Below are 144179 nucleotides of genomic sequence, written 5' to 3' on the forward strand. Positions count from 1 at the left end.
ACAAACAAAATAGAGATACGTAAGGTTTCTAATACTCTATTAACAGACATTTCCCCATCTGTTGCATTTACAACTTTCAAATGAAGGAAATAGTGTTTACGGTTTATCCACCCACAACACATAATGAGAGGAAGATAGCTACTTATTTCTGTAGTCTGCCTGTTATTATCTCTAGGGCAGCATAAATTGGTGTATGTTGTATGGAGCATAAGCTCTGCCGACACACAGCTGACACCTCACTTGGCTTCAGCTGCAAGCTGCAGTCTAGCCATTATAGACCACATCTTCCAAAGGACGCCTCCTCATCAGAATGTGATGAGAGAGAAAGCCATGCTTAAGGAAAGAAGAACACTGATGTAATGTGTATACACACAGTCGCCTGTATATGGTGTGAACACTTTACACGATCTACATAAAAGGAAGATATTTTGAGAATGGAATGTAGAGCTAGTATGGCTTAGTCAGAAATGCCTGAGCTTTGGAGTCAGAGATCAATAAGCTAGAATCCTAACTTTATGAACTAATTGCTCTGTGACTTTGAGCCTCAGTTTCTCATCTTTAAAATGGCATTGATAACAACAGAATTCTCCAAAAATGTATTAAGGATAACAGCTAAATTTAATTAAGGGCCTGGTATGTGTCAAACTTTTTACATGTGATGTTTTATCACATCATATCTATCATCTATCCTCTATCCATCTCTCTCTATCTTTCTCATCAACATATGTAAGGACATTGATTCAGCTCTTATGCAATGGGAGGGAGTGTTCCAGCTTGAGTCTAAACTGGGATTTAATGTATCTGATGTATTGACCTGGTGAATAAGGCCTCAGGTAGCGGGTTTGCATGAGGGATTTTTCCAGGTGTAGAGAGGAGTTACTGAAGGAATATGATAAAGTGGTTTCATGTGGGTATCTAGGAATTAGCTTGAAATAGGATGGATGTTATGGTGTTTGTTGAGATTTAGGTATCCCACCACATACCCAAGACTACATAACAAGAAGTAGATGGTAAAGGAGATGACGTGGAGAGACTCTTAGACACAGAGACAGAAGCAGAACTTGTATGGTAAGTAGGTGACAAAGTGTAACACAAAAGAGAAAGGAAGGCTATTTCCCACCACTTACCCAAGACTGTACATAACTAGAAGTAGATGGTAAAGGAGATGACGTGGAGAGACTCTGAGACACAGAGACAGAAGCAGAACTTGTATGGTAAGTAGGTGACAAAGTGTAACACAAAAGAGAAAGGAAGGCTATTTCCCTCCACCTTGGCATGAACACCGTAAGAATCAGAATGTGGCTCTGCTAGAGTCTCTTGAGAGTGTGATGCTTTGAGTGCACTGGACCACAGCTCCCTTGGGAGGTAATCAATGTCCACCTGGTGGGCATCCGCATCTGTGACTGTGACAAGGCTGTGCTATCCTCAAGTGGCTTCCTGATCAGTTACCGTATCCTCAAGGGAGAAAAAGAAAATCAACAAAAGTACCATGTTGTTGAGAATGAATGGAATACCCACTGGGATCCTTTGAAATTTTGAGGAGGCTGTGTCTTTAATAGCCGATCCATAGATTCTAACCCAAGGTCTGACACAAAGGAACTCAGAAAAGCTTTATCAAAGAAGGAATGAAGAATCATCCCCATCCTCAAGTGAATGCTGTGTTTCTCTGTGGGGGCAGTAGTGGCATTCTGGATGGAACATTCTTCATTGTGCAGGACTGTGAAGAACATTTAGCACTAGTTTCCAAGAGCATTCTCCATTCATGGTGGCAATCAAAATATCCACCACCCCATGCTTATTGTGGGGATACTACTCCGTCAGGTTGAAAATCATTGATCTAATGGGACCCAAGACTGCTATGCAGGCTTAGAACCAATATTTCTGTGGGAAGCCATAGAGCTTCTGTAGAGTGGGACCTTTTTCTCTGTATGCTCAGGACATTGGTGACTGGGATTTTCTCTTGCTTCCTTTGGTTGGTGCCCTAGGAATCTCCTAGAAAGAAGCTCCACTTGACATCCCCGTGTGCTTTTCCTGAGCAGTGAGTCTGCCAAGGCCAACCCAGTATCATCCTGAGGAGCCAATCCTGGCCCCTCAACACCACCACCATCTTGGTCTCTGTCATCAGAAGTCTAGAAGCTTCTAAGTACTGCATTCCAGCTGGTGGAGATTTTTGAAAGAGGAGTCAAATGAGAGTAAAAACATCAGCTTTATTTATAGTCTGGTAGATATTAAAGATCAGGAAGATCAGGGCTCTTTGTCAAAAACGGCTTTGGGACTTTTTCTACCGCATAGTCCGTAAGCCATTCTAGAGCCTTATAGAATCTGCCTGGAATATTGTGCTTATGTATGTAAGCGGAGGGGATTACTTGGATAGGGAAGGTGAGATGAGTGAGACAGAGAGAAAGATGCCTTTTAGGATCATTTGTTCGTGTCTTTTTTTTTTTTTTTTCCTTTCACTTTCTGCCTCCCTAAAATTCCAGCAGCAATACTGCCAGTTCTAATATTCACCACTAGGTGGCAGTAAAACAGAAATGTCTGCAAAGAAAGCAGAAATCCCTTCAGAATTATAATAAGTTTTATAGACCAAGACAACTGCAGTTGTAAAACATTATGGTGTATCAATTGGCATATTTGCTGATCAAATCTTTACAAGGTTCGAATAGGCTCATAAATACTGGTTTCTCTAGTTTGGCCTATTCATGCTTCATGCTTCTGTTTAAGACATTTTGGAGGCTGGGAATCCCGCAAATGGTTGAAATATCAAAGCAATATGCCACTGACAATTTGTTTTCCTGTGATTGAGGGAAAATATATATGCCTCGATTAGAAGCACTACCCAAACAAGCAGAATTTGCTACATTCAAAGATGAGCTCATTTTTCATGCAAAGCACAGCCCAGGCTGGAGTGAACCAACAGCTAAATCGTTTTGCTACTTGATTTTTATAAGTGAGTCCAATTCCCTTACCATTCCCATGAGAGTCTTATTATGCAGGGATGTTTCCATTTTTTTTTTTTAATAAATGGTAACCAGCTGATGATAAAGTCAGGCTTTAGGATAAATGCATAAAATCATAGCGAAGGGGGTGACATCAAAATACCCTTTTTCATTAAAGTGTTGGTCTCATGTGGGTGGTTGAAAAGAAAAGTGAATTGGTTTATGACTCTCAGCATTTGATAATGGGGAAACTGAGGCCTAGCTGTTCAGTGACTTGCCCAAAGACATGTGACTGGTGAGTGATCTAACCATACTGTGAAACTAGATTTCCCTTAAGGCAATGGGTGGGCTGTGAAACTGATTACCTTTAGAGACCTGTTGAAGAATTTTTGGATACCAAAGCAAGTTGAATAGCTAAGCTTCCTTCTGTTTTTTGCAGATGTGCACACGGATTATTTTAGAGAAGAGGGTGAAATTCCTTGAAAAGGTAGACCTTCATCATATGGTGCTGCTTATTTTATATACTTAGATAAGGATCTTGTCTCTGACCAATCATTTGTGATAGATTCTGCCTTAGGGAACATCTCTTGGCTTCCTTCTCAGAGCTAATGCTTACGTTCACTTTGCTCTATCTAGAATCCTCTGCTTCCGTTTTCACCTGGATAAATTCTGTTGAAAATGAATTTGGTGGCCCTTTGATGTGTTCCCCAGATATCCTTCCTAGGTACTTTCTCCAGGGAGGAACAGTTCTTTGTCATCATTGCCTGAACTTCCATTAGATGCAAGGTGGAGACCTGATCTGTTTTGCTAGTCGTTATATGCATGGAAGTGCTTGACACATAGGAGGTCCTTGAATAATTACTGTATGAGAGAATAGAGTGATCCTAACCCTGGCTTTTACACAGTGATACTCTTTTTGAAGATGGAATATTTATTTGAGAATTTGAAGTAATACAGAGTATAAAATGTTTAATGTATATTGCATATTAAATGTATTGTAATCATTTTAAATAACTGAAAGTTTTAATTTTATCACAGTAATTATATATGCATATAATTATACTATCTATGTTCCTATATATATATATATATATATATATATATATATCAATGTATCTATCATATATGTATAGATTTGTTTGTTTTGCTCTAGGGAAAGAGATACTAATAATTATTGATCCTTGCTATGCAGCAGGCACTGTATTAGGTCCTTGTACATATTGGTGCTATTTAATCTTCAAATATAAGCAGTTTGAGTGACTAAATTAGAGCTCAGATAATTATATGGCTTGCCACGCACTCAGAATATAAGAAAGCTGGATTCACACCCAGACCTACCTTCCTCAGAAGTTCCTGGTATTTCCATTCTCCAGAAATGAATGGGGCTCAGAGAGCAGGTGTCCCTTTCCTACTGTCAGACAGCTAGTCAGTGGCAGAGCTGAGTGGTAGAATCTGGGACTCCCGACCTTTACAAGATTTCACAATGCCCAGACTTTCCATCAGCTCTGTTTACACTGAGAAATGCATTCATTTGGCAATTGTCTGGGCCCCTTGTGAACAGCTGCTAACTTGTGGTGTTAGCTAGTTCACAGATTCCTTGGTCCTCCTGACTCCAGCTTCTGCAGAGGTTTAGGACTGGGAAATACAGATTTTGTCATTCATTTGCTTGTATATAAAAATCCATTTTCCAGCTCTCCCACTCCTTAGTCTCGTCCTAAGCCATCTTGCTGTGCATTTGTCAAGGACATTTGCCATTTTCAATTTGGAGAGAATAATTCAAGTCAGAGAAAACTAAGCACCAGAATTCATGAAAAAATATATTAGGAACAGTTTAAAAATGGGAATGGCTGTATTTGTTCTATAACAAGCAGAGCATTAAAAAAAAATCAATAATAAGAACAACAACTAATGGTGATAATGTCTTCCCTGACTCATAGGGATATTTAAGAGTAAAATGATGTAATTGATGGGAAACACTTTGAAAAATAAAAGCAGCATGCAGCACAAGACATTATGATGACTATACGATTGTCCTTAAACACAGCTAAAAGTGAGCCTTATCTCCCTCAGGACCAGATGTCATCAGTGAGAAATCATTTGTATAATTCCCTAAGTGCAAAGGATGTCTGCAGGGCTCCAGGCTCTTACACTTGTTGTTATTATCTCTCCATAGGGTGTCCCATGGATGTGGCCCAGGGCAAATTAGAACCTCTCTGAGCCTTTGTTCCCAGGTCTGTGAGATGGGGATTAATCTTATTAGTAATGGCTGCCTTCTACAGAGCAATTCTATGTGCCAGGTACCAGGCATCTGGGGTTTATGATTTCATTTAATGCTTACAAAGGAAATGCCTTATTTTATGGATGAGGAAAATGAAGCATAGGGCAGTGAAATATATAGGCCTAGATCACACAGCTGGAGTATCGTGAAGTGTGTAGATATCCACAGATCTTAACTTAGTCACTGTGTGTGGTGGATTGTGCAGATCTGACTCTCCATCATGCTTTTCTCTATCCCCTCTTCTTCTTTGGGCAGTCACCCCTCCTCCAGAACATAGTCCATAGTGTTCTGTGCCTGTCCACGTCACCACAGGGTAATAGTGTGACCAGGCCTAGCCAGTCACGATAATACTCTCACTCTAGCCCCATTAACTGACTCAAGGGCTGGGTACAGGATGAAGGCCTGGCCAACCAGGATCCCTAGGATTTATATATATAAAAGTGGAGAGAGAGACTATCTCTCCTGTAGGATTGCCAGCCAGGATGAGGTAAGAAGACTCAAGAAGACTGTTTACAATAGGAAAGAACGAAGCCAACAGAATAACAGAGGCAAGAGATGGAGAGCATTCTGGCTGCATCCTTTAAGCCCCTAGGCCCAGCAGTGCTTGAGGTGAGATCCGCCCCACGCTTTCCAGTCATGGGAGTCAGTAAATACCATTTAAAAAAAAAAAGACACTTTTTTTAGAGCAGTTTTAGGTTCACAACAAGGTTGAGAGGAAGGTACAGAGATTTCCCATATCCTCCTGCCTCCACACATGCTTAGCCTCCCCCATCGTCACCCACCAGAGCTGTACATTTGTGACAATTGACAAACTTACATTGACCCATCATAATCACCCAAAGTCCATAGTTCACATTACGGTTCACTCTTGGCGTCGTACATTCTATGGGTTTGGACAAATTTATGATGACATGTTTCCATCACTGTAGTATCATACAGAGTAGTTTCTGTATGATACTAAATAAAATTTTTTTTAATTTATTTACTTTTGGCTGCGTTGGGTCTTTGTTGCTGCTCGTGGGCTTTCTCTAGTTGCAGCGAGCGGGGGCTACTCTTCTTTGCAGTGTGCAGGCTTCTCATTGCAGTGGCTTCTCTTGTTGCGGAGTACAGGCTCTAGGCTTGCAGGCTTCAGTAGTTGTGGCACACGTGCTCAGTAGTTGTGGCTCGCAGGCTCTAGAGCGCAGGCTCAGTAGTTGTGGTGCACGGGCTCAGCTGCTCACGGAGCAGGGCTTGAACCCGTGTCGCCTGCATTAGCAGGCGGATTCTTAACCACTGTGCCACCAGGGAAGCCCTAAAAGTCCTCTGTGCTCTGCCTATTTACCCTGACCTCCCTCTCCTCCAGCCCTGGCAACCACTGACTCTTTCACTGTCTCCATAGTTTTGCCTTTTTCAGATGTCATATAGTTGGAATCGTACTTTTCCAGATTGGCTTCTCTCACTTAGTAATATGCATTTACGTTTCTTCCATGTTTTTTCATGGCTTGATAGTTCATTTATTTTTAAAGCTGAATAATACTCCATTGTCTGGAGGTACCACAGTTTATTGATCCATTCACCTACTGAAGGACATCTTGGTTGCTCCCAGGTTTTGGCAATTATGAATAAAGTTTCTATAAACATCTGTGTGAAGGTTTTTGTGTGGACAAAAGTTTTTAACAAATACAATTTTAAAGCTAATTGAATTAGGTTTTTGGCATTTGCAACCAAAAAAATTTCTAAGTAATATAATAGGTAACAAAGTTTGTTTATACACATTGTCTTCCTTGGTTCTTCCAGCAACTCTGTTCCCAGTGTTCTTATGAGCGGCTTTTTCTAATAGAAATAAGAAGAACCAGAAAAAAACTAATGACCCACTTGATATTTATACTCAGTGTTTGTCCCTCCAAAGACCTTGCTCTTTCCATACTACCCTGCTAGACACAGAAGGTAGAACCAGACATGCTAATGAGCTTTGAGTTTACTGTAAAACAAAGGCAGATAATCTGTCATATTAGAACAATCTCTTTTTTTAAAATAATTAATTAATTTATTTATTTTTGGCTGTGTTGGGTCTTCATTGCTGTACGTGGGCTTTCTCTAGTTGCGGTGAGCGGGGGCTACTCTTTGTTGTGGTGCGCGGGCTTCTCTTTGCGGTGGCTTCTCTTGTTGCGGAGCACAGCCTCTAGGCGCTCAGGCTTCAGTAGTTGTGGCACGTAGGCTCAGTAGTTGTGGCTCACGGGCTTAGTTGCTCTGCGGCATGTGGGATCTTCCCGGGCCAGGGCTCGAACCCGTGTCCCTTGTATTGGCAGGCCGATTCTTAACCACTGTGCCACCAGGGAAGCCCAACAATCTCTTATTTATTCTGATTATCCCCAAGAAGTTAACAAACGTTTTTCTAGTTATTAAGGCAAGTAAATGCCCCAAACTTTTTTTAATAATATCTTGATTTAAATACATTTGACACTTTCGTGCCTTTTTGACAACAGAACTCTAATCATGATTGTACTTTTTACTTGATGATCAGGGTCATAATTTCCCCTGTCATAACAGACAACACTCTTTGCTGTTAATGTGATTGTTTAACTTCCTAATTAGATGGTAAGGTCCATGTGGGTAGACAGTATGCTGTCATTGTCAGTATCATCATCATCGCCATCATCATCATCCCAGTTCTTAGCCCAGTACCTGGTATCTACTGTTAACTAAAGGCCTGAGTCATGAATGCATGCATAACAGGCATAATTGTAAAATGAAGCTGAATAATTCTAATGCAATTCAATTACAAATGTTTAAGAGGCTACTGAAATATGCAAGATTGGTCCTTCATTTAACCCCAGATCACTAAGGTTTTTGTGTTTGTGTGCTTTTTTTTCACATTCCTCCCTCTTTTTCAAGATGTTTTGCTGTTCATATGGGTCTACAACCGTGGGTGTTATATAGGTGTGTGTAGAAAGGAATGACCAGTCTCTAGTATCTGATAGGTCCTGGCTCTGTCCTTCAATATTTGTGTAGCCTTGAACACACCCCTTAACATCTCTGACCTTCACTGTCCTCCAATGCAAAATGGGAATCCAATAGGCTACCCCAAAGATGTGTGATAAGGATTAACTGTGATAAGGCTATCAAGTCACCCAGTAGGTGAACCACAAACATGTTTTAATGAGAGTTCCAGAAGAGTAGGACACTGAATGCCAAAGTATTAAAATGAGGCGAGGGACAGTGCTGCCTGGATGGAGGAAGTGCACAGGGGAATGAAGGTATCACTCAGAGGGTTTCCAGCGTTTTGATACTGCAAGTGCCAGATCAGCCTGAGGCCAAGATCAGGTTGTGAATAAAGAGGTCTTTCTGAGCAATGGAAGGAACACATTTGTTTTCAGAGCAAAGGACTCTTTTCTTTAGTAAGTGATGAAGTCAGTGTACATGAGTCCCATTGCTTTAGATCCCCATTGCCGTCACCTGCGTGTGCAAACCACAAACACTTCCAGGGACCAACTCCAGACAGCTTTGTGGGACATCAAGCTGTTGCTATGTCATCACTTTTTCCTTTCCTGAGGAACATCATCTCTGTTCATCAAAGATAAAGGAAGATTTTTTAAAAAGATAAAGAAAGATAAATATTAGAAAGCAGTTTGGGATGCAGGAGATCCTTAGACCTTGCTATTTACTTAGCCTTTCAAAACATATCTAAATAGATAACTATTGACTACTGTGTTAGCAGGAGAGGGTGGCTGTTGAGAATATGGTCTGGAAGTCACATCGACAGGGATTCACATCCTTGCTTCTGTCTTTATAGGTTTTGTGACTTTGCACAGGTATCTAACCTCTCCAAGCCTCATTACACTCACCCATAAAATAGGTATAAAGTACGTCCTTGGCATGATTGAAGAAGAGCCCAGAGCTTGGTACTTAGCAGTTAACTGACTGTTGCAGTTGCTTGGATTTTTGTACAAGTTATATCAGTGAATCCGAGAGCTAGCAGCACAGAGTTTGCTCAAGGTGGAACATCCCTGGCTGTACTGCATTGTTGGACCCTCCCTCCCTCTCTCCTTTCCTTTCCACTGTTTTTTTCAGTCCTTTGTATATTTCTTGCTTCCTGTCTTTGTCAAACATCTCTTTAAAAAGAATTTTTTTTTGCAGTATAGTTGATTTACAGTGCTGTGCCAATCTCTGCTATACAGCAAAGTGACTCAGTGATACACATATTTTTAAAATCAAACATCTCTTGATCATTTACCTTGTTCCTACAACGGAGCAATCAAACTTCTTTACAAAGTACTTTTGTGGACATTCATTTTGCTTTTACGTATTTTTCATTTTACAAAGTACATTTATATAATGTGTGTTGTTTTATTTCAATACATTTTATTTACCTATAATATATATTCAGAAAAATGCACGAATCACAAGTGGTCAAGTAATTTTTACAAAGTACGTGTACCTACGTAACCAACACTGAGATAAAAAAGTGAAGATTTCCTATACCCCCCCAAATCTCCCCTGTGCCTCTTCCTAACCAAAGGTAACCACTGTTCTGCTTTCCAACAACTTACATTAATTTTGCCTGTTTTTGAACTTTAGTAAATGGAATTATATACTCTTATGTGTGGTTTATTCCTTTCAATTAGTATGTGGGATTCATCCATGTTGTTACATGTAGCAATAATTCTTTCTTGCTGCTGTATAGTATTTTTAAAAATTCATTCTACTATTAATGGACATTTGGGTTGTTATGAATTCTTGTGTTTGTCTTTTGATATACAGGTAAAACAGAAACACATTTCTGCTGGTTGTATACCTAAGAGATAAATTGCTGGGTTGTAGAGTGTAAATCTTCAGCTTGATTAGGTACTGCCTAAAGGTTTCTCAGAGTAATTCAAACAATTTATTCCCTCACCAGCAGAGAATGAGAGTTCTGGTAGCTCCACATACTTACCAACAATTGGTATTGTCAGAATTTTTATTTATACCCTTTCTGTTGGGTGTGTAGTGGTATTATTTTTATTTCAATTTGCATTTCTCTAACACCTAATGAAGTTGAGTGCCTTTGCATATGCTTATTGGCTATTTGAATATCTCCTTTTGTGAAGTGCCTATTCAGGTTTTCTGTCTTTTTTCTTCTTGATTTGTAGCTTTTTTTTTTTTTTTAAATTCTGGATACGGGTTCTTTGCTGTATATATATAGAAAATATATTCTCCCAATTTGTGGTTTACCTTTTCGCTCTGTTTGTATATGTATTTATTTATATATTTATATTTTTAATTTTTATTGAAATATAGTTGATTTACAATGTTTTAGTTTCAGGTGTACAGCAAAGTGACTCAGTTTTATATATATATATGTATATATATACACACACTTTACATCCTCTTTCACTGTAGGTTATTACAAGATATTTTGTATAGTTCCCTGTGCTATATAGTAGGCCCTTGTTGATTATCTATTTTATATATAGTAGTGTGTATACTTTAATCCCAAACTCCTAATTTATCCCTCCCCTCTAACTTTTTACTCTTGAAATCTTGTCTTTTGGCATATAAAATTTCTTAATTCTTATATAGTCTGATGTAATGTTGATTTTTGTGTCCTGTTTAATAAACCTTCACTTATTTTCAGGTCATAAAGATATTTTCTTTTGTTTTTTTTTCTAGAAGATTTAATGTTTTACTTTCCACATTTAGATCTACTTTTAATCAGGAATTAGTTTTTGTTTGTTGTTAGGAAGGAATCAGGGTTCACTTTTCCCATAATAATTTCCAATTCACTTCCCATTTATTGCAAAGCCCATTATTTCCTGACTGCACTGCAGAGAATATTTGTCCGAACCAAGTGACCGTATATGGATAGGTTTAATTTTGAACACTCTCTTGTCTCCTATTGATATATTTGTCTATCTGTGTACCAGTACTACAATGTCTTAATCAATGTGCATTTAAACAAGTTTTGATATTTGGTAGGTAAATCTTGCAGTATTGCCTTTTTCAATATTGTCTTGCTATTCTTAGCCTTTTGCATTTCCACATAAAATTTAGAATCAGCTGGTCACTTTTTACAATAATAACTAGTCCTGCTACAGATGTTGAATGGGATAGTATTGAATAGTATTGAATCAATAGTATGAGTTTTCCAGTCAATAAGGATGGTATAACCCTCCATTTAAATTGGTGTTAATTTCTCTCAGTAATGTCTCATAGCTGTGAGTTCAGCAGTTTTGCACTTCTTTTGTTAAATTTTTTGAAGTATTTCATGTCTATGATGCTACTGTAAATGGTATTATTTAAAATATTTTCTATTTGTTAGTGCTATATAAAAACACTTTTTAAATATCAACCTTGCTATTTTCACTTGTTAGTTCTAATCGTATATTCTTTCAGATTGTCTATTGCATGCAATCATGTCATCTGTGAATAAGGACCTTTTAATTTCTTCCATACCAGTTCTATGGTTTTAATTTTTTTCTTCCCTTATTGTGCTAGCCCAGTCCTCAGTACAATGTTGAATAGAAATGGTAGTATCAAGCATTCTTGTCACATTCTCCATTTCAGGGAAAAAGTTTTCAGTATTTCACTATTAAGTATGATATTTGATATACGGTTTTAAAGAATAGTATTTATCCAATTAGGAAAGTTCACTCCATTCCAAGTTGGCTAGGAATTTTTAGAAGGAAGGGTATTGGATTTTATCAAATGCTTTTATGTATCTAGATTATCATATTGTTTTATTCTTTACTCCATTAATGTGCTAAATTACATGGATTGAACTTTGAGTGCTAAACCAACCAGGAATTTTTATTTCTGGAGTAAACCCTAGTTGGCCTTGGGTACTATCATTTTTGTATACTGCTGGATTGGACTTGTTGATGTCTTATTTAGGATTTTTACATGTTCTTGAGAGAGATTTATCTGACATTTTCCTTTTTTCCAATATCCTTGTCAGGTTGTTGAATCAAGGTTATGCTGATCTCATAAAGTTAGCTATTCTTTTCTATTATCTGGAAAAACTTGTGCAAGATTGATGATATTTTCTCCTTAAATATTTGGAAGAATTAACTAATGAGGCTGTCTGAGCCTAGAGACTTCTCCATTTGGTGGAATGTTTTAATTGGAAATTTAACTTTTTAAATAGCTATAGATCAAGTTTTCTATTCTTGTGTCAGTTTAGGGAAATTTCCTTCTTTTAGGAATTTGGCAATTTCACTTAACTTTTAAAATTTACTGGCATAAAGTTATTTATAATATCCTCTCATTATTCTTCCTTTTTTTGAAAAACGTGTTTGTAGGATATGTTGTGATATGTTCTTTTTCATACCTGGTTATCAAATCTCTCTCCCCACTCCCCTGTCCTCCTTCCTCTGTCTCTGTCCCTCTCTTCTTGATCAATCTTGCTAAGCATTTATTCTTTTTGTTATTCTAATAGTCACTTTTCTTTGTTTATTTCCTCTACTGTGTTTTTTTCCATTTTATTATTTCTGCTCTTTTTGATTTCCCTCCTTCTACTATTTCAGTTAATTACTTAAAACTTTGGGTTTGGGCCTTTTAAAATTTCTTTTCTAACATAAGCTTTTAAGGCTACACATTTTCCTTTAAGTCCGTATTTCAGCAGCATCTGCGAGTTTTGATATGTTTTTTAATAATTTAGTACAAAATATTTTCTAATTTTCATTGTGGTTTATTCTTTAACCCAAGGTTCATTTGGAATTATTTTGCATAATCGTTAGTTTTAGGGATTTTCTGTTTAGATTTTTGTTATTGTTTTCTAGCTCTAAACCACCGTGTTCAGAGGGCATATTATGTATGACTTAAATTATATGCAAGGCGTTGAGACTTGCTTTATAGTCAAGTGTATTGTCAATTTTGATAAATGTTCTATGTACACTTGGAAATACTGTGTGTACTGCTACTGGTGCTCTCAGCTGCAGTGTTCTAACAATAGCTGTCAATTAGTTCCAGAGTATTATTTGTGCTATTCAGATCTTTTTTTGTTTGTTTTTACTGATATTTTTGTCAGTGTATATACTGGTTATTGAGAGAGGCATGCTAATATTTCTATGATTATGTATTTATTTTTTCTTTTTTCCTATGTCAGTTTATATTTCATGTATTGTGAATCTATGCAGTTGAGTTCATATTAATAAGTGTTAAATCATCCTTTTCTCCTATGAAAAATTTTTTTAATTTCTAAAAATGTGTCTTGGGACTTCCCTGGTGGTCCAGTGGTTAGGACTCTGCGCTTCCAATGCAGGGAGCACGGGTTCAGTCCCTGGTCAGGGAACTAAGATAACACATGCTGTGCAGCGCAGCCAAAAATATTTTAAAAAAATGTGTCTTACCTACATTGTCTGATATAGTTTTTTTTTTTTTTTTTAATTAGTGTTTGCATGGTATATATATTTTCATTTGTGGCTGAAGCTATGGATGCTGGTATCTCCTCAGCACTCAGTCTTCCAGGAAATGCTAAATCATCCTACTGAGTCCCATAAGCACCTTCAACTCTCTGCCCGACATTTTTAATTGACTCCTGTGGCAGGCAGGAAGTAGGGGGAGTTAGTAGTTCTCCAGGCAGAGCCCTCTACCAATAAGGTGTGGGAGTTTAGGGATAAATACCTCAGTTTTCTAACCCCTCAGTTGAGACAACTGTGATATATATTGTATACCATCCCGAATCAGTCCATAGCAGAATTCAGTTATAATTGCCTCAAGAATTAAACTGTTCATTAATGCATCCAGTATCCTACCTTTCCCTGTCTTATTTTCTCATTCCCTTACATATGATCCTGTCATCACTTAATAGTAAACTATTTGCACTCAAATACTTGTGTCAGTGTCTGCTTCTGAAAAAATCCAGCCTAGGAAGCTATCTTTTTCCTTACAGTTTGTCTAATATCTTTATATTTAAAGATGGAGCATATTGTTTTATTCAGTCTGTTAATTTTTGTTTTTAATCAAAATATTAATCCACTTACACTTAATGTGTATACTGGTGTATTTGTGTGTTCTGTTTTCTCTCATGTCTAGCTTCATTATTTCTCCTCTATTAACCTGTTAGTTATACATTCTTTTACCATACTTTTAGTGAGTATCCTAGAAATTACAAGCACACTTAACTAATTACAGTCTAATATAAATTAGATCTTTTACCACTTCCCAGATATTGCTGATTGAGAACATTTATACTCCTTTTATTCTTTTCCTGATTTTTGGTTATTAATGTCAAGCAAAGTAACACATACATTTTAGAGTTCACAAGACATTATTATCATTGTTTGTATAGATAATATTCATTTAGGTTTATATACTTGATGTACCTCTACCAATTGTCCTTAATTCTTTCCTGCATTTGGATTTTATTGCTTAGAATCATTTTCCTACTGTCTGAAGAGCTAACTACTTTTAGTGGGATTCTGTTGGCAATGAATTTTCTCAGGGTTTTTTGTTTGCTTGTATAGAGACATTTTTATTTACTCTTTGCTTTTTTCTTCTTTATATGTGACATTGTTTTTATTTAAGAACAACTTACATACATTCAAAGCACAAAATCTCAGCGTTCAGCTTGATGAATTTTTATGTATACCATCCAAATCAAGGTTTTGAACATGTAGAGCACTCCAAGAAGTTTTCCCATCCTTCCCTACAGACAACACTTTTGCTATAGAAGTAACTGCAATTCTGTGTTCTCCAACAATACGTTAGTTTTGCCTGTTTTTGAAGTTCATACAAGTGGTACCATACAACATGTACTTTTGTTTCTGGCTTCTTTGACTCAACATTAGGTCTGAGGAATCATCTTTTATGTGTAATAGTGGGCTTTTGTTTTTATTGCCATGTAGTGTCCCATTGACTATATTACAATTTATTTATCCACTCTATTATTGATGGACACTTGGGTTGTTTTTCATTTTGGGCTATTAATAATAAAGCTGTGATGAACATTATTGTATAGGCTTACTTTTGGCAGGACATAAATACTTATTTCTGTTGGGTATGTACCATTTTTCATTGGTTTTAGTTTTGGGAGTTAATAGTTATTTCCTTTAAGAACTTTAAAAAGCATTTTTATAGTTTTATAGCCTCTAAAGTTTCTATTGAAAGGTCAGGCATTAAGTTTTACTATTGCTCCTTTGAAGATAAATGTGCTTTTTCCTCTGGTTGCTTTTAAAATGATTTTGTTTTTGGTTTTTAGTAGTCTTATTATGATATTCCTAGGTGTGGTTTTCTTTTTATATATCCTGCTTTAATCTGTGGCTTAATATCTTTTGTCAATTTTTGATAATTTTCAACTGTCAACTTTCAAATATTGCCTTTGATCCTTTCTTTTTCTTCTTCCTTTACGCAATTCCATTATATACATGATAGAGCTTTATATCCTCTCTCATAGGTCTTTCTTGGTACTTTCTAAGATTTTCATCTTTTCTTCCTCTCCCTGTGTTAGCTGGAATAGTTTCTATTGACCTAACTCCTGATTCACTGTTATGTCCATATAGAATTCTTAATTTTGATTATTATATTTTTCAGTTCTAAATTTTTAATTTGATTTTTGTAAGTGCCAGTTCTCTGATTACATTCTCCATCTTGTCATCTCCACATTTTACTGACATTTATTTTTTTTTATTAAGTTGGACAAAGGCTTTTTAAAAATTTTATTTACTTAATTTATTTAATTTTATTACTTTTTTAAATTTTTGGCTGTGTCGGGTCTTCATTGCTGCGCAGGCTTTCTCTAGTTGTGGCAAATGGGGACCACTCTTCGTTGTGGTGCGCGGGCTTCTCATTGTGGTGGCCTCTCCCATTGCAGAGCATGGGCTCTAGGCGTGCGGGCCCCAGTAGTTGTGGCACGCGGGCTCAGTAGTTGTGGCTCATGGGCTCTAGAGCGCAGGCTCAGTAGTTGTGGCCCACAGGCTTAGTTGCTCCTTGGCATGTGGGATCTTCCCGGACCAGGCCTCGAACCCGTGTCCCCTGCATTAGCAGGTGGATTCTCAACCACTGTGCCACCAGGGAAGCCTCTACTGACAGTTATTTTAAAGTTCATGTCTGATGGGCTCCCAAACCAGGTCATCTCCCGTTCTTTTTCCATTTTCTGTGTTTTTCCTGTTATTCTTGTTTGTTGATATGTCTGTTATGTTTAATTGAATGGCAGACATAATTTATGGGAATCTGTGGAAGTTCTTGGTGATGTCATTTGCCTTTAGAGTGAGTTTGCCATATGCTCAAGATCGTCAATAGAGGGCAGGTCACATGAATACAATCTGAGACTGAGATGCATTGAAGCTGGGTTGCAACTTTGGTAAGGTTCCATTTGCGTCTGGTCCATCCCATATCTGGAGGGTAGACCCCCATAGACATTATTTATTTGATTCTTATATTGTATCAGGTAGGATTCCCTGGGATGCTGCAAGTAAAAGAAAAAGTAGCTTAAACAGAATAAATTTATCATCTTACATAACGAGAAGTCCAGAGATAGGCTGGTTCTTTGGCTGCTAATTCGTAAATGCATCCCGGATCTAGCTTGGGTTCTTTAAAATTCTCTTGGCTTTGTTCTCATGGTTTTATGGTCGCTGCAGTTATGGGTCTCATGTGTAGCTAACACTATCCTGAGGTAGGAAAGTGAACTTGTCTTTATGGGGCTCTGTGTAAGAGTGAATAATCCATCATCTGGAGGCCTCCTTCCCCCAGAGTCTTCCCTTCATGTCTCTTTGGCAAGAATTTTGTCACATGCCTATGCCTAAACCAGATTTTGTCAGGGGCAATGGAAGGGCCATGTTTGACTTAGACTAGTCAAGATTAACCACTTAGGCCTGGGAGGGGTCCTTTCTCTGAGCATATAGCCAAGGGGAGTGTGAACACCTACGCAAAACTGGGACCTGATTAACAAAGAAGAAGGAAATAATATGTATCTGTCACTTGGAGAGATAGCTGGGTCTCATACAGCAATCCTATGAGAAGCATATTATTGTTGTCGATCCAGTTTTAATTATGAAAATTCTGTGATTTGCCGAGTTTGAATACCTAGCACAAGGTCAGTTATTTGGTGTCAGAGTCTCTACTAAAATAAATATCATCTGATTCCAGATTCTGTGTTCCTTTTTTTAAAAATAAATTAATTAATTAATTTATTTTTGGCTGCATTGGGTCTTTGCTGCACACAGGCTTTCTCTAGTTGCGGCGAGCGGGGGCTACTCTTCGTTATGGTGCACAGGCTTCTTATTGCAGTGGCTTCTCTTGTTGCAGAACATGGGCTCTAGGCGCACGGGCTTCAGTAGTTGTGGCACATGGGCTCAGTAGTTGTGGCTTGCGGGCTCTAGAGTGCAGGCTCAGTAGTTGTGGCGCATGGACTTAGTTGCTCTGTGGCATGTGGGATCTTCCCGGACCAGAGTTTGAACCCGTGTCCCCTGCATTGGCCAGGGAAGCCAATGTGTGCCACCAGGGAAGCCCCTCTGTGTTCTTTTTAATGCCTCGCTGTCTTCTGACAAGGATAGAAGTTTCCTTTTTTTTTTATAACCGCCACTATAAGATGTTCACACATACAAACTGAGGTAGATGTCACAATTTCCTTCACCCTGCCTTTCCAGATCTTAGCAGAAATGTCATAAATGGTCAATCAGGCTGAGAATGTTGTGGGGATGGTGTTAATCACCTACAGATCTAAGATTGCCTAAAATTTTAATTTATATATTTATGTGGCCATTCCTCAATAAGTAGTGGACATAAGCCACCTAGGGCCTAAGCATTATAAGGTGTTGCTATTCAAGATGTAACCACAAGGGACAAATTTGATTTTTTTACTTCCATTAGCAAATATGATTTGTGTCCATTCTCTGCTGCCATTCATAATTTTGAACTCCACTCTACTTAAAATATTCCCTCTCAGCATCAGCTGAATGATTTTCACAAGAATCTGTCTCTTTGAGAAGTACCCTTAGAATGATGGATTAGTGGTCCTGACAACATTTGCTAAGTTGGGAGCCCGTTAGCCCTTTCCATTTCTCTCCTCCAGAGTGGAGGTGGGGAGCCATGAAGCCCTGCCATCAGAAGAGTTGGAGAGTAGACCTCTTCATGGCAAAGCAGCTGGAACAACCACAATTGCAGCCCTTGAGAGCAGCTCCTGCCACGGGGTCAGAGGAGCAGCATTTTACGTTCCTTTGTAGAATAAACTGAATATTTTTATAAGAAACAAATCTTCCATCTATAATCCTGTTCCCATTAGTGGGTCAAGGCAAGAGCAAACCAGAGAGGCTTAATTTACTTAGGAGACATTCAGTATAAATACTATATTCCCTTGTGTGATGTTCTTGTTCTGTTAGCCTTAATACGTGCAAACAAAGATGACTTACCCAAAGTTTTGATATGCTCGAAGACCATCCTTCTTATAACAGGGTGTTCTTTCTCGGCTGGGTGTCAAGAAGATCTCGAAAGTCTACATCAACACAGCATGTATTTTCCCTCTGCTAAACTACCATACAATCTGTAATTGCTAACCCCACAAATTTGAAAGTTTACCTTAACATTTGCGGGAAGCAGATGGTTTTCATACACTGCCAACCTGTTGTTACCAAAGCATTTTCCAAGAATTGTTTCCCAGCCACAGTCACTAGCATAATTAACCTTTCTGTGGATTGAATAAACAAGAAAGTGATCACCAATATGCCTGAAAGCCAAATGCACCATTCAAGATTTGCCTCAGAGCAAGCTCTGGGACGCATGTAAAACCACATGTGGCATGATGAATAATCAAATTTTGGTATGTTTTCTGGTGGCCACTGTTCCTTCTTCTGTCTCCTCCTCTATTCCATAGAACACCCTCTGGTTCTGGTCCTGTGTTCTTATTTACCTGTTTCTGTCTGCAGCCATTGGTCTGGCTAGGCCCCAAGATAGTCTTCTGAATAGAATAGTAACCAGGAAAGAAGTGTCTAGGCTGTGAGAGAAAATGGCCTCAGATTTGAAGCTTTAGGATCAGTGCTTCACAGCTGTTTGTTTCCCTACAGGCTTCATCCGGCCTTTTTCAATACCTGTGAATTTCCTGCCGCTGCCCCTACCCTCCCCACCTTCCTGGTCTTTGCCTTGTGTTCTGAGTGTCTTGCTGATTTCTCTCACTCTCTCTTTGGTTTATATTCCACTGTTTCTTCTGACTTTTAAAAAACTTTTTACTTTGAAACAATTATAGATTCATAGGAAGTAGCAAAAAAAAAACAAAAAAACCCCCAAAAACCTAACAAACAAAATGTGCAGAGGTCCCATGTATAGCTTTCAATTAGTTTTCCCTAATGGTTACATCTCCCATAACTATAGTACAATATTCATACCAACTGACATTGATACAATCCACAGGGTGTATTCAGGTTTCAACAGTTTTAGATGCACCTGTGTGTGTGTGTATGTGTATGTGTGTGTACGTGTGTGTTCTGAGTTTTAAAGAGGAAACATCTTCAGTCTTCTGCCTGACTTTGGAATGGCTCAGAGTCAGATTCAATAAACATTCATTAAGTATATGTATGAGACATTGACAGATAATTCACATGAGCTCCTTCAGTTGATCTTCACATCAACCCTTTTAAGAAGAGATTATGTTATTTATTTTACCTGTGAGGAATGCAAGCAAACTCCACAGAAATCCTGTGGTATTCCCAAGGTCATCTAAGTAACAGCGTGATTCCAAGGCCAGGGCTCAACGATGCTGCTTGCCTGGTCCTTCAGCCTCTATGTAGACCATGGCCTCTCTTTTCATGCACTTTATTCAAGTCATAGCCTGACTTGGACCTCAGCTTTGCAGGGGCCTCCTACTTTCCCGCCTCCCTGACCTAGACTAAGTCTTTGTGACCTCCCTGATTCATAGCCTAGACTCACTTCAGGCCAGAATAAAACTCAGGTCTTTTGACTCCTGGTGAAAGTTCTCCACACTGATTCTTGTCAGAGTGGAGGAGGATGTTTTCCCCTTCATAATGATAAGTACCACTGACTGAGGACCTACTACGTGTCATGAGCTGTGCTAGCCTTCTTGCCTCATTTTCACTCTGAGAAGTCCTATGAGATAATTATTATTATTATCCCCATTTTACAGTTGAGGACACAGGCTCAGAGAGCATAAGTGACTTAGCATCAGGCACAGAATTATCAGGTGGCAAAACCGGGACTGGAACTTGTGGCTGTCTGACTCCAGACCTGTATTTGGGAACTATACTTCTTGCTTTGAAAGTGTCAACTGAAAAAATGCACAATGTGAGGGTTGTGAGTGAAGTTTTGTTTGGGGCAAAATGAGGACTCTAGCCTGGGAGATAGCATTTCAGAGAGCTCTGAGAAACTGCTCCAGAGAGGCTGTGGGGGAGGTCAGTGTTACATACGATTTTAGTGAATGGGGTACGTGCAGTCAAGCACACATCTTGGCAGAGGTTGGCTGCTAGTCACGAGGAGCAGATGTCACCGTTAATGATTTTAGTGCTTTTCTAGACATGAGGAGAGGCAAGAATTGGGCTCATAAAATCTCCTGAAAATATCTAACTATCTGAAGACCTCTTCTGCCAGTTTTTCCCAGAGCACAGAGTGCCTCATTCCTGATCTCCACCCTAAACTCCTTTTAGGGAGTGTTGAAGGTCAGCAGCTACAGTGACTCATGATTTAATTCTTGCAGAGGTAGATGGCAAGTGCCAATTTGTAGTTGGCAAAAGAAACAAATAATTACCTCATTTTCCTCCAGACATGAAAACAAAACAGAAAAGTTCAAATTGTGTGATATAGAGATAAAAATTAGAGATTAACGCTATCAAATTACCAATGGAATTTTTCACAGAACTAGAACAAGAAATTTTACAATTTGTATGGAAACACAAAAGACCCCAAATAGCCAAAGCAATCTTAAGAAAGAAAAACGGAACTGGAGGAATCTGGCTCCTTGACTTCAGACTATACTACAAAGCTACAGCAATCAAGACAGTATGCTACTGGCACAAAAACAGAAATATAGATCAATGGAACAGGATAGAAAGCCCAGAGATAAACCCATGCACATATGGTCACCTTATCTTTGACAAAGGCAAGAATATACAATGTAGAAAAGACAGCCTCTTCAATAAGTGGTGCTGGAAAAAAAGGACAGCTGCATGTAAAAGAATGATATTAGAACACACCCTAACACCATACACAAAAATACACTCAAAATGGATTACAGACCTAAATGTAAGACCAGACACTATAAAACTCTTAGAGGAAAACATAGGCAGAATACTCTATGACATAAATCACAGCAAAATCCTTTTTGACCCACCTCCTAGAGTTAGGGAAATAAAAACAAAAATAAACAAATGAGACCTAATGAAACTTAAAAGCTTTTGCACAGCAAGGGAAATCATAAACAAGATGAAAAGACAACCCTCAGAATGGGAGAAAATATTTACAAATGAAGCAACTGACAAAGGATTAATCTCCAAAATATACAAGCAGCTCATGTAGCTCAGTATCACAAAAGCAAACAACCCAATCCAAAAATGGGAAGAAGACCTAAATAGACATTTCTCCAACGAAGACATACAGATGACCAACAAATACATGAAAAGCTGCTCAACATTGGAGTAGCTTTTGGAGTAATCCAAAGCTGTAATCCAATGTATGCTCCAATCCAGCATCATTGGAGTAATGCAAATCAAAACTACAATGAGGTATCACCTCATACCAGTCAGAATGGCCATCATCAAAATGTCTACAAACAATAAATGCTGGAGAGGGTGTGGAGAAAAGGGAACCCTTCTGCACTGTTGGTGGGAATGTAAATTGATACAGCCACTATGGAGAACAGTATGGAGGTTCCTTAAAAAATTAAAAATAGAACTACCATATGACCCAACAATCCCACTACTGGGCATATACCCTGAGAAAACCATAATTCAAAAAGATTCATGTACCACAATGTTCATTGCAGCACTATTTACAATAGCCAGGACATGGAAGCAACCTAAATGTCCATCAACAGATGCATGGATAAAGAAGATGTGGCACATATATACAATAGAATATTACTTGGCCATAAAAAGGAACGAAATTGAGTTATTTGTAGTGAGGTGGATGGACCTAGAATCTGTCATACAGAGTGAAGTAAGTCATAAAGAAAAGCAAATACTGTATGCTAATGCATATATATGGAATTTTAAAAAGTGGTACTGATGAACCTAGTTGCAGGGCAAGAATAAAGATGCAGATGTAGAGAATGGACTTGAGGGGACAGGGCGGGGGGAGGGGAAGCTGGGATGAAGTGAAAGAGTAGCACTGACATATATACACTACCAAATGTAAAATGGATGGCTAGTGGGAAGCTGCTGCATAGCATTGGGAGATCAGCTCGGTGCTTTGTGACCATCTCGAGGGATAGGATAGGGAGGGTGAGAAGGAGGCTCAGGAGGAAGGGGATATGGGGATATATGTATACATATAGCTGATTCACTTTGTTGTACAATAGAAACTAACACAACATTGTAAAGCATTTACACTCCAATAAAGATGTGAAAAAAAATTAAAGATTAAAATTAATTCATGTAGTATATTAAAATTTGGGGGCTTCCCTGGTGGCGCAGTGGTTGAGAGTCCGCCTGCTAATGCAGGGGACACGGGTTCGAGCCCTGGTCTGGGAGGATCCCACATGCCGCGGAGCAACTGGGCCCGTGAGCCACAATTGCTGAGTGTGCGCGTCTGGAGCCTGTGCCCCGCAAAGGGAGGGGCCGCGATAGTGAGAGGCCCGCGCACCACGATGAAGAGTGGACCCCACTTGCTGCAACTAGAGAAAGCCCTCGCACGAAACGAAGACCCAACACAGCTAAAAATAAATAAATAAATAAATAAATAAAATTAAAAAAAAAATTTTTTTTTGAATTATTTCCTAATAATTAAAAATTGGGAGATTTCACATAAAAATCTGGATTTCTAGATTTTCATGATAGACCAACACAACTGGCAATGGAATCTTGGCACAGCCCTGAGTCTATGCCTTCTGGGTTGCCATTGTTCCCTGACAGCCCCTTTTCCCTGCCCTTCCAACCCTGCAGGCTTGTGAATTGTTGGTGGTTCCTCAGGTAGAGCATCAAGGGAATGGGACAAAGTTGTGGCTTTAAATCACGATTCCAATAGTACCTGTGCACCTATGGCAGCCTTGAAACATCATCACGGGTCCTTTGACATTTCATTTCATGTTTACCTTCCCTCCTCTTGAATTTGTGTGAGTTTATGACTGCTTTGGCCAATAGAATCTGGGAGGAGTAACTATGTGACTTTCAAAGTTAGGTTATAAATGTCATGCAGTTTCTTCTTGTTCGCTGGAACACCCTCTTTTGGAACTAACCTAGGACCATCATGCTGGAGAGGCCATGTGTAGGCCTTCTGGTCAAAAGTCCCCTTGATCTTGGTAATCATTCCACAATGTATATGTATGTCAAATCATCACGTTGTACACTTTAAATCTAAACAATGATATTTGTCAATTGTATCTCAATAAAATTAAAAAGAAAAAAAGTCCCAGCTGAGTCCAGCCTACCAGCTATCCCTGACAAAGCACCAGACATGAGTAAAGCCATCTTCAGTCCTCCAAGCCAGCCCATCTGCCAGGTGAATACTACTGAGAGATTTCAGTGCTACATGGAAGAGTCATACAGCTGAGCCCTGCTCAGATACTTCACTGCAGAATCATGAGATACAATAAATTGTTACTATTGTAAGCTATGGGGTAGTGGGGATTTTTGGCAGTCAATTAGACAAAGGATTTAAAGTTCTGTGCCTTAGTTTGATCAGGTATAAAATAGAATTCAGAAAATATGTCTTGTCCTTTTCATACAGATGAAAATAGGAGCAATTTAAAGAATGGATTTAGCAACACATTGAAAAATACCAAGTACTATTCAAATAAGGTTATTATGATTATAAAAGACTGATGGCTTTGTGACCATCTTTACTACTTCACCAAGCCTCAGTTTCTTTATCTTTAAAATAGAGATATTAATAGCTGTCACTGGCTGTGATTAAGTACTTAGCACAGCACAAAGCACATAAGTAGTTCCTTTTCCTTTACTTCTTTTTAGAGCCTTCTAATTATTGTTTCTTCTTTGTAAGGTGTTTCAAGCTTGACTCTCCTTGGACTCATGTACCTAAACTCCAATCTCTCCCTTTTTCGCATCAAAACTGAGCAATCCTGAGTGAGCGTCAATTACTCAAGATCCTTCTAAAAGGTATGGTGGGGGAGGGGAGAATGGCATGCCCATTCTTTCAGAAGCAGCATATTGCAATGAAATGAGCACAAATCTTGAAATCAAGAATTTGGTACCTGTAGGATTTCATGATGCCTCTCACATCTAGGCAACTTAAAAATCAAGGCAGCATATTAGAACACTTCACGAAAAAAGATGCAATGGCATGGTAAGGGAAATGGAACAGTTCACTGTCTGTGGTTCTAAATCAAATTAACTCTTCCAGCTCAGGAGCAGAATACTTCCTTGATCTATTCAATATATAGCTTTTGATGTGTATTCCAAAGGATCTGATTCCAGATGTTTCAGATTTGCTGGTTGTGGTATGGTTATTTGGTACTTTTCTCTAAGGTGCTCAGCAATTTCTTTAGAGGCGGGTAATTTGTTTCATTCCCTCTGCAATTAGTTTGGAAAACTAATATTCAGTATTTATATCTATATCTGATATGCCCAAGGAGTTTGCCATTTCTCTACTTCCTATAGCCTAAGAGGGAGAAGCCTTCAAATGATACAAATGTTGTGATAAAGACAAACTTGGTGGGGAACTTAGAAGACACAATCTCTTTTTCCAAGATTAGATTGTTGATGGTCTGGGCCTCTTCTATTTACTTTCCCAGAGCCTGGGGTAGACCAAGGACGTGAAGATCATATAGGATAAGTGTGCCATGGAGTTTTTGGGCAGATCGCCGTGCAGTTAAACACTTGCTATAGGAGTCCATGTGTTACTGACCCTCCCAAGTTGGGCCCCAACAAGGGTCCTCCTGCTGGGTGTGGCTCATGCCAATAGAACGAGACCGAGTTTGGTTCAGAAGCAAAGGATGATCAAAGAATGGAAAGGTGAGAGCTTGCACTGGAGAATTGTTAATGGGCTTTGCTTGGTGACACCTGATGTTGGTCTCAGTGTGTGTGGATCAGACTTATGTCATGAAGCAAGATGCAAAAAGCACTTTGTTAATAAAGCCTGTGAATGTAGTATATATTCTTTGTTTGCTCAGCTTGAAATGCTTTTCCCTACATCCACATAAACCTAGTAACTCTCATCCATATTTTAAGACATTCTTTTTGCTCTGGAAAAACCTTACTTGAGTCATCTGAGCAAAATTATTCACTCTACTTGTTGTAGCCCTACTTTTTGTAGTACTTACTTTGATTGCAGGATAGCATTTGTTTCTATACATTGGTCTTCCCGACTAGACTGTGAGTTCTTTCTAGGTAAATGCCATGCCTGTTTCTTCTATGATAACTCACTACACAGCACGGGGGTTGATTTTGAGAAAATACCTAATAAATAATTGGATAATTATTTACAAGGCTTTGGAAACAAAATAAAAGCAGAAAAGACTTAAAGGATTTTGGAGAAGAGAAAGGGAACTTGTACAATATTTATTGAATGCCTAATATATGTCATTTAACATAGAATAACTTATTTGTTCCTCAAAGCACCCTTTAGAAAAAACAGTATTATTGTCCTTATTTGACAGAGCAGGAACTGAAGCTCAAAAAGTGTAATAAATATATCAAAATTACACAACCAAGATTTGGTTAATTCAGAATTTGATTTGAAATCTGTGTGATTCCAAAACGCTAAGTCTTTTATACTATCTTTTCTACTTCTCAGTGAGGTTAGAACTCATAGTGTATGCTCCTAGTGAACAGGATTTCTGGAAGTCTGATTTATTTTACTCCATTTTGTCAGAAGAGAATGCTTAGCCACCTCCCAAACATCAGGCCTGTCTCCACCTAGTGACTTCCTGACTTCCTGGCTACTTCCACGATCCAATATTCTCAGACTGTGAAGAGACCAAGAACTTGATTAGGCTTTGGTTAGCAGTAGGTGAAAGGACTGTGCTTAAATCACATAATTTTTAAAGCTTTATTGAGGTATATTCGATATACAAAAAACTCACACGTATTTGAAGTGTATAATTTGGTAAATAGGCATGAAAACATTATAGTTTCCTTGTACCTCTGTGTAGAACGGCCAGTAATGTTAAATAGAAGTGGTCCAAAGTGGTCCCTTGATTTGCTCCTCATCTTAGGGGAAAGCATTCAGTCTTCTACTGTTAAGTATGATGTTTGCTTCACAGTTTTTGTAGATGTGGTTCATTAGATTGTGGTTGTTCCTTTCTATGCCTTGAGTGCCGAGAGGGTTTTTGTTTGTTTTTGTCTTATTTTTTCTAGTCAGAATTGGATGTTGGATATCATCAGAGGATTTCTCTGAATCTACTGAGATGATTATATGTTTTTCTTGTTAATCTGTTAATCTAATGGTAAATTGCCCTCAAGATTCTTTATAACTTTTAGATTCCATGTATCTATGATTATAGGGTATTTAAATACTTGGATATATCTTATCAAAATTCTAGTATTGTTTTGGACATCATAAGTCTAAAGGCTAATAACTAAAGATGATATAAATATGTATCTTAGGTAGTGTAGCAAATTTATACTTATTAGACTTGTAGCTGGAGTTCTTTTCATCACATGGGCTTTGATATTTATTAACTTTTTCTTACCTAAAATAAAATTATTCCTGACTATACAATTCTGTAGGTTTTGATACTCAGAGTCATGCAACTACTCCTAAAATCATGACACAGATTCATCTCTCTCTCTCTATGCCAAAATTCCCTTATGTAGTTTCTTTCTAGGTAAGCCCAGCACCCCCCTCCGAACCTTGAAAACCATTGATTTGTTCTCAATATTTATAGTCTCACCTTTTCCTGAATGTTGTATGCATGGATTCACACAGTATGCAGTCTTTGGGGAGAGCCTTCTTTTGTCCAGTAAAGTGCATTTACGATTTGTCGATGATGTTTTGCGTATCCATAGCTTGGGAGCACATTTTCTTGCCAGCTTCCTGTAAGGAAATGATTATAAGCTGTTGGGAATGTGGTATATTTATTAAAAGAAAATGGAATCATATACATAAGTGGTGAAGTGGGGAGGCTATGATTTGCTTCGTTGTCGTATAAAAGTCACATTTTTCAATATACGAAAAACAAAACAAAGAAAAACTGTGAACTATGGGCCAGCAGGTGACAATATCCTTCAAGCACACAAACAGGAGGGACCTTGTAGGAGGTCCAAGTCCCTGCCATAGTCATTCTCTGTCTATTTTGCATATTTAGTAGTTATTCATTCTTGCTTGATGAATTAGGCTGGATTAGATAGCACTGTTGTATATGTAGCCTATATGGTATTGATAGTGAGAAACAGTTAAATAAAGATGGGGTAGGTGGGGTAAGGTTTAGTGAATGGAGTTACATTTTTCTTCCCAATGAGGGATACATTTTCAGCTCAGGCCCCCATTGGTCAGATCCTCTGACAGAATAGGCAGTGTGAGACAAGAACAGCATGAGGCCCAGGAGAAGAGTTTCAACAATGTTAGGAAAAATGGTAGATACAGTAGATCTCATTTGGTTAGCCACTTCACTCTAAAGGTTTTCTCTAACCCTTTGGGGAAGTTGAATAGGACATAAATATCAGGTTGCCATTGTATAGTATATACAATCCAATGCAAAGTATGCTTTTGTTAATTGTATTACAAACTGAATATTCTTAGTGCATGAAAGAGATTCAGCTCTCAACTGATGCTCTGGATGTCTCTGTAAAGTCTTGCATAAAAAGAAACTCTCTAGATATTCTGAAGACTGGCAGATGCATCTCAGGAGAAGCCCTCCCAATCCCAGTACAAGTCATATCTGACCCATAGCTAGGAAACCTTCAGGTCAGGGTCGCTGGTATTGGTGGGGAGCATTAAGCTCTGGGGTGGGTTGGGAGACTGACACTGACACTTTGTAGGACATCTGGGAAAGTAAAGTTCCCTCCCCTTAGACAGCAGGGAGCAAATTACTAGGCAAAAGAAGCCCAAACTTACAACAAAAGCTGTCAGGCACTCATTCACAGCAAATGTCAGACTCCAGACACCAACTGCTAATGTGTTAAAAAGCACTGATTAGGAATTACTGAAGCTGCCTATAAACTTTCAATTACCATTATTTAAGAAAGTCTGAAATGAGATGATTCTAATTCCACCAGCATTTTACGTTTTTCTTAGAGGTTTCAAATCTGTGAATGTCAGCATTTACAAAATTTAGTTGAGAGATATAATTATAATAAATGCATCATAAAGGAAGGAAACAGGATTGAATAAATATAAGCATCAACTTTAGATCATATGTACAGCATTAATTTTGGAATTGGTTTGTATGATGTACATAAAAAATAATATACCTTGAAACTGGGTAAGTTTCATGAGGGTAGAATTTTAATTCTATTTTGTTAATTGATATACACTAACCCCCCAGAACAGTTTCATGCATCCAGTAAGTTCTCCAAAAATGTTGTTGAATTGAAGTGGAGACCAGAAAGTAAAATAAAAATAAAAATTTGCAAACCAGAGGGCCCGTATAGTTGCTATGATTGGGCAAGAAATTTGACTCTAAATTTCCTAGAAGCTAAAGTGAATATGAAATCATACTTGGTTACATAGCTTATATTGTAAAAAGGATGCCAAATCCATTAAGGGGAAATTAAGTTCTTCAAGGGCTAAACTTTCTAAGAACTTCCCAATATAGAGATTCATAAGAATCAGCAGTGAGTTTTGGGGGTTATTTTTCATAGCAATTGTCAGTGAAAGTTGAGAGCATAAAGCTAAACTTTAACATATCAAAGATAATCATGAATGGGTGGTAAAAAAAATGAATAAACAGAAACTTCAGTTCAATAGAGTTGGGAGACCAGAATGGGGGCTCTCATGCCCTGTGACAATAGGCAGAGCCCAACAGGAAAAAGAAGGGCTTCCTCTTCCTTGCTGGCAAGAACTCCCAGTGAGAGACTGTCAGAACTCAGCCAATGAAAAGCTGAGGGCTCTTTGTTTACTACAACCCTCCCAACTTCCTTTTCCACTCTATGAAAGAGTTCTTCTCTCCATCTTTGCTGGAGACTTGCGCATGGCTCACTATGGTTGCAGACCCTGAAGAGCAATTCTTTACTGATCCTGAGAAATAACTGGCAGTCTAATTGTTTTAGGTCAACAGAAATTATACTTATAATATATACTTACAAGAAATTTCTTATACTAGAAAATATCCCTTCTAGTATAAGATGGGAGGAGTTAGAAGGGGGCAGCAGGGAGTGATATGTGAAATTGTACAGGTAGGTAAAGCCATACTGTGGCTGAAAGAATTTGGCTTCTCAGAAATTGTCTCCCATATGTCTTGTTAGTCATCTCCTGATCAACCTTGTTTTTAATCATTTACTCACTCAGAATCATTAATCACTTTTTATGCCTCAGTTGTTGTGATAGATGCTGAGGATACAAGATAAATTCAACATAGTCTGGTTCTTAGGGAGTTCTGAATCTGGTAAAGGAGAAAAGCAAGTCAATGAGTCATTATGGAGAATAGTTAGCAGTATGGTCCCCATGGTATGGGTGGGGACACAGAGCAGAGGCATCTAAATTAAGCTGGAGTCAAAGTAGGCTTTGCAGAAGAGGAGACCATAGAGCTGATTTTTAAAGATATATTTGAGTTAACTGGATAAATAAGGGAGAGAAGGCACCCTGAGTGGAGGAGTGGCATGTGTACTGGGAAATTGTAATTACTGTCTGGGGTGGAGGGCAGTTCTGTAGAATAAGATAAGCTTCTGGGGATTAAGGAGAGAGGAAGGCAAATGAGTAGGAAGAAAGGTGATGGAGAGCCTTGTGGGTTTTGTGGGTTAAGGTAAGAACGTTGAACTTTATCCTGAAAGCTATGGACAACCATGATCATCGGAAAAACAAGATTGTAGTGATTACAAGGCACGTTTTTTTTTTTTTTAATTTTTATTTTTTTGGCTCCATTGGGTCTTCATTGCTGCGCATGAGCTTTCTCTAGTTAACGGTGAGCGGGGGCTACTCTTTGTTGTGCTGTGCCGGCTTCTCACTGCGGTGGCTTCTCCTGTTGCGGAGCATGGGCTCTAGGCACGCGGGCTTCAGTAGTTGTGGCACGCAGGCTCAGTAGTTGTGGCACGCGGGCTTAGTTGCTCTGTGGCATGTGGGATCTTCCTGGACCAGGGCTTGAACCCGTGTCCCCTGCATTGGCAGGCAGATTCTTAACCACTGTGCCACCAGAGAAGTCCCTACAAGGCACTTTTAATTTAATGATTAGTAGTTTTAATCTTGGTCAGAGAGGGATTTTTAATGCTGTTCTTTTGTTCTAAGAGGCAGTTAGTAACAAAGACTTAGGAGATCTGAGTTCAGATTTCAACTCTGCAATAATTTTGGGACCTTAAGAAAGTGATGTAACTTTTCAGAGCTTCAGTGCCTTCATTATAAGTAGAGTTAATAATGACTCCTTAAAATGTAGATTTGATGCTGAAATAATGTGAAACAGCCCCAGTTTTCACTGGGCACTTAAGTCAGTATCTACTGATTCTGAAACTCACGTGGTCTGATTTCCACTTTGAGGTTGTTTTCCCAGAGCCTTTTTCAGAAGGTGGTGTCTATATTGTGACTCTCTCTCTGCTCTTTCTTTAGTTCACAGTATTCCTGTGCCTTTTGGACTCAGGCTCCAGTCATATCCAAACTCATCCTTCAAGCCAGGGCAACTTGGGTCTGTAGAGAGTTCCTGAAAAGTCTCAGAGTAGCAGATATTGTCACTAACTAGAATTAGAGTAAGTGGCAGAAACATGTGGTTCTCATTGAAACCTCTGGATAAGAACAGTGCAAAACTTAACACAGTCAGGATCTGCCAGTGCATCAGCAGATCGAGTCGTGAAATCATCCAGAAGTTAACACTACTCATTAATGATGAAAATGTTATGAGGATGTGCTCTGGGTGTGGAGAGGGGGGTGGCTGTGACTTAAATAAAGACAGGGAGGCAGAGGCATATTTTTGAAATCAATTTTTCTTAAAATCAACCCATTCAAAGTAAGTCATTATAAAGCTAACCAAGGATAACAGCTCTATCAATCAAATCTTTTGCCTTCACAGTCGAGTGAAATCTTTTTCTTCCCTTTATAATCAGAACTGAGAGGGCAGTTTAATTTCGCAGTTAGAGGCAAAAGAGTCTTTTCTTGACCCCTGCTCTTTATCTCCATTGAATAGCTCACCCCATTTTAATGTTACGTTTTGTTATTCATATTATTTTTTTGCAAAATTATTCCCAGAGGAAGAAGAATATAATGAAAAAGTATCAGGCTTTTTATTTGAAGAACTAATCAGATTTCAGGAGGACACACCGGTGCACTGTAGGCTTTCTGGGCAGGAAGCTAAAATGATCTCTTCCTCACTCCGGTTATGTAAGTACTCGTTTAGCAGAGAATGAGTTTTCTGGCCTTTATAGGGAAGGCTCGTAGAAGGAGGTGGAGGGTTCTATTGTTAACAGCAGGAGGGATACCAGGCCCATGTTAAGAACATTTCCTTTTGAAAAATTGAAATATTATCCTAATAGCTGCCGTGTATTAATTCTTCAGTATCATTCCAGGAAGAAATGAAGTTATTGTGGAAGAGGTCTGCCTCAGAGAGGACGCCTGCCTCTTAGTCAAGATAGGTTCATTATGGCTAATGAATTACATGTGGCTTATTGTATTTCACAAAGCCCAGAGTACACAATAATATACTCATGGGACCAAGTTGGATTCAGCCATGTGCTAGGATTCTACCCATAAGGGTAAGAAAAATCAACAAGGAAGTGTGGTTTTTTCTATTTAGTATTGTTCTGAGTATTATGTAGGTAAACTGAGCTTTCTGAAGACATACCATAGCTTCAGCATTTGAGGAAATCTAAGGCAGTATTTAATCTGGGGCCTTCATGTTATAACTGAAGAATCAGAGGTGTCTGATTTGCTAAAAGTCACAGAGGGGATTAGGGCCAATGATAGACCAAGAGACTAGGTCTTCTGAATTGCAGTACCAGCCTCTTTCTTACATTGCATTCTTGAGGAATTCCTTAACTAGTCTAACTTTATTAAGAGCATAAATTTGAGGGATGAAAAGGCATCTAATACTTGTTGAGCAGTTAATAGATGTTTAGAGTGGTGCTTGGGGGCTCTTAAATTTAATATTTCATTTAATCTACAGTGATCCTGTGAAATCAGTATTATGCTCACTCTACAGATACAGAAACTGAGGCTCAGGGAACTTGACTTGGTCAAGGTACCAAAGTTAGTATATGGGAACTGGAATTAGCTCCAAGGTCAATTAGACCCCTAAATTACCACAAACTACTACCTAACACTTAGTATGAATGTAGGAAATCATAAATTCTGAGTTGGTATTGAAATTAGAGGAAACCAACTTCCATCTTCAATTTAAGGCAAGATTTTTCTTTACAGAATTCCTGAAAAATGTTCACCAGTTTCTATTTTAGCATCTCCAGTCATGAAGAACTCTCTCTCATAAGATATCTAACCCTTGTAGATATACAGTATAAAGTATTGCCCATATTTGATTTCTTAGTTTACCCTTATAACTAATATCCCCTAGGTCATACTCTTGTATTCCATTCTGCATGATATGCTCAATCATTCATTTATTAATTCAAAAATATTTTTTGAGTAGCTATCACATGCCAGTCACTATATTGTGAGAATACAATGATAAGTAAAGCAATACCATCCCTATCTTCATGGATTTTGCATTGTTTAAGCAAGGATTTGGGTGTAATTCATACTTGAGTAACTGGAAGAGGAGAGAATTAATAACAGAGCAAATAGAATTTTTAAAAAAAGATAACTCAGGCTCTAAAATGTAGCTTGCTCAAAACTATAATAAAATGTTTATGTAGAAGGCAGCTGACATGCCTTTGAGGGTCACTTAGAAAATGAAATATGGGGAGAATTTTTCCTTTGAGAAAGCAATGAAAAAATTTGCTTAGAGCATCTAAATGGCTCCTTAGAGATCTGGCTGAGTTATGGCCAGTGACATAAAGGAATCCCCAGCAAACAGGGCTATATGTTTGGCTGGAGGCAAATTTTGTTAGATGCTAGACTTTCCACTGTGCAAATATTGATTCCAGAACATAGTGTAAATAGGGCTATGGTCCAGTCCTGAAGTAGCACCTGCTTAGACAGGGTCTCAGAGGATTCACCGGGAAGATCCAGTTCTATCATAATAGATAAGAAGCAGGCCTGGGGAAAGCTTGAACAGAGGCTGCTGGGAAAATACCTTTCCCAGGGAAAGACTGACCAATCTCTAAGCACTTATTGTAAGCTTGAACCTTTACATAGTTATCTCAGATAATCCTCACAACAGTTCTCTGAAAGAAGAATATTATCCCTCTATTATAGATGAAGTAGACCAAGTCTCTTGGAAGATAACTTATAAGCTGAGGAGTTGGAATTCTCACCCATGTGTATCTGACTCCTAATGCTATGCATTTTCCTTTACATCATGCTGTTCTCTTCACATTTCTATGAAGGCAACTGGCAGATTCCTTGAAACTCTGAGTTGAGATTCAAGAAGAGGCAGGTTGAAGCTAGAGAAACTTAAGTTTCAGGGCCCTTCATTTGCATAGGACCCATTCAAGGTCTTGAGGGGCCTTAGCAATAAGGTCATATATTTTTATAAACATTGCAACACTGACATATTTGCATATTCTTTTTCTTAAAGAGTGCCTCCATAATTATAAAAAGTCTTTGCCTCCATAAAATCTGTTCTAAAGCTATTTAGAGAACAGTCACTCCTTCAACAAATTTATCTTGAATGCCTAATACATGCCAGGGACTGTGCTAAAGTGCTGTTGATACAGCAATGAATAACTTAGAACAAAGATCCCTGTCCTCATGGAACTGACAGCCTACAGGCCACATGCATTGTCAGAGTCCTGTCAGGAAAGGCATGCCACACATTAAATGGATAATTTGAAGAAAATGTAATAAAGGGGCTATTTACCAAGATGTGGTTGGGTGTAGGTAAACTGGAAAGAATGGTACAGTGTTCTCTGGTTAGTAACAGGAAAACACTAGTCTGATGGACAAGGGTAGGGAATGGTTACTAACTACATACAGAGATAGTTGTGTGAAGAGAACTGCCTGATAGGGGATGAAACCTTTAGTTGATGGCAACTAACCAATCATAATGGGAGGGAGGAGGGCAATAAACAGCCTCCTTTCTCTTGTCCTCTGTGTTCTTGCTAGTATTACCCATTGATCAAACCCAGCTGGAAGTTAGAAAGCAGGTTATTCCATTCGTATATTCATACGGATCAGCCTCCTGGATGACGTGATACAGAATAGTAGAAAGTGGATATGGAGGAGAAACAGATGATATACATCATATACATCATATATATTCAGTTCAACCCTTAGAGCTCTGGTGAGGATGTAGTCTGGGGAAAAGGGTTACATCAAGTAGAATGCCAGTTCTCTAGTACTGATATTGTTTAGGAGAATAACATAATACTATTAATAATAAGAGAACATACTTATTGACAGCATACTCAGTTGTAGACATGACCTGAGAGTTTGCAGCATCTGATACCACATAAGTTCTCTCCTTTAAACAATATTCTAAAGGATTCTAGAAGTTGGTTTATTGCCAACTTTGAAGTATTTTCCATCAATATAGGAAGAGTTAAAATTCCTGAGGGATCCTTTCATATCTCTCTATGTTTTATATCTTAGGGTCTGTAGAACAAAAAAGAAAAACCATTGGGTAACTGTATATATGAAGAATTCACATTCAGTCAGCCATAGTGAGGATCATAAAAGACTGAGAATCACTAACTCCTGAATCAAAATGGATACTCTTTTGCAAATGCCTTAGTTACCCCCTGATTCTCTCTCAGATTGGGTACTTGTTAAAGGTCCATCGGACCTAGGAGGCAGAATGTGAAAGACTCAAGGCATTGAATAGCTCCCATTTTCTTCTTAAAACATTCTCAAGCAGAAAGGCTATTCCCAAAGAGAACCAAAAAGGACTGACCTATTTATAAGAATGAATTGATTTGTCCACCTAAGAGACATGTTTCAAATCACTCATGCCACTAAGATTGGATATGCAGATGAGTTCTTTCAGAATTCCTCAAAGTTTCCCAAAGTAACCTTGGAAAAGTTCACAAAGTTAACAATGACTTTTTCCACATCTGTGACATCAAGCATACATTAACCGTTACTTAATATCCAGAAAGTCTAATCTTTGTTGGAGTAAATGAGGTACCTAAAAATACCAGGGAAATCTAGACCCCAAATTATGCTTTGAATTAAAGAATTATTAAGCTGTAAATTGTACTTACAAATTATTCATTGAATGCCTTCATTTGACAGATGAGAAAATTGTGACCTAGAAAAGGAAAATGACTTGTTCAAGGTCACAACATGAGTTAGTGGCAGAGTTGTAATCTGTAGCTTTTGTGTCCGGTCTCTGGGCCTATGGTCCTTAGAGTTACATTATACTGGCTTTCAGAGACATAGACAGGAAGACCAGCGGTCTGAGAGTCCCTGAAGTTTACTCACTCAGTCCATGAGAGAAAGAATGTTCATCATTTCTCCAATAACACAGAGAGAAAAATCCAGTGTTAAAGAACTCAATTGGAGAAAAATTATAGGAGAAAGGAAAGTGCCTAAAATAGTCTCATCTGTCTACACTTTCAAAAGGAGAGTTTAACCTGTGCAATCTTGTTTGACATCACCAGGTTGTTAGCTTCATGGAATGTGAGCAGGGCAGTCGCTTCTGAGACTACCTGTGGGTAAATGATCGTACCTCTAAGATATGTTAAGAAATTTAATCAGTATATCATACTGTACAACACTAGATTAAATGAAAAATGAATAAATGGAGTCCATGCTCTGATAATTGCTGGACAACTTCATTCTTCAAGAGTCATTCAACTGACCCACACAACTGATGCTCTACTCCTTTTCTTGAGCAGGCATGGAAAACTTGAGACTTCTGTGTTCAGACTCCCAGCTTTCCCAAGACTCCACTATTTGAATTTAGTTTTCGATAAAACAAGAAAATTAAGCTGTGCCCTCTTTTGAAGCACCATCTTTCCATTTAACTGGATCTGGTCCAAATGAGTTTACCTGAGCTGTGATATAGTCACACTTTCCAAGAAGCCATTGATTCTACTAGCTGTTATCTGCCTAACGTCAATTGCCACCTGAGGCACAAATAATATGGACTTTTTGTCTGATGTCACCAGGGATGAGAAACACTTACTTCCTTTCATTGATAGCTAATATCTTGCTCTTTATATTTTGTTATTTTTGTTGACCAGGGGGTCATTTTCTATTCCCATGGAGTTCTCCAAGAATGTCCCTGACCACTTATTCTTCCAACAGTCAACACTCCCAAATGTATTTTCAGTTGGTTGGTGCTGACAAAGCCAACTTATATATTAGAAATGTTGAATCTTGAAACAGATTAAATGGTACAAGAATACTGCCAGAATGGAGAACTGGTGAGCTCCCCTTCTACTTCGGATTGTTATTCTCTTTCTCATTTTGCCTAAACATTAGTAACTTATAGAAATATTCTGGGCTAGCTAGGAAGTTTCTCAAGGCCTTAGAGAATGACATTTCTATATTTTGAGGGAGAAAAATAATGCCCTTCTTAGTACACTTTATTTTGAACCTATGCCAGTTATCTGTTCATTTCCAGTTCTGTTCATGACATAGAAAATCATCCATGCATCCATGCTCTGGACTACAGGCCATGATGAATATCAAAGTTCAGGCTTATTTTTCTATGACTATTAACCAAGGATTGAAGCATATCAACTAAGATAAAATCAGGAAAAAAGGTTGCTTTCAATAGGGAAATTTGGCCCATGGTAGGTAAATAATGAATCCAGTGTGAGTCACTTGTCATATAAGCCTACAAAAAGACAATCTGACATTTGTCTTTTTATACATTTAGAAGGAAAATAAATATATCCTGGAAATCTATGAACATTGATATGCTACACCATCAAAAATCCTTTGAAGGTACCTAAGTTACCCTAGATGACCATAAAAGTTCAACTATGCCCAACTCATGTATTAAACTCATAGCATTCTGAAGGCTCATCTTTTAGCCACGAATTTATACAATTTTCAATATTAATATTCACTACCAGGGAAGAGCTATGAGAAAGATTGGGAAGGCCTACTCAAATACAGTTTAATAAATTTAATTTGTACTTGACATACAATCAAAACTTCAAATGAGGTGAACCAAGAGCAATGAGAAATGACAGATGGAAAAGTATATGCAACCTTTTTGGACTGATTGATTAATTGACTTATTGCATCATCCAATAAATACTAACTGAATGCTTACCAAGTTTGATATACTACATCCATTGGGTGACTAAAACATATGGTCTGTGCTCTTACAGAATACACAATCTAGTAGTCTTTAGATAGCACTTGTAACAACAGTATGAAAGTATATATCCATGAGGGAACTATATGCTTTCTTGACCATACTTCTAGGTAAAAAAAAAATACTTTTGGTATGAGCCCAGAGGTCCCTCAAGAGGGAGTACTCCCTAAGCTATCCCTTTGCTTCTAGTTTACATCAAATGCTGGCTTTGTTTTATATTTTATTAAAAAAATTTTTTTAATACATCTTTATTGGAGTATAATTGCTTCACAATGCTGTTAGTTTCTGTTGTACAACAAAGTGAATCAGCCATATTCATACATATACCCCCATATCCCCTCCCTCTTGAGCCTCCCTCCTACCCTTCCTATCCTACCCCTCTAGGTCATGGCAAAGCACCGAGCTGATCTCCCTGTGCTATGCTACTGCTTCCCACTAGCTATCTGTTTTACATTTGGTAGTGTATATATGTCGATGCTACTCTCACTTTGCCCCAGCTTCCCCCTCCCCACTGTGTCCTCAAGTCCATTCTCTACGTCTACGTCTTTATACCTGCCCTGCCACTAGGTTTATCAGCACCATTTTTTTCTTTTTTTTTTTTAGGTTTCATATATATGCGTTAGCATACCGTATTCTTCTCTTTCTTACTTACTTCACTCTGTATGACAGACTGTAGGTCCATCCACCTCACTATAAATAACTCAATTTCGTTTCTTTTTATGGCTGAGTAATATTCCATTGTATATACGTGACACATATTCTTTATCCTTTCATCTGTTGATGGACATTTAGGTTGCTTCCATGTCCTGGCTATTGTAAATAGTGCTACAATGAACATTGTGGTACATGACTCCTTTTGAATTACGGTTTTCTCAGGGTATATGCCCAGTAGTGGGATTTCTGGGTCATATGGTAGTTCTATTTTTAGTTTTTTAAGGAACCTCCACACTGTTCTTCATAGCAGCTGTATCAATTCACATTCTAACCAACAGTACCAGGAGGGTTCCCTTTTTACCTCACCCTCTCCAGCATTTGTTGTTTGTAGATTTTCTGATGACGCCCATTCTAACTGGTATGAGGTGGTACCTCATTGTAGTTTTGGTTTCCATTTCTCTATTAATTAGTGATGTTGAGCAGCTTTTCGTGTGCTTCTTGGCCATCTGTAAGTCTTCTTTGGAGAAATGTCTATTTAGGTCTTCTGCCCATTTTTGGATTGGGTTGTTTGTTTTTTTAATATTGAGCTGCATGAGCTGTTTATATATTTTGGAGATGAATCCTTGGTCTGTTGATTCATTTGCAAATATATTCTCCCATTCTGAGGGTTGTCTTTTCATCTTGTTTATGGTTTCCTTTGCTGTGCAAAAGCTTTTAAGTTTCATTAGGTCCCATTCGTTTATTTTTGTTTTTATTTCCATTACTCTAGGAGGTGGATCAAAAAAGATCTTGCTGTGAGTTATGTCAAAGAGTGTTCTTCATATGTTTTCCTCTAAGAGTTTTATAGTGTCCGGTCTTACATTTAGGTTTCTAATCCACTTTGAGTTTATTTTTGTGTATGGTGTTAGGAAGTGTTCTAATTTCATTTCATTCTTTTACATGTAGCTGTCCAGTTTTCCCAGCACCACTTATTGAAGAGACTGTCTTTTCTCCATTGTATATCTTTGCCTCCTTTGTCATAGATTAGTTGACCATAGGTGCGTGGGTTTATCTCTGGGCTTTCTATCTTGTTCCATTGATCTATGTTTCTGTTTTTGGGCCAGTACCATATTGTCTTCATTACTGTAGCTTTGTAGTATAGTCTGAAGTCAGGGAGTCTGATTCCTCCAGCTCCGTTTTTTTCCCACAAGACTGCTTTGGCTACTCGGGGTCTTTTGTGTCTCCATACAAACTTTAAGATTTTTTGTTCTAGTTCTGTAAAAAATGCCATTGGTAATTTGATAGGGATTGCATTGAATCTGTAGATTGCTTTGGGTAGTATAGTCATTTTCACAATATTGATTCTTCCAATCCAAGAACATGGTATATCTCTCCATCTGTTGGTATCATCTTTAATTTCTTTCATCAGTGTCTTATAGTTTTCTGCATACAGGTCTTTTGTCTCCCTAGGTAAGTTTATTCCTAGGTATTTTATTCTTTTTGTTGCAATGGTAAATGGGAGTCTTTCCTTAATTTCTCTTTCTGATTTTTCATCATTAGTATATAGGAATGCAAGAGATTTCTGTGCATTAATTTTGTATCCTGCAACTTTACCAAATTCATTGATTAGCTCTAGCAGTTTTCTAGTGGCATCTTTAGGATTCTTTATGTATAGTATCATGTCATCTGCAAACAGTGACAGTTTTACTTCTTCTTTTCCAATTTGTATTCCTTTTATTTCTTTTCCTTCTCTGATTGCTGTGGCTAGGACTTCCAAAACTATGTTGAATAATAGTGGTGAGAGTGGACATCCTTGTCTTGTTCCTGATCTTAGAGGGAATGCTTTCAGTATTTCACCATTGAGAATGATGTTTGCTGTGCATTTGTCATATGTGGCCTTTATTATGTTGAGGTAGGTTCCCTCTATGCCCACTTTCTGGAGAGTTTTTATCATAAATCTGTGTTGAATTTTGTCAAAAGCTTTTTCTGAATCTATTGAGATGATCATATAGTTTTTCTCCTTCAATTTGTTAATATGGTGTATCACATTGATTGATTTGCGTATATTGAAGAATCCTTGCATCCCTGGGATAAATCCCACTTGATCGTGGTGTATGATCCTGTTAATGTGTTGTTGGATTCTGTTTGCTAGTATTTTGTTGAGGATTTTTGCATCTATGTTCATCAGTGATACTGGCCTGTAATTTTCTAATTTTGTAGTATCTTTGTCTGGTTTTGGTATCAGGGTGATGGTGGCCTCATAGAATGAGCTTGAGAGTGTTCCTTCCTCTGCAATTTTTTGGAAGAGTTTGAGAAGGATGGGTGTTAGCTCTTCTCTAAATGTTTGATAGAATTCAGCTATGAAGCCATCTGGTCCTGGACTTTGGTTTGTTGGAAGATTTTTAATTCCAGTTTCAATTTCATTACTTGTGATTGGTCTGTTCATATTTTCTGTTTCTTCCTGGTTCAGTCTTGGAAGGTTATACCTTTCTAAGAATTTGTCCATTTCTTCCACGTTGTCCAGTTTATTGGCATAGAGTTGCTTATAGTAGTCTCTTAGGATGCTTTGTATTTCTTCAGTGTCTGTTGTAGCTTCTCCTTTTTCATTTCTAATTTTATGGATTTGAGTCCTCTCCCTCTTTTTCTTGATGAGTCTGGCTAATGGTTTATCAATTTTGTTTATCTTCTCCAAGAACCAGCTTTTGGTTTTATTGATCTTTGCTATTGTTTTCTTTGTTTCTATTTCATTTACTTCTGCTCTGATCTTTACGATTTTTTTCCTTCTGCTGACTTTGGATTTTGTTTGTTCTTCTTTCTCTAGTTCCTTTAGGTGTAAGGTTAGATTGTTTGAGATTTTTCTTGTTTCTTGAGGTAGGCTTGTATAGCTATAAACTTCCCTCTTAGAACTGCTTTTCTGCATCCCATAGATTTTGGGTCATCCTGTTTGCATTGTCATTTGTCTCTAGGTATTTTTTATTTCCTCTTTGATTTCTTCAGTGATCTCTTGGTTATTTAGTAACGTATTGTTTAGCCTCCATGTGTTTGTGTTTTTTACATTTTTTCCCTGTAATTCATTTCTAATCTCATAGCATTGTGGTCAGAAAAGATGCTTGATATGATTTCAATTTTCTTAAATTTACCGTGGCTTGATTTGTGACCCAAGATGTGATCTATCCTGGAGAATGTTCCATGCGCACTTGAGGAGAAAGTGTGATCTGCTGTTTGGGGATGAAATCTCCTATAAATACCAATTAAATCTCTCTGTCTATTGTGTCATTTAAAGCTTCTGTTTCCTTATTTATTTTCATTTTGGATGATCTGTCCATTGGTGTAAGTGAGGTGTTAAAGTCCCCCACTCTTACTGTATTACCGTCAATTTCCTCTTTTATAGCTGTTAGTAGTTGCCTTATGTATTGAGGTGCTCCTATGTTGTGTGCATATATATTTATAATTGTTATATCTTCTTCTTGGATTGATACTTTGATCATTATGTAGTGTCCTTCCTTGTCTCTTCTAACATTCTTTATTTTAAAGTCTATTTTATCTGATATGAGTATTGCTACTCCAGCTTTCTTTTGATTTCCATTAGCATGGAATATCTTTTTCCATCCCCACACTTTCAGTCTGTATGTGTCCCTAGGTCTGAAGTGGGTCTCCTGTAGACAGCATATATATGGGTCTTGTTTTTGTATCCATTCAGCAAGCCTGTGTCTTTTGGTTGGAGTATTTAATCCATTCACGTTTAAGGTAATTATCGATATATATGTTCCTATGACCATTTTCTTAATTGTTTTGCGTTTGTTTTTGTAGGTCCTTTTCTTCTCTTGTGTTTCTCACTTAGAGAAGTTCCTTTAGCATTTGTTGTACAGCTGGTTTGGTGGTGCTGAATTCTCTTAGCTTTTGCTTGTCTGTAAAGCTTTTGATTTCTCCATTGAATCTGAATGAGATCCTTGCTGGGTAGAGTAATCTTGATTGTAGGTTCTTCCCTTTCATCACTTTAAGTATATCATGCCACTCCCTTCTGGCTTGTAGAGTTTCTGCTGAGAAATCAGCTGTTAACCTTATGGGAGTTCCCTTGTATGTTATTCGTCATTTTTCCCTTGCTGCTTTCAATAATTTTTCTTTGTCTTTAATTTTTGCCAATTTGATTACTATGTGTCTCAGAATGTTTCTCCTTGGGTTTATCCTGTATGGGACTCTCTGCGCTTCCTGGACTTGGGTGGCTATTTCCTTTCCCATGTTAGGGAAGTTTTCGACTATAATCTCTTCAAATATTTTCTCGGGTCCTTTCTCTCTCTCTTCTCCTTCTGGGGCCCCTATAATGCGAATGTTTTTGCGTTTAATGTTGTCCCAGAGGTCTCTTAGGCTGTCTTCATTTGTTTTCATTCTTTTATCTTTATTCTGTTCTGCAGCAGTGAATTCCATCATTCTGTCTTCCAGGTCACTTATCCGTTCTTCTGCCTCAGTTATTCTGCTATTGATTCCTTCTAGTGTAGTTTTCATTTCAGTTATTGTATTGTTCATCTCTGTTCATTTGTTCTTTAATTCTTCTAGGTCTTTGTTAAACATTTCTTGCATCTTCTCGATCTTTGCCTCCATTCTTTTTCCGAGGTCTTGGATCATCTTCACTATCATTAATCTGAAATCTTTTTCTGGAAGGTTTCCTATCTCCACTTAATTTAGTTGTTTTTCTGGGGTTTTATCTTGTTCCTTCATCTGGTACATAGCCCTCTGCCTTTTCATGTTTCCTATCTTTCTGTGAATGTTCTCTTTTTCTTTCTTAAGATTGTTTTGGCTATTTGGGGTCCTTTGCGTTTCCATATGAATTGTAAAATTTTTTGTTCTAATTATGTGAAGAATGCCATTGGTAGTTTGACAGGGATTGCATTGAATCTGTAGATTGCTTTGTGTAGTGTAGTCATTTTCACAATATTGATTCTTCCAATCTGAGAACATGGTATATTTCTCCATCTGTTTATGTCATCTATGAATTCTTACATCAGTGTTTTATAGTTTTCTGACTAGAAGTCTTTCACCTCCTTACGTAGGTTTACTCCTAGGTATTTTATTCTTTTTGTTGCAATGGTAAATGGGATTGTTTCCTTAATTTCTCTTTCTGATCTTTTGTTGCTAGTATATAGGAATACAAGACATTTCTGTGCATTAATTTTGTATCCTGCAACCTTACCAAATTCATTGATTAGTTCTAGTAGTTTTCTGGTAGCATCTTTAGGATTATCTATGTATAGTATCCATGTCATCTGAAAAGAGTGACAGGTTTACTTCTTCTTTTCCAATTTGTTTTCCTTTTATTTTTTTTCTTCTCTGATTGCCATGGCTAGAACTTTTAAAACTATGTTGAATAAAAGTGGCGAGAATGGACATCCTTGTCTTGTTCCCAATCTAAGTGGAAATGCTTTCAGTTTTTCACCATTGAGAATGATGTTTGCTGTGGTTTGTCATATCTGGTCTTTATTATGTTGAGGTAGGTTCCCTCTATGCCCACGTTCTGGAGAGTTTTTATCATAAATAGGTGTTGAATTTTGTCAAAAGCTTTTTCTGAATCCATTGAGATGATCATATGGTTTTTCTCCTTCAATTTGTTAATATGGTGTATCACATTGATTGATTTGCGTATATTGAAGAATCCTTGCATCCCTGGGATAAATCCCACTTGATCGTGGTGTATGATCCTTTTAATGTGTTGTTGGATTCTGTTTGCTAGTATTTGTTCAGGATTTTTGCATCTATGTTTATCAGTGATAGTGGTCTATAATTTTCTTTTGTTGTGATATCTTTTTCCGGTTTTTTTATCAGGGTGATGGTGGTTTTGTAGAATGAATTTGGGAGTGTTTCTCCCTCTTCAATTTTTTGGAAGAGTTTGAGAAGCATCAGTGTTAGCTCTTCTCTAAATGTTTGATAGAATTCACCTGTGAAGCCATCTGGTCCTTGACCTTTGTTTGTTGGAAAATTTTTAATTACAGTTTCAATTTCATTACTTGTGATAGGTCTGTTTATATTTTCTATTTCTTCCTGGTTCAGTCTTGGAAAATTATACCTTTCCAAGAATTTGTCCATTTCTTCATGGTTGTCCATTTTATTGGCATATAGTTATTTGTAGTAGTTTGTTATAATTCTTTGTATTTCTGCAGTGTCATTTCTCCTTTTTCATTTCTAATTTTATTGATTTGCATCCTCTCCCTTTTTTTCTTGATGAGTCTGGCTAAGGATTTATCAATTTTGTATATCTTCTTAAAGAATCAGCTTTTAGTGTTTTTTGATCTTTGCTATTGTTTTCTTCATTTCTGTTTCATTTATGTCTGCTCTGATCTTTATGATTTCTTTCTTTCTACTGACTTTGGGTGTTGTTTGTTCTTCTTTCTCTAGTTGCTTTAGGTATAGAGTTAGATTATTTTGTGAGATTTTTCTTGTTTCTTGAGGTGAGATTGAATTGCTATATACTTCCCTCTTAGAACTGCTTTTGCTGCATCCCATAGGTTTTGGGTCGTTGTGTTTCATAGTCATTTGTTTCTATGTATTTTTAATTTTCTTCTTTGATTTCTTCACTGATCTCTTGGTTATTTAGTAATGCACTGTTTAGCTTCCATGTATTTGTGTTTTTTACATTTTTTTGTAATTGATTTCCAATCTCATAGTGTTGTGGTCAGAAAAGGTGCCTGATATAATTTCAATTTTCTTAAATTTTCCAAGGCTTGATTTGTGACCCAAGGTGTAATCTATCCTGGAGACTGTTCCGTGTGCACTTGAGAAGAAAGTGTAGTCTACCACTTTTGGGTGGAATGTTCTATAACTATTAATTAAAACTCTCTGGGGTATTGTGTCATTTAAAACTTATGTTTCCATATTTATTTTCTGTTTAGATGATCTCTCCATTAGTATAAGTGTGGTGTTAAAGTCCCCTACTATTATTTTGTTACTGTCAATTTCCCCTTTCATGGTTGTTAGCATTTGCCTTATGTATTGAGGTGCTCCTATGTTGAGTGCATAAACATTTATAATTGTTATATCTTCTCTTGGATTGATCCCTTGATAATTATGTAGTGTTCTTCCTTGTCTCTTGTAACATTCTTTATTTTAAAGTCTATTTTCTCTGCTATGAGTATTGCTCCTCCAGCTTTCTTTTGATTTCCATTAGCATGGAATATCTTTTTCCATCCCCTCACTTTCAGTCTGTATGTGTCCCTACGTCTAAAGTGGGTCTCCTGTAGACAGCACATATATGGGTCTTGTTTTTGTATCCATTCAGCCAGTCTATGTCTTTTGGTTGGGGCATTTAATCCATTTACATTTAAGGTTATTATTGATATGTATGTTCCTATTATCATTTTCTTAATTGTTTTGGGTTTGTTTTTGTGGGTCTTTTTCTTCTCTTGTGTTTCCCGCTTAGAGAAGTTTGTTTAACATTTGTTGTAAAGCTGGTTTGTTGGTGTTGAATTCTCTTAGCTTTTGCTTGTCTGAAAAGCTTTTGATTTCTCTGTCAAATCTGAATGAGATCCTTGCTGGGTAGAGTAATCTTGGTTGTAGGTTTTTCTGTTCCATCACTTTAAGTATATCCTGCCACTCCCTTCTGGCCTGCAGAGTTTCTGCTGAAAAATCAGCTGATAACCTTATGGGGATTCCTTTGTATGTTATTTTTTGTTTTTCCCTTGCTACTTTTAAGATTTTTTCTTTGAATTTAATTTTTGTTAATTTGATTAATATGTGTCTTGATCTGTTTCTCCTGGAGTTTGTCCTGTATGGGACTCTCTGTGCTTCCTGGGCTTGGGTGACTATTTCTTTTCCCATGTTAGGGAAGTTTTCCACTATAATCTCTTCAAATATTTTTTCAGACCCTTTTTTTTCCTCTTCTTCTTCTGGGACCCCTGTAATTCGAATGTTCGTGTGTTTAGTGTTGTCCCAGAGGTCTCTGAGATTGTCTTCAATTCTTTTCATTCTTTTTTATTTTTTTTAATATTTTTAAAAATTTATTTATTTTATTTAGTTATTTTTGACTGTGTTGGGTGTTCGTTTCTGCATGTGGGCTTTCTCAAGTTGCACAGCGCAGGGGCTACTCTTCGTTGCAGCATGCAGGCCTCCCTCTGTGGTGCCCCCCCCCCCCATTGTGGAGCACAGTCTCCAGGCGCGCAGGTCCCAGTAGTTGTGGCTCGTGGGTTCTAGAGGGCAGGCCCAGCTGCTGTGGCGCATGGGCTTAGCTGCTCCACGGCATGTGGGATACTCCCAGACCAGGGCTTGAACCTGTGTCCCCCATGTTAGCAGGCGATTGTCAACCCCTGTGCCAACAGGGAAGCCCCATTCTTTTTTCTTCATTCTGCTCCTTGGCAGTTTTTTCCACCATTTTGTCTTCCAGCTCACTTATTCGTTTTTCTGCCTCAGTTATTTTGTTATTATTTCCTTCTAGTGTATTTTTCATTTCAGTTATTGTGTTGTTCATTTCTGTTTGTTTGTTCTTTAGTTCTTCTAAGACTTTGTTAAACATTTCTTGTATTTTTTCAATCTGTGCCTCCATTCTATTTCCAAGATTCTGGATTATCTTTACTATCATTACTCTGAATTCTTTTTCAGGTAGATTGCCTATTTCCTCTTCATTTATTTGGTCTTGTAGGTTTTTACTTTGCTCCTTCATCTGTGACATATTTTTTTGCCATCTCATTTTTTTTTTTAATGGGTCAGATTGTGTTCCTGTTGTACTGGTTGTTTGGCCTGAGGCTTCCAACACTGGAGTTTGCAGGTTGTTGGATAGAGCTGGGTCTTGGTGCTGGGATGAGGACCTCCGGGAGACCTCACTCTGATGAATATTCCCTGGGCTCAGAGGTTCTCTGTTAGTTCAGTGGTTCAGACTCAGAGCTCCCACCGCAGGAGCTTTGGCCCCACCCCTGGCTCATGAACCAAGATCCTGCAAGCTGTGCATGGTGGCAAAAAAAAAAAAAAAAAGGTGAACAATAACAAAGAGTAAAAAATAAAATTAGACTAGGAAACTAACAGATATGTTAGAAAGAATATAAAAATAAAAATATAGATGAAACAACAACTGGAAGGTAAAACAGAACCACAATAGTGAAAAAGAGGAGAAGATAAAAAAAGAAAAAAGAAAAAAAGAAGGTGGAAAAGACCTTGGCTGTGGAGGGTGGGGCCTAAGCAGGGGCAGGGTTTGGATGGTGGGTGGGGCCTATGCTTAGGACCCACAGGGCTGGAAAAGGCCCTGGGGGCGTGTGGGGGGTTGGGGCTCAGGCTCAACTGAACAGAAGGGGCCCAGGCATGCCTCTGGTCTCAGAGGTTGGGGGACCCTGCCTGGGAGCCCAGCAGGCTTCCTGGGCCCGAGTTGGCAGGGCAAATGCACTCTGCTCCTCTCCCACTCCTCTTGTCCTGGAGGACCCCTCTCACCTGCCTGTCCTGTTCTCCGCTGTCCTCCCTCTTATGCCCCCAGGGCCACACGGCCTGGAGGCATCCTCTGAGGGCATAGGACCTAGCCTGAGAGCTGGGCAAACTTCCCAGGCTGATTGGGCATGGGAAAATGTTGCCACACTCCCCCTGATCTGAGCCCATGAGGGTCCCTTCAGGTGTAGGAACACCCCCCCCGCCAGCCACCCCTCAGAGGTGCCGGTCCTGTCCGGCCTCCACTTCTCCTCTGCCCTCAGTTCCCCCATGTCCTACCAGTTTGCTTGCAGGTTCTTCCCATCTCCTTGGGCATCGAGGTCCCCCACCAGCGTCTGGCAGATGCCCTAGTTGTGGGGAGATATGAACTCTGTGTCTTCCCACGCCTCCATCTTGACTCCACCCCTGGCTTTGTTTTAAAGATAAAAAATATACACCAGCTTTTAAATAAATTTTATTTTTTGTATGTTGATTTTCATGTCATTGCTGTTTCATTGTAGAAGGAATTTATTTTATGGTAGAATTATGTAAAATATATTGTAATTTTTATTTCTTGATTTTTAAAATAATCATGGATATCTAAACATATTTTCATATCAATCAGATGACAATTCCCAAGCATTCTCTATGAATGTTTGGTTCTATTGGTTCTTTCTTTCCCAATCTTCTCCACATAATATTAATTACTCACGATATCTTATTTAAGAGTCAGCTTGACATGTCTGTCTATTTTATTTCATGAACTCTTACTGTTATATATGGCTTCCAAACATTTGGTCACTTTCAACATTAGATATTTTTGTAAACAGGGTCCTGTGGCTCATATTTGCTATAGAAGTTGATCTAGTGCAATGAGGCAAACCAAGAGCAATGACAAATGAGAGATAGAAGGGAGCTAGTCAGATAATTCCACCTCATTTATCTTTTGGGGGATTTCTCCAAGGTGAAAAATTTCCTTGTAAACCTTCCAAAGAAGTCTTGCAGGTCAAGCAAACATGTGTGACAACAAGCTGCTATAAGTCTTCCTGGCTTATTCAGCAAAAGTGGCCAGTGTCCTAAAATACATTGCATTTCTTCTCATATTTCCTTGCCCCATTCCCCTTTTCTTTCTCACCTTCATTTCTCTAGGCTTGCTTCTTCTAAATAAAGTATCATCAGTTTAATCCTTGCCTCAGGCTCTGCTTTATAGACACTTGGCTGAACCCAGGAATGATTCTAGAAAACAAGATTTTAAAATTGTATTGCCCACTTGTCTAGAAGTAGTAAAACCCATTGCCAGTAGTAAGATGCTATTCATTGCAATCACTTAAGTTTTTACCTGTGGAAAATTGGGGTAGTGCAATTGGAGGCAAGGCATTGGCACACCAGTAAGTTGCAGCCCTTAATTGATATGGGAACAGGGTGTTGGTTTGTTTGTTTCTTTAATAAAGGTTGTAAAGTGGGGTGGCTACTTTAGGTAGCACTGGAGACCTAGTTTAGAAAAAAGAAAAGCAAAAGAGAGTCAATTTCAACTTAAGGAAGAATGTAAAAACCAAAATGTTTTTAATCAAAGCTCCAACGGTCAGTCTTCTCTCCTGTAGTTTCAGGGATGAAAATCAGTTCCAGGAACTGATTATAAGGGTGACTGAGCTACCAAAAGGATCAGTACTTAGTCTCAATAGGTGTTCTATGCCAAAGCTAGGACCTTGATAGATAACGAGTAGAACCATGAGACCCGGGGTGGTAACATTTGAGTAAGCAAATCTGAGAATCTTGAATCCCCAAATTCTCTTGGACCTTTTTGGCCAGTAAAAGCAGCACTTTCATCTTTTCCAGAGGAGAATAGCCTCCCTTTCCTTGGAGACCAAGTAATTATTTCACCTGGAGCAGGTACCTTATACAGTGATTATCTCAAGACTCACCCATACCACCCATCATTACCTCTTGGCTAATAATCGGAATTAGGTCTCAGCACAGCCCTGATAGGGAAGTACAAGCATAGCTCTGAAAAGAAAAATCCTCAAGCCAAAGCAATCCCAGGATTTGTCTAATGTGTACCAGGAGTAATAGGGGAGAATAGTTGTTGGGAGGTACAGATCTCTATGTTTCACATTTAATGCCACCAGACAGCATCCAGTGAAGGAGGACAGAATGACCTGTGCTTAGGATGTCAGCTATATTCTTTCCTCAGTATCCCAGTGCTTGTGCAATTAACAGATAGCCTATGGTGGCAGATATGTAGGTCGTGCGCTGGCTCAACAACTTAAGCTCCTCTGCACCAAGGCTGATCTAACCATTGTCACTGCTAAATGCAAATCTGCTAGCAGAAAATACTAAGGAACAATTCTTCAGGGAGACCAAGCAGGTCTGGGAGCAGATCATAATATCAATGGCCTTCCAGTTTGGAGGAAGAAGTCACTTATGTTTTACTGGAATGGACACGTACTCCAGATTGTGTTTTGACCTCCCTTCCTATAGAGCTGTTCCCATCAGTGCCTTCTGAAAGCTTATAAAAAGTCTCATCCATTGGTGTGAGTCCAACACAACATTGCCTCTGATGAAGAGACCTATTTTATAGCAAAGGAAGTGTGACAGTGGGCTCATTATTATGGGTTTATGGTCTTACTGTGTACCCTAAAACCTAAAAACAGCCAGCCTGTTAAAAGATTGGAATGGCCTGTGAATGCTCAGCTAAGGCACTGGTGGTGGGACAATGCTTGCAGGGTGGGAAATTGTCCTCCAAGACGTGGTATATAACTTGAACTGGTGGTATTTTGTCCTGTTTAACTAAAATATATGCCTCTGGAAAATAAGGGGTGAAAGTGGCCACCCTAACTCTCATGCCCTGTGATCTGCTTGTGGAATCTGTGCTTCCATTTCCTTATCTTAGTCTCTGCCAGGTTACAGAATCTAGTTCTGTGGTGGGGGCACTCTTTTCCAGGGGATAAAGTAGAGTTCTATTAAACTGATTGTTGTAACTACCATTGAGCCGCTTTGGACTTCTCACAAGTGAGTAGACCAGGAGGCTAAGAAGAGCATTACTGTACTGGCTGTGGCAATTTAACCTACCTGTCACTATCAGGAGAAAGGGTGACTGCTATACTAATCCAGAGGAATCACTGGGGTGTCTCTTCATACTTCCATGCCTGGTAATGACTATGGTCAACTACAGCAAACATACTTGAACAAGGACAGAGCACTTAGTTGCTATCTCTTAGATATTAAAGTCTGGGTCACCCTACTATGCAAATGACCCAGACCAGCTAACATGCTAGACAAGGGTGAGGGGAATCTAGGATGGACAATTGGTAAAGGAGTTGAATATCAATTTTGCCCTTTAGACAAACTACAGCAGTAGGGCTGTAACTTGTTGTACAAACTCTCTTGCTTTCATGTTCCAGGATAGTACAACTGGCCACCATATTGAATGTGAATTATTGGACCTCTCCTCTCAGAGAAGGAGTGATAACACCTTCATGTATATATATATATATATATATATATATTTAAAAAGGATATATATTATAGCCCTGGAGCTTCTTAGGACAGGAGAGAATAAATGGATCTCAGTGGTGCAAGAGGTTGTCAGTGGCCAAATTAAAATTTCCTTTGGAGCTCAATGTTTTTCTGGATGGATTCACCAATCCCTGTTTGAACTTTGCTAATCCATTCCTGTGTTTTTGTTACTTTCACCAGATCCTTTTGAATCCATCCCAGATGCTCCCAGCAAGCTCACGCTACAACTGGCTACCAACAGAGACAGAACCTACATCTCTCTGGTTAGCTCACATTAATAATCAGTGAACTAAGTAACTCAAACCACTGACTCATAAATATATAACCTTAAGGAGACTTAAAGATAAAACAGCACAATAGGAACAATAACAGAACACTGATTTGGCTGGTGGTGCATCACTAGACATTTTATTAATCAATTATTACGTGCCAGACATTGAATTATACAAAAATATATAATAAGGCACAGATTCCTCACTCAAGAAGGTAACAGTCTTGCAAAAGTGATAAGAAAAATAATGGCAATATAAACTAAAAAGATTCACAGACACTAACAGAGTTGAGAACAAAGCAACTTTGGGATTTTTCAGGGTCTCAGGAAAGGCTGCAGAGGAGAGCTATTTAGAAAACTAGCAGCTGTAAATTTTCATTTCTTTGTTGGAGGTTTGAGAGATGACATGGAAATCCTATGGTAGACAGAAAGTTCCTACTGGTTAAAGTGTTCCATTAGGACATGCTGTTATACTTTGGAGTGTTATAGGATCCTTCTGTTCTTTCAAGTAAGAAAGTCTACTTTCTGCATGCTCCCACAGGGACATTTATTGAAATCTGAGGCAGATGTGTTATCTCATCAAGTTGTATGCTGGGATGAGAAGGGGAAAGCTGAGCCCAGTGCCTCTCAAGATAGCAGTGTCCTTTGTTTGAGCCGAAGAGACGATCATATCCTCAGTTTTGAATCATAATTAGCACCAATTGCTCATAGCCTTTTCAGACCATTTTGGGTTTCATTGTATGGACACCAGCATGGAGCTTTCAGTTTTGCAGCTTGGAGTTTACATGAAACTCAGCAAGAAGACAAAAATTATAGGAGGAAGTGTGGTACCAAATGTATCTTTTATAAAGATAAGAAAAATAATTTTGGCTCTTTCTTGATATATTTTTCTAGTTTCTAGTTACACTTATGAATGTGTTTAAAAGTTTACTTTTATTTCTCCCCCAACCCCTTTTTCATCATCATGCACATTAGACAATTAATTATTACTGGTTCAGTCCTTGCCTAGCCCGGCCAACTCTTAGAGAGAATGAAGGAATCTCATGGAATTAGAGGAGACTGAAATAAGAAAAGATGGAAATCTGCTTCTGGCTGTTTTAGGAAGCTTGTGGATTGTGGGAAAGCCACCAGGATATCAGTGCCTGCATTGAGGCCATGTGGCTGCCAATAAAACACTAGGACTTATTTCAGGTTTGCAATATTTGTGGTAGGCACAATTCTAAGAGTAACATCGATGATCTTTATCCCTGTATAATAAGTGCCTTCCCTTTGAATGTGAGTAGAACCTGTGAATATGATGAGATATCACTCCCATGAGTATGTTACATGATTATATGGCAAAAGGAGGTTATCTGGGTGGGTCTAATACAAAAACATGAACCCTTAAAAAGCAGAGAGTTTTATGTGGCTGGTATCAGTAGAAGTCAGAAAGATTACAAGTATGAGAAAGATTCCATGACCTACTACTGGCTTGAGGGGGCCATATGATGAAAAATGTGGGTGGTTTCTAGAAGCTGAGTACAGTTTGAGCTAACAGCTAGCAAGTGATGGGGACTTTAGTCCTACAACCGGAAATAATTGAATTCTGCTCATAACAGGAATGAGCTTGAAAGAAGTCCCTGAGCTGTGGATGAGAACACAGCTGGCTCATATCTTAATTTCAGCCTGAGCAGAGGACCCAGCCATACAGTACCAGATATCTACCCTACGGAGCTGTGAGATAATGAATAGGTGTTATGTTAAGCTGCTAACTATGATGGGCTTTTTTTCAACAGTAGAAAACTAATATAAAATCCAAGGGTGGAAATAGTTTGAACTGCAGATTTACAGTCACATGTGGGTTCATCCTTAGCATTATTTCTTACACGCTGGGTGACTTTGGGCTTAATTACAGATGTTTATTTCCTCATCGGTAAAAGGGATAGAATAATACCCACCTGACTCCTGGGACTGTTACTACAATTAAATGAGATACAGCTTATAAATACAATGCCCAGCTTATAAATAGAAAAACATAAATGTTATTTCCCACTCCCAAGTAAGATTGACCAGGACAATCCGTTCAGAAGAGATAGAAGAAGCCTATGCTAGATACTATGATTTGTAGGAATTAGAATTGTATACATCTTTGGAAGGGGAGGAAAAGAGAACTCAGAAGAGTAGCATTTAAGTATTATACAAGGTAGGGAAGCACATGATGCTCCTGATAGTTTGGAGCCAGAATAGAGCCCAAGAGTTCTAGGGTCAATGCTAAGACTTAGTGACTCAAAGCCAGGAGCCATAGAGTCCCACACATTCTGGTCTAGATGGGACTGAAAAATCTATAGACTGGCACTGGTGCCACCATATGCCCCCAGGAAAAAGTCTTTCCATTCATTTATTTATTCATTCATTCATTCACCAAGTATTAATTGAGCACTTGTATACATGGTATCGTACAGGATACTGAGTTACAGCAGTGAACAAAACACGAAAATTTCTGCCCTCTTGGACTTGATCTTAGTAGGGAGATGCAGGCAATAGACAAGATGGTTTGTCAGATGGTGATAAGCACTGAGGAAAAAAAATAAGTCCAAAAAGGAGGGTAAGAAATGTAAGAAAAGAGGCCCCCCTCAGACCACAGTTTGAAGTAGGGTAGTGAATATATGTCTCATGAAGGACGGACCATGAAGCAAAGATCCAGTCAATGAGGCAGATGAATATCTGGGGAAACCACACTCAAAGAAGAGGAAGCCTGGCTTAAGAAGCTCTCCATGATCTGGCTCCAACTAAGCAAAACAGTAGCATCAGGATAGCTCTTTTCACAGTGCCTAGACAACATTTACCAATCCAGTCAAGAAGGTGTTTAAACAATAATATTTGACTCCCAGAGTTTGAATAGAGCCCAGCAAGATGTCTGATAAGATCTCAGAATCACATTTAGCTAAATATCTCCATTACTGGGTGTTATTTAAACCCTTGCTATGTGGCAGGCAGTGTCATTAGTGCTGAGAACAACTCCTCGGTGAATAAGTAGATAGGGTCTCCTATCCTTAAGGAGTTGACTTTCCATAGCGAGTAGAGGAGACACATTAAACACAGTTGACAACCTCATTATAAATTGTGATGAAGGACGGACCTTCAGGATGGCGGAGGAGTAAGATGTGGAGATCACCTTACTCCTCACAAATACATCAAAAATACATCTACATGTGGAACAACTCCTACAGAACACCTACTGAACGCTGGCAGAAGACCTCAGACTTCCCAACAGGCAAGAAACTCCCTGCATACCTGGCTGTGTGGCTGACAGGGTCTTGGTGTTCCGGCCGGGTGTCAGGCCTGAGCTTCTGAGGTGGGAGAGCCAAGTTCAGGACATTAGACCAAGAGAGACCTCCCAGCCCCATGTAATATCAATCAGTGAGAGCTCTCCCAGAGATCTCTTTCTCAATGCTAAGACCCAGCTCCACTCAACAACTAGCAAGCTCCAGTGCTGGACACCCCATGCCAAACAACTAGCAAGACAGGAACACAGCTGCACCAATTAGAAGAGAAGCTGCCTAAAATCATAATAAGTTCACAGACACCCCAAAACACACCACTGGACACGGTCCTGCCCAACAGAAAGACAAGATCCAGCCTCATCCACTAGAACACAGGCACCAGTCCCCTCCTCCAGGAAGTCTACACAACCCACTACTGAACCAACCTTACCCACTGGGGGAAGACACCAAAAACAATGGGAAATACGAAACTGCAGCCTGTGAGAAGGAGACCCCAAACACAGTAAGTTAAGCAAAATGAGAAGACAGAGAAATACGCAGCAGATGAAGGAGCAAGGTAAAAACCCACCAAAACAAACAAATGAAGAGGAAATAGACAGTCTATCTGAAAAAGAATTCAGAGTAATGATAGTAAAGATGATCCAAATCTTTGAAATAGAATGGAGAAAATACAAGAAACGTTTACAAGGATCTAGAAGAACTAAAGAGCAAACAAACAATGATGAAAAACACAATAAATGAAATTAAAAATTCTCTAGAAGGAATCAACAGCCAAATAACTGAGGCAGAAGAATGGATAAGTGACCAGGAAGATAAAATAGTGGAAATAACTACCACAGAGCAGAATAAAGAAAAAGGAATGAAAAGAATTGAGGACACTCTCAGAGACCTTGGGGACAACAGTAAACGCAACAACATTTGAATTATAGAATACGAGAAAAAGAAAGGGCCTGAGAAAATATTTGAGGAGATTATAGTTGAAAACTTCCCTAATATGGGAAAGGAAATAGTCAAGTCCAGGAAGCACAGAGAGTCCCATACAGGATAAATCCAAGGAGAAACACACCAAGACACATATTAACCAAACTATCAAAAATTAAATACAGATTGGTTCAAGATGGCAGAGTAGAAGGACGAGCTCTCACTCCCTCCTGCGAGAACACTGGAACACAACTAACTAACTAACACAACTAACTGCTGAACAATCATCCACAGGAAGACACTGGAACTCACCAAAAAGATAACCCACATTCAAAGACAAAGGAGAAGCCACAATGAGACGGTAGGAGGGGCGCAATCACAATAAAATCAAACCCCATAACTGCTGAGTGTGTGACACAAACTGGAGAACACTTATACCACAGAAGTCCACCCATTGGAGTGAAGGTTCTGAGCCCCACGTCAGGCTTCCCAACCTGGGGGACTGGCAACAGGAGGAGGAAATCCAAGAGAATCAGACTTTGAAGACTAGTGAGATTTGATTGCAGGACTTTGACAGGACTGGGGGAAACAGAGACTCCACTCTTGGAGGGCACACACAAAGTAGTGTGTGCATGAGGACCCAAGGGAAGGAGCAGTGACCCCATAGGAGACTAAACCAGACCTACCTGCTAGTGTTGGATGGTCTCCTGCAGAGTCAGGGGGTGGCTCTATCTCACCATGAGAACAAGGACACTGGCAGCAGAAGTTCTGGGAAGTACTCCTTGGCGTGAGCCTTCCCAGAGTCAGCCATTAGCCCCACCAAAGAGCCTGGGTAGTCTCCAGTGTTGGGTCGCCTCAGGCCAAACAAAGAACAGGAAGGGAACCCAGCCCCACCCATCAGCAGTCAAGTGGATTAAGGTTTTACTGAGCTCTGCCAACCAGAGCAACATCCAGCTCTACCAACCACCAGTCCATCCCATCAGGAAACTTGCACAACCCTCGTAAATAGCCTCATCTACCAGAGGGCAGACAGCAGAAGCAAGAAGAACTAGAGTCCTGCAACCTGTGGAACCAAAACCACATTCACAGAAAGATGGACAAGATGAAAGGCAGAGGTCTATATACCAGATGAAGGAACAAGATAAAACCCCAGAAAAACAACTAAATTAAGTGGAGATAGGAAACCTTCCAGAAAAAGAATTCAAAATATTGATAGTGAAGATGATCCAAGACCTCACAAAAAGAATGCAGGCAAAGATCGAGAAGATGCAAGAAATGTTTAACAAAGACCTAGAATAATTAAAGAATAAATGAACAGACATGAACAATACAATAACTGAAATGAAAACTACACTAGAAGGAATCAATAGCAGAATAACTGAGGCAGAAGAATGGACAAGTGACCTGGAAGACAGAATGGTGGAATTCACTGCTGCAGAACAGAATAAAGATAAAAGAATGAAAACAAATGAAGACAGCCTAAGAGACCTCTGGGACAACATTAAATGCAAAAACATTCACATTATAGGGGCCCCAGAAGGAGAAGAGAGAGAGAAAGGACCCGAGAAAATATTTGAAGAGATTATAGTCGAAAATTTCCCTAACATGGGAAAGGAGATAGCCACCCAAGTCCAGGAAGCGCAGAGAGTCCCATACAGGATAAACCCAAGGAGAAACATTCTGAGACACATAGTAATCAAATTGGCAAAAATTAAAGACAAAGAAAAATTATTGAAAGCAGCAAGGGAAAAACGACGAATAACATACAAGGGAACTCCCATAAGGTTAACAGCTGATTTCTCAGCAGAAACTCTACAAGCCAGAAGGGAGTGGCATGATATACTTAAAGTGATGAAAGGGAAGAACCTACAATCAAGATTACTCTACCCAGCAAGGATCTCATTCAGATTCAATGGAGAAATCAAAAGCTTTACAGACAAGTAAAAGCTAAGAGAATTCAGCACCACCAAACCAGCTGTACAACAAATGCTAAAGGAACTTCTTTAAGTGGGAAACACAAGGGAAGAAAAGGACCTACAAAAACAAACGCAAAACAATTAAGAAAATGGTCATAGGAACATATATATCGATAATTACCTTAAATGTGAATGGATTAAATACTCCAACCAAAAGACACAGGCTTGCTGAATGGATACAAAAACAAGACCCATATATATGCTGTCTACAGGAGACCCACTTCAGACCTAGGGACACATACAGACTGAACGTGTGGGGATGGAAAAAGATATTCCATGCTAATGGAAATCAAAAGAAAGCTGGAGTAGCAATACTCATATCAGATAAAATAGACTTTAAAATAAAGAATGTTAGAAGAGACAAGGAAGGACACTACATAATGATCAAAGTATCAATCCAAGAAGAAGATATAACAATTATAAATATATATGCACACAACATAGGAGCACCTCAATACATAAGGCAACTACTAACAGCTATAAAAGAGGAAATTGACGGTAATACAGTAAGAGTGGGGGACTTTAACACCTCACTTACACCAATGGACAGATCATCCAAAATGAAAATAAATAAGGAAACAGAAGCTTTAAATGACACAATAGACAGAGAGATTTAATTGGTAATTATAGGACATTTCATCCCCAAACAGCAGATCACACTTTCTCCTCAAGTGTGCATGGAACATTCTCCAGGATAGATCACATCTTGGGTCACAAATCAAGCCACGGTAAATTTAAGAAAATTGAAATCATATCAAGCATCTTTTCTGACCACAATGCTATGAGACTAGAAATGAATTACAGGGGAAAAAATGTAAAAACCACAAAAACATGGAGGCTAAACAATACGTTATTAAATAACCAAGAGATCACTGAAGAAATCAGAAGAAATCAAAAAATACCTAGAGACAAATGACAATGCAAACAGGATGACCCAAAATCTATGGGATGCAGAAAAGCAGTTCTAAGAGGGAAGTTTATAGCTATACAAGCCTACCCCAAGAAACATCTCAGATAAACAACCTAACCCTACACCTAAAGGAACTAGGGAAAAAAAAACAAGCAAAACCCAAAGTTAGCAGAAGGAAAGAAATCAAGATCAGAGCAGAAATAAATGAAATAGAAACAAAGAAAACAATAGCAAAGATCAATAAAACTAAAAGCTGGTTCTTTGAGAATATAAACAAAATTGATAAACCATTAGCCAGACTCATCAAGAAAAAGAGGGAGAGGACTCAAATCAATAAAATTAGAAATGAAAAAGGAGAAGTTACAACAGACACCGCAGAAATACAAAGCATCTTAAGAGACTACTACAAGCAACTCTATGCCAATAAACTGGACAACGTGGAAGAAATGGACAAATTCTTAGAAAGATATAACCTTGCAAGACTGAACCAGGAAGAAATAATAAATATAAACAGACCAATCACAAGTAATGAAATCGAAACTGTGATTAAAAATCTTCCGACAAACAAAAGTCCAGGACCAGATGGCTTCACAGGTGAATTCTATCAAACATTTAGAGAAGAGCTAACATCCATCCTTCTCAAACTCTTCCAAAAACTTGCAGAGGAAGGAACACTCCCAAAACTCATTCTATGAGGCCACCATCACCCTGATACCAAAACCAGACAAAGATACTACAAAAATAGAAAATTAAGGACCAATATCACTGACGAATATAGATGCAAAAATCCTCAACAAAACACTAGGAAACAGAATCCAACAACATATTAAAAGGATCATACTCCATGATCAAGCAGGATTTATCCCAGGGATGCAAGGATTCTTCAATATACGCAAATCAATCAGTGTGATACACCATATTAACAAATTGAAGAAAAATCATATGATCATCTCAATAGATGCAGAAAAAGCTTTTGACAAAATTCAACACCCATTTATGATAAAAACTTTCCAGAAAGTGGGCATAGAGGGAACCTACCTCAACATAATAAAGGCCATATACGACAAACCCACAGCAAACATCATTCTCAATGGTGAAAAACTGAAAGCATTTCCTCTAAGATCAGGAACAAGACAAGGATGTCCACTCTCACCACTATTATTCAACATAGTTTTGGAAGTCCTAGCCACAGCAATCAGAGAAGAAAAAGAAATAAAAGGAATACAAATTGGAAAAGAAATAAAACTGTCACTGTTTGCAGATGACATGATAGTATACACAGAGAATCCTAAAGATGCTGCCAGAAAACTACTAGAGCTAATCAATGAATTTTTTTAAGTTGCAGGATACAAAATTAATGCACAGAAATCTCTTGCATTCCTATATACTAATGATGAAAAATCTGAAAGAGAAATTAAGGAAACACTCCCATTTACCATTGCAACAAAAAGAATAAAATACCTAGGACTAAACGAACCTAGGTTGACAAAAGATCTGTATGCAGAAAACTATAAGACACTGATGAAAGAAATTAAAGATGATACCGACATCTGGAGAGATATACCATGTTCTTGGATTGGAAGAATCAACATTGTGAAAATGACTGTACTACCCAAAGCAATCTACAGATTCAATGCAATCCCTATCAAATTACCAATGGCATTTTTTACAGAAGTAGTCAAAACATCTTAAAATTTGTATGGAGACACAAAAGACCCCGAATAGCCAAAGCAGTCTTGCGGGAAAAAAACGGAGGTGGAGGAATCAGACTCCCTGATTTCAGACTATACTACAAAGCTACAGTAATCAAGACAATATGGTACTGGCCCAAAAACAGAAACATAGATCAATGGAACAAGATAGAAAGCCCAGAGATAATCCCACACACCTATGGTCAACTAATCTATGACAAAGGAGGCAAGAATATACAATGGAGAAAAGACAGTCTCTTCAGTAAGTGGTGCTGGCAAAACTGGAGAGCTACATGTAAAAGAATGAAATTAGAACACTCCCTAACACCATACACAAAATGGATTAGAAACCTAAATGTAAGACCGGACACTATAAAACTTTTAGAGGAAAACATAAGAAGACCACACTTTGACATAATCACAGCAAGATCCTTTTGATCCACCTCCTAGAGTAATGGAAATAAAAATGAAAGTAAACAAATGGGACCTAATGAAACTTAAAAGCTTTTGCACAGCAAAGGAAACCATAAACAAAATGAAAAGACAACCCTCAGAATGGGAGAAAATATTTGCAAATGAATCAATGGACAAAGGATTCATCTCCAAAATATATACACAGCTCATGCAGGTCAATATTCCAAAAACAAACAACCCAATCCAAAAATGGGCAGAAGACTTAAATAGACATTTCTCCAAAGAATACATACAGATGGCCATGAAGCACATGAAAAACTGCTCAACATCACTAATTATTAGAGAAATGCAAATCAAAACTACAATGAGGTATCACCTCGCACCAGTTAGAATGTGCATCATCAGAAAATCTACAAACAACAAATGCTGGAGAGGGTGTGGAGAAAAGTGAAACCTCTTGCACTGTTGGTGGGAATGTAAATTGATACAGCCACTACGGAGAACAGTATGGAGGTTCCTTAAAATACTAAAAATAGATCTACCATATGACCCAGCAATCCCAGTACTGGGCATATACCCAGAGAAAACCATAATTCAAAAAGACACATGCACCCCAATGTTCATTGCAGCACTATTTACAATAGCCAGGTCATGGAAGCAACCTAAATGCCCATCGACAGACGACTGGATAAAGACGATGTGGTAATATATACAATGGAATATTACTCAGCCATAAAAAGGAACGAAATTGGGTCATTTGTAAAGATGTGGATGGATCTAGTGACTGTCATACAGAGTGAAGTAAGTCAGAAAGAGAAAAACAAATATCGTATATTAACGCGTATATGTGGAACCTAGGAAAATGGTACAGAGGAACCGGTTTTCAGGGCAGAAATTGAGACACAGATGTAGAGAACAAACGTATGGACACCAAGGGGGGGAAAGCGGCGGGTGGTGGGGGTGGTGGTGTGATGAATTGGGAGATTGGGATTGACATGTATACACTGATGTGTATAAAATGGATGACTAAGAAGAACCTGCTGTATAAAAATATAAATAAAATAAAATTCAAAAATTCAAAAAAAAGAGAAAAGAATATATTTATGTATCCCATACAAAAGTATACTATATAAAGAAGATCAATGATTCTCCAGAAAAAGTGCCAGGGAATACAGCTTATTTTAAATAAAATATTTTCTTCCATTAAATAAAAAAAAAAAGAAAAGTGTCCTGTACCACAATGTTCACTGCAGCTCTATTTACAGTAACCAGGACATGGAAGCAACCTAAATGTCCATCGAGAGAGGAACAGATAAAGAAGATGTGGCACATATATACAATGGAATATTACTCAGCCATAAAAAGAAACAAAATTGAGTTATTTGTAGTGAGGTGGATGGACCTAGAGTCTGTCATACAGAGTGAAGTAAGTCAGAAAGAGAAAAACAAATACCGTATGCTAACACGTATATATGGAATCTAAAAAAATTATGGTTCCGAAGAACCTAGGGGCCAGAAAGGAATAAAGACTCAGACATAAAGAATGGATTAAGGACATGGAGAGGGGGAAGGGTAAACTGGGATGAAGTGAGAGAGTGGCATTGACATGTATACATTACCAAATGTAAAATAGATAGCTAGTGGGAAGCAGCTGCATAGCACAGGGAGATCAGCTCGGTGCTTTGTGACCCACTAGAGGGGTGGGATAGGGAGTTTGGGAGGGAGATGCAAGAGTGAGGGTTTATGGGGATATAAGTATACATATAGCTGATTCACTTTGTTATACAGCAGATATGTAAAAGAGTATATATATAAATATATATATGTATAACTGACTCACTTTGCTGTACAGCAGAAACTAACACAACAATGTAAAGCAATTATACTGAAATAAAGATATTTTTTAAAAATTGTGATGAAAAAAGGAAACAAGGAAGATCATGAGGTAGAGACTTGCAGGGTGAAGAGCTTGTTAATGTAGAGTAAAAGAAGAGGGACTTGGAGAAGATGAAATTGAAACTGATTCACCAGTGTGGGAGTGGAGCTGGCAGCCTGTGCAATGGTGTGAGGCCTAGGGCACTTGGGAAAAGAGTGGAGTTACTGCGACTGTCTTCAACACTTGACAGATAGATTTGGGTGCATCTAAAATGATCTCCACGAAGCACTATTCAACAATAGTTAAAAGGTAGGAACATCCAAATGTTCATCAACTGATGAATGGGTAAACAAAATGTGGACTATCCATACAATGGAGCATTATTCAGCCATATAAAGGAATGAAGTACTGATTCATGCTACAATGTGGGTTAATGTGGAAAACATGATGCTAAGTGAAAGGTGTCAGCTATGAAAGACCACAAATTGTATGATTCTATTTTTTTTATTAATTTTTTTTTGAGTATAGTTGATTTACAATGTTATTTTATAGTTTCTGCTGTACAGGAAAGTGAATCAGTTATGTATATATATATATCTTTTTTAGATTCCCTTCCCATTTAGGTCACCACAGAGCAGTGAGTAGAGTTCTCTGAGCTATACAGTAGGTTCTCATTAGTTATCTATTTTATAAATAGTATCAATAGTGTATATATGTAAATCCAAATCTCCTAATTCCTCCCAACCTCACCCCCTTTCCCCCTTGGTATCCATATATTCGTGCTGTACGTCTGTGTCTCTATTTCTGCTTTGCAAATAAGATCATCTATACCATTTTCTAGATTCCACATATACGTGTTAATATATGATATTTGTTTCTCTGTTTCTGACTTACTTCACTCTGTATGACAGTCTCTAGGTCCATCCACATCTCTACAAATGACCCAATTTCGTTCCTTTATATGACTGAGTAATATACCATTGTATATATGTACCACAGCTTCTTTATCTGTTTCTCTGTTGATGGACATTTAGGTTGCTTCCATGTTCTGTCTATTGTAAATAGTGCTGCAATAAACAATGGGGTGCATGTGTCTTTTTGAATTATGGTTTTCTCTGGGTATGTGCCCAGTAGTGGGATTGCTGGGTCACATGATATGTCTATTTTTAGTTTTTTAAGGAACCTCCATACTGTTCTCCATAAGAGCTGTATCAATTTACACTTCCACCAACGGTGCAAGAGGGTTTCCGTTTCTCCACACCCTCTCAAGCACTTCTTGTTTGTAGATTTTTTCTTTTCTGTAGATTATGCCTATTATATTTTATTTTTAACAATTTTTTAAACATCTTTATTGGAGTATAATTCCCTTACAATGGTGTGCTAGTTTCTGCTTTATAACACAGTGAATCTATACATAAAAGTATATCCCCATATCTCCTCCCTCTTGCATTTCCCTCCCATTCTCCCTATCCCACCCCTCTAGGTGGTCACAAAGCACCGACCTGACCTCTCTGTGCTATGTGGCTGCTTCCCACTAGCTATTTTACATTTGTCAGTGTATATATGTCTTTGCTACTCTCTCACTTCATCCCAGCTTACCCTTTCCCCTCCCTATGTACCCAAGTCCATTCTCTATGTCTGTGTCTTTATTCCTGTCCTGCCCCTAGGTTCTTCAGAACCTTTTTTTTTTGTTTTTTAAATTCCATATATATATGTTAGCATATGGTATTTGTTTTTCTCATTCTGAATTACTTCACTCTGTATGGCAGACTCTAGGTCCATCCATCTCACTACAAATAACTCAGTTTTGTTTCTTTTTATGGCTGAGTAGTATTCCATTGTATATATGTGCCACATCTTTATCTGTTCATCTGTCAATGGACACTTAGGTTTCTTCCATGTCCTGGCTATTGTAAATAGAGCTGCAGTTAACATCATGGTACATGACACTTTTTGAATTATGGTTTTGTCAGGGTATATGCCCAGTAGTTGATGTTGAGCATCGTTGAGCATCGTATCATGTGTTTGTTGGCAAGCTGTGTATCTTCTTTGGAGAAATATCTATTTAGGTCTTCTGCCATTTTTGGATTGCGTTGTTTGTTTTTTTGATATTGAGCTGCATGAGATGCTTGTAAATTTTGGAGATTAAACCTTTGACAGTTTCTTCATTGGCAAACATTTTCTCCCATTCTGAGGGTTGTCTTTTCATCTTGTTTATGGTTTCCTTTGCTGTGCAAAAGCTTTTAAGTTTCATTAGGTCCCATTGTTTATTTTTGTTTTTATTTCCATTTCTCTAGGAGGTGGGTCAAAAAGGATCTTGCTGTGATTTATGTTATAAAGTGTTCTGCCTATATTTTCCTCTAAGAGTTTTCTGGTGTCTGGCCTTACATTTAGATCTTTAATCCATTTTGAGTTTATTTTTGTGTATGGTGTTAGGGAGTGTTATAATTTCATACTTTTACATGTACCTGTCCAGTTTTCCCAGCACCACTTATTGAAGAGGCTGTCTTTTCTCCATTGTATGTTCTTGCCTCCTTTATCAAAGATAAATTGAGCATGTGTGTGTGGGTTTATGTCTAGGCTTTCTATCCTGTTCCATTGATCTATATTTCTGTTTTTGTGCCAGTACCATACTGTCTTGATTACTGTAGCTTTGTAGTATAGTCTGAAGTCAGGGAGCCTGATTCCTCCAGCTCCGTTTTTCTTTCTTAAGATTGCTTTGGCTATTTGGGGTCTTTTGTGTTTCCATACAAATTGTGAAATTTTTTGTTCTAGTTCTGTGAAAAATGCCAGTGGTAGTTTGATAGGGATTGCATTGAATCTGTAGATTGCTTTGAGTAGTATAGTCATTTTCACAAAGTTGATTCTTCCAGTCCAAGAACATGGTATATATCTCCATCTGGTTGTATCATCTTTAGTTTCTTTCGTCAGTGTCTTATAGTTTTCTGCATACAGGTCTTTTGTCTCCTTAGGTATGTTTATTCCTAGATATTTTATTCTTTTGGTTGCAATGGTAAATGGGAGTGTTTTCTTAATTTCACTTTCAGATTTTTCATCATTAGTGTATAGGAATGCAAGAGATTTCTGTGCATTAATTTTGTATCCTGCAACTTAAAAAAATTAATTGATTAGCTCTAGTAGTTTTCTGGTAGCATCTTTAGGATTCTCTATGTAGAGTATTATGTCATCTGCAAACAGTGACAGCTTTACTTCTTCTTTTCCAATTTGGATTCCTTTTATTTATTTCTCTTCTCTGATTGCTGTGGCTAGGACTTCCAAAACTATGTTGAATAATAGTGGTGAGAGTGGGCAACCTTGTCTTGTTCCTGATCTTAGTGGAAATGGTTTCAGTTTTTCACCATTGAGGATGATGTTGGCTGTGGGTTTGTCATATATGGCCTTTATTATGTTGAGGAAAGTTCCCTCTATGCCTACATTCTGCAGGGTTTTTATCATGAATGGGTGTTGAATTTTGTCGAAAGCTTTCCCTGCATCTATTCAGATGATCATATAGTTTTTCTCCTTCAATTTGTTAATATGGTGTTTCACGTTGATTGATTTGCATATATTGAAGAATCCTTGCATTCCTGGGATAAACCCCACTTGATCATAGTGTATGATCCTTTTAATGTGTTGTTGGATTCTGTTTGCTAGCATTTTGTTGAGGATCTGTGCATCTATGTTCATAAGTGATATTTGCCTGTAGTTTTCTTTCTTTGTGACATCTTTGTCTGGTTTTGGTATCAGAGTGATGATCGTCTTGTAGAATGAGATTGGGAGTGTTCCTCCCTCTGCTATATTTTGGAAGAGTTTGAGAAGGATAAGTGTTAGCTCTTCTCTAAATTTTTGATAGAATTCGCCTGTGAATACATCTGGTCCTGGGCTTTTGTACTTTGGAAGATTTTTAATCACAGTTTCAATTTCAGTGCTTGTGATTGGTCTGTTCATATTTTCTCTTTCTTCCTGGTTCAGTCTCGGCAGGTTGTGCATTTCTCAGGATTTGTCCATTTCTTCCACGTTGTCCATTTTATTGGCATATAGTTGCTTGTAGTTATCTCTCATCATCCTTTGTATTTCTGCACTGTCAGTTGTTACTTCTCCATTTTCATTTCTAATTCTATTGATTTGAGTCTTCTCCCTTTTTTTCTTGATAAATCTAGCTAATGGTTTATCAATTATGTTTATCTTCTCAAAGAACCAGCTTTTAGTTTTATTGATCTTTGCTATCATTTGCTTCATTTCTTTTTCATTTATTTCTGATCTGATCTTTATGATTTCTTTCCTTCTGCTAACTGGGGTTTTTTTGTTCTTCTTTCTCTCATTGCTTTAGGTGTAAGGTTAGGTTGTTCATTTGAGATGTTTCTTTTTTCTTAAGGTAGGCTTGTATAGCTATAAATTTCCCTCTTAGAACTGCTTTTGCTGCATTCCATAGGTTTTGGGTCGTTGTGTTTTCATTGTTATTTGTTTCTAGGTATTTTTTGATTTCCTCTTTGATTTCTTCAGTGATCTCTTGGTTATTAAGTAGTGTGTTGTTTAGCCTCCATGTGTTTGTATTTCTTACAGATTTTTCTCTGTAATTGATATATAGTCTCATAGGGTTGTGGTCAGAAAAGATACTTGATACAATTTCAATTTTCTTAAATTTACCAAGGCTTGATTTGTGACCCAAGATATGATCTATCCTGAAGAATGTTCCATGAGCACTTGAGAAGAAAGTGTAATCTGCTGTTTTTGGATGGAATGTCCTATAAATATAAATTAAGTCCATCTCTTTAATGTATCATTTAAAGCTTGTGTTTTCTTCTTTATTTTCATTTTGGACAATCTGTCCTTTGGTGAAAGTGGGGTGTTAAAGTCCCCTACTATGATTGTGTTAATGTCGATATCCCCTTTTATGGATGTTAGCATTTGCCTTATGTATTGAGGTGCTCCTATGTTGGGTGCATAAATATTTACAATTGTTATGTCTTCTTCTTGGATTGATCCCTTGATCATTATGTAGTGTCCTTCTTTGTCTCTTGTAATAGTCTTTCTTTTAAAGTCCATTTTGTCTGATATGAGAATTGCTACTCCAGCTTTCTTTTGATTTCCATTTGCATGGAATATCTTTTTCCATCCCCTCACTTTCACTCTGTATGTGTCCCTAGGTCTGAAATGGGTCTCTTGTAGACAGCATATATACGGGTCTGGTTTTTATGTCCATTCAGCCAGTCTGTGTCTTTTGGTGGGAGCATTGAATCCATTTACATTTAAGGTAATTATCGATATGTGTGTTCCTATTCCCATTTTCTTAATTGTTTTTGGTTTGTTATTGTAGGTGTTTTCCTTCTCTTGTGTTTCTTGCCTAGAGAAGTTCCTTTAGCATTTGTTGTAAAGCTGGTTTGGTGGTGCTGAACTCTCTCAGCTTTTGCTTGTCTGTAAAGGTTTTAATTTCTCCATCAAATCTGAACGAGATCCTTGCTGGTTAGAGTAATCTTGGTTGTAGGTTCTTCTCCTTCATCACTTTAAATATGTCCTGCCACTCCATTCTGGCTTGCAGAGTTTCTGCTGAAAGATCAGCTGTTAACCTTATGGGGATTCCCTTGTGTGTTATTTGTTGTTTTTCCCTTGCTGCTTTTAATATGTTTTCTTTATATTTAATTTTTGATAGTTTGATTAATATGTGTCTTGGCGTGTTTCTCCTTGGATTTATCCTGTATGGGACTCTCTGTGCTTCCTGGACTTGATTAACTATTTCCTTTCCCATATTAGGGAAGTTTTCAACTACAGTTTCTTCCAATATTTTCTCAGTCCCTTTCTTTTTCCTTCTTCTTCTGGGACCCCTATAATTCGAATGTTGGCGTGTTTAATGTTGTCCCAGAAGTCTCTGAGACTGTCCTCAATTCTTTTCATTCTTTATTCTTTATTCTGCTCTGCAGTAGTTATTTCCACTATTTTATCTTCCAGGTCACTTATCCATTCTTCTGCCTCAGTTATTCTGCTATTGATCCCTTCTAGAGAATTTTAAATTTCATATATTGTGTTGTTCATCTCTGTTTGTTTGCTCTTTAGTTCTTCTAGGTCCTTGTTAAACATTTCTTGTATTTTCTCCATTCTATTTCCAAGATTTTGGATCATCTTTACTATCATTATTCTCAATTCTTTTTCAGGTAGACTGCCTATTTCCTCTTCATTTATTAGGTCTGGTGGGTTTTTACCTTGCTCCTTCATCTGCTGTGTGTTTCTCTGTCTTCTCATTTTGCTTAACTTACTCTGTTTGGGGTCTCCTTTTCACAGGCTGCAGGTTCATAGTTTCTGTTGTTTTTGGTTTCTGTCCCCAGTGGCTAAGGTTGGTTCAGTGGGTTGTGTAATCTTCCTGGTGGAGGGGACTAGTGCCTGTGTTCTGGTGGATGAGGCTGGATCTTGTCTATCTGGTGGGCAGTTCCATGTGTGGTGGTGTGTTTTGGGGTGTCTGTGGCCTTATTATGATTTTAGGCAGCCTCTTTGCTAATGGATTGTGCTGTGTTCCTGTCTTGCTAGTTTGGCATAGTGTGTCCTGCACTGTCGCTTGCTGGTGGTTGAGTAGAGCTGGGTCTTGGCATTGAGATGGAGATCTCTGGGAGATTTTCACCGTTGGATATTACATGGAGCTGGGAGGTCTCATGTGGGCCAGTGTCCTGAACTTGGCTCTCCTACCTCAGTGGGACAGCCCTGACACCTGGCTGGAGCACTAAGAACCTGTCCTCCACTTGGCTCAGAATATAAGGGAGAAAAAAAAGAAAGAAATAAAGAAGAAGATAAAATAAAATAAAATAAAGCTATTAAAATAAAAAATAAAAAAAATATTTATTAAGGAAAATAAATTTTTTTAAGTAATAAAAAGAATAAAAATGGACAGACAGAACTCTAGGACAAATGGTAAAAGCAAAGCTATACAGACAAAAATCACACACAGAAGCATACACATACACACTCACAAAAAGAGAAAAAGGGAATATATATATATATATATATATATATATATATATATATATATATATATATATATATATATATATCTTTGCTCCCAAAGTCCACCTCCTCAATTTGGGATGATTCATTGTCTATTCAGGTATTCCACAGATGCAGGGTACATCAAGTTGATTGTGGTGATTTAATCTGCTGCTCCTAAGGATGCTGGGAAAAATTTCCCTTTCTTTTCTTTGTTCGCACAGCTCCCAGGGTTCAGCTTTGGATTTGGACCTGCTTCTGCGTGTAGGTTGGCTGAGGGCGTCTGTTCTTTTCTCAGACAGGATGGGGTTAAAGGAGCAGCTGCTTCGGGGGCTCTGGCTCACTCAGGCCGGTGGGGGGGGGGGGGGAGGGGTACGGAATGCAGGGCGAGCCTGCAGCGGCAGAGGCCAGCGTGACGTTGCACCAGCCTGAGGCGTGCCATGCATTCTCCCAGGGAAGTTGTCCCTGGATCACAGGACCCTGGCAGTGGCGGGCTGCACAAGCTCCCAGGAGGGGAGGTGTGGATAGTGACCTGTGCTTGCACACAGGCTTCTTGGTGGCTGCAGCAGCAGCCTTAGCGTCTCATGCCCGTCTCTGGGTTCTGCACTGATAGCTGCGGCTCACGCCAGTTTCTGGAGCTGGTTTAGGCGATGCTCTGAATCCCCTCTCCCTGCGCACCAGGAAAAAAAGAGGCAAGAAAAAGTCTCTTGTCTCTTCGGCAGCTCTAGACCTTTTCCCAGACTCTCTCCCGGCTAGCTGTGGTGCACTAGTCCCTTCAGGCTGTGTTCACGCAGCCAACCCCAGTCTTCTCCCTGGGATCCGACCGAAGCCAGAGCCTCAGATCCCAGCCCCCACCCGTCCTGGCAGGTGAGCAGAGAAGCCTCTCGGGCTGGTGAGTGCTGGTCAGCACTGATCCTCTGTGTGGGGATCTCTCCGCTTTGCCCTCCGTACCCCTGTGGCTGCGCTGTCCTTCGTGGCTCTGAAGCTTCCCCACTCCACCACCCGCAGTCTCCACCCGTGAAGGGGCTTCCTAGTGTGTGGAAACCTTTCCTCCTTCACAGCTCCCTCCCACTGGTGCAGGTCCCGTTCCTATTCTTTGTCTCTGTTTTTTCTTTTTTCTTGTATCCTACCCAGGTACGTGGGGAGTTTCTTGCCTTTTGGGAGGTCTGAGGTCTTCTGCCAGCGTTCAGTAGGTGTTCTGTAGGTGTTGTTCCACATGTAGATGTATTTCTGATGTATTTGTGGGGAGGAAGGTGATCTCCATGTCTTACTCTTCCGCCATCTTGAAGCTCCTCCCTCCCTTGATCATTTTGTAGTGTCTTTCTTTGTCTCTTGTAATAGTCTTTATTTTAAAGTCTATTGTGTCTGATATGAGAACTGCTACTCCAGCTTTGTTTGATTTCCATTTGCATGGCATATCTTTTTCCATCCCCTCACTTTTAGTCTGTATGTGTCCCTAGGTCTGAAGTGGGTCTCCTGTAGATAGCATATATACAGGTCTTGTTTTTGTATCCATTCAGCCAGTTTGTGTCTTTTGGTTGGGGCATTTAACCCATTTACATTTAAGGTAATTATCGATATTTATGTTCCTATTACCATTTTCTTAATTGTTTTGGGTTTATTATTGTAGGTTTTTTTTCTTTTCTTGTGTTTCCTGCCTAGAGAAGTTCCTTTAGCATTTGTTGTAAAGCTTGTTTGGTGGTTCTGAATTCTCTTAGCCCTTGCTTGTCTGTAAAGATTTTAATTTCTCCATCAAATCTGAATGCAATCCTTGCTTGGTAGAGTAATCTTGGTTGTAGTTTTTTCCCTTTCATCACTTTAAATATGTCATGCCACTCCCTTCTGGCTTGCAGAGTTTCTGCTGAAAGATCAGCTGTTAACCTTATGGGGATTCCCCTGTATGTTATTTGTTGTTTTTCCCTTGCTGCTTTTAATATTTTTTCTTTGTATTGAATTTTTGGTAGTTTGATTAATATGTGTCTTGTTGTGTTTCTCCTTGGATTTATCTTGTATGGGACTCTCTGCCCTTTCTGGATTTGATGGACTATTTCCTTTCCCATATTAGGGAAGTTTTCAACTATAATCTCTTCAAATACTTGCTCAGTCCCTTTCTTTTCCTCGTCTTCCAAGACTCCTATAATTCGAATGTTGGTGCTTTTAATGTTGTCCAAGAGGTCTCTGAGACTGCCCTCAATTCTTTTTACTCTTTTTTCTTTATTCTGCTCTGTAGTAGTTATTTCCACTCTTTTATCTTCCTGGTCACTTATCCATTCTCTGCCTCAGTTATTCTGCTGTTGATTCCTTCTAGGGAATTTTTAATTTCATTTATTGTGTTGTTCATCATTGTTTGCTTTTTAGTTCTTCTAGATCCTTATAAACGTTTCTTGTATTTTCTCCATTCTATTTCGAGATTTTGGATCATCTTTACTGTCATTACTCTGAATCCTTTTTCAGGTTGACTGCCTATTTCCTCTTCATGTGTTAGGTCTGGTGGGTTTTTACCTTGCTCCTTCATCTGCTGTGTGTTTCTCTGTCTTCTCATTTTGCTTAAGTTACTGTGTTTGGGGGTCTCCTTTTCTCAGGCTGCAGGTTCGTAGTTTCCGTTGTTTTTGTTGTCTGCCCCCAGTGGGTAAGGTTGGTTCAGGGGCTTGTGTAGGCTTCCAGGTGGAGGGGACCGGTGCCTGTGTTCTGGTAGATGAGGCTGGATCTTGTCTTTCTTGTGGGCAGGACCGTGTCTGGTGGTGTGTTTTGGGGTGTCTGTGACCTTATTATGATTTCATGCAGCCTCTCTGCTACTGGGTCAGGTTGTGTTCCTGTCTTGCTAGTTGTTTGCCATAGGGTGTCCAGCACTGTATGTTGCTGTTCCTTGAGTGGAACTGGGTCTTAGTGTTGAGATGGAGATCTCTGGGAGAGCTTTTGCCATTTGATACTATGTGGAGGTAGGAGGTCTCTGGTGGACTAATGTCATGAACTCTGCTCTCCCACCTCAGAGGCACAGGCCTGACTCCTGGCTGGAACACCCAGACTCTGTCAGCCACATGGCCAGGCACTTGGGGAGTTTCTTGCCTTTGGGGAAGTCTGAGGTCTTCTGCCAGGGTCCAGTCGGTGTTCTGTAGGAGCTGTTTCACATGTAGATATATTTGTCATGTGTTTGTGGGGACGAAGGTGATCTCCACGTCTTACTCCTCCACCATCTTGAAGGTCTCTCCCCTGTTTGTAAATTTTTTAATGATGGCCATTCTGACTGGTGTGAGGTGATACCTCATTGTTGTTTTGATTTGCATTTCTCTAATAATTAGTGATGTTGAGCATCTTTTCATGTGTTTGTTGGCCATCTGTATGTCTTCTTTGGAGAAATGTCTATTTAGCTCTTCTGTCCAATTTCTGATGTTGTTTGTTTTTTTGATATTGAGCTGCATGAGCTTCTTGTAAATTTTGGAGATTAAACCTTTGTCAGTTGCTTCGTTTGCAAATATTTTCTCCCATTCTGAGGGTTGTCTTTTTGTCTTGTTTATGGTTTCCTTTGCTGTGCAAATGCTTTTAAATTTAATTAGGTCCCATTTGTTTACTTTTGTTTTTATTTTCATTACTCTAGGCAGTCAAAAAAGATCCTGCTGAGATTTATGTCAAAGAGTGTTCTGCCTATGTTTTCCTCTAAGAGTGTTATAGTATCTGACCTTACATTCAGGTCTTTAATCCATTTTGAGTTTATTTTTGTGTATGGTGTTAGGATGTATTCTAATTTTATTCTTTTACATATAGCTGTCCAGTTTTCCCATCACCACTTATTGAAGAAGCTGTCTTTTCTCCATTGTATATTCTTGCCTCCTTTGTCATAGATTAGGTGACCATATGTGTGTGGGTTTATCTCTGGGCTTTCTATCCTGTTCCATTGATCTATATTTCTGTTTTTGTGCCAGTATCATCCTGTCTTGATTACTGTAGCTTTGTAGTATAGTCTGAAGTCAGGGAGCCTGACTCCTCCAGCTCCATTTTTCGTTCTCAAGATTGCTTTTGCTATTCGGGGTCTTTTGTGTTTCCATAAAAATTGTAAAATTTTCTGTTTTAGTTTTGTGAAAAATGGCTTTGGTAATTTGATAGGGATTGTATTGAATCTGTAGATTGCTTTGGGTAGTATAGTCATTTTCACAATATTGATTCTTCCAGTCCAAGAACATGGTATATCTCTTCATCTATTTGTGTCATCTTTGATTCCTTTCATTAGCATCTTATAGTTGTTGGTGTATAGGTCTTTTGCCCCCTTATGTAGGTTTATTATGTAAAACCTTCAGAATAGGAAAATCTGTAGAGGCAGAGAGGAGGTTATTAGTTGCAAGGAGCTTGGGGAAGGAGGAAATAGGAAGTGACTACTAACAGATATGTGGTTTCCATTTATGGTAAAGAATAATTATGGAACTAGATAGTGGTAATGGTTGCACAACATTGTGAATGTACTTAATGCCACTGAACTGTACACTTCAAATTGCTGAAATGGTAAATCTTATGTTATTTATATTTTACCTCAATAAAAATGTAGTAAAGAAATGATATCAAAGGCAGATCTGTCTGTAACAACTCTAACTTTCCAGTTTACCAGACTTCTTACACTTCAGTTCACATGCTTGGAAAGCAGGCAATGGATAGCAGAAGTGGGTGGACCATATTTTCTGTCCCTCCCAAACCACTTCCTCTCTCTTGCCCCCTTGAAACTACAAAAAAATTGCATGATTTCCCTCCTTCTCTCTTGAAAAACATGTGTACAGGGAAAAACTGTACCACCTTACAGTTGCACCATAAATAGTGAATGCCAGAGGCAATAATATATCATATAGCAGCTGTTTATGCTTCGTATCATCTGTGGGCTCTCAGAAGCCTCTCCCAGGTCTTACTGGTTTTGTTCTTATTGAACTGTGTTCTTTTTCAGAATGTGTGCTTCTAAATCATAATTTTAAGGTCAACATCATTTCTGACTGGTACCATAAAAGTTTAACAAGTATGACTGAACCATGCCTGGCTTCCTACTTTTATTTTCCAGTATGTATCAGAAAGCATACTAGCAGGAGATCAAATACTCAGGTTGAGCTTCATGGTAGATGTTGTAGAGGTAAAGACCCAACATCTTCTTCCAAGAAGCTAGAACAGGAGCAGGCAAAAATATTAACCCTTTAGTGAATGGACAGTGATAGCTCATTGATTCGTAGGGTCTAGTGCACCTTCTTATGCACTAGCATGGAGCTATAGAGAAACCACAGGCTTTGGAGTCAGACAGGTGTTTTAAAATCCCAGGTCATCCATTCAGCTAACTGTTGGGCAATGGACAAACAACTAAATTTCACTAAGCTACAATTTTCTCATCCATTAAATGGGGATGGTTGTTAAAAGAAGTAAAAAGTATATATCAAACCAACTAGCACAACATAATAGCTCATAGAAAACACTCAATAAATGGAATATTTATTACTCAATAAAAATATTAATATTGGCCACAGCAATAACCAGAAACTGTTTTTCAGGGAAGAAAGTAAGCAATTGTTTGAAGTGTTGATTCACTAATATAGAGAAGACAAAGACCAGCTTTAGCCAAACTCAATTTCCTTAATAGATATAGGCCTATTCTGATTGTCTGTTTCTTCTTGTGTGAGTTTTGGAAAAAATTGTGTCTTTCAAATTATTGGTCTATTTCATCTCGGTTATCACATTTGTGGTCATAGAATTGTCCATAGTATTACTCCGTAACCTTTTAATGTCCATAGGATATGTAGTAACGTCCCCTCTTTCAAGATGGAGTGTTCATTTACAGATTGAAGAAGATTAAGAGAGAAGGAATATTTGGAGGGAAGATCATCAAATCCCCAGTTTTGGGCTGGTTAAATCAGAGATACCTATAAAACATCTAAATGGAGAAGGTGAGTAGCAGTTGAATGAACAAGTTACAGTATAGTATATCCTGTCAGCCTTTCAGTTTGAAGAAGAGGGAGGGATGAACTGTATCAAATACTGCAGGTAGAGCAACTAAAATATGGAGAAGTTTAATCTTTCAATTGAGCAATCTTGGAATTTGCTGACAAGAACAGTTTCGATGGAGTTGTGGCTCAAAAACTTAATTAGAATGGATTCAAGACAAAGTGAGAGTAGAGGAATTGGAGACTGAGGAAAGTAAACTCTTCAGAGGAGTGAATTAGTTTGAATCCTCTGAGAAGCAGATTCCCAGATGAAATAAAATGTGCAAGGATTTTATTAGGAAACATACCTGTGTTAGAGAAAGTGGGGAGAGAGCTTAAAAAGATTGGGATAGTCCTTCAACTGCTTGTAAGTCTGACTTTCATGAGGGAGAAAGGGACTGAAGTTTGGATGGACATGTCATAGACTACCATGTGGCTAAAGGACATTTCCACAAGGCTATCAGAGAGTTGTAGCCAAAGGCATCAGAGGAGTCTTATTTAGTGAAATAAACTTACCTGCTTTAGTGTTCCTGCTATACTTGGCCACTGACTAAGTCGCTTGAGTGAAACATGGCCTTGGTGCAAGTGTAGAGGTAGATTTTAGAGCATAGCAATTGGGTTCTTGGTCATTTACACTCCCTGTAGTTGGAGGTCACCAGATGCATTCTCACAGCCACCGTAAGGATTTTTTTCTGTAAAAGGGGAGAGGGAAGTACATGGAGGAAAATATGTTCTCTTTATAAGATGGGAAAATTTACATGTCTGTGTGATTATGAAAATTTGTGACATAGGAAATAAAGTGGAGAAGTGCTGGAGCTATTCTTGAGTGGGTGACAGAAAGTGGGACTTGGTGTAAAAGTGGAAGGGTTGAAGTCCATAGGGTACACGAAGAGTTTATGCATCATAAGAAAAGCTAAAGAAGAAACAGGTGAATATATTTTCTGATGTGAGCTTGTTAAAGTTATCTTCTGATTGCTTCTTTCTTCTGAGGGAAATAGTAAGCAAGGTCTAAGCTGAGAGGAAGTATGGGAGTAGGTGTCGTGGTTTGGGGAAAGAGAAAAAGGTGTAGAGTAGTTACATAAGAGAGTAGGAGGATGAGTGAAATTAGCGTGAATACCAAGCAGTCTTAAAGTTCTGCTTGAGTTTAATGGTCATGAATGTAAAATGAGACCAATCAGCAGGGTTTTGGTTTTTCTCTAATCAGTTCTGCTGTGAGGATGTTGGAGAGTAGGTAGAGAATTTTATTTAACTGGGGTTGGCATTAAAAGTACATTTTAAAATTTCCAATTTTATATTGTATTTAATTATATTTTTGTGAGTAACTTTTCACTGCATTAGTTACATTACGGTCAGAGAGGATGGTCTGTATGATGACAATTCTTTGAAATCGGTTGAGATTGCATTATGGCCTGGGACAGTTTTTCGTGAAGAGTCTGAATGTGTTTAAATAGGATGTGTGTTCTCTGACATTGATTCGAGACTGATATAGATAGATAGATAGATAGATAGATAGATAGATAGATAGATAGATATTCATTAAATCAAACATGTTAGTTGTGTTGTTCAAATTTTCTAGATCTTTACTGACCTTTGTGCTTAATTTTTCACAGATAATTGTGTTATAATATTCTAATAGGTCATAGGTTTATCTCTTTCTATCTGAAGTTTTACTTTCATTTTTTTGCTTTACATTATTTTGAGGTTATCTTAAGTCCATATAGATTTAGAATCATTAAAATTACTGGGGAATTAAAACTTACTATTTTGTAGTAACCTTTTCTATTTTTAAAAATGCTTTGGACTTTCACATCAGTTTTATTTAATTTTGACATAACTGATATAAATTTCTTTTGGATAGTATTTCCTAAGAAATCTCATTTAATCTTCACAAAAGTCCCTGAAGTGGAATTTAGCATTCTCTCTTCTACAGCAGGAAAACTGTAGCTCAAAGGGCAAAAGCATCTGTCTCAATGCTAGTAAGCAACAGAGCTGGGAGTTGAAGTCAACATTTCCTACTTCTCATGTTACCCTTACTTCAGCATACTGCCTCTGAGGAATTAAGTGGTGAAGTAGAGTGAAGGATAAGGTGCTATAGGGACAGAGCTGAGTAATTGGCAATTGATGAATTCTTCCTGGGAAGAATCTTCCAAGGAAGCATCAGACAGCAGGGCAGGTGATATTGGAGAACAGCCTTGAATAATTAATACAAGTTTTCCAGGTGAACAAGGAAGGAAAAAGCATTCTAGGCTAAGAAGACATGAGGTATATAATGTATCTAAGTTTTTGTTCCTTAAAGGAATTAATCTAAACTTTCTATTTCATCTCCAGACATGAAATAGGTGCTTAGTAAGGGTTTATTGGCTTAATTTTATTTAGTCATTCTCTTTGTTCCATGTAGCAGACATGCTATTTGCCTCTCTACTTTGTCCTACCCTTTCTTCTTAGCAAGATAACCCTAGTTACTATGGAGGCAGCAGTGTGCCCAGATAAAAGACTATGTATGGTTCCCAGTCTCCCTTACAGCTTGAGATATAAACAGAATCTGTTGGGAGGACCTATGGGAAAGTCCCGTAAGTGATGGAGAGACAGCTAATCTGTCCCTTTTGCCCTTCACTCTATGTTCTGATTCCTGATTAGAATCATAAATTTATAGTCATGGGTCCAGTGGCTATCTGAGACCATGGGTCAGCTGTGAGGATGGAAACTACATGGTAGTGACAATAAAATTGAAAGGCAGAAGGAGCTTGGGTCTCTGATGACAATGTGAGGTCACCATACCAATCCTGAATGTCTATTTTAAAACATATTTTATGTGAAAAATAATTTTTTCTTGTTTATGCCACTATTATTTCTATTCTCTGCTATGAGCAGCCAAATACAATTCTCAACTAATATATCCCAAATTCAACATCCTTTTCAGGAATGTAGGTGACTGGCACATTTAAAAATAATTGTGGCTAGAAATTACTATTTGGAAAATGCACAGAAATACCGAGAGAATTTCCCAGCTGGACCCCATTCCCAAGGAGGATCTCAAAGACAGTTTTATGCCAACTGTATAACCTGGAGGAATTCCAGAATCCCTTCAGGAAGAGAACGTGGCTGCTGAAACTGCTATACTTTAGTGGAAACTGAAAGGCTGGAAGGATGACCTTTCAAGAAGAACAAATGTTATTAAATAATGGAGTTTTTCCCACCTCCTACAACAGTCAATAGCAAAAGGATGAAAAGGGAATCCTATTCTTCTATTAATAACTCCTCAGTCAGTCTCATGCTGACGAAGCAGAAAGCAACTGTAAAATTAGCAGTTTTGCCTGCAAATTAGCCTCTTGCAAAGCCATAAAAAGAGAAAAGGAATTAAGGAAAATTCTATTAATGGAGTCAAGGATGGAAAACCAAGAGTGATAGGGCATAAATACCCAGACAACTGATACGTATTTTTAGGAAGATATTACCCAGGTTTTAAATAGCTGCTTATAGCTGTGTATGAAGAACGTGTTAATTTATAGCCCTTGGATCAGTGTCCTTTCTTAATGGCTCCTTGGAGCAAATCTGTCAGAACTTGAAGAGCACAAGGTTTAGGTTGATATTAATAAAAACCACCCCATCCACCCCTAGCTGAGATATTACTACTCCACTTTAGAATGGCAATGCAGTAATTGGAAAGAGGTTTAACTTCAGAGGCAGACAAAGTTAGGTTTGACTCTGGCTCTGCTCCTTCACTAGCCTGGGGAAAGTCTTTCATCATTCTGTGCCTCTATTTTATCTTCTATCAAAGCAGATGGTGATTGTGCTTCATTGTGTTAAGAGCATTAAATTAAGTACCACGCAAAGAATTTGGTCCCTAGTAGGTTGTTAGAAAATGTTAGCCCCTTTCTACTTTCCCTTCCTTATTAGAGGGCCAGGGACATCAAACCTTCTCGCAAACGTATACAAAGCAGTTAAATTTAGTTCTGGGTAATACTCCCCGTAAGAAGATCAGTCCCTACAGAGGAGCTGAACACATTTTTATAATTTATGACTGGTCTCAGGCAACAGGCTCCCATTTGCAATTTTATGAAAATAATAAATCAATATTCCAATAACGGGGGATAATCTCAAGAAAGAAACTGAGACTCCTTTAACAATAAAAAGGCAGGAGACTCCATTTCCAACAAGGAACATAGGCCGGAGACCTTTGAAATACCTACATTTTTTTTTTAATTTGCTTTTTATTTATTTATTTTTGACATCTTTATTGCAGTATAATTGCTTTACAATGGTGTGTTAGTTTCTGCTTTATAACGAAGTGAGTCAGCTATACATATACATATATCACCATATCTCCTCCCTCTTGCCTCTCCCTCCCACCCTCCCTATCCCACCCCTCTAGGTGGTCACAAAGCACTGAGCTGATCTCCCTGTGCTATGTGGCTGCTTCCCACTAGCTATCGATTTTACATTTGGTAGTGTATATATATGTCCATGCCACTCTCTCGCTTCGTCCCAGCTTACCCTTCCCACTTCCCGTGTCCTCAAGTCCATTCTCTACATCTGCGTCTTTATTCCTGTCCTGCCCCAGGTTCTTCAGAACCTTTTTTTTTTTTTTTAGATTCCATATATATGTGTTAGCATACGGTATTTATTTGTTTTTCTCCTTCTGACTTACTTCACTCTGACTTCACTCTGTATGACAGACTCTAGGTCCATCCACCTCACTACAAATAACTCAATCATTTGTAGGTTTGGTGGTTTCCACAGTCTTAGGCATTTAATACTTAAATTCTAAGAGGAGGTGAGGAGTTTGGGGCTCTGTTGGAGGCCTTGGGTGAGTCTTAATCACTCCTGCTTTCTTAGTTCAAGACAGTATTTCACACCTGAAACACATTTTCACTCCTAGGTCTGAAAAATGGCAAGATATAGACAAAGCAATTAAATCCACAGCGCACATGGAGGGCAAACAGTCTTTGAAAGTGGATAAATCATTGAGAAAGACCTTAACAGCACTTTTAAAAAGTCTTTTTCTGGGCCTCCCTGGTGGTGCAGTGGTTAAGAATCCACCTGCCAATGCAGGGGACACGGATTTGATCCCTGGTCCAGGAAGATCCCACATGCTGCAGAGCAACTAAGCCCGTGCGCCAAAACCACTGAGCCTGTGCTCTAGAGCCCGCAAGCCACAACTACTGAGCCCACGTGCCACAACTACTTAAGCCTGCGTGCCTAGAGCCCATGCTCCACAACAAGAGAAGCCACCTCAGTGAGAAGCCCGCACACCGCAACAAAGAGTAGCCCCCACTCACCACAGCTAGAGAAAGCCCGCGTGCAGCAATGAAGACCCAATGCAGCCAAAAATAAATGAATAAATAAATTTAATTAAAAAAATATTTTTCTAATTGGTGACTGTAGCTTATAAGACTGGGCCAATTTAGAAAAATCTAACTGTCCTGGTAATACTCATCAGAGTCACCTCTAAATGTTGTAATGTAATGCCAGAATCATTCCCCTCCAAGCTCTTCATATCCTAAGATCATAGAATCTGGTTTACGTGGGACTCTTAAAAATAAGTAATAATTTAAATTCCTCAACAACATCACCACTGAGTAGTCTTCCTACTTGTGTTTGAGCACCTCCAGCAACAGAGAGGAACATTCTTCTGAGAGAAGCTCTAACATGCTCGGCAATAGTTTGCACAGAGGATATGTATTCATTTCCTAGGGTTGCTATCACAGCACATCACAAACTAGGTGGCTTAAAACTACTGAAGTTTATTGTGTCACAGTTCTGAAGTCCAGAAGTTTGAAATCAAGTCAGGGCCATGCTCCCTCTGAAACCTGTAGGGAATAATTCTTCCCTGCTCCTAACTTCTTACTTCTGCATTGCTACAACCCTACAAGCATCCTTTGTATATGTAATGTTCCATACATATATTTGTGTTCCATACATATGGTTGTGTTGACTTTGTCCCTGGCAGAATTTTCCACTCTAAGTAAAACAAGTCTCCTTAAAAAAAAAAAAAAAAAAAAAAAAGGAGGACCGAGTTGCAGCTGAAGATCCTGGCAGCAGGGCCATGTTCATGAACATGAGCTGAATTCCTTCCAAGATTGGTCAGCAGTGGAGAGAGACTGTGAAAGGAAGTATAGAAAACTGCAGCAGCTGGAAGAGCAGACCAGGAGGCTGCAAAAGGACATGAAGAAGAAGAGTCCCAGTGCTGACCTGGTCATCAAATCTGCTGTGAAGATGTCCTTAGACTTACTCTCTAATCCCCTCTGCCAGCAAGACCAGGACTTATTGAACATGGTGACCACGCTGGACATGGCCATGAAGTGGATGGATACCTTCAACCAGGAAAAAGTGAACCAGATCTGAAAGACCATTATTGAACCCTGAAAAAGTTTGGCAGTGTCTTCCAGAACCTCAACATGGTGGTGAGAAGGTGGTGAGAAGCAGCCTTCCTATATACTAGGACTATAGGTGATTGCGGGCCAAGGTGGAGAAGTACGAGGAAAAGGAGAAGGCAGGGCCGGTGCTGCCCAGAAGAGTTGTGGCTTGTATGCGATGACCTTGGAGCCAAGAACAAACAGCTCCTGGATGAGCCGCTGAGGTTCTACAACAGCCAACTCCACTCCTTCCATCTCAGCTTTGAGTCCCTCATCCAAGAGCAGGTCAGGAAACGCATAAGATCTTTGGAGACTTGACCCAACATCTTGACCAGCCTGGACACCTGCATGAAGTCTGGGCAGCAGGAGTGGGAGAATGAGACCAAACTGAGGGAGCCCAGAGCCTCTCTATTGTGGCTGATGACTAAATCCCTGTTCCCCTCAGAAGATTCCTAGGACACCAGTCAGCCTCTTGAGCCTTTGCCCTTTTCAAGTTCAGGTTCAGATGTCAGCCTAGCAGAAGGCCCTCCCTTGGGAGAAGTATGGTACCTGGCAGGTTGGAGACAGAGGCGGCTCCCACTCTGCCTCACCAGCCCTTTGGAATGAGCTTGACACCAGGAACCCCAAGCAGGCTGCTGTCTCCCCACCCAATAGCAAGAGCCAGGAGACACAGGTAAGCAGTGTAGCAAACCCCAGGGACTTTCTTATTTCCAAACTGTTCAAAGTACATCCTGGCCTAGAGCCAGAGCAAGTTTCCAGCCTTCAAAGGGCATGGGCTTTCTCAGCTTACTTGAGGTCTTAGTCTTGCCTGAGTGGTTGAGATCACATTTACCTCCAAAAGAACTATCCTGGGAGTCCGCGCATCCTTGTTTCCTTTCCACTTCAAAGACTCTCCCCTGTCCTGGAAGAGGCCCTGCCCTCCAAGAATGTGTGTAGCTGGGAATTCAGCCTTCCCTCTGAGAGCTGTGGTCCTGCAGCTTTAACAAGCCCCTCACTTCAACCTCCCAGCATGGCAAAGGCTGGTTTATCCCACTTCTATGCCTTAGGTCAAGTGCAAGGAAGTGCTACAAGTCTTGTAAGTTCCCTAGGTAACCGGGATTCAACTCATGTAAGTATCCTACCACACAAAATGTCACAGATGGAGTCACAGCCTCAAAGCAAGGACAGTGGGTTTGTGCTGGCAGTTGGGCTGGGTCAGAAAGAGAAAGCAATGTCTTGAGGCCATTCTTCAGGGAAAGGCACTAGGAACAGGCAGTTCCATGGACTCCTGAGATGAATTCTAGACACCTGACAGCTGCCAGGAGGAACAACTGCCTGAGGATGTTCAACGGAAGATGCATTTGGGTTTGTGCAGCCTCGGACCTTGGTAGACATCGAACTGAGGCCCCAGAGTTCCCTGCCAGAAGCCTGTGTCTCTCTGCTCTAGGTGTTGCCTCATGTGTTCAGTTGACTGAAGACAACAAAGGAGGGGTTCAGGTCAGAGAGTCAGACCACACCTTTGCAGCAATCAGCCCCAAGTGGTCAGGACTAAACTGACAGCTTGCCATTTTTGCCCACACCCATCCTCTTAGGACCAACAAGGGGAAGCCAAATATGCTCTCCCTCACCAGTTACGTAGGATGCCCGTCTTCTAGTCAGCCCACCTCCAGCTTCCCCACTCCCTCAACCTTCCATCAGGCCACACCTTCCCCTTTTGCTACCATAAAGCTTTTCAACTCCTCTTTCTGCCTTGGATTTGGGTCTGTGCCAAATTCAAGCTATAGTAGTGGCTGCCTCCCTTGCTGACAATAAGCAGTGCTTGCTCTTATTTGGGGGGTCTTTGTTTACAGAGTTTGTTAATTTGAGGAGGAAAAAAACCACTCAGAATAACATGCGCCCCCCAACCCCCAAATATCTAGGCAGGTTTTCGTTATACTTTGCTTATTGATGGGTTAGTTCCATTTATGAATGTTTTTTAAAAAACATCTTTATTGGAGTATAATTGCTTTACAATGTTGTATTAGTTTCTGCTGTATAACAAAGTGAATCAGCTAGATGTATACATATATCCCCATATCCCCTCCCTCGTGCATCTCCCTCCCTGCCCCCCTATAATTTATGAAGTTTTATACATCAAAAAGCTTTGAATTTGACCAGGATGTTGATTAATTCATCTCTGAAAAAGTAAGTGGCATTTAATTTAGCTAGTATATTTTATAGCATTAAGCCGCTTATGCATTAGGTAGCTTCTCAAGATGTTATTCTATGCACAGTGGCATTTAGCAGATAGAACAGAGTGTATCATCTCATCTAGAAACACAGACGAGTCTCATTTGAGAGCTGTATGCTAAATAACCGATACTTTGAGACAAAAGTACTCCTAACCTGAGTTTCCTACCACCAATATGGACTTCTTACTCTGAGGGCCTATCTTTCTGGCCACATTTTATAATGCCAATGAAGACATGCCAGAGATTACCTAGTGTGTAATAACTCAGCATTAGAGCACCAGGTCTGTCCAATGGTGGTGGCGGGCACTATTATTATACTCAGGTAAACAAAGGTCCATTTTTAAAAATGCCAATTCAAGATACAAATCAAGGGTACAGGATACTCAGAACTGAGTTTTGAGCAGTGTGGTATCCTGAAGGCTTCCAAACTTCAGTTGTTTGCCAGCCATTCTTGGCATTCCTTGGATCATAGATAACCCACTCCAGTCTCTGCCTCTATCATGAAATGGCCATATTCCTCCTGTGCAAATCTCCCCTCTTATAAGGACACCAGTCACATTAGATTAAGGGCCCACCCTACTGCAGTATGACCTTATCTTAACTAATCACATCTGCAATGACTATTTCCAATTAAGTTCACATTCTGTACCAGGGGTTAGGACTTTGAAGTTCAGCCAAACCCACTTAGTTACCAAGTGACCTTAGCCAAGTTACCTAAGCCACAGTTTCATCTTCTAAAACATGGGACTAAACTTTGAGAAAATTAAATAAATTAATGGCTGGGGAGTGTATATCAAGATGATTAGCACAAGGTGGGCACTAAAGAAATGCTATTTTTTCCTTTCCCAATACCAAGACTTTATTGTCTGATCAGTTTATTTATTTATATATTTATTCTTTCAGCAAAGATTTTTTGAGCACCTAATATATGCCAAGTACTAAGGTATCATTCATATAACAGAAAAAGACAGACACAATCCTTTCCCTTACGGAGGTTACCATCCAACTCTATCCTGGATTTTAACTGAAGAGTTTATTTAGCAAAATGCCCAAAGACCTTCAAGATAAGAAGAATGTTCACTAGCCCACAGCCTGACTATTGAAGAGTAATAAAGGGAAAAAGAACTAACATTTATTGAATGTTTATCATGAAGTAGATGCTGTGCTAGATGAGTTATATAATATCTCGTTGAATCCCCCCAAAATCTGGGGACATATGTTCAATTAAGTAAACTGGGATTCAGAGAAGTGAAGAAAGCTGCCTATGAGCTCTCAGCTAGTAATTACTAGAGCTTCTTTCCCCTCTGCTACACCTAGGAGTCTATGTGCTGTTGGTCAGGCATTTAGTCATCAAATTGAAGACACAGGATGTAGAGATGCATGAAGAAGAACAGTGGCCCAGTCCTCCTTTGTGAAATCCTTGACTCTATGCATTGGGTGACATTTTATCTTGAAGCAAACTTCCAGGCCATTTTTCTGCCCAGTTATGACTTTACTTTCTATACACATATGAGGGCAATTGAAGCAAAGCTGAAATTGTGCCAAATTCTGCTTACTTTATGCTGAATGGGTTTTGGGAGATCCACTAGCACCCTCTAACCATGGTGTCTTGAAATCAGAATGGTAAGGGATGCAATCAGTGGCCACATATGTAGACTCATTACAAGATTTTACCCCTTTAATTCTGTGTTCTAAGAAACCAGACACCTATGCATTAGCTGAAAGGGATTCCTTTACAGTCTTCCTTATTGACTGCCAGAGTTTTCCCAAGGCCCTGTATCACTACCCAAGGATTCATAAACACTAGTGCCAGGTAACAAGCCCTCCATATGGTTTGTCTTTTCAGAGAAATCCTAGGAGATTAGCAGCTTGGAAGACCAAGATAGCCGTGGAGTTGACGTCTGTTTCTATGTTCTTTTCCTTCGTTTTATTGTCTGTGTGGATCATATATTCTGTTGGACACCAGCAGGAATCCTAAAAGCCTTTCAGAATAATATATTTCTTCTTGTTTTTTGAATAACCTACTTCAAAACTCTTACAGATATCTTATCCTGAATTTGTTGAGGTTTAATATGTAAGTTACACTTGATTCATTTGTCCACATATAGTTGTGAATCAAAGTCTATTCAATATTGAAAAAGTTGTCTTGTTACTGTCATTTCCATCAATGAGGATCTGCTTTCAGATCAAAGTAGCAGGAAACTTTTAGAGCAGTGGTTCTCAACCAAGGGCAATTTTGCCAGCCCCCGACCCAGGGGACATTTGTCTGCAGATATTTTTGGTTATCATAACTGGTATGTGTGTCGGGGTGCTATTGGCATCTATTTGGTAGAGGCAAATGATGCTGCTAAACATGCTACAATCACAGGATACTCTCCCACAAGAAAGAATTATCTGGTCCGAATATGAATAGTACTAAGATTGAGAAACCCTAACCTAGAGAAATATTTTTCTCCTATAACCTTTAGGCATCACCTTGGAAACTGTATGAACCTGTGTTCCCGGCTCAGATCAACTACTTATTAATTATTTTAACATGGTCAAACAGCTTAATGCTTTTGGATGTGGGCTTCACTGCTTGTATGTAAAATGAGGGAAGTGATTTTGGGGAAAGAAATTGGAACATGTTGAGCCACTAGTTACATTTTGTGGTCAAAGGAAAAAGGGGAAAAATGTTTAGTATTCAAAGATGTTTTTTGAAGACTTATTTATAATAATGAATATTATAAGACAGTTTTGTTTAAATAAATGATAGTTTATTTCATAGAATATTATGAGGATCTTATAAAAAACATTTCTTATACATGGAAAATGCTTTTATTCTAATGTTAAGAAAGAGAGTAATGGGATTCTAATTTGTATGTAAAGTAGGCCGGAGGGGAATTGGTTACTTTGTTTTCTGAGCTGCCTCTATCCATATTTCTTACTGTTGCACTCATCACAGTGCCCAAGACTCACTTGTTTATGTCTATGTCTTTATGACCAGACTGTATACACCATGTCGATGATGGTTGGGTTTTAGTCACCTCTGTATCTCCACTGTCTTGCATATAACTAACTGCGTTGTCTCTCAAGAGACAGGTAGTGCTACCTGCTTTGGTTTCCTCATCTGAAAAATGCAGGCAAAATTGTGCATTTGTTGAGAGCAATAAATGAAGCAATGTTTGTAAATATCATAACACTCTGTATCTGACACATAATAACCATTCAATAAACTTAGTTATTGTTATTACTTGCATCCCAGCTCTGTCCATAACAAGAGGTGTAAACTTGGAAAGTAATTCAGGTCTTTTCTTTTTTTTTCTCCTTTCCTTTCCTTTCCTTTCTTCTTTTCTGTTTTTCCCTCTATAAATGAAGACTTGTACTAGACTATCTAAATACTTCCCAGATTCTAGATTCTTATATCCTTTGATTCTAAGGATTAAAGGCTTTAGGAGCCTTGTTGGAGACTGTGCAGACTCTTAGAGTTGAAAATGGCTCCGTCGACTGTGGTCTAATGAGGCTTTGAGGCTTTGGACAGTCATCAGGAGGGAGAGTGTAGTGGGTGGGCAGGAGATCACATGGTGTTGGGGAAAGAGCACTGGGTTAGGCGTCAGAGAACTGGGACCTAACTTGCGTGCTATGTTTGCACATATTATTCCTCCATGGCAGCTTCCAGCTTCCTCACCAGTAATAACAGAAAGAAATAGCTAGCAAGTTCAAGGGCTCTCCCAGCTCCTACCTGGTATGATTTTGGCCTCTTCATATCCTGTCAGGCACGCTACACTGAATTTACTCTTCTATGCAGTGGTTGTTCCCCTACCCACCATGTGGCTGCCCTCCTCTGTCAATCTTTCTGTGACTCTAGGTTTTGAAGACAACTTGTGTTGTCTTCCCATTTAGATGCTACTTTATTAAGGACTCTTGTTTGCTGGCTAGAAATCGCAGAAATAATGCAAGGTATTTGTCTGAGTGTCTTAGGGTTCTTTTTGCGTCAGAATGACATAATGAGGCTCGTGGGACTACCTGAAATTTAGGGAAAAACCGTCTAGTACTGTACTGAGAAACCAAAGGCAATGGGAAAGTCCTTCACAGGAACCAGAGAGGTTCTAGAAATGACAGATCAGAAGCCACCTGGAAACAGATTAATAATGATGAATAAATTATTAAATCTTAGATTTATCCAGTCTTGCTCCAGAAAGAACAGCAGATTAAATGAAGGCAAATTTAAACTCAGTATTTGAATCAAACTTGTAACGGTAATCTATCAAACAATGAAACTACCTACCTTTCAAGGAAGGGAGCCTCCAGCTGGAGAGTGGACAGTTTTAAGGCTGGAGAAGATTCTTGTTTCTGATGAGAGAAAGAATTTAATAATCTCCAAATTCTTTTCAGCTCTGAAATGGTGGTTCTGTCCATGAACGTGGTAATACTTGATGAGGACTAATACCGGGGAATGGCCATCATATCAGATGCCATGCACTATGCTAAAGCCTTTACCTGCTCACAGTGACCCTAAAAAGAGGTCCTTAATAATTCCACTTTGCAGATAAGAAATTGTGACTCAGAAAGGGAAACTGAGTGTTTTTCCCAAGCTTGTAAGAAGTGCAGTAGGGTCTGACTCTATATCTGGTGAAGAATCCTTAAGAAGCCAGAAATCAGCTGGTTCTCACTGTTTTGACTGTACCAGTTTGGGCTCGTGAGTTCCTCCATAGGGGAACCAATTAAAGGGCAGATTGTTAGCTGCTTTGCACGTAGAAGGGGAGAGGAGGAGAAACAAATGACTCTATGTCTTGGTGAAGATGCGGAAGAAGGATGCCTGTGGGGAGAGCTTGTCTAGGAGTTCCTGCCACCTGCAACCCGGCATTTCCCCCTCCTAGAAGCCAGACAGACTGCCCCATGCCAGCCTGTCAGTAGAGAAACTAGCAAGGAGAGAACTCCGAGGCCATCAGACCCAAGAGCCTGCCTACAGGGTACACTGTGAAAGGGGGGACCCTGGGAACAGGGAGCAATGGCCAATCCCAGTGGTCAGCAGGGAAAGGAAAGGAAAGGGACACTGAAATGTACTATGTGTCTTAAGTACTGTGTTGTGCTCAGCACTTTTAAAATATTTCCTCTTTTAATTCCTTTCAACAGTCCTGTTAAGAAGGTATTATTTTCTTCATTTTTCCGAATGAAGACACTAAGGCTTTTAAGAAAATTGTCTTACATTATTCAGTATGCCTTGAATATTAAGCCAGTTTTGTCTGACTCCAAATTCCACATTTTCTACCAAATTATGGTTTTCCAAATTCTATTCACTGGTGTTCCCTTTCTCATTTTCACCATAACTGCATAGCTCTGTACTTTTGTTTAACATTTTTCTGTAAATCAACTCCCCTCCTTCTTAAATTTTACTTAAATGAATGCATTTTAAAAGGAAGATGCATAATGCCAACATAAATGGAAAGCAATTTCACTTGCCATAAATAGATGGTAATAACAAAAATGGATAAATGAAAACAAAAGACTGTTATTAAATTCCTGCTGTAGAGTCTTATGTCTAGAAGTCTCTGTGCCTGAGGCATAATTTCTTTGTAAAACTGAAGATTAGCAAAGTGTTAGATGCTAAAGATACAGAGCACCAAAATGACGTTTTCCTTGTTGGTATCACTGAATGGATTAAAAGATAACTGAAATTCTTGTCATGTGTTTCAAGGCTATTTAATGCCCTTTCTCTGGGCAATCCCACACCATCTCCAGGACCATCAGTATTCCATAGCTATGCTTTGGGAAGTTTATCATGATAGTGGCAATATTATAAGCTCTTCTTCTGAAATCAAGCAAATGCTCACTTCGAATACCATTTCCCCAAATGAAACAACTCAGTTACTAGATAGGAAGCAGAAAAGGATGAAGAAAATAAATAGATCCTCCCAAACGGTTTTCCTACCTCGAGTCATCCATCCAATGTGTTATAATTAAAGATCATCTGGGCTTCCCTGGTGGTGCAGTGGTTAAGAATCCACTTGCCAATGCAGGGGACACGGGATCGAGCCCTGGTCTGGAAAGATCCCACGTGCCGCAGAGCAATTAAGCCCATGCGCCACAACTACTGAGCCTGCGCTCTAGAGCCCACCAGCCACAACTACTGAGCCCATGAGCCACAACTACTGAAGCCCGCGTGCCTAGAGCCTGTGCTCAGCAACAAGAGAAGCTACCACAATGAGAAGCCTGCGCACCGCAAGGAAGAGTAGCCCCAGCTTGCCACAACTAGAAAAAGCCCACGTGCAGTAATGAATACCCAACGCAGCCAAAAATAAATAAATTGAATAAATAAATTAAAAAAAATTAAAGATCGTGACAATTTTCTACTAAGAAAAATGGTTTCTTGTTGCAGACATAAGTAATTCTCAGCACCTTATCCTAGAATTTAAGACCTTGTAAAATTCTATTAGGTCCCACCACCACCATCAGACTCAGGTCAAAGTGAGTCAGAATGAACCACTCATCGTTTCTCTTATATGTCCTCAAAATGTCCTGCCTCCATACTACTGCTAATCTGTTCCTCTCTCTGTTCCCACAGTGTATCTATGTGGGTAATTGTGGGCAGAGAGAGACAAGCCTGGAAAGATAAGAGTAAGATAAGGTCATTATTAATTGTTTGTTTGTTTTTTTGTTGTTGAATTGTTGGATAGAATCCCTAGTATTATTCATTCATTCCTAAATGTTCTGTTCTTTCACCTAAATCTGATGGAAAAAAAAGTTGTGCTAAATGGAATCAGAGTGCTCATCAAAAAAAAACAGCATAGCTGACACTTTTAGGAACAGAAAATGGACAAGGTTGAGTACAAATTATCAGTGATTTTGTGTTTAATAACTCGAACATCAAAGGAACTTGTGGCTACGAGGAAAGATTTAATATTTGAAATCTTAGGACTACTCCGGCTATAAGCTCCAGGAATGCTCATGGAAATTTTGAGATTAAAGAAATCATGTGACTGTCACATGATAAGGTTTATAACTGTCTTATGAGGAAAATAAAATGATGCATTTTGAAAAAGAAAAAAAACAGTTGAATATTTTAGAGATTTCTAAATATATACTGTTACATATTTTTGGCCTTTTCTGTTGAATTTATCTGAAAACATAATTGCAGAAGATTGTGAAAAGTAATAATAAACTTTGGAAGGATTTAAAAAAAAAAAAAGAGTAACAAAAGGAGAGCATGCAAAGATCTGAAAGATGACTATTGGGGTTGGCGATAGGGAAGATCTGAGAAACTTGCTGTAATTGTTTCAATTCTAGATTAGGGAGGTTGGTGGATTGAGGACTAAGTAGGGGTTGAGTACCCGGAGACAGCAAGAGCACCTTATCAACTGAGATAAAAGACGAAAAATGAAGTGTTAGAAACACAGGAGAGCTTGGAGCATATTTTCAGGTTGAGGTTTGGCTCCTTTTTGCAGGAGACAAAAAATTAGAGAGGAAGAGGCTGAAGTGCTAAACCAAGAGACTATGAGGGAGAACAGAATCAAGAAGAAATGTGAAGGGCTTGGCCTCGTACCCGAGGAAGGACACATCACAGTAGAGTGATGACTTTCTATAAACAGAATGGAATTAGCAGAATGAATTTGTAGCACACATTTACCACTAAGTAGCTGGAGAGACAGGATCTGTCTGGATTTTTGCCATTCAATGTATAATAGTAGGAGAGTCAGCCTGCTAATCATTATGTGGAGTCACAGAACATTTAAGGTGAAAGGAAGTCCATTCCTCTACCTTATATTCAGATCCATGTCATACTGAGCATAGGCCTACTCTTTTAACTGTAGTGGCGGGAGATTAACATCTACATGAAAGAGAAAATTCCACTTTCAGAAAGCCTTAAATGTCAGGAGGTCCTCTTCTAAATAGAAGTGGTATCAACCTCCCCATCAGATGGTTCCAGTATTGCTCTTAAAAATCCCTCAGGACTTGAATCCCTCTTCAAATATGTATACAGTGATGGATTTTTTTCCCCTTAAATCCAGATAATAGGCTATCCAACCATTTTTCATATGAAATGATTTCAAAACCTTTCATTGTCTCAGGGATTCTTTTTTGGATGTGACGTCCTAAAATAAAATTGTGATGTCCTAAAATAAAAATATCACCTGAGCAATGGTTTGATCAGGGAAAAGTTTTGAAGAGTTCATTCTAGGCATTAGGTTTCATTCAGTCTAGCCAAATTGCTGATTGAGATTTATGGAGTACTTATTATATGCAGGCAATTTCTTAAGAGTTTTAATGCATTATCTTATTTAATCTTTTCAATAACCCTATGAGGTAGGAACTATTAATGTTCCATTTTACAAATTGACAACTGGAAGCCAAGATGGGCTAAGTAATTTTCCCAAAGTAACTAAGCTAGCAAGTGGCTGAGTTGGGATTTGAACTCAGGTTTGTTTGATTTCACTACGTGATGACCTTCTCACATGTTGGTTTGTTTTGTATTCATATCCTTTCCATCCTGTACTTGTACAGGTTTCTTGAAGAAAGTGCTGAGCAAAGAATATGGCATACAGAGGCTCTTGTTAAATATGGGTTGAAGCCTTGTGGTGTAGATATTGCTAGCTCCCATTTTGCAGATGAGAAAATTGAGGCTCAGATAAACAACAAATATTTATTAAGAGCCTACAAAGTACCAGACACAGCACTGTAACCAACAGTGTGACAAAAGTAAGCACAGAGTTATATACAAAAAAAGAGTCCTATCTCTGGACTCAAAGGTCAACACCACAGCTTTTCCTTCCAGCAAAAAATCCTCAGAATCAATCTAGAAGAATGGAGTTTGCCCTCTCTGGCAAAAACAAAAAACAAAAACCAACCAACCAACAAAGAGTAAAACCTGTCCAGAAAAGCAAAGATGTCCTTAGAGACAAAGAAGGAGTTCTGGTGAGGAAAAACAATAACATATATGTCAAGGAGTAGAGGCTCTCTTTACCCTCTCCCCACAAATCTAAAACACTTTTTATTAATGCCCCCCCCCGCCCCCAGCAAATGTGGCATTCTTTTAAATATGCCCTAAAAGTGTAAATCAGAGCAAAGACTATATTTCACGCCAAGAGGCTTGTATATCCATCAGGTATTTATGGCAGTGCTGTTAGCCAACTCTTCCATCTGGGATGTCTTTAGTCATCTTTCATCTGGTACACCTCTTAGAGAAACTCCAGAGCCACAAAAGGGCTCATCTTTTAGACCTCCTTTGGCAGGAGGGAGAAATCCAAAGTTTTCCCATAAAGCCTATATTCCGCATTGCGTTTAAAGTGGTTGTTTGATATGATAATGTCTTTGAGGGGATACTTGGCCCTGCCTCCCAAGGATAATGGAGGACAATTATTTTATTCTGTTGTGCCATCTAACGAGGAACCATCTCTTAAAAGCACAAGGGTTTGTGTAATCTACAAATTATTGGGAGAAGAGATTGAAGATCGTCTCTGCATCCCCCCTCCCCAAAACAAAAAGCTTCATCCAGAAAGAGAGAGCTTTTTATCCTTTCTAAATTTGGTAGTGAATACCTGCTATAACCTAAAACCAGTTGGGGGGGGGGAATAAAAAAACCCAGAAGAGGAAAGATTTAATAGACCCTTCCATTAAATATGATTGAATATTCCTGGAACCAAGTTATTTCCCATATACTTTCCAGTTTGACTCTGTTCAAGCAGAGGTGAAATCTAAACATGAGCTTTTTTTTTTTTTTTTTTTTTAATAATCATTTTGAAAGAGATGAATGCATCACTGAGAAAAAACAACAGCTTTAATTGTCACTTTGGACACCGCAAAGCTATTCCGTTAATCCCTCAGCAGAATGCCTCATTATTAAAATAATATGTGGGGAGTTTGTAGTCCAAAAAAGCCAGGAAACAAATTCACTGCTAAAATGTTCCAGAACGTCTCAGAAAGAAATAAAACTACCAGAGCTTTCATCCTATTCCAATCACAGACACCATGTCCACGAGGAATAGTAATTCGTCTTGACATGACTGCTCAAATGGTTCCAAACACACAAACCCATGCTGGAGACCACTCTGACTGCTCCCATTCTTGGCCTGGACGCAGAGACATAGGCCTGCGAGTGTCTCCTATCAATTAGACAGTCAGAACAGAGAGGGGCTGGCTAAATGCATGGGGGTGAGGAAGCTGCAGGGTTTTATACCTTATTAATTGGACATCGCTATTTAAACTCTTGAAGTCTCCAAATGGCTTTGGCATGCGGTCAGACCCATAAAATAAATGGACTCAAGAAGTGAAAAGGAATACTCTGAGCTAGGCCATTTCCTGTTCCTCCCTCGAATCCTAAACTGTATCTGGTACCAGAACTTCAAGCTCAAATCTCAGCTGAATACTCAGCCAGCCTTTACATGCTGCTACAACTATAATCAAGACTTTTCTTTTTCTCGTTTTTGCTGTAGCCTCTTCAAGAATAAATAACCACCTTTATTTTTAATCAGCCCGTAGGTATGCATCGGTTGAAAGTATTTGCCCAGCAAAATAAAAACTCGCTTGGGTTTTTTTGTGGCTGGTATTTTGTCAAGCAGTAGTGCCTCCTCAGCCTTTCATATCTGTCTTTCTGAGTGAATCATCCTGAAGAGGTTACCTCTGTCACTAAAACTGGGAAGGTTCTGCTTCTGGGAGAGAAGGTGGTGGGAAAGATCAGTGTAGGTTTCTTTCTGTCTTTGCTTCCTTGAAAAGCAAGTCTTCTGAGACCAGATGGCTTTATCCCATGAAAATGAGCAGAGAGTCAGGCAACAAAGTGGACACCTCTGTCACAGCATCACCCCATCACCAGCCCTACTCACACTTGTGAGGACTGATAGCAGATTACCCTTTCACACCTGGTCTCCGAGTGGTGGGCCAAGGGAGATCTCCTTGAGGGTAAAGAGGTGAAGCCAGATTATGAATTGATGGCATGCTATTTAGAGTGTAAAGAGATAAATTTACTAGAACTATTGGAAAAGCCTGGGAGCAAAACACTATGCAGCTAAATCCAGTTCAGAGGTTCCTTAGCAGAGGCTCTGCTGTGGGAGATTTAAGGGAGGGGAGAAAGAAGCATCCTTTTACTAGCCACCCACTTGGTACCGGATGGACTCTTTAGGGCTTCACAGACATATCACATTTAAACTTCACACCAACACTTTGAGAGAGGTCTGACTGTCCCATTTTATGGATGAGGAAACTGAGGCTTAGAGATTTTAAGGCGCATGCTCATGGTGCATGATGTAAACTTTAAGGTTGGAAATTATGTCTGTATATCCCCCCAATCATGGTGGTAACTGCCAAAGGCTCTCTATACCACTTCGAGTGGACAGCTGTGGCCCGCCCTTCCTCAGTGCCTCCTGCCTTCCCTGGTGGTTGTTTCCACCAGCTCTCATCCCAGTGCTTCACACTTAGGTCTGTTAGGTGCCTTCACACTGGGGTCTGTTAGGTGCATCACCTGGACCTTTGCTCATAGTCTTGCCATTGGTAACCAACACTCTGTTTCCTCCAAATAAAACCTGATCTTGGCACCAACATTCCACTTCCCTGCACTCATGTTAGCACAGTGTCAGGAAGACGAGCAGTCCAGGCAATAGGCAGAAGAGTGTGTCGTAGTTTCCATCCGACCTCTATATTCTCTGTTAATTTACGGTTTAATTTAGTGCTAAGAGCACGGGCTTTGGGTTTACTCAGAACTGGCTTCAAATCCTGGCGTCACTTCTCATTAAATGGGTCACCTCGAACAAGTTTCTGTGTCTGTTAGCCTCAGTATTCTTGTCCACAAATAGGGGATAGGAATGCCTTTCTCACACTTATTGTTAGGATTGTGTGAGATAATGTATACAAGCACTCAGCATAGTGTGGCGTGCCTAGTGAGTACTTAATAAATGGAAGCTATTATTTAGGGTAGATGTTTGAGATTAAATGGTCTCCATATTTATTTTAGAGTTGATAAATGAAGCTACCATCCCAGGGAAGGAATGAGGCAGTACTATCAGAGAATACTGACCCACCTTCCCCTAGGATGCTGAAGTCTCTTCCTACCCTTGGTGGAAATCTTCCTTGCACTACAATTTTTCATGTCTTGCAAGGTCCAATCAATACAATTGATTTAATGATTAATTTATTGTGTTCTCAGTAAAAGCCCTGCATCGACTTCTTAAAATGGAATCTTATTGCATTTTAGACAAACAGAGTTAATTGGCAGCAATCATTTAAAGGGGAAGCACAAAGCATTCTAAACACACATACACAATCAAGCCAATAATGAAAAACAAAAGTCTTGTACTATTTTAAGAATGCAACACTGGAGGGATGAGTGAGAGTGTTAGCATTTTCTGAGTTGCTGAGCCACAGAGAAAGATCATCTGGGCCAGTTATGCTCATCTGTGTACTGACCTTACTCATGCCCTTTACTTATTGCCCTCTCTGTAAAGACATCAGGGGAGCTGTCTTTTGGTTTGTTTGTTTTTTTTCCCCTGCTGTCCCTATTAGGAATAGTTGTGTCCTCTTTGGCATATGGTTTGTTTTTATCTCATAGACTGTAACCAATGAGGCCTTCATCCTTCCGCTGGTTTATAGAAGACCCAGAGGCAAATCCATGTCCCATCCATACCCTTGGGCTGCGTTTTTTAGTGATGCATGTTGTATAGGCTTCAATCTAGACCTGTGTTCTTGTTTCTCTCATTGTTTACCTTTGTTTCATCTTGCTCACCAAATTATAAAATGGATTACCTAGCCAAATATCAACGCATCTTTTTAAGTTGCTTATATTTGGAACACAGTTAAGGGCTATATAAATTAGTAAATAATGAAATACAGAAATAAGGGGGGAAAAGTCTAATTTCCTGTTCTCTTTTTTTTTTAACATCTTTATTGGACTATAAATGCTTTACAATCGTGTGTTAGTTTCTGCTGTATAACAAAGTGAATCAGCTATACGTATACATATATCCTCATATCTCCTCCCTCTTGTGTCTCCCTCCCACCCTCCCTATCCCACCCCTCTAGGTGGTCACAAAGCACTGAGCTGATCTCCCTGTGCTATGCGGCTGCTTCCCACTAGGTATCTATTTTACATTTGGTAGTGTATATATGTCCATGCCACTCTCTCACTTCGTCCCAGCTTACCCTCCCCCCTCCCCGTGTCCTCAAGTCCATTCTCTACATCTGCGTCTTTATTCCTGTCCTGTTCTCTCAGGCCACGAACTAGCTTTGTCATCAGTTACCTGCAGCAGTATTTGCCTTCTGATGGGAGCAAAAATGGACTCTACTGGCAGCTATCCCAACCCAGTGGTTGGTTCTTTCTCAACGGTTCTGTCCTCCTCAGCACACCCGCCCCGAGAGTCTGAGAGAGCTGGTGGGCCTCCCACCAGGGGCTGTGGGAGGAGAATCAGGGAGGGCCTGGGGAGGGCTGACTTGGCCACTGGGTGTCAGTATTGCTGCACTTGACGGAGGCCTCTGGAACTTGTCTTTGGCAGCAAGAAATGCTTCCCGCTTTCCTCAATTAACTCAGGTGAACCGGGATGAAATAGTATTCATTAGATCTTTTTTTTTCTGCTCCAGAGAGAAGGGATGAGAACTCTCTTCGATATACACTTTCCCAACTGCTGTGAGTGTTAAGTTTAAGGCAGTGGAGGGATCAGTAATGTTTTAAATTACTTTTCTTCACCAGAAAGCTGTCTTGATAGAATGGCCTACCCAGCACCACACCAACAGAGCCCACTGAGACAGCCAAGCACCTTGGCCAAATCCTAGGCTTTGCAGCCTGAAGACCTTGGGTTTTCATCTGAGATACTTTTTCCTCCACCCCTGTGTTCTAACCAGCTTTGTGACCACCAACAATTTTGAAACTTGCTGTGCCGCAGTTTCCTTGTCTCCAAAATGCAATTTATAATACCTGTTTCAGAGGAATGCTGTGAGAATTAAATTGGGTTGGGCATGTAGAGCAGAAGCTCACAATAGGTGCTCAATAAATGAAAGCTAATGTAGATAAAATGTAAGCTGGGGAGAGCTGTGTGGTAGCTCAAAATATATTTTGCATATTTTTTCCAGTGTCCTCAGAAAGCATGCAGAGGGTGTGTGTGTGTGTGTGTGTGTCTGTGTGTGTGTGTCTGTGTGTGTGTGTGTGTGAGAGAGAGAGAGAGAGAGACAGGACGGGAGGTGGGATGATCTGCGTGTGTGTGAGAGAGAGAGAGAGAGAGACAGGACGGGAGGTGGGATGATCTGCGTGTGTGTGAGAGAGAGGCTCTCAGGTGACATGCGCAGGAAGCACCGTGATCACAGTATATCACATGAGATAGTTGCTGAACCTGTATCCTAACCTTTTTTTTTTCCCCTGCCTGACAGTTCCTTCTAGTGGTAGTCAGCACTTTTGAGATGCTCACTCGTGACAGAGAGCACGATGTGCAGCCTCTCCCCAGGGCCAGAGCTCAGCATCCCTGGGCTCTAGCATCATCTGTACCAACTCTCTGACATCCTCAGACGAGACAGCTTAGTCAAAGGTACATGGCTTTGGAGTCAAGTATAGGCAGGAAGTCCAGCTCCCGGACTTACTGTATGTGGGACCTTGAGTAATCATCTACCCCTTCAGAGTTTCACTTTTCATCATTTGTAAAAATGGGAATAATGATACAATTATTAATGGTTTTTATTAGGGATGAAATAAGATAGTACCAGGGAAAGCACTGAGGACAAAGGAAACTGAAATCCCTAGTAATACTCTCCTGTCCGCTTACCCCAATGATGTGAGGACCACTCAATCTGATGCAGGAAGTTGCCTCCCCAGATCTGTGGGATCTCTTCAAACCATCTTGCTTCAGAGTTATGTAGAGGAGGAAAAACACAAGTTCTATTTTGAACACATTAAGTTGGAGATGTGTGTTAGGTAGGTGGAGATGGTTACTGGACAGTTACATATATAGATATATAACTTTGGAAGAACTCTGGGTGAAGATTTGGAAGTCTCCTAAACTGGTCACATTGCACTTAAGCAAATAACTTTCTCCCCAGTCTTCTCTGTCTCACCGCCCTCCTTCAACTCCTTTTTAACACAGGCTGTTAGTCCTTATTTTCTTTCAAAAAGCCATAGGCTAGATGGAGATACTATTTTCTTTCCACTTGGCACATCCGTTCTTTCTGGGAACCGTTACATTACTGCCCAGGTATCACTGAGTATGGAATCCACCTGGAAGTATGGAATTCTGTTCCATAAGCCATGGCTTCCTGCCTCACCAAGTTTAGAGGTTTGAGACTGAGTATTCTCTAGGTTGACCTAGGATGTGATATTGTTGCAGAATCTAAGAGAAGGGCTGATAGATGATGCATAACATTATTTTGTTTTTCAGAATTGGAAACGGGCCCAGAGAATCTAAGTGATTCTTCCCATTACTATAGAGCTCAGAGTCACCGTATCAGGCTGCCTCCTTGCTTATAAAGCAATGGGTTATCATTCCAGATGGTAGTTCAAATACTTAAGAGACCAGGGAGTGAAGTCCAGCCCTTCTCACAAATCAGCTGTTCTAAAGCTGAAACTCTTCAATGCCTTTACACACATAGACCCCTTAATCACTGTGGGTCATTGTGACATAGACTTCAGTTTCTCATAGGACAAAAAATTCTGGCTTTCAAATATAGTGATGAACTAATGAAGCACAGTTTCCCTAAAGGTAAGGTGGATTAAAGCTATGCTGGGCAGCCCGTGTTCTCTTTCAGTCTTGGCCAATACCTCCCAGTGCAATTATGGAACATGAGTCTTTGGGATGCTTAGTTAGGAAAAAAAAAAAAGCTTTGGAAAAGCTTAAAGTATATTCTCTCGTTTCCTTAAAGGTCCACAATGAAAATTAGCATATTAAAGGTTCCAGTTAAAGAAATCTGCTCAGAGTTTGAAATTAGTCAACTCCATATATGCAACTTAACAGAAAACATCTATTAATATCCCATAGAAGAAATGTTATATCTTTCTTTGAATTTCTATTATGAACAGTGTTCTGGGTACATAATTGGTTTTCACCTTTAATCTTTGCAACCAGCTAGTGACAGAGACATTGTTGATAATCTTTTTATGATGAGGAAACTGGAACTCAGAAAGATAAGGGAATTTGCCCAGGCTCACACAGTCAATATGCCCTGCTTTTCACTTTATGTTTTTTTATAATTTTTCATACATGTGACCTTCCTATGTGTCTTCACTTATAATGTAATCAATGCCTAAAATTGGATTCTCACCATTCCTGGCTGGGATATCTTCCTTATGTCTTAAGACCTAGGTCAGGAATCATCTCAGCTGTGCTAAGTGTTTCTCCCTCGTGCTCCTATAGTATTTTTTTTACCTTGATCTTAATATTGTCCACTTTATTTTGAAAGTATCTATTTATGTGCCTCTTCTTCCCAGTAACTTGTAAGCTTCTTAAGAGCAGGTACTGTGTCTTCACTCTTCTTTGTATACCTACTTCCAAGCTCAGTGCTTACCTTAAAGTCATACACATTTATTAAGACTCCTATGGTAGAGACTCAGCGTCTGTCTGTTGCACTGAATTGAACTGAGCTGAACCAAAGCCAGTTCTCTCTAACTTCAAAACCCCAAACATTTCCCACTATACCTCACTGTCTCCCATTCCAACTGTGAAAGTTCTATTACGTTTTGGCCCAAATAAGCAATGAACCTATTTTTGCTCTCATGGTATTTGGTAATGCTGTGGAGAATTAGGGAGCAAATTTGGGAGCAGAATAGGCACCTTAAATGAAATTTATATTACATCACAGGTCGCATTAGCAATCTGTGTATAAATCCGTTAGTACAGGGCAGGGAACAAAGAAAGCTCCAAGCAAACATCAGCTATTATTTAAACTATTGCAATTTCAGAGAACAGGTTCAGTCATTATCAATAATACTTTTATTTCATTCATTGAGTTACAGATTAGATTCCAGCATTTTTGTTGATGAATATCTTGGCTGGGTAGATTGAACCTGAAAGTTAACATTCTGGTGCTCAGAGCAGGCACATGTAAGTGAAAAGCCACTAGTGGGAAATTCTGCACAGACAGGTGGGTTACAAACCCACACTGGACACTATAGCCTGCAGTAGGGGTGTCATTACGACTCGGACAGAAGAGCTGCACTTGGAAGTCAAGTTGAATCTCTCTCTTTTCCTGCCTTACCACCCATGACTAGCACCATCTACCCATCAGGAGAACAGGAGAATGAAGCTTAAGCTTGCCCATTTATTTGGCAAGTTTGCAATCATAATTCTTTAACAATAGGTTTATGGGGTTTTAATGGTTGTGTTCACTTCTATGTGTCACTTTCCCTTCTGTTGAAGGCTTTGAGGCACGCTCTTCAATCCCTGCCTCCTCTCTCCCCATATCTGACGCTAAGCCCTGAATGTTAGTAGTTAAATAGCCCCCGGGTTTATCTCTGGCTTATTCACAAACCCACACTCTCTGAAAAACTGAAATAGGCTCTTGACTTGTCTTCCTGGCCCTGGTCTTTTTAAAATAAATCATGCCAGTTCCATGCTTCAAGATCTCCCATGAACAATTAGAACTACTCCACTGGGCAGGCTAAATTCTTTATCATCTATCCTAGTGACTCCTAGAGCCTCCTTCTCCCTGTTCAGGTGCCCAGGTACACATTGGATTTCTCGACCATTCCCATCCTGTGCCTCCATACATTTCCGCTCTCAGGAATTCTCTTCTCCCCCATGTGTTTGGCATTTCCTAGTCATCCCTGAAACATCCTCTCCTCTGTGAAGCCTCTCTTTCTCCTCAAACAGGTGTGCATACGGTTCCTCTGAGATTCCACTGCACTTGGCCAGCCCTCTGTCATGTTGACACAGAGTCCGCTCCTTTTCTTTAGCCAGAAGGAACATTCTGGTCATGTGAGAAGGACCTTTCGTTGGAGGAGCAAAGGGGTCAAGATGACTCCTTACCTTATGACACTCTCTCTCCTCCTCTGTGGCTGGAATGTAAAATTTAGGCTGGGTAGACCTTTGGCTAAGGAGTTTCCAAGACTTAGAGGGCCAGGAGGTACCAGGTACCGTGAGAGACTGAAAATGGGGAAACTAATTCTAATTACTTGGGCTTGATCTGAGTTCTGTCTTAGAGTGCTCCCCTGAAATTTACTTTTGATTCGCTTATTCCACATGGGATCTATTCCAGTTCCCTAGAGTAGGCAGGGATTCAGATGAAAACCACGGCAAGGAATAACCAGGGTGCATATGGTTTGCCATCTTTTATGTTATATTTTCTCAGAAGCTTGAAGTGACTGAGCAGGCATTTGGGATCCTGGCTCCATCACAACCACACAGTGTAACACCCAGCACGTTGAATGGTATTTGTTTCTGGGTCTTTCTTCCTTGTTAGACTGTGAGCTTTCCATGTCCAAGGTCTGAAGCACGTTTGCCCTTGTTCCAGTCCTGTGCTGGGCCTTGTAGCTATCTCAGCAAAACAGAGCAGGGCTGGCTTGGTGGCTCACAGTGTGGCCTTCACAGACAGTCAGCTTTGGTTCAAATCTCACTTGTACCACTTATGGGGTGTGGCCTCAGGCAGGTTATATAAGCTTTCTGTGGCTCAGTTTCTTCCTGCATCTAGTGAGGATAATAACAGTATCTTTCCTACATAGTTGTTGAGATGATCTGACGAGCTAATGTGTATGGAAAATTTGTGACTGCCACATAACAGGCATTGATTAGATGCTAGTTAAACATAATTTTATTCCTCTAGGACATGACATTTTATCATCATGTAGTAGACACTTAATAAATGTAAGCAAATAATAAAGCATTGGATCAAAGTTTTTCAAGGCCCTGTACAGATTGGCTTGAGGCAGGGTGATGTTCTCTAAAGAGCATGGGTTAGGAGTTGGGATGATGAGTTTGAACTATATATAGTTCTGCTACCTCCTGCTTTTATTAACATGGGCAAGTCATTAATCTGTCTCAGCCTCAATAATATTTAATCCCAGAGGTAGGTGTTATTTTCACCTTCTATTTTATTTGTGTCTCTGCACAGTGTCTGGTGCCCTGTTCTCCAGACAGAGAGCCACTTCCTTATGAACTGAAGCTTTGTGACAGGGAATGCTAAAACAGGGAACAGAAGTGAGGGCTGTGAGAAGTCTCAAATGACCAGGCCCCCCTGAGGACTCCTGAATTCTACCTTCTAAGTGGATATGTGTGATTATGACTCGTGTTTTTGATTTGGGCCATGGTTTTATTAAAATAGGAAAAAGTCTTGTATTTCTTATTTGTCTCTACCATTTCAGGTGTCTAGGACACCATTTAGCAAAATCATTAATTTCAATATATTTTGATAAAAGGCCTTTTGATTTAGTTAATACAGCTGACTTTTGAGAATTAAAAAAATTAATGTAGTTATTTTAATTTTGACCATATTCACAATCCCAAGCAGAGGCTATTTGGGATCTATTTTGATGAAGACATGAAACAGTTAAGACTAACTGGGGTCTGGTAGTGGGAGGTGGGCAGTGGTTGGGTGTTAAAGTTTATGAGTGCTTATTTTATGCTAGTCCTTTTCATTATCTGTCATGCTAATAACCACCCTGTTAAGCATTATTAGGCCCATTTTACAGATTAGGAAAGTTGCACAAAATCAGAGACCTGAAGAGTAGCAGTTCCTGAATTTGAAAAGTGATTCATGCTCTTTGGGCTATAACACCCTGCTTTCTGAAGCGGGAAGAGTGAATTCCAGACAGGGCCTGGCACATAGGACAGGTTCAATCAACGTTTCTGGGATGTTGGATGGATGCATGCATGGATGAATGGATGGATGGACTGATGGATGGACTGATGGGTGAATGGATAGATGGACTGATGGGTGGATACGCCCAAAATTAGCAGCAAGACAAAATATGTTAAAATCACTAGAAGCGTGAAAAGGTTTAGGTATTTTAGGGTGGCAGAAAGTGTTTCAGTCTCTACGTTAAGTGCCAAGTGACCGAGAGGAGGACGGTACCAAATTCAGCAAGTGCTGAATGAACCCACAGACATCTGTAAGAAAAGGAATAAGCGTTTCAGATGCCTCCCCTCCAGCCCCATTTGCTGAGTTGACAAGTTAATTACTCAGCTATCAGGAGGTAACTTGGTAGCAGTAACACGTGTAACTGTGTAATTATCAGGGGTTCCAGTAGTCGCTGTGTAATTATCAAGTAGTTTTCATGAAATGACATGTGTTTGCTTGTAAATATACAATTAAGCAGTGTTGCCACCCTTAACTATAAAACAAAACCGCATCTGGCACTTAAGGTACCAGCTGTGGGTCCCCACAATTAAACTTTTCTTTAAATAGGATTAACTTTTCAAAAGGTGCCAAATAGTAAAAGCTCACAGAAGCACATCTGATACTACTGATCATTCTATTCCTTTTGCTTAAAATGACACATGCCTATTTTCTTATCACACCTTAAAATTGTTGATTTATTCTTTAAGGTCAATCTCAATGCCAGTTCTTTTCCTTGTATTTTGCAGATTCCTTTAAACAAGATGTAAATTCTGCTTCCCTAAATTCTCTAAACCTCTTTGTATCTCTCATGCCTTTTAATACGTCCAACTTAGCTGGGAATTTTGGGCATATCCATCTATCAATCGTGCCACAAATACTTATCAGGACCCCAATTATGTACCAGGCTCTGGGCTAGGCACTGAGAATACAGTTATTGACAAAATAGATATGGCCTCTGCCACCAAAACTTTACAGTTTATGAGGAAAGACATGTATACATAAATAATTGTCAGTGTGATAAATATTGTAAAAGAAGAAGCAAAGTCTAGGGCTCTGTGTGTTAATTCTCACTTAGTCTAAATTGCTTGAAGGTGGTAGCCCCAAGTCCTATTTCCTAATGTATTCAATAATTACTTATTTAGCACATACTTTGTACTCTTTGATGTGTTGTGTGCCAGGGATTTTACAATAAACAAGATAGGCATTATCCCTGCTTACATTTAAACTCCCAAGTTATCTACCTCAGGACCTGGAGCATATCAAGTACTCAGTGTGTATTTGTTCTTGCCAATGACATTCGCTAACCACCTTAGTATAAAGTTATTAGCATCCTTATCTTTATGTTGTCCAGGAGAACCTAGTGACACATATTCTGAGTATTTTCATAGAGTATAGATATTATTACTGGTCATATAAGATATTGCCCCAGAAGTGAAAACTTAGATTTATAATTTGCTACTATATTTTCTTAAAGTTCACGTACTTATTATAAAAGTCTTTGACAAAAGCTTGAAAAATATACAAAATAATCACTCAAATGCTCCCATTCAGAGGGACCTGAATTTTCTCCCTGATATTTTTAACTCATAATTTTTTTCAAAGGTGAAAATTTTGTGTTCTGCTTTTTTTCCACTTAGCATTACAGCATGAACATTTCTCTGTATTATTAAAAATATCATCTCAATTTTTGCCTGAATAGCATTAATGTATTCAACCTATATTTATTTAATGACTACTTCTTTTTTCAGCACTGTTCTGGGCACTGGAAATATACTTAAAATGAAAACTGAGAAGGACCCATAAGGAGTTCAGATTCTGAAAGATAGATAATAAATAAAAAAGTAACTACATACTATGGATGGTGATCTGAGGTAAAAGAAGGGTAAGAGGATAGAGAGGTGGGGGAGATGCTATTTTCCGTAGAGTGCTCAGGGAGAGTGTCACTGATAAGGGAATATTTGAGGAAGACCTGGAGGAAATGGACTTCACATGCAGGAATCTGGAGCACCAGAAGAAAAGCAGGTGCAAAGGGTCTGAGGTGGGAGTGTGCTTGACTTGTTCAAATAATGGCAAGGAGGACAGTATAACTGAAGCAGAGTCAGCAAAGGGGAAGAGCAGTAGTGAAATCAGAGCAGTAAAGAGTGACAGGGATATATGGATCACCTAGGGCCTTTCAGGCCACTGAAGGTCTTTGGGTCAAATAGGGAGCTAAAATGCCACCATTTTAAAGGATCACCGTGGTTGTCATGTTGAGACTAGATCGTAGGAAAGAAGACTGGAATACGAAGCCCAGTGAGAAGACTATTAGCAATGATGCAGAACTATGTTTCTGGTCTTTGAATTAGAAATAACTTTTAAAAATCTTTATTATAAAATTTTTATAGAGTAAAAAAACCAAAATTGTATAACAAACCCTGACACTCAGCTTCAACATGAAAAACACATGACTGATTTTGGTTTATCTATCCACTTTCCTATTACCAACCCCCATGCCTTGTTGGATTAAGAAAAAAATCCAGAATACACTGTTATCTGTAAATAAGGGAACACTTTCTAAACTAAGGGGAAAAAAAAGCAGTGAAGAAATGTGGAAGGAAAATCTTATTTCTGTAGACCAGAATTAAAGGTTCTGGACATAAAATAACACACTTGGGAAAGTATTTACATTAAATATACGAAGTTTAAATACACAAAATTTACATTGTCATATGTAAAATATTCATAGAAATTGATAAGAAAATTAACTAATACAACGGCATATATTTGGGTGAAGTAAATAAAAACCTTTTAAAAAAATGGGTAAGAAGATGACACCAAAAACTTTAATCATACAAGAAATCAAATACAAATAAGCTAAAACCATAACATGCTACCCCCTACCCTGAGACCATAACATACTTCTCTTTAGCAAAACTAAGGGTGTAGGGTCGGATGCAGGAAAAGTGCATTGAAGCACTACTAGAGGGCAAGCAAATTCCAAGGGCTTTGGAATTATATTCCCTTTGACCAAGTAATACCAATCCCTTTGATATCCATTCCAGTATTATTTAGAATGCAGAAAAATTAGAACCAACTTTGGTACCCAACTGTGGGCTAGAATCTTCATTATTGCATTCAATTAAAAATTTCTTTGAGTCATTTAGGCTTACAGTTGAACCACATACATGAACAGTAATTATATTCTGTCTAACGTTTTAATTCTTTCCTCTATACTAGGTCTCTCTTCCCAGTCAGTCCCATCCCATTCATAGGATGGTACATTCCCTGGAGCAAGTTGGCTAATATTTGTCTAGGTCTGTGAAATCCCTATTTGGAAATTGATCTATGGTTGTAGTTCTCTGCTTGTTTCCAAAAAATATTACCTAGGAAGCAGGTAATTTCTTGTGGGAATTAGTCAGTAGGTGACGGACCTCCTCCTGTGAATAGTGTGTGTATCTTTCTTAGTTTTGAGCCCTGAGACCTAGCATTCCAGTGTTCACAATTTCACATGAATGAAACCACCATCCATCTGGTCAGGCAAGACACAAATCTTGATATTTCCCAGGGCTCCCCTCCCTCATCCAATCCATCAGCAATTCCTAGTGGTTTTACCTCCTAAAATTTCTGCAATATGCTTACTTCTCTTTACTACTACCCAACTCCACTCCATCATCATTTCTTTTCTAGATAACCTTCTAACTGGGTCTGCCTGCCTGCACACAGGCATCTCTTCCATCCATTCTCCATACTCTAGCTGGAGGAAGCCTTTAAATGCAAATCCAAATATGCTGCTCCCCTGCTCAGAAGCATTCTCAGTGTCCTCCCATTGCTCTTGGATGGAAGTCAGGGCCTTAACCCAACCTATGGCCAGCCTTCATCTGCCTCTCCAGCCCATCCCATGCCAATCTACAGTCTTGGCTGGCTCTAACCATTCTGCATTTCTTTCAGGCCCTTATCCTGGCAAAGATTTGTTCCACTGTAGGAGCTTTGCATATACTGAAATGCTTGGCCCTCATCTAGAGTAAAGGACAATACTAGTGCTTCCCACTATCTCCTAGGAGCCATTCTTATCAATTCTGTGTACCTTACCCTTCTGTGCAGCACCTTCAGCTCCTTTGTTGATGGTTGCCCTCTGGTTACTGGAGTGGCATTGCTAGCAGGAAGTTCCTGTGTGTTTAAACTCCCCTCCCACAAGGACCTTTAACCAATGGTTCTAAGCGACAGTTTGAAAAGCCAGCAAAATTGCATAGATCGGGGCAACTCTGAGGCAAGGCTTACAATCCAGAGGTCTCCCCGCAGGGTCTGGCTGAAGCTATTCTCTGTACAGCTGTGCCTGAGATCACACTGTTGCCTGGCTTCCCACCTCTCTGTGATGAACCTCTAGTGCAGGAACCAGTGTCTCAGGGCTGCCTTTAGGGAACCCCATCTAAGACACCTAGAGAAGCATGTACTCACTCTTTAGATCTCAGGACAAATGTTACTTCTGAGAAATTTCTGACTATCTAAAGTTCTTTTTCCACTCGAGCTGATGAGCATGTCTCCTTCATCCCAATAAAAATTTGATATGTGTTGTGAGAATCTTTGACCATAGCCACATAAGGCAAGGACCATGGTGTTTGATTTATCATTGTGTCCCCAGTGCTTGACATAGTAGCTCAAGAACAATAAATAAAGATTTATTAAATGAATGAACACAAGTTGACAAGCTATAAGTGTGATGAACATAAGTACAATGACGGATGAAAAATTGCATTATTCAAACCTTTTTACTGAGAAGCTGCCATATACCAACCAAGGTAGGAGCTGTAAGTTTTCGTAAGGCACTCGATAAGTATTTGTGAAGTGAATGAATGAATACATGATATATGAATGAATTGTACAAAGAAAATTACAATCCAGTTGGAGAAAATAAAAACATTGGAATGGGAAAAATATTTTTGAAAGTCAGGATTTGTTGATATATCCCAGAGGTTGTCTAGTTGGTCTCAAAGTTGCCTTAACAAAGAGAAGAGTTTATTCTTTTTGAATTTCAGCCAGATGGGCTATTTCCAATGTTATGTGACTATATTGGGCTGAAACTAAGGTAGCTGCAAGAAGCTAAGGCTCATTATAACCCAGCTATTTTCTGTGCCTTTACCCTTACTTCTGAGGTTTTACTTGGCACAATCTCCATTTACAAGTGCTTAGAACTGAAAACAGTTGAAGTTTCATGATTTTATAGCCTGTTTATTTTTAAACGGTTTGGGGGAGGTCCTCAGTTTGACAAACCTAAAGTTGTAAGATCCCATAACCCATATTTTAGGGTATTCTGATTGCTGAGAGTTCATAAACTAAAATCAGCATCTTAAGGTGGAAGATATTGTTCTCAAGTAGAGACTAGCTTTGAATTTAGAGGTTCTTACTCCAATTTCTGCCTCTTCCCCCAAAGTTATAAGAATGAGCTCTTGCCTTATAACAACATCAGTATTACAGAGTGAATTTTCCTTCTAACAACCCCTATTCTAGGCAATTTGGGTTAGTTTTTAGATGAAGGGATTAACACGTTTTCTGTACTAAGATCAAATTGCACAACTGAAGGTACTTGAGGATAAATTCCAAGCCAACTCTTGTTGAAAGACTCATTCTGGATTATCATATATTATGCTAAGGAAAGGGGGCATTTGGCCAGCTGAATCATTAGCAATTGCTTTGATGTATGCTGTATTTTGAATTTTTTGATCTGACTCAGATTATGTTTCACAATGTGTATTTCGATCATAACATCAGGAAAAATTATTGGGCATATACTAAATGTAGCACATCATTGTGTTAGCCTAGGCATAAAAATGGAAAAACATCAAAAAATTTTGTAAACCACACACCTGAATCAATTCCACCATGCTCCAGTTTTTAGCCATCCCCTCACTAACTCAGCTGACTTCAACCAGAGGAGACTCAACAGCATTTGATATTTGTTTTAGAGTCATTTTAGGTTTCTGAGACGTGCTGGACTGTGATGGCTAAGTGCCATTTAACTATGTGGGTTCAGATCCTACCTCTCCACTATGTACTGAGTTCAGAGGCAAATTGCTTAATCCCTAATTTCTGTGGAAAATCATTTACCTTTTGTGGTCCCAAGTTTCTTCATCTGAAAGCTGATGATAATAAGTTACCACCTCAAAGCCTTTTTTGGTAAAGATTAAGTAAATTTAATATATGTAAAGTGCTTAGAATAGTGCCTGCAATAATAAGCACTATATTAAAAAAAAACTTTGAAATAAAAAAAAAAACATGTATTTGCTCACTTTTTCACTGACATTTGTGTGACCATAGAGAAATTCCCAATGTCCTTAAGTTCTACTTTATTTTTATCTCTAATGTGGACCTACTAGCAACGTCTCCCCACAGTGTTTTATAAAGATTAAATGAGATAATCTAGCAGAATATTGCCTTGCCAACCACAGAGCATGTGGCCTTGTACATATCAAGCATTTAAAAATATTTATTGTATGAATGATTGAGAGAGGTGAGTGAAAGAACAAATTAATTTCTATGCCACCCCATGTCATATTCATTGATTAATTTCAAAAAAAGTTATTGAGGATCTTCTAGGTGCCAGGTATTTTATTAGATCCTATGGGATGCTGGGATGAACAAGACAGTCTCTCATGGAAATTTAGAATCTGATGTGAGAGACAGCTATTAATCAAATAAGCAAACAATTCATTATAATTGTGACATGTGCTAAAAACCCTATAAAAGCAGATGTGTGATTATCACATTTATTCAACACATTTCTCTCACTTTACAGATAAGGAAAGATAGGGCCAGACAGTTGGAACTGAATCAAGGTCAGAGTGTTAAATTTTTTATATTAAGACTTTTTTTTAGAGAAGTATAAGTTTTACAGCAAAATTAAGGGGGAGGTACAGAGACTTTTCTTAAACACCCTGCCCTCACATGTGCATAGCCTCCCCCTTTATCAACATTGCCCACCAGAATGGTGCATTACAATTGTTACAATTATGATTACACATTGACACATCATAAGCACCCAAAGTCTATAGTTTACATTGAACTTCACTCTTGATGTTGTACATTCTATGGGTTTGGAAAAATGCATAAGGACATCCATCATTATGGTATCATGCAGAGTGTGATACCCTAAAGATTCTCTGTGCTCCACCTATTCATCTCTCCCCCACCCCCAACCTCTGCAACCACTGATCTTTTTACTGTCTCTATAGTTTTGCCTTTTCCAGAATGTCATATAGTTGGAATCATACAGATGTAGCCTTTTCAGATTGGCTTCTTTCACTTAGTAATGTGCTTTTAAGTTTCCTCCGTGTCTTTTCGTGGCTTGATAGCTCATTTCCTTTTAGCACTGAATAATATTCCATCGTTTGATGTACCACGGTTTATTTATCTATTCACCGACTAAAGGACATCTGGGTGAGTGTTAATGTTTTACTTTGAACTCCATGTTAGATGAAATTGACAAATGGTTACTTATTATGCCTTACAAGGTAGTTAAATTCTGCTTTTCAGATCAAAGTGTGCGGCTTAGTAACAAGTAAAAGGATGGGGAAGAAACACCTCAAATAAATACAATCATGGTTTCTAAGAGTTGACTACCTTCCACATACCAAGCACTTTATATCCATCATTTGATTCATTCCTCACAACCTGTGAATAAGTATTATTGCAAACTTAGGCTCAAAGGGACTCTGAGCAAGATTGCTTCAAGATCGCATGGCCAGAAATTGCAGCAAGCACTGTCTACTTGATAATAAAATTCATACTCTTCTACCATAGCAAACTATTTCTATTTGGGAATAATTTGGGCTCAAATCTTAGCCTCAGAGTGTGCAATCTTATAGCTCTTTAGGCTTCGGAATCAGTTCCTGAATTTCTGGCCGATGAAGACTGTGAATACGTAAATATATATCTTATTGCTTTCTCCCCTTGGGTACATTACTTACTTTTTCCCTCATGTGAAACTCATACTTGACATGGTGGGATAAAGAGAAAAATAAAAAAAGAAAAAGAGAATTAGGATATCAGAGAGCATCATAGAGAAATTGGGACGTGACTACAGGATGTTTTTGGTGTCCTGAAATTCCTGAATTTTTCCAGGTACCTCTGAATTAGTAGACAGTGAGACTACACTTGATGGAAATTCCCAACACAGTCATTAATCAGCAATATTCTTTTGAAAAGACCATTCTTTTCCACTTTTCAGAGACCCTGTTTCAAGAGGGATACTCAATAATGTGGGTGACTATGTGTCAGGGACAGGGTTGTGTTGGTCACTCACCCTTGGAGGTATCTCAGGAAGAGCATAAGAGAATCTTTACTCTGTAAAGAACCACAGCTCAACTGTGTAGAAGGGGCAGAGATAAATAAGATATCCATTTGCTGAGTCATGGGCCAAGTGTTATGCTAAGACTTTACATGTATATTACATGGATACCTCATTTTCTCAATAACTCATTACATCCTCATTTTACAGATGAGGAAACTGAAGCACAGAGAAGGTAAGTGGATAGCCCAAACAAGGTGACAGAAGTGGGACTGAGAGTCAAACCTAGATCTGAATGACTCCAAATCCAGCCTTGCTTTTCCATGGAAACACATTCCATAAATATTACTTAGTTAGGAAGGAAGACAAATCTGATCTACTGGCAGGTTTGTTTTATTTGTCCATTAAGTTCATGGTTTCATTTTGCCCTACATTTCATATTGATCAGATGCTCTACTAAAAAACACAAATTTAAAATGCTCCTAGAATATCTGACATTTTCAGTGACTTCATTGTTAAAAGGACACTGGGGAGGAAGGCAAGAGTGGAGTTTTCCAAGATCCATTACTATGTACAAACTGCTCTCTTCCACATCTCTCTTAAAATATCATCACGCATTCAGTTTCATGCTATTACAGTGGCAATAAAGCAGCTCTCTGCAAGATACATGGAAAATTCATCATTCTCTGCTAAGGTAGAAAAATTTAAGCTCCAAGGCCAAAAGGAAGAGGCATCATTGTGGTAACTTTAAACTCAGAGAAAAAGTACATATATATGGTGGTAATATTTACACACATTCTACTCATAAACTTTTAAAAAGATCATGCCAGTTTTTAAATAGAATATGGTAGGATTTTGTCTCCCTGTTAACCAGACTTGTTCGAGCATGAAAAAGAAGAAACAAAAACAAACCTAGAAGTAATACTTATGGTAATTGTTTTAAATAATGATAGGCATTCAGATTCTGAGAGGACTACACATATATGAGAAAGATTTAAGGCTGAAATTAAGTAATTTAAGGCTTCTATAATCACATGCATGATTATCATGTATTGCAGTAATGAGGCATACATGGTAAATCATTTACAATAAGAAAATAATGACTATTATTTGTATTCTGTCACTTCTAGCTTTCCTGGAGTCAGCTGGGGAAAGAAGTAATCAGGCAGAAGAGCCAGGCAAGGGAGAGGAGGCAGTAGCTTCTTCCTGTTGCTTTTTTTTTGCAGTTGGGTAGAGTCAGTCACTGTTCCACTCACCTGTCTCCTGACAGATCTGATCTGATCCACCTGAAGCTGATCCAGTGCATGTCTTGTGTCATTTCCTAGGAAGAGTCACACAGGATCTCTTTTTTTTTTTTTTTTAATTTAGGGAAGACTCTTTTATTTATTTATTTATTTTTATATTTATTTTTGGCTGTGTTGGGTCTTCGTTTCTGTGTGAGGGCTTCCTCTAGTTGCGGCAAGCGAGGGCCACTCTTCATCGCGGTGCGTGGGCCTCTTCACTATCGCGGCCTCTCTTGTTGCGGAGCACGGGCTCCAGATGCGAAGGCTCAGTAGTTGTGGCTCACGGGCCTAGTGGCTCCGCGGCATGTGGGATCTTCCCAGACCAGGGCTCGAACCCGTGTCCCCTGCGTTAGCAGGCAGATTCTCAACCACTGCGCCTCCAGGGAAGCCCACACACAGGATCTCTATATGACACCAAGACAGAAAGGTTCTGTTCAATGCCTTGGAAAAGGCTATTTCTGTTACAGTGGGTAGGTGGTATAGTATAGGTCGGTGGTTCTCAAGTGTTAACATGCATCAGAATCACCTGAGGGCTCATTAAAACACTGGCAGATGGGCCTAAGCCCCAGAATTTCTGATTTATTATGTCTGGGGTGGGGCACAAGACTTTACGTTTCAAACAGGTTCCCACATGGTTCTGATACTGGTGGTCTGGGGACCACACTTTGAGAAGCACTGATGTAGAGGTTAAATAAAACCACAGGCTCTAATATTAGACCTGGGTTCCTATCCCAGCTCTTCTACTTGCATGACCCTGGGAATACAACTTTACCCTTCCAAACATTTTTTTTTTTAATTTTGCCTGCAATGGGCTAAATATTGTGCCGTGTGTTTTTATATATGTAATCTCATTAGGATCTCAAATCATCAGTGTGAAATAAATATCATCCTCCCCACTTTACAGATGAAACATGAACTCAATCTGGAGACTAACTTTTCACACAAGTAGTGAGTTGCATGATTTTCATCAGGTGCAGTAACTAATTCTTTAAAATGGCCTCAATTTTTCTTCCTCAAATTCCTCTTAAATACTTGGAAAATGTTTCCCATTGGGTTGGGATAAAATGAATGTCAACAGAAGAGAGGAGAGAACTTATTCTTGACCATAGGCAGGAAATTGAGCCTCCTCTTTTTCTAGGAAGGGAAAAGAACCATCAGCCTAAATGTCCTTTGGTAGCTCTGCTCACTGTGTGTCTGAGAAATAGTTCTGAAAAGAATACAGCTTTTATTAAATTGATTTCTTTACTTCCTTAGATATTTGATTGGCCTCAAAGTTTTCCATCATCTTCTCACCATTTACAGTATTGGACATAAAAATAAAAAATTTTATTAAACAATAAAAATGCTCTAATAAAGTAGATGTGGAAAATCCTTCCAAGTGTCAGCACAGAGAGCAATTCCGTCCATGAGAGCCAAGAGAATGGGCCTGCATCGGGAAATGCAATCCTAGTTATAGATAATATTAAAACCTATTTTTAAAAAATAAAGCAAATAAAAACCCTTACGTATTTAGACTTACAGAAGAGACAAAGTGCTGTCTGTGAGAGATTAATGAATGTACAGACAAAGCCTCAGTATTTCCACTTATATGTGTCCTGCATTGACACTTGGCATTCAAAACTATCTCAAGTCACTTTGGTGGAGGAATTTATGAGGTATTGGGTGGCAGTCTGATTTAAATAAGTCTCTGCAAATATACTTGGTGTAAACTTACCTGTCATAGACAATGGCACTCTTTTAAGAGGGTTTTCAGATTCATCACAGTCTCTATGTTATTTTTCTTTAATCTTGGAAAATAAGGTGTTTAGCTAAGGCTGCTAATTCTTTGAAACTCTAATCATTTAAGCTGTCTAACCTTGTTCAGGGTAATTATTTCTATCCATTATCCATCATGCTAAGAAATGACAGCTCAGGGACAAGGAGACTTTTCAAGCAAATGCTTTAAGACGGCGTTTTAGTTTGCAGGCACTGGCCAATGTTAATTAAATTAAATAAACAATGACTCATGGTATAAATAGAGAACAGAGAAGCTTGCAAGAAAGAAATACAGTTCAATAACTTTAAAGCTATTTTTTTCTTTCCAAAAGAAAATAAAAGAGAGCCTTTATTCTCTTGACTTTATGTTTATCTTTCTAAAATTTCAGGTGCTGTCAAAATACATTGTCTCTGAAAGTCACTTTAGACTAGCAGGGGATTCTTTCTGGATTCTATTTTAGGAATCTATTCTGTATTGGGGACACATTTTTCTAAAGGGAGAAAAGTAAGCTTCTTTAGGAAACATAGGACCATGAGTTAAGCCCCTAGCCATTTGCAAGTAGGGAAACAAATCCCAGTGGATGGGAGGTGTAGGTAACATTAGTGTAACTGCCAGTATTTCTCCAATACACATCATCGTTGAGTATAACTGCTAATATCTCTCTAATATGTATCACTCTTTTCTGGCAAGTTTTAGTTGATTACCACTTTTTTGAAAATTTGTCCTCAAAGATGGATAATAATCTCAGAACGAGTGGCATGTATATAAATACGTGTAACTATTACCCACCACCTATTGCCCACATCCTTTACCTTGAGGAAGAAAATAACTGACAATCTATCCATGTCCTTTAACTTATTGTAAAATCTGCAGCTTATCAAGCTCTTAAAAATTCAGAATCTTGGAGTGCTGAATTTACATGTATGAAAAGAAAGAAGCTGCTGAGTCGCCCTTACTTTCTTTTTTCTTTTTTTTTTTAACATCTTTATTAGAGTATAATTGTTTTACAATGGTGTGTTAGGTTCTGCTGTATAACAAAGTGAATCAGCTATACATATACATATATCCCCCATCTCCTCCCTCTTGCCTCTCCCTCCCACCCTCGCTATCCCACACCTCTAGGTGGTCACAAAGCACCGAGCTGATCTCCCTGTGCTATGTGGTTGCTTCCTACTAGCTATCTGTTTTACATTTCGTAGTGTATATATGTCCATGTCACTCTCTCACATCGTCCCAAATAACCGTTCCTACTCCCCGTGTCCTCAAGTCCATTCTCTACATCTGCATCTTTATTTCTGTCCTGGCCCTAGGTTCTTCAGAACCTTTTTTTTTTTTTTTTTTTTTTTTTTTTTTTAGATTCCATATATATGTGTTAGCATATGATATTTGTTTTTCTCTTTCTGACATACTTCACTCTGTATGACAGACTCTAGGTCCATCCACCTCACTACAAATAACTCAATTTCATTTCTTTTTATGACTGAGTAATATTCCATTGTATATGTGTGCCACATCATCTTTATCCATTCATCTGTTGATGGGCACATAGGTTGCTTCCATGTCCTGGCTATTGTAAATAGAGCAGCAATGAACATTATGGTACATGACTCTTTTTGAATTATGGGTTTCTCAGGGTATATGCCCAGTAGTGGGATTGCTGGGTCATATGGCAGTTCTATTTTTAGTTTTTTAAGGAACCTCCATACTCTTCTCCATAGTGGTTGTATCAATGTACTTTCCCACCAACAGTGCAAGAGGGTTCCTTTTCTCCACACTCCCTCCAGCATTTATTGTTCGTAGATTTTTTGATGATGGCCATTCTGACTGGTGTGAGGTGATACCTCATTGTAGTTTTGATTTGTATTTCTCTAATGATTAGTGATGCTGAGCATCCTTTCATCTGTTTGTTAGCAATCTCCATATCTTCTTTGGAGAAATGTCTATTTAGATCTTCTGCCCATTTTCGATTGGGTTGTTTGTTTTAATGATACTGAGCTGCATGGGCTGCTGTAAATTTTGGAGATTAATCCTTTGTCGGTTGCTTCATTTGCAAATATTTCTCCCATTCTGATGGTTGTCTTTTTGTCTTGTTTATGTTTTCCTTTGCTGTGCAAAAGCTTTTATTTTTCATTAGGTCCCATTTATTTATTTTTGTTTTTATTTCCATTTCTCTAGGAGGTGGGTCAAAAAGGATCTTGCTGGGATTTATGTCATAGAGTGTTCTGCCTATGTTTTCCTCTAAGAGTTTTATAGTATCTGGTCTTACATTTAGGTCTTTAATCCATTTTGAGTTTATTTTTATGTATGGTTTTAGGGAGTGTTCTAATTTCTTTCTTTTACATGTAGCTGTCCAGTTTTCCCAGCACCACTTATTGAAGAGGCTGGCTTTTCTCCATTGTATATTCTTGGCCTCCCTTATCAAAGATAAGGTGACCATATGTGTGTGGGTTTATCTCTGGGCTTTCTATCCTGTTCCATTGATCTATATTTCTGTTTTTGTGCCAGTACCATACTGTCTTGATTACTGTAGCTTTGTAGTATAGTCTGAAGTCAGGGAACCTGATTCCTCCAGCTCCGTTTTTCTTTCTCAAGATTGCTTTGGCTATTCAGGGTCTTTTGTGTTTCCATACAAATTGTGAATTTTTTTTTCTAGTTCTGTGAAAAACCCCATTGGGTGTTTGATAGGGATTGCATTGAATCTGTAGATTGCTTTGGGTAGTATAGTCATTTTCACAATGTTGATTCTTCCAATCCAAGAACATGGTATATCTCTCTATCTGTTTGTATCATCTTTAATTTCTTTCATCAGTGGCTTATAGTTTTCTGCATACACGTCTTTTGTCTCCTTAGGTAGGTTTATTCCTAGGTATTTTATTCTTTTTTGTTGCAATGGTAAATGGGAGTGTTTCCTTAATTTCTCTTTGAGATTTTTCATCATTAGTGTATAGGAATGCAAGAGATTTCTGTGCATTAATTTTGTATCCTACTACTTTACCAAATTCATTGATTAGCTCCAGTAGTTTTCTGGTAGCATCTTTAGGATTCTTTACGTATAGTATCATGTCATCTGCAAACAGTGACAGCTTTACTTCTTGTTTTCCGATTTGGATTCCTTTTATTTCTTTTCCTTCTCTGATTGTTGTGGCTAAAACTTCCAGAGCTATGCTGAATAATAGTGGTGAGAATGGTCAACCTTGTCTTGTTACTGATCTTAGAGGAAATGTTTTCAGCTTTTCACCATTGAGAATGATGTTGGCTGTGGGTTTTTCATACATTGCCTTTATTGTGTTGAGGTAAGTACCCTCTATGCCTACTTTCTGGAGGGTTTTTATCATAAATTGGTTTTGAAGTTTTTTGAAAGCTTTTTCTGCATCTATTGAGATGATCATATGGTTTTTCTCCTTCAATTTGTTAATATGGTTTATAGCATTGACTGATTTGTGTATATTGAAGAATCCTTGCATTCCTGGGGTAAACACCACTTGATTATGGTGTATGATCCTTTTAATGTGTTGTTGGATTCTGTTTGCTAGTATTTTGTTGACGATTTTTCAATCTATGTTCATCAGTGATATTGGCCTGTAGTTTTCTTTTTTCTGACATCTTTGTCTGGTTTTGGTATCAGGGTGATGGTGGCCTTGTAGAATGAGTTTGGGAGTGTTCCTCCCTCTGCTATATTTTGGAAGAGTTTGAGAAGGGTAAGTGTTAACTATCCTCTAAATGTTTGATAGAATTCACCTGTGAAGCCATCTGGTCCTGGGCTTTTGTTTGTTGGAAGATTTTTAATGACAGTCTCAATTTCAGTCCTTGTGATTGGTCTGTTTATATTTTCTATTTCTTCCTGGGTCAGTCTCGGAAGGTTGTGCATTTCTAAGAATTTGTCCATTTCTTCCAGGTTGTCCATTTTATTGGCATATAGTTGCTTGTAGTAGTCTCTCATGATCCTTTGTATTTCTGCAGTGTCAGTGGTTACTTCTCCTTTTTCATTTCGAAATGTATTGATTTGAGTCTTCTCCTTTTCTTTCTTCATGAGTGTGGCTAATGGTTTATCAATTTTGTTTATCTTCTCAAAGAACCAGCTTTTAGTTTTATTGATCTTTGCTATTGTTTTCTTCATTTCATTTTCATTTATTTCTTATCTGATCTTTATGATTTCTTTCCTTCTGCTAACTTTGGGGTTTTTTTGTTCTTCTTTCTCTAATCGCTTTAGGTGTAAGGTTAGGTTGTTTAATTGAGATGTTTCTTGTTTCTTGAGGTAGGATTGTATTGTTATAAACTTCCCTCTTAGAACTGCTTTTGCTGCATCCCCTACGTTCTGGGTCGTCGTGTTTTCACTGTCATTTGTTTCCAGGTATTTTTTGATTTCCTCTTAGATTTCTTCGGTGATCTCTTGGTTATTTAGTAGTGTATTGTTTAGCCTCCCTGTGTTTGTATTTTTTACAGATTTTTTCCTGTAATTGATATCTAGTTTCATAGCATGGTCAGAAAAGATACTTGATACGCTTTCAATTTTCTTAAATTTACCAAAGCTTTATTTGTGACCCGTGATAAGATCTATCCTGGAGAATGTTCTATGAACACTTGAGAAGAAAGTGTATTCTGTTGTTTCTGGATGGAATGTCCTATAAATATCAACTAAGTCCATTTTGTTTAATGTATCATTTAAAGCTTGTGTTTCCTTATTTATTTTCATTTTGGATGATCTGTCCATTGGTGAAAGTGGAGTGTTAAAGTCCCCTACTATGACTGTGTTACTGTCAGTTTCCCCTTTTATGGCTGTTAGCATTTGCCTTATATATTGCAGCCCTTCTATGTTGGGTGCCTAAATATTTACAATTGTTATATCTTTTTCTTGGATTGATCCCTTCATCATTACATAAGGTCCTTTTTTGTCTCTTGTAAGAGTCTTTATTTTAAAGTCTATTTTTTCTGATATAAGAATTGCTACTCCAGCTTTCTTTTGGTTTCCATTTGCATGCAATATCTTTTTCCATCCCCTCACTTTTGGTCTGTATGTGTCCCTAGGTCTGAAGTGGGTCTCTTGTGGATAGCATATATACGGGTCCTGTTTTTGTGTCCATTCAGCCAGTCTATGTCCTTTTTGGAGCATTTAATCCATTTACATTTAAGGTTGTTATCAATATGTATGTTCCTATTACCATTTTCTTAATGATTTTGCGTTTGTTATTTTAGGTTTTTTCCTTCTCTTGTGTTTCCTGCCTAGGGAAGTTCCTTTAGCATTTGTTGTAAAGCTGGTTTGGTGATGCTGAATTCTCTTGGCTTTTGCTTGTCTGCAAAGGTTTTAATTTCTCTGTCAAATCTGAATGAGATCCTTGTTGGGTAGAGTAATCTTGGTTGTAGGTTTTTCCCTTTCATCACTTTATATATGTCCTGCCACTCCCTTCTGGCTTGCAGTTTCTGCTGAAAGATCAGCTGCTAACCTTATGGGGATACCCTTGTATGTTATTTGTTGTTTTTCCCTTGCTGCTTTTAATATTTTTTCTGTGTATTTAATTTTTGATAGTTTGATTAATATGTGTCTGGGCACGTTTCTCCTTGGATTTATCCTGTATGGAATTTCTGTGCTTCTTGGACTTGATTGACTATTTCCTTTCCCATATTAGGGAAGTTTTCAACTGTAATCTCTTCAAATATTTTCTCAATCCCTTTCCTTTTCTCTTCTTCTGGTATCCCTATAATTCGAATGTTGGTGTATTTAATGTTTTCCCAGAGGTCTTTGAGACTGTCCTCAATTCTTTTCATTCTTTTTTCTGTATTCTGCTCTGCACAGTTATTTCCACTCTAATCTTCCTGGTCACTTCTCTGTTCTTCTGCCTCAGTTCTTCTGCTATTGATTCCTTCTAGGGAATTTTTAATTTCATTTATTGTGTTGTTCATCATTGTTTGTTTGCTCTTTAGTTCTTCTAGGTCCTTGTTAAACGTTTCTTTTATTTTCTCCATTCTATTTCCAAGATTTTGGATCAACTTTACTATCATTACTCTGAATTCTTTTTCAGGTTGACTCCCTATTTCCTCTTCATTCATTTGGTCTGGTGGGTTTTCACCTTGCTCCTTTTTCTGCTGTGTGTTTCTCTGTCATTTTGCTTCGCTTACTGTGTTTGGGTTCTCATTTTCGCTGGCTGCAGGTTCATAGTTCCCGTTGTTTTGGTGTCTGCCCCCAGTGGATAAAGTTGGTTCAGTGGGTTGTGTAGGCTCTCTGGTGGAGGGGACTGGTGCCTGTGTTCTGGTGGATGAGGCTGGATCTTGTCTTTCTGGTGGGCAGGACCGTGTCTGGTGGTGTGTTTTGGGGTGTCTGTGACCTTATTATGATTTTAGGCAGCCTCTCTGCCAATAGGTGGGGTTGTGTTCCTGTCTTGCTAGTTCAGCATAGGGTGTCCAGCATTGTAGCTTGCTGGTCATTGAGTGGAGCTGGGTCTTAGCATTGAGATGGAGATCTCTGGGAGAGCTTTTGCCATTTGATATTACATGGAGCTGGGAAGTCTCTGGTGGACCAGTGTCCTGAACTCAGCTCTCCCACCTCAGATGCACTGGCTTGACACCCAGCCGGAGCACCAAGACCCTGTCAGCCACATGGCTTTTGGAAGTCTGAGGTCTTCTGCCAACGTTCAGTAGGTGTTCTGTAGGAGTTGTTCCACATGTAGATGTATTTCCAATGTATTTTTTGGGAAGAAGTTGATCTCCACATCTCACTCCTCCACCATCTTGAACGTCTCTTTGCTGTTATGACTAATCATAAAGTGTACTATATTACTGGTTCATTATAAAAGGATATAACTCAGGAACACCCAGATGCAAGAGATGCATAAGGCAAGGTATGTGGAAAATGGTGAGGAAGTCTGCATTCTCTCTCAGAGCTCCCCCTTCTCCCCAAATCTCCACGTGTTCACACCACCCTTATTTTCTATTTATGTCCCTTTCTCCTTTTGCTGTGCCTAGTAGAGCCATAGGAAAGATTAATGCTTCACAAATATATCAGTGACCTTTACTATATGAACATATCCTGCTAATTTTGGGGATTTACATAAAGTAACTTGCAAGTTCCTTGAGTTCAGAGACTATTGTTATTCATGTTTGAATGGCTCCCATAGCCCAATGGCCCCCAGTGGGAATGATATATGTAGCATTTTTTTGCAGCCTGAGCCTAAGTGAGATCACCACTGGATCCAAGCATGTCTAGAAGCCGTTTGGAGGATGCCTTCAAGGTTTTATTTTTTGAGGACGCAGTAAACTTGAAAATAACACATTCTACAGGAAGAGAAAATCAAAGATCACAAGTTGGGATAAAACTTAGTGTTGGAGTAGAAGAATAAGTGTAATTTCACGTCTCTCATTCAGATTTTCTGTTTACCCAATTCCTATCAGTTCATGGTTGAATCCCATCTTTCTAGAACTCCAGTGAAACAATGAATAATAAATAAGTAAGCAGACAAATAAGTAAACAAATAGCTGTATGTTACAGTGTGAACAGCAACTCCTGAAATAAGAGGAAATAATACCAGTGGCTACAGCAATAATGGAAGACAGAAACTTTGATGAAAAACTCAATACCCTCAACAGCAACCTTGGCACAGATCTCAATGGGCAGACCAGCGGTGGGTAAGGAGGGTTTGTAGACAGTAACAGACTGCACGTGGGTGTGATCAACATGAAGCACCACACTTGGGCAATGTTCTTGATGACTATTAAATGTAGTGTTGGCCGGCTCACCAAGGACAGGTCATGACATACTGGAGCCATTTCCTTTCTCTTCTGTCATCAACCTCTTTCCTGCCTGAAAGAGAACAGTATCTGAAAGGTCAGCCATATCATCTTTTCTACTTATGATAGATAGCATTATTAAATGAAGGAAATGCCATGGGCTGGTATATCTGGATTTTAGCTAGGTATTTGCTGGTGTTTCAAATTCATCTTATAGGCAACATGGAGAAATACATCGTGGTGATTCTAAAATGTTTGAACTACTTACTCAAAGTAAAAGGCCTCCAGTGTCATAACTATTCCCATAACAGACTGAGAAAGCTTATGGGAAGGAACTTACCCTTAAGGGAAGAGGATCATGGTGTAAAATCTGTTTTAATGACAGAAAAGCAGAATGAAAGTGTGAATGATGTCTGAAAGATGCTTACCAAATGGGGAGATGGCCCAGAGTAGAAAATGACAATCAAGTCAGATACAAATAGTTCCCATAGGCTGGACCATTGGGCCAAATCTAACATAATGAGTGAGGTATAAGTGAAAGAGTGCTTTTCCTTTTTCTAAACATGCAGGCTGGGGTAGTGAGAATGATATGATATGTTCAAATAGAATAAAGCAAGTTGCATTGACTTTTTTTGGTTTATATTCTTAACATTAAATCAAACCTATTTCTCCAGTAAATTATATCCAGTTTCCTTTCCAATTCTTAAGAGATGAGTACTTTCTGGGGTAATAATGTGGATAAATAAAGTTTTTGAGTTCTCTCCATATGAAAGTCAGCTGTTGCATGGTGACAAACACAAGTGAGGAAGGATAATTCTCGGTTGGCAGTTATCAGGCTATTGAATGTGAAATTAACCCAAACTATCCCCTATATCCTTAGGCTTTTTTCACAGGCATTTGCCTCAGGAAAATTTCCAAATGTTTGAGGATTTTCCAGATACTGTTCTGATCTGACTTCTGATTTAATTGTGTTGCAGGCAGAGAAGATACTCTGTGTGATTTTAGTCTGTTGAAACGTATTTAGACTTGTTTTGTGTCCCAGCATATGGTCTATTATGGTGAATGTTTCACATGCACTTTAAAAGAATGTGTATTCTACATTATTGAGTATAGTGTTCTGTAAATGTCAATTAGGTGAAGTTGGTTTATAGTGTTGTTCTGTATCCTTACTGATATTTTTGTCTACTTGCTCTATCAATTATTGAGAAAAAGGATGTGAAATCTCCAACTATAATTGTGTATATGTTTATTTATCTCTTTAGATTTCAGTTTTTGCTTCATGGATTTTGAAGCTCTGTTATTAGGTGCATACACATTAAGACTATTGCATCTTTTTGATGAGTTGGTGGCCCATTTATAACTATGAATGCCCCTTTTCTATTTCTGGTATATTCCTTGTCTGAAAGTCTACTTTGTTTGATAGTAATATAGCCATTCTAGTTTTCTAATGATGCTTGTATATCTTTTACTCTCTTTTTACATTTAATCTGAGTCTTTAACATTGTTTTTTTGTAAACAACATAGAGTCTTGTTTTTCTATCCAGCTTGACAATGTCTGCCTTTTAATTGGGGTTTTCATCATTTTCACTTAATGTATTTGTTTAAGTCTAACATCTTGTTATTTGCTTTCTATTTTTTAATTTGTCCTTGTTACTTTTCACTCTTCTGAAGAAAAGTTACAAGACATTCTTATATTTGCTCTCATGTATGCTGTGTGTCTTCTGACCAAACCCCTTCCTGGCTGCTTTCAAGATTTTTCTCATTCACTGATTTTCAGCATTTTGATTAAGATATGCATTGGTGTGATTTTCTTTTTGTTCATCCTTTTGTGGGTTTTGAGTTTGTTTTTGTTTCTTTAGCTTCTTGGCTATGTGGTTTTATAAAATTGATAAAAAATATTTAACCATTATTGTTTCAAATGATGCTTCTGACCATCCTTTCTCTGGGACTTCAGTTAAATATACACTAGCATCCTTAATATTGTCCCTTTTGTCACTGTAGCTTTGATAATTTTTTAGTGTTTTTTCTTTGTGTTTCAGTTATGATACATTCTATTGCTATGTCTCCAAGTTCAGTGCTCTTTTCTTTCATAGTGTCTACTCTGTTGTTAACCTCATCTAATGATTTTTAAAATATTTCAGATACAATATATTTTTAACTCTAAAAATTCTTTTTTATATATTAAATTTCTCTTTATTATGTTCAAATTTTCTTTTAAATCCTTAATCATATTTATAATAGCTGTTTTAAAGTCCCTATCTGCTAATTTCATCAGTTCTTACATTTCTGAGTCTGTTTCTATTGACTGTTTTTCTCCTGGTTATTAGTCAGATTTTCCTGTGTTTCTTCACATGTACTGTAACTTTTTATTAGATACTCAATTTGCGGATGTAACATTGTTGAGTGTATGGATTTTGTTGTCATCCTTTAAAGATGTTGAATTTGGTTTTCACAGGTCATGAAGTCCCTTGCAGATCAGCATAATTCTTTTGAGCCTTATTTTCAAGATTTTAAAAAGGTGATCAAACATATACTATACTCTATGTCTAACTTAGACTTACTACACATTCATGGTCCTTCTAAGGGCCCTACTGAGTGCCCCACATGTTCAACAAGGTTTCTGCACTCTGGATGGTTAGAACTGGAAATTCTCCCAATGCTGTGTGTGCTCTGGAAATTGTTCAGCTACAGCCTTGTCGTAATTGTTCTTTCCATGATAGTTATTCTTTGTTTGGCTTCACGTATTTTCATGTTATGCATGTGCTGCTCATGTTCAGCCAGACTCAGGGAAATCCATGCAAATTTATTGAACTTTTTCTCTCCATAACTCCTTTTTTTCCCCATTATTTTACCTTGGAAATTACATGTGCATCAGTCTCCCAAATTCTGATTTCTATCCCCTTTCAGAGAGACCATTGTTCTGTCTGGGCTCCCCCTTTCCTGTAATGATACAGAAAATGCCTCCAGGCAGAAAATTTGGCCAACTGTAGGACTTACCTTGTTTGTTCCCCTTTATCAAGGATCACTCTTCTGTACTGCTTGCTGCTCAGTGTCGGAAATCAACTGTTCACATAGTTTGTCTAGTTTTCTAGTAGTGTGCTATACAAGGTTAACTATAATACAAGTTACTGCAATATGATTGGAAGCAAAGTTGATAATGTAGGTTTTAATCCCTTATCTTGATGTAAGTTTTTCCATTTTTCCATTCTCCCAGAACAAGCAGATTTTTAAAGTAACATATATAGTTTTTCCATGTACTTTTGACAGTTCTATTACATACACTACACTTGCAAGTTTTGTGAATTTCAGTAAGTTCTTAAACATATCCAAGACTCAGTTTCCTTAATTAAAAATGGGAATAATAGTACTAATCTCATGAAAATATAAGTAATCAGATATATAAAGCCTGGGCTTTAAAAGAAGATTGATAAATGGTTCTGTCACAAAAATTTTCTTCAAAAGAGGCAGAATTTTATGGTTACTTATATTTGTCTCCAGTCAATTGTAAAATAATCCTTATCTCTCTTATAAATCAAACAACCAACTAGATGCAAGTTAAAAACAGTGATCTCATATTAGAATATTTTAATTATTCCCCTGTATCACTAAAGAATAAACTGTTGTTCCCTCTGTGCCAAAACTTAATTGACTACTCAGGTCAATAATATTTTTATATAGCACCTTTCAGAAACCACAAGGGAATTAAAAACTACACATACAGGATCACTTAAATTTTTTCTATCCCTGGCTCTTGGCCACCACTATATAGTTTGATCCCACACAGGATTCTAAAATGATATTCCAATTTCAAAGCCAAGATACACATACCATTCTTTTTCTTCGTTAATAGGATAGAATACAGACCCCAATAAACCAGCCAACAACATTCTAAACGCCAAAACAGAGCTTATTGACTTCCACAATAACTTGACTTCCTTATGCTGTCAGGCTTACAAAAATAAAACCCAGTGAAGATGGAGATGTACCCCAGGGCCTGGGAAAGGGGTACATCAGTGAGGAAGAGGTCAGTTCAATTTATTACATAAGTAACCCAAGAGTGTTTGGGATGATTGGAATCTTATAGATCACCTAGTTCTGTGGTTTACAAACTGTACTCCAAGCATGGAGCAGGTGGGGATGGGGCAATGGGAAAGGGGAGGTTAAATTGGCAGGGCCCTAGACAGCCTCCTTTTATCATGCAGAATAGCTCCAGTGTTTTATTTGGGTTTTACAGTATGATTTAGTTGAAAAAAAAATAGTTATGCTGCTAACCAAAATTGTTGACTGATCATGGTTTAGTCAAATAACCTCATTTTACAGATAGAGAGTGACAACTAAAGAGTGACTTCATGCAAGTTTACACAGCTAGTTAGTGGCATTGCTATGACTATAATTCAACTTCCTGGTCTCCCAGGCTACTGTTTCTCACAAAGAAAAAGGAGGTATCTAGAGGGCAAGTTTTCCAACTGTTCCTTATTTGTTCTTCTCACTGTATTCCAGTTCACGTGCTAGGTTCTAGGGAAACAAAAATAAGGTTAATGTCAAATAGGAAAAAAACATACATAACAATAATTATAATACAGTGTTGTGAGTGCATTTTGAAGGTAAAACAGAGTGCTACCAGAATGCAGAGGAGGGACATATAAATCTTACTGGGGGTGAGAGGGTAGGTAATATCAGAGAAGCATCTTGACAGATGTTAAGATACTGGCAGAAAAAGAGGAGAGAGTTTTCTTCCCAATAGAGGGAACAAAAGCCCTGAAATGAGAGAAAGGTTTGTATTCCAGGGTGGTGATGTCAATAAGAGGGAGGAATAGGAAGCCCTGGACACTCCTTCTCCCCATGGGCACACCAATTGAACAATTCTACACAGACCAACAACTCCCTTTGTGATGAATCCAGAAACCAGTCGAGAGGCTCCTGCACCCAGGGCAAACAGGAAACCAACCATATCAAAGCTGATTGAGAAGCTCCCTCACCATAACCCCTCTCCCAGCACAGCATCACATGATTGGGAGCAAATGCCCAGCTCCCAGATTCTCCCTGGGAAGGGAGGAAAGGGACTGGACCAGATGTCCAATGTTCTGATGTTTGTGGAGGCTGCTTGAGGGGCTGGTTTCTCCCTTGTCTGAATCTGAGCACTAACAGGAAAGCTCCCAGATTCAGAACCTCTGAGAACAAAAATGGTGGCCTGACTAGCATGTAAGCACTTGCCATAGCCTCTAACCCGGCTCAGCACAGAGCAAGAGGGTGAAAAACCCCAGATCCCATCTTCTCCCTGGGGAGGGAAAGAGTTGGGCCATGTGTCTAATGTTCCAAATTTTCCAGTGACGGCCCAGGGGATTGGCTCTGTCTCAGAGTGCTGACAGAACCTGGTGTGTTCTAGATGTCTGGAAGCTGCTGAGAACCACACAGCAGTTTGGACTAGCATGCAAGCACTCACGATAGCCCCTCCCACTGTCTCAGCACAGAACAAGAGGGTCAAAAATCCCAGATCACAGATTCTTCTTGGGAAGAGGAAGAGTTGACTGTGCATCCAATGTTCTGACATGTCAAGCACCTGCCAGAAAATCTGACTTATGTCTACCCAGTCTCAGAACACTGACTGTACCTGGTGTACGCTAGATGACTGAGGACCACTGAGAACAAAGGTGAAGTTTTGGACTAGTACCTGATCACCTGCCAGAGTTTCTTTCTGGCAAGAGAGGAACGTGTTTAGTAAGACTCTCAGCCCCTGGCTTTTCCTGGGAAGGGCAATAGAAGATTCAAACATACAACCAGTGTTCAGACTTTTCAGGTGGCTTCCCAAGGAACTAGCTTCAGTCTCTCCAGTTTGAGCATGGAAAGACTCAGCGTACTCCAGATGTCTAGAAGCCACTGAGAACAAAAAAAGGAGCTAGAGGCATGCTGCTGCTCCAGAAGACTCATGGTACAGCAGACAGACACCAGAGGGAGCAAGAAATTATGAACGCCTGAAAAAAAGGAGACCGGGAAATTTCTCTAATTGGTAATTTACACACAAAAGTGCAGAGAAGTCACATACACAGCGAAGGTTTGAGTGGCCCCCAGAATCTCGGGCCAAACTGATTGATGAAGGTCTCCTGGATGAGCCCAGTCCATGAAGACTGAGTGAGGTGGCTGTTTTCTCCTAATGCACAGACAGCAACACAAAGCATAGAATGTAGGAATGAATGAATGAGTGAATTAAAGAAAGGAAGGAAGGAAGAAACATGAATAGAATGAAACTAGACCCTTATCTTACACCATATTTGCAGACCATATATCTGATAAGGAGTTAATACTTAAAATATATACCGAATCCCTACAACTCCATAACAAGAAAATAATCTGATTAAAAAATGAGCAAAGGACTTGAATAGACATTTTCCCAAAGAAGACAAATCACCAACAAGTATATGAAAAGATGCTCAACATCACAAATCATAAGGGAAATTCAAATCAAAACCACAATGAAATATCACCTCACATGTATTAGGATGGCTACTATTAAAAAAAAACCAAAAAAAGAGAGAAGTTTTGGCAAGGATGTGGAGAAATTAGAACCTTTGTACACTATTGTTGCTAATGAATAACAGTCCAGCCATTATGGAAAACAGTTCTGAGGTTTCCATATAAGTAAGATAGAGCTACCATATTACCTAGCAATACTACTTCTGGGTATTAACTCAAAATAATTGAAATCAGGATCTTGAAAAAATATTTACATTCCCATGTTTATTGCAGAATTATTCACAACAGCCAAGATGTGAATACAACCTAAATGTCCATTGAGGGACTGATGAGTGGATAAAGAAAATGGGACATATACACACAACAGAATATTATTCAGGCTTAAAAAAAAGGAAACCATGCCTTATGTAATAACATGGTTGCACCTTGAGGGCATTATGCTCAGTGGAATAAGCCAGTGACAGAAGGACAAATACTGCATGAGTCTACTTTGATAAGATATTTAAAATAGTCAAACCCAAAGAAGCAGAGAGTGGAACAGTGGTTGGCAGGGGTTGTGGGGAGGAAAAAGTGGAAAGTTGCTGTTCAAGGGATGTAATTTCAATTATGCAACATGGATAAATTCTATAGATCTGCTGTACAACATTGTACCAATAGTTAAAAATACTGTTTTGTATACTGAAAAAATTTATTAAGAGGGTAATCATGTTAATGTCCTTACCAAACACACACACACACACACACACACAAATTATGTTCTAGGAATGGTAAAAGATTAGTGTAGCAGGAAAGCAGGCTACAAGGGAGACATCTGCATGACAGATGAGAAATAAACTGAGGTTAGGCCACACAGACCTTGTATGTTTCAACCTAAAGAAGCTAAGGAAGGAGCCACAGTCACCAGTACTGTACCACTCAATCCCTCTAGACTCCAGAGTGATGGCCCAGCCCTTGCTTCCCTCATACATTCCTATCACTTGCCTCGTAAGGGATACACCTATTTCCAGGTCACTGCCTAATTACCCACAACACTGCCTCTGCTCTGCTGTTCTTAAGGGATCTTTCTTTAGCTGTCATCTTATTACAACTGATTAGTGAACTCTGGAAAGAAGTTTAAGAAATGTGGAACTCAGATACTGATTTCCATTGACTATTTCTCTGCCTGATCTGTAAAAATATTTCAAGGAATAGAAAAACAGTGAAGGCATTTGTATTTGTGGATAGTTCATATCAGCTGGGCGTGGTTCACATCTTCAGCTATATCAGCCATGAAGGAAGTATTCTGAATCAGAGCTTGGATTTTACATTGCTCTTGAGGTGCCAAACAACAGCAGCAGCAAAAAAAATTAATAGAATCAGAAATGGAATCCTCTTATAATAAAGCATACATCACAGCAATGATATTATTGCTCCCAGTGGAAAAACATATACACACACATCTATACATACAGATGTTACATGACTGTATTGCCAAAGGCAAATCATGATGAGTTGAAAAGTTTTGTTTGTTTCTCTTTTACTCCAGCTTTGCCAAAATTCTGGAACTCCATGATCTCCAGGGTGAAATGTGCTTTGGGTTACAGCTTTGCTTCTTGCTAACAATGTGTTGAGAGGTTATGTAACTGTTTAAATTTCAATGTTCGTATCTATAAAATAGAAATAACAGTTAATCCGTTTTTCTCCTAAGTAAATTAAATCCAATTTATTTAATTTAGATTACATACCTGCTTTATCTTGAGTTGTATTTAAATTGAGGTTACACATCAGAAAGTATGGGGTTAAGACTTGACTATGTTTGTTCTGGGACTTGTAACTGAGAGCTGGTCAAAACTAATCTTTCTACAAGACTGACTCTTGAACCAGTACCCAAACCCCTCTCTCTGGTGGTTGTGATGCTGATTTCACTGACACATTAAACCTGACAGGTTGGACAAGGCAGCTGAAGGAATACTACAACCATCAGTACCATTAAAGGTGGAGCTGTATTTATTTCCATTTCTCTAAGAGTTGGGTCAAAAAGGACTTTGCTGTGATTTATGTCATAGAGTGTTCTGCCTATGTTTTCCTCTAAGAGTTTTATAGTGTCTGGCCTTACATTTAGGTCTTTAATCCATTTTGAGTTGACCTAATGAAACTTAAAAGCTTTTGCACAGCAAAGGAAACCATAAACAAGATGAAAAGACAACCCTCAGAATGGGAGAAAATATTTGCAAATGAAGCAACTGACAAAGAATTAATCTCCAAAATTTATAAGCAGCTCATGCAGCTCAATATCAAAAAAACAAACAACCCAATCCAAAAATGGGCAGAAGACCTAAATAGACATTTCTCCAAAGAAGATATACAGATTGCCAACAAACACATGAAAGGATGCTGAACATCACTAATCATTAGAGAAATGCAAATCAAAACTACAATGAGGTATCACCTCATACCAGTCAGAATGGCCATCATCAAAAAATCTACAAACAATAAATGCTGGAGAGGGTGTGGAGAAAAGGGAACCCTCTTGCACTGTTAATGGGAATGTAAATACAGCCACTATGGAGAACAGTATGGAGGTTCCTTAAAGAACTAAAAATAGAACTACCATATGACCCAGCAATCCCACTATTGGGCATATACCCCGAGAAATCATAATTCAAAAAGAGTCATGTACCACAATGTTCATTGCAGCTCTATTTACAATAGCCAGGACATGGAAGCAACCTATGTGTCCATCAACAGATGAATGGATAAAGAAGATGTGGCACACATATACAATGGAATATTACTCAGCCATAAAAAGAAATGAAATTGAGTTATTTCTAGTGAGGTGGATGGAACTAGAGTCTGTCATACAGAGTGAAGTAAGTCAGAAAGAGAAAAATAAATACCGTATGCTAACACATATATATGGAATCTAAAAAAAAAAAAAAAAACGTTCTGAAGAAACTAGGGGCAGGACAGGAATAAAGATGCAGACATAGAGAATGGACTTGAGGACACGGGGAGGGGAAGGGTAAGCTGAGATGAAGTGAGAGAGTGGCGTGGACTTATATATACTACCAAATGTGAAATAGATAACTAGTGGGAAGCAGCCACATAGCACATTGAGATCAGCTCGGTGCTTTGTGACCACCTAGAGAGGAGGGATAGGGAGGGTGGGAGGGAGACGCAAGAGGGAGGAGATATGGGGATATATGTATATGTATAGCTGATTCACTTTGTTTTAAAGCAGACACTAACACACCATTGTAAAGCAATTTTACTCCAATAAAGATTTTTTTTTAAAAAAAGAAAAAGGTGGAGCTGTAATTTAAGTGAGAACCCCATGAAGTGGCCTGGCACCGGAGGCAAACGATGGCTATATTACAGAATCAGAATCATTTGCCTAAAAATAAAAAGAGTAATTAGCTGTTCACTACCTTATAAACCTTAGGTAATTACAGATCCGAGAATTCTGAAAAATTAAAATAAACATCATTTAAAAATGGGGAAAAGTAATGAGAGCTATTTGTAGCCTGCCGAAGTGATTTTCAGCAGACCAGTCTAGCAGGACTGTCAAGATCATATCTCGAATCATGTTAATGTGAACATTTATCACTCAAACCTCATCTCTACATTAGCTAATTGAAGCCATTTAAATTAAGCAACAAGACAATTTAGGCTAGACATAGGGCGTAAGACTTGTCAGTGAAGTTCAAAATAACTCATCTTGCTCCCAGAAGATCATAGAATCTTTGTGTTGTAAGGAATATTAGGGTGTCAGCTAGCTCAGTCTCCCACTCACACATAGAACCCCACTATAATATCCATCTCTGTGCTTTGTCGATTTTTTGTGTGTGTAATTTTACAGATACAAAATTCACTAACTCATAGGAAGGTTTTGTCAGTTCTAATTGTTAAAAAGATTTTTCTGTATTTTATATGAAATATCTTTCTTTTTCACTTCCATTCATTTGTTTTAGTTTGGCTCGGGACCACGAAACACCCCTACCCACTACAGTGCATGTGCTTTTCCGCTGTCTGAAGACATTTCTCAGGCCTTCCTTGATCCTCTCTTTTCCCAGCTAAATATCCTGGTTTCCTTGGATGTACTTCATGAGACAGAGTTCTCATATTATGCTCCTAGCTGTCCTCTGCTCAAGGTAATTCAGTTTCTCTGTGTTTTTTCTTAAAAATGATCTCGCATAACAGAACATATCTTTTTGACATATGACATCATCTATACACAATTTTTGTCTTATTTTTTGTTTTGTTTGTCTTTAGTTTTCTTTTTCTCTTTTTTTAAAATAAAATGTTTAAAAAAACATTTATTTTTAAAAATTTATTTATTTTTTGGCTGCGTTGGGTCTTCATTGCTGCGCACGGGCTTTCTCTAGTTGCGGCGAGCGGGGGCTGCTCTTTGTTGTGGTGTGCGGGCTTCTCATTGCAGTGGCTTCTTTTGTTGTGGAGCACAAGCTCTAGGTGCAAGGGCTTCAGTAGTTGTGGCACGTGGGCTCAGTAGTTGTGGCACACGGGCTTAGTAGCTCCGTGGCATGTGGGGTCTTTCCGGACCAGGGCTCAAACCCATGTCCCCTGCATTGGCAGGCAGATTCTTAACCACTGCGCCACCAGGGAAGTCCCTGTTTTTAGTTTTCATATTGACCTGTTGGATTGTCCAAATTTCTGGACAAACAAAAGTCGGCTCTTGGCTAAGTGAACAATTATGTTGCAAATCCTAGATATATGCCCTTTCAAAATTAATATAGAATTCTTCTGAGTTAACAATCTAGTTGCTAGAAGACAAGCAAATAATTATCGGAAGAAATTAGGATAGTTTAGTATAACTGATTTTTGAATATTGAACCAGATTTGCATCCCTGGAATAAACCTCACTTGGTCATGGTATGTAATTCTTTTTTAGGTTGCTGATTCCTATTTGCCAGTATTTTGTTAAGCATTTTTGTGACTATATTCTTGTGAGATATTGTTTTGTAGTTTTCTTTTTTTGTATTGTCTTTGCCTGGTTTCGGTATCAGGGAAATATGAGCTTAATAAAATGAATTGGGGAGTGTCTTCTCTTGCGTTTTATGAAAGAGGTTATGTAGAATTGGAGTTGATTCTTCTTTAAAGTTTTTATAGATTTCTCTAGTGAGACCATCTGATCCTTACCTCGCACTATATTCATGGATTAACTCAAAATAAATCATAGACCTAAATGTGAGAGTTAAAACTTTAAACCTTCCAAAAGAAGATATAAGAGAAAATCTTTGTGACTTTGGAGCAGGCAAAAATTCCTTAGGTAGAACACAAAAAGTACAACTTACACTCTGTTGCCTGTGTCTCACAGTGATCACTAATGGCAGATTGAACCAATTCATACTGGAGCATTTGATTGATGACTAGCAGATTAATTACCTGATATACTTATATTGAAATAAGTGTCATGCTTTTGATGAGGTTTAGGTCTGATTTAAGGACTTATTATTAGAAAAATCAGGGAAATAAAAATCCAAGTTAACTATTAACTCCAAAAAATTAATTTGTACAATACAGGATACATAATTTTAATATCTTGAGTAGCTCAGATATGAGCAATGATTGTATGATCATGTCAACACTGATTATTCACTTATTCAAAATTGTTGATAGCTATGCATCTTAGGAGAGTGAAAATAGAGGAAAAATAGGATTGGTGAGGCAGGTTGTAAAAGAGTTAAAATGTAATCTTCAGTAGCAGGAAGTCAATAAATAATGTCTAAAGTTGAAAAAACAACAAAAAAGCCATATAGTCATATTATTAGAAGTAATCTAAGTGCCTGAGTGGGAAATGAGATTGCTAAATGAATTAAAAGTTAGGTGGGGAGTTAACCTACTGGGTAGATGAGGAAACGTGTGGCATGAGAGGGGGTGTGGAATAGCAGAGATGAAAGAAGCATGGGATTTCAATTTTTTAAAAATCTGTTAGTAATATCTATCTTTAGATACAGTTCTTACTTTGATAAAAATAAACAGTGCATCAAATGAAAAGGAAGTGGGGAAGGGAGAAGGGAAGAGGAGAAAGAACACCGTAGTTAAGTTGCCTCACTGCACAGATAATGAATGTAACCTTGCAGGGTAAATGAACTAAAACTAGCTGCATGTTATGCAGATAGGTATTTGTTGCTTGGAATAAAAAATTGCAGTAACAACATCTTATGTCTGTAGAAGAATCTCACGTAACTTGGACAAAAATGAAGATGCTTGTTAGATGATTTCATATTGATAACCAAGATATTAATCACTATTGATAATCAAGCTATTAGTGTGTAAAATGCATATACAGAAACGAATAGTACTAGGTAACATTTATTTAGCACTTACTATATGCTGGGTAATTTTCCTAAATACTTTTTTTTTTTTTTAAGTTAAATCCCCACCCAGCCCTAGAAGTAGTAATTATTATTATTGCTGTTTTACCATTTAGTTGATGAAACTTGTCCATGGTCACTACTATGAAGTGATGGAGCCAAGATTCAATCCCAGGCAAGCTGACTTGGTATCCCATGAATATCAAGTGGAACAAAGCAGTATTTCTAACGTAGTTTATTATTTTATACAATATATTATAATATGTATAATTAAATTAATGCATGAAATAATAAAAGGAAACATTTCATTCTTTCATCTCTAGTCTCTATTCTTCTACTAGAATTTTATTTATTCAAGTAAGTAAAAAGCATTTTGGTTGGTGGAGGGTAGGAAATATTGGGAAAATCAGATCATTTTTATTCATTATTGCTCTGTTTTATGACATATTTGTTAATATAGGAAGCTTTCCCTGACCAACAGTATAGGTTATATATTTACTATTATGAGCTTTCATAGCATCCCATACTTTTCCTTTTATGACAACTAACTATAATTCAAATTTTAAAGTTACATTGTAAATGTCTGTCTAATTTTCTAAACTATAAGTTTTGCAATGACAGGTACCTTATCTTTTTTCACTGTTGCTTAGTATCCATCACAGTGGGTGTCACATGGCATACACTGAACATTTGCTAAATAAATGAAATATCCGTGATGTGAATGCAGTGACATTTTAGCTAATTTTCTATGGAATTGAATTAACTTCTTTTTTCTCTTTGCTGTTATAAACAATGCCTAAATGAGTATCCTTATACATATATCTTTTACATTTATATAATTATTCCCTTATGATCAACATCTATATGTGAAATTCTTGGGTCAGGTTGTATGCACATTGCCAGACTGCCCTTTCCATTTATTATGAATTTGTACTCCCATCTATAATGTATGCATTTGTTAAGGCAATGTTAGCTGTTTAAACTGAGAAATCTGTGTCTTAGTGGCTTAACAAAAGGGAAATTTATTTCTTATTCATATAAAATTCATTTAATGGGGGATTTCATAGTGGGAGGCCATGTAGTCACTGAGACCCAGGTTGATGGAGTCTGCCAGCTTCCATATATGGCTACCAAAGTCTCCCTGACCTTCTAAATCCACCCAGCAGTTAGGGAAAGAAGAGAGTATATGTACACATGTTGAGAGTAGGAGTGAGAAGGACAGGGGATGTTATGAGCCTGACCTAGAAGTGGCATATATCATTCTGCCATATGTCATTAGTCAACACTGAGTCAAGTGGTACCTATGTGCAAACAAGAAACATAACCCAGCTGTTTACATCAGAGGAAATAATCACCTACAGTGAATAGCTAGTTGTTATCTGCTAGTGTATGCTATGCCTTGTCAAAAAAATAAATAGAAGCCGTCTTTTAAACCTTTGCCAATATGAGAGGGTAAAAGATAATCTGTCTTACTTTCATTTGTGGTTTAAAAAACCTCTAAAGGTGTTGAACCTATTTTTATATGTATTTTAGCCCTTTGTATGTCTTCTTTTGTAATTACTTGTTAATGACGCCCCCGCCCCCGCCAAGTGGACACCCTTTATTATTAAGCTCTTTACATTTGCCTCATGTCTGTCCTTTGGGTTCAAACTTAAATTAGTCTAATTCTTTTTTTTAATTTTTTAAAATTTATTTTATTTATTTATTTTTGGCTATGTTGGGTCTTCATTGCTGCGCGCGGGCTTTCTCTAGTTGCGGCCAGTGGGGACTACTCTTTGTTGCAGTGCACAGGCTTCTCATTGTGGTGGCTTCTCTTGTTGTGGAGCTCGGGCTCTAGGCATGTGGGCTTCAGTAGTTGTGGCGTGCAGGCTCAGTAGTTGTGGCTCGAGGGCTCTAGAGCTCAGGCTCAGTAGTCGTGGTGCACAGGCTTAGCTGCTCTGCGGCATGTGGGATCTTCCCAGACCAGGTCTCGAACCCATGTCCCCTGCATTGGCAGGCGGATTCTTAACCACTGCACCACCAGGGAAGCCCAAATTAGTCTAATTCTAAAGCCTATTCCTTTCAGCATCATCATGATCCAATATAAACTGAATACTTATTTCCAAGTCCTATAACCTTGAGTATTGTTGACTGAGAGCTTGAATTCTAGAATCAAATATAAAATAGTGTATAAAATAATAGCATAACTTAAATATTTTGCTTTTTCCATGCTTACATTTCAAAAAACAATTTTATTAGAAGAAACTTTCAAACCAATAGAATTGATATAAATATGTTGGGGGTGATGCTTGGAGTATTAAAAAATATATGGTTACTTAAAAAAATTTAAGTAAAGGAAAAAATGACTCTAGTATTTATAAAGACATTTAGTTCAAATATGCAGGTAAAGAGTTCTAATAAAATTGTTTCTACTTTTTATACTGGGGAGTTGGAAGGTAGTTGAAGCTGGTTAGCCCACCACTGTCTGTTCAGTTCATCATTTTAACTGGATTTTGAATCTGCTTATTAGTTTAGAGATAACTTCCTCATCTGCATAGGAGTATAACTTAGACCACATGATGAGAGAGAAAACCAGTGTTCATCTTTATCTCATTGTATTGAACATGTAAATGAAGATAAATGAAGTGTGGTTCAAGATGGCAATTTCAGGACATGGAGTGGGTGATTAGCATGTGACTAAAATAATCTTGAGAATTTAGTGACAAATGAAGTCATTATGAATAAGATGTATATTGGTAGACTGTTAATCCATGAGAACAATGACTGAATTTACATTTTTTAACTGCTTTATCCCTGGCACCTAGAACGTTGCTTAGTGGGTGCTCAATACACATTTTAAAAATATTTCTAAGCAATTGCCCTAATTCATTCCTCATCCTTCATCTCATTGGCACTTGGCTATCCCATCTATCAATGTTGTCCCTTGTTTTCTCATTTTCATACTTACTTCATTCTCAAGACCAGTTCCAAGCTGTTATCTTTTGGGCTATTGCTTTCTTTCTTCTCTACAAATAATTCCTTTTCCCCCAGCAGGGATGCTACCTACATAGAGCCATATCCAATAGTTCTAGGTCTTCAGTATGGTCTCAGGGACCATTCCTCCTGGTACTGCCCCTTTGGACAATTCTCTAACCATTCACATTGTATTTATGATTGAAGCTCAAACACCTAGACTCAAAACTAGAGAAATCAGGAAAAGGTCTTCTTTTCATATTTAAATTGAATGAGATTCAAAGCATAGAACAATATTCTAATTTCACTAACGTGGAAAGATTAAAGATTTTTATAAGCCTTGCCTAGGTGTACATATGAAAAGAGTATTAGATTTGTTAATTTTTAGGTTCAATTGCAGGTAACAGAAACTACTCTTAACTACTTTAAATAGAAAGTGATTCAATACTCAAATGTAGGGGCTTGTAACACTGTTGAATATGTAGGTATATAAGAATAACTCCCAAAAACTACCATACAATTAGCCTTTCATGTTACCTCTGCTATTAAGAAGCTGGAGCATCAGGAATCCATGGGATCAAATGCTGTTTCCAGGATCTTACTACCTTATCCTTCATTCAGTCATCTTGGAGGGGCCATAGCCAACTGTTGACTCCAAAATCACATCACCTTAGCTGCAATTTGGAGATCAGGAAGCTGGAACCAGAACTGTTGACCCCTTGATCAACTGAGCCTGCTGGTACCACACCTTGGAGTCAGACAGACCTGGGTTTGAATGCTGGTTCTCTTATATCTTAGACTTGTAAACATGGGAATATTGTTTTACATCTCCGAGCCTCAGTTTCTTCCTCTGTAAAATAGAGATGATAATAATTCATAAGTTTGTCATGAAAATAAATGAGCTCCTGAGAAAAATATCTGATACATAGTTGATACATCAAACACATTAGTTACATTCCTAATGTTGCCTATGCCTTAAGCTTGCTCTCTGAGTCAGTCTATCTGTGCTTATATTAACTTCCTCATCCAGAAACTGCAATTTATGATATTTTTCTTGTTTATTCATAGGTTCACTGTGAGAAACTAGTGAGAGGGTATATATGAAAAGTACAAAAGGCTGTGAACTGTTAGGCAATATTATTTCTTTTATAGACTGATTGGACTGCTGTAATTGCTTTGACCAACCAGGTCAGTCTGAGGAAATAGTCAAGTTCTTTAGAAAATCATTTCCTGTATTGCTTTTCTTTCACTGACAATATATCAAGTCAGTCAAAATTGTTAATTAATTTATATATATATATATATATATATATATATATATATATATATATGGGTTTGCATCTAGAAAGACAGATGATAAAATAGTAAGAAAATGATATCTATGAGGCAGGCTTAAAGGAACAGAGATTATTCAGCCTATAACGATGATTTATGGTTGATCTTTAGGCATAGAGACAGGCCTTGTTTCAAGAAAACCCAGTATCTGAACATTGATGTTTACAAAACCCAAATGAGGGGATAATCAATCACTCCACAAGAGGACTCTTCACCTCCCAAACAGATTCTCTTTTACACAGGGGATATCCTAAATAGAAATCAATTCATTTCATAAAATTTAATTTGCCCAAAACGTTTCAGAAAAAGGAGGTCCATCTGTCTAAATGCCTCTTAACACTAAGAATGGTCACCATCTGTTTTCTAATCCTCACAGGAGAGCAAATAAGAGATTGAATTCTAAAATGTGAAATTTAAATTGATCTAGGGAAGAATTTCATATCTTGTTAGTTATAAGTGCAGGTTAATGAAGACAAGGCATGGACTTTACCATGTCTTCAAAAACAAAATGACCTTCTCTGCTTTCTCCAGGAAACTGCCTTAGGAGTGGGCCTATCTAAAGACTAAGGTAGATGAGATGACCTTTAAGGCCCCACAGGCCCTAGGAGGCCATGGCTTCTCGGAGCGCAGATAGTATTCAGAGCTATTTGTGAAAAGCATTAGGAGAGATGGTGCCATATGGAAGATTTTCACAATTGGAGATTGTATGTAGAAGACAGTGTAAATATAGAGGCAGCTGAAGGGCTGGAAGACATCTCTTTAGAAATATGCTTTCTGAAACCCAGGACACCTGTTTTGCCAAATTGGGTAGGAAACCTGGATAGAATATACTTTTTTGTAAAGATTTTCCTGGAGATCTCCACTTCTTCCCATCTTCCTCTTTAGCACAACCCAATATGCACACAGGTACAGAGATTACAGAGCAGAATAGAAAAGCTTAAAAAAACATTTTATGAATGTCTAATGTCAGAACTGAATTCGGATTTGACTTTATTCATTTGTTTGTTTGATGATTGGGTTAGTATAATGAGATGAGAGTTTAAGATCATTGATCTTTTCCTCCTGAAAAACCTGCTCTTATCACTGCCTATCTCTGGTCATATGCTGGTAGATATGGCTCTACAAACTGGCTCTCTGAGGGAAAACAAACAAACAAACAAAAAATTAAAAAGCCCTGATTTGTAGTGTTTGCCAGTTTCCTTGGTGTAAATTGTTCTACTATGGACAATTTCAAACTACCAACAGGATGGCAGTAAATGCAGAGCTGTGAAGAATGGCACATAATCAGTTCTCCTGGAACAACTACAGCATATACTGTATCTTCTTTATGACATTTGCCACACTCGTCATTGCCTTGTAGCCTCATACACTCCTTACCTTCTCTGTTCCATTGTAAACATTAGTCTCTGGCTCTTAAGTGCTTTTATCTTTTTCTGATTCATCTCTGTCTCCCACTCCTCTTACCACAATGCCTGGCATTTGCTGAGTGCTTGAATAGTACCTATTGAGAGAATGACTGACTGGCTGAATGGATGAGTTTTAAATTCTAAATTAAGCATAAGTCCAATGATGAGGAGTCAAATCTTATTTTATTAGCATTTTCCTGAATTCCAAAAGACACCGCTTCACCAATTCTCCTTTTTGTATCCAAACCCCAGTTTTGTTCCTGTACTGGGCAGAAGTTTACTCAAGAAATGTGGACATTCCCAGAACCAATATGCTAATAACAGTACTTCTGAGATAATTGTTTACAGAGGGCATGTGATGCAATTCTGTCAACAGTATACAAATGCAGATTGGCTAGGAGACTTTTGACAAATGTCCTCCTCTACAGTAAATGGAGCTGCACTAAAGGAAAGCCCCTCATCTTGTCTTTTCATAGTATGTGGATATGTGATGTTTAGATCTGAGCAGACTCCTGGTGTTCTTTAGTGAAATCCAAGAGAATCACAGAAGAAACTGACCTAGAACCTTGACCCTATTGACCTGCTGAATTAATAAACCCCAGACTGCCTGCCCCTTGACTTCTTGTTAGACGAGCTAATAGATCCATATCGTGTAAGCCACTTTTTAGTGGGTATTGCATTATATACAATATGAAAGCCTCAACTAATGCTCTGCCTTATAAAGTCCATAGACTCTTCTCTAATTTTCTCGTGATATGCAAGTTCTCCATTGGCTGGTTTCTACCTACCTTTGCTTCCCTCCTCTTCATCACAGTCCACACCACTTAAGATCCTCCTAAATAACCCATGTGGCTTCTTGTCCTTGCTCAAGCATTTGCTTCATTTTAGAACATACAGCCTAAATTCTCTTACTGTCAACCCTTCAGTCTCCTAATTACACCGTGTATACTTGGAAAATCCTGGTTAACCCTTTAAAATACATGTTCTCAATCTACTTCATCAACAAGATTTCCTTTAATCTATCTCTAATAATCAATTACTCCCTTAACTATACCTCATTTTGTACCATATAGGTGCTGAAATTGTATTTAAGTTATTCATATTTTTTTTGTTTCACTCTTTTACTAATTTCTCTCCCTTGCCTACTCCCCTCACCCCTCCCTGTGTGCATGTATGTTTTCTTCACTCTATATCTAGTGTTTAGTTTGGTGCCTGGCACATAGAAAATGCACTATCAATGCTGGTAATTTTTAAAAATTGACATACATATACATACACAAATATTATATATGATTGAACTTAAGATGCTGTTAATTGTAAGTTGAACCCCTAATTTATGGATCACTAAAAAAGAAGAAAAAAAAACACATCCAAATGAATAATGAATTGCCATCAGTTGCAAAAATACATCAAATTTCAGAGATGATGAAAATGAAAAAAAGAGAGTCTTAGAATCAAGGAAAACCATTCACTGAAAATGTTCATAGAGGGAGAATAATATTATTTACTTTCAAAGTATGATGCAAATGACAATAAGTTTAAGACCTGAGACATTTCTCACTTCTCTTCAATAAAGTTAAGCTTGATTCATGTATTAGTTTGCTAGGGTTTCTGTAACAAATTAACATGTGCTGGGTGGCTTAAACAACAGAAATTTATGCCTGATTGTTCTGCAGGCTAGAAGCCCAAAATTGTGGGCTGTGAGGAAAGGATGTGGTCCAGACCTCTCTCCTTGGCTTGTAAAGATGGCCGTCTGCTCTCTAATGTCTCTTCATGTCATCTTCCCTCTAGGTGTGTCAGTCTCCAAATTTCCCCTTTTCATAAGGACTCCAGTCTTATTGGATTAGGATCAACTCTAAATGACCTCATTTTAGCTTGATTATCTGTATAAAGACCCTATCTCCAAATAAGGTCACATTCTGAGATACTGAAGGTTAGGTCTCCAACATATGAATTTTAGGGGAACACAATTCAACCCTTATCAGTTTGTTAAATGCTTTTACTTAAAAACGTTTTTTTCTACTGTATCAAATATGCTTTTTCATGGAAGTATTTAAACATATTAAATGATACTTAATGTTGTGAAGAGGGTCCCTTGGTACATCTATAAAAAAATTAGTTGAGGACTGGACTCCAGATTTTGGATTCACTTGTTATTGATGAGGGAAAAGAACTGTAGACTGACTGGAAGCTCACATTCCATGGCTTTCCTTCCAAAAATTTTTAGAATAACATACAAGGAAGAGAGGCAACTGACATAATACTATTTAAAACTGATACCAAAATGCATCATAATTTAAATAATTAGGTGCTTATACTGCTGAAGTGAGTATGCATTAGTACAATTTTTCTGCAGGCAAAAATTTAGAAAAATCTTTAAAAATTGCCCATATTCTTTGCCTAGAAATCCCGCTTCTAGGACTGTAGTCAAAGGAAATTATTAGAGATGTGTACACAGGTACATATACCAGAATGTTTATTGTAGTGCTTTTTGTAATCACAAAAATACTAATAATAAAATAAAAGGAAACCAACTAAAATGTCTAAAAAAGGGAACTAGTTAAGTGTATTATTGTACATCTATACAACTGACCACTATGCAATCTTTAAAAATTACATTGTAAAGATATTTAGTATCATATATTGATATATATGTAAAAATACCTGAAAATATTATATAAAATATAATTCTATTTTGGTTAAAAAATAAGAGTAACTATTTCTGAAAGGGTGATGAATTAAATCATTGCTACACAGTACTTATAGCTGACTGTTGGATTAGGAGTGATTATTTTTCTTGAGGTTTTGGTTTTGCTTAAGACATCTATTATTCTTTCAATTTAAACAAAAATATTGTTTTATATAATAGGTGACCATTTATAATGAATAATTCCATATTTTTTACAACCATCCCATATGCCCTCCAAATCACATTATTTTGGGGGAAAGGCTTGTGTTTT

General features: G+C 38.6%; 1 pseudogene; it reads left to right on the forward strand.

Annotated features, from left to right (window-relative positions):
* Positions 1 to 1165: 1165 nt before the first annotated feature.
* LOC132359499 (bridging integrator 3-like) lies at positions 1166 to 82231 on the forward strand (annotated as a pseudogene).
* The last annotated feature ends 61948 nt before the right edge of the window (positions 82232 to 144179 follow it).

The sequence above is a fragment of the Balaenoptera ricei genome, chromosome 1, assembly GCF_028023285.1.
Source record: "Balaenoptera ricei isolate mBalRic1 chromosome 1, mBalRic1.hap2, whole genome shotgun sequence".
NCBI lineage: Eukaryota > Metazoa > Chordata > Mammalia > Artiodactyla > Balaenopteridae > Balaenoptera > Balaenoptera ricei.